This window comes from Ambystoma mexicanum, chromosome 3q (assembly GCF_040938575.1).
Source record: "Ambystoma mexicanum isolate Mex_15411 chromosome 3q, UKY_AmexF1_1, whole genome shotgun sequence".
NCBI lineage: Eukaryota > Metazoa > Chordata > Amphibia > Caudata > Ambystomatidae > Ambystoma > Ambystoma mexicanum.
In genome coordinates, this window is record NC_090926.1 from 347,322,525 (window position 1) to 347,466,703 (window position 144,179).

The following is a 144,179-nucleotide window of genomic DNA, read 5'->3' on the forward strand; positions in this document are numbered from 1 at the left end:
AGACTTAATGAACTTTACTCATGAAAAGGCATTTATATATACACAAGATAACTACAAACCAAACACCCAAAGAGATAGAATGCCATCAAGAGGATGGAAAGTACGGTTCGGTTATACTTCTTACAGCTCACATGGGTCGAGTGACGAAACTATGGATGATGGAGATGATCTTTACCCAACTAATAGAAGTGCCTACAGAGGCAGAAGAGCATCCAATACCAGACGTGGCCAATCCCAGAGACCTCAAAGAAACAGAGGTAGAGGCAATACCCGATCCCAATCTCCTTTTTTAGACCAGGACCAAGCAACATGGGACTTCGAACCCAGACAACTCTGCAGCAAGACACATTACTAGTCAATCTATCTAACTACCTACCGAATGAAGTAGAAAAATCGGTTTTAAAAAAAGCATTTAGCTTTGTACCTACTGAAAGCTTTGATAAATTCAGGACCAGAACAGAATTGGAACAATTGTTCAGAAAAATCCACCTGAAACTGTTTTTTATGGAGAATACATTGACTGGTGAAGAGAATGAAAAAGGCCTACGCAGACACTCGAAATTCAATCCACCAACTGCTAGCTACACTACAGAATCTATAGTGTTTAAAAAAAGAGTGATGAGTGCCTTAGAGACACTCGAGGCTAAGAATACAACACAAGGATTCCAAAATGTCTCCAAAAAAGAACGAGAAGCGATCCAATCACTTAAGATGAACCATGAGATCATCCTCAGAAAAACCGATAAAGGAGGAGCAATCATGATATTGAATAGACAAGACTACATTGACGAATGTGATCACCAATTAAGTGATACCTCTTTTTACGAACACCTATCAGGAGACCCCACACACAGATTGCAAACATTGATCAATACCAAAATAAAGAAAGCACTCGATAGGAATTGGATCTCAAAACAAGAATCAGAATACCTTATGCCACCCCAACCGAATGTACCAAAGTTTTATACTCTGCCCAAAATTCACAAAACTCTTGTAAATCCCCCAGGCAGACCTATAGTCTCAGTAACAGGTTCCCTTTTGGAACCTTTATCCAAATATGCTGACCGTTACTTGAACCCCTATGTTAGACAAATGACATCATTTATACAGGATACCACTGAAGTCATTAGACTAATAGAAGCTTTTAAGATTGAAGCACTTGACTCACTAGTGAGCTTAGACGTGGTCTCCCTTTATACTAAAATTCTACAAACTGAAACTTTAAACATGATTGAAGAGAAATTGTTAGAATCCAGACAAACTGGCAGAGTGCCTAATTCTTTCATTCTGTGGTGCACCAAAATGGCACTTTGTGAAAATTATTTTGTTTTCAACGGTCAATTTTACAAACAGATACATGGGACAGCCATGGGGTCAGCAGTGGCCCCGACGTTGGCTAACCTGTATGTAGAAATGATCGAGACTAATGTGATATTGAACCAGATGAACCCTTACCTACAACACATTAAACTATGGAAGAGGTATATCGAGGATATCCTCATGGTATGGTCTGGAGATGTTACCTACGAGTTGTTCATTGTATGGTTGAATGTACAAAATCCATTCCTTAAATTTACTAACACCAGAAGTCATGATAAAATTAACTTTCTAGATTTGACCATTTAAATAAACCAAACCGAAGCGGTACTGGAAGTTAAACCTTACTATACGGAAACTGACAAAAACTCTTTACTGTTATTTTCTAGCTTCCACCCCAAACATACCAAACAAAACTTACTGTTTGGACAATTCCTTCGATTGAAGAGGAATAGCAGTAATAAGGAAAATGTTGTACATGAAGCCAATCAACTACAAGATAATCTAATTAAAAGAGGTTACCCAAAGAATGTTGTTAAGTCGTCCCGAAAAAGGGCTACTAACAACAACAGAGAGTCATTGATGGAATACAGACAAAAAAAGGCTTCAGACGACAGTCTAGTCTTTGTGAACACATTTAATCCATTGACTAATGAAATCTCCAAAATAATTAAAAGCAATTGGCACATTCTAGAAGAAGGTGATTATCCACTCCCACAACCCAAGTGTGCATTGAAGTGGAGCAAGAATCTTAGGGAGCTTACAACTAGAAAGTATATCCTCGCCAAAGCAAACCAAACCACACTTACTGAACAACGGGGTTTACCAAAACCAACTGGACACAGTCCGTGTGGCACATGCAGCTGTTGTGCACAAACTAAAAGGACTAAAATGATAGACTTAGGTTTACCTAAATTGTGGGAACAGAGATCTTTTAGCAACTGTAACACTAACATGGTTGCATCTGCAATTTGGTGCCCCTGCGAAAGATTGTATATTGGCAAAACGGAAAGAAAAATAAAGGTTAGAATTGGTGAACATAAAAGTTGCATTAGAACAAACACACTAAATGCACCCCTAGTAGGCCACTTTAACAGTGTTGGCCATAAACCAAAAGATTTGAAATGGACTTTCATAATGAAAATTGAAAACTCAGGTAATGAAAACAACAGTAAGCACAGGCTAAGTGTACAAGAGCAAAAAATGATTTTTCTCCCGAAAAGCCATGTGTCGGGTTTAAACTAAAGTATTGATTGGAGTGTATTCTTGACTCACCCATGAGCCGATTTGTTCTATTCCATTACTTAGGCCCTCCATGTAGCACATAGAACACTACGTGCTGTACTCTGACACACGGTTGGACTTGTTTAACCTTGCCTATGTAACATGAGTCATTTTAGTTACCCTTTACACGTATGCCCTATTTCATCTTTAGGATTGGCATAAGTTATTTGGTGACCTTATACCTATATATAACATTGCACATAGGTACGTCACTTTCTACTTCTAGTTGATTACATACCTAAGTGAGATCGAACTCAATGTTACAATCCTGCTGTGTGTCAGGCACCTTTGATTTCTACCTCTACCGGCCTTTCCGACACCTTTCTATCATGGCGGACGTATGTTTACTTTTACGGAGGATGCGTATTCCCCGTGGTGTCGAGTTACGTACGCGACGCCATACGCTATGCGTGCACCGACGTACTTCGAGTCTCACTTTTCATTTAAGAAGCTTTACCTCCAAGTGCAGAGCACGTCGTCATGAGCAGCCTTGCCCTATTCTCTACTACCTGCCGCGCCTCTCTAGAGCCTCAGCTTCTGGTAAGCATTTGTTACCTACCTCGGCTACTTTAGTGTGTCTGTACCTGAACTTGCGGTACTTTTCTTACTAACGCTAACAGAGCACTCGAGTTCCTACCACGCTGTCCTGATACGGTTGTAGTTCTTTTTCACAGACGCATGTACAATTTCGCCATGACATCAGATTCTGTGTCATTGCATTTAAGTCCGGTGCTGTTTGGTCACTGTCAGTTTCCTTCTTCTTTCTTGCACCGACGAATTGCAAACATAGATAATTAGCTAGCTCGATTGCACCCGCCCGGGTAAGGCTGTGATACTAGTCACTGTTGCTGTTTTTAACTATTACTTTATACAGCATGGTATAGTCACATGAGGCTTCTTACCACTTTGCGTTACTTTCACCCTCATCACCACTACGTCATTAGCACTCCTCGAGATGCGTTTTTCGAACTGGTGAGTTGCTTTTTTCACTCACTCACGTGTCTTTGTCCTTGTCCCTTCTGTAGTAATATGCGTATATTTATATTTATATATACATATCTTATCCCTTTACAGGCGTACCCATTATCAACACTCTGCATAAAGTTATGTGTACACCCAACGCTGTACAGTTACATGGTGAGTTATAGATAACTAAACTTACCCACACTTTGTGGTTGTGCTACACATTCTGTGTGACAGGCACTTCTACTGACTACCACTGTTTCATTTTTGTAGATGACAGATTACCTATATGCCCCCTTCTTTGTATCCACAGGGCTTGTGGTGACTACTTTGTAGTATCTCTACCCAGCCACCCCCGGATGCCTTCCCTACCCAATAATACGGTAAGCGCCCATGTTAGTCCATAATGAATTAATAGTGTGGCTAACCAGACATGTGACCCTCATCAATTAGGTCCCTGTCTTATGTTTTTATGTACAGGTCTGGTCTAGATACCTTTACTTTACTAAACAAAGAAGAGAATTATGAACAAGTTACTTTGCAACTGTTCTACTGGGGAACTACACCCTCCTTGCCAATCCGCTCTTTATACATCAGACACTCCGTTACTCATTACTGAACTATTCTGTAACCACGAATTGAGTCATAAAACCCCCCCTGGGTTTGTACTTTTTGGAAACACTATACCCCTGAAGAAGTTCCCGTAACATCATTACATTCCAGAGGAACGAAACATGTAGGGTTTATGTTAGCATTAATACTAAATGTTCGGAACAAGATAAACACCCAACAAGGTTGCTTATTAGACCAGTACAAGACAAAAGTACCAACCATAGAGTAACCAGAATTGTTTAGTACTCTACATTTTGGGTTTCCTATTGCTTTTTCTTATATGTGGTTTTCCAATGTGGTTATTAGACCCTTGTTTTAAATTGACAACATTGTTGTATTCAAGTATTTGTACCTCAGTGTGTTGCTAAATAGGTGCATTTGCAGTTATTTGTTGCTCTTCACATTTCTTGCACCTTACACCTCATATAGGTAGACCCCTCGGAGGCTTTCTACCATTATAAGGTTGCACTTACACTTGCACATTGTCACTTTATGAGATTTTTTAATGCTTTTTATGATGTTTTATTATACCTGTTTTTTATCAATATGTATTAAAATTGCTATAGTTTTTGATTAATATTAGTGTGATTTGGTTGAATTCTCCATGCACACAAATACCTGATGTCAAGAGCGTACATATATGTGACCCATCCCCTATAAGTCTAGTGATTTGCTTCACTGTACTTCACCAGACTTGAAGAGGCAGGGAGTCTGCTCTGCTTGTGTTAGATATTGTAATATCTGGTTCATACTCCCCTCTTTGAGACTTATAGTCCCTCAAGTGTTGTATTAGGCATTCCTAGTCGATTCTGGAATCGAGTTTGACAAGATAAGGATTGTTTGCAGGTGCTCTCTTTGCAGACTAGTGGTGATTCGATCCGGTTCGCCAGTTTGCTGTGCAAGGAGCGTGTGCCACCAGATTTGTGGAGTTTAGCTGCCAGGTACACTTGTGTGCTACTTGTGACTGCTTTGTAAAAGATACGTGCAGTCTTGAAAAGTATCCTGGCCTGGAGAGGAAGCCAATGTAGTTCGCGCAGGACAGGAGCGATTTGGTCAAATTTCCAAGTACCCGTAATAAGACGTGCTGCAGCGTGGTGGATTGCTTTTAGGGGAGCCAAGTGAGTGGCTGGGATCCCTGTCAGTAGGGTCTTTCCCCCATTAATGAAGGGCCTGCACTACGGTCTGGAAGTCCTGTGGTGGGATTTGATTCCGTGAAGGGTGGAGATTTGGAGCCAGTCTGTTTGGACCTTGTTGGCTATGTGTTTCTGAAAGGATAGGTTACTGTCAATGGTGAAGCCTAAGGATTTTGCTGAATCTGAGAGTTGCGGATTAACGCCTTCTATGTGCATATCATTGAGCCATTGATGGACAAGTTGCTGTTTAGCAGTGGGCCAATGAGGACGAAATTGGTCTTGGCTGGGTTAAGTTTGAGGTAGGCAGTCGACATTGAGGTCTGGATGATGGCTAGGCAATAATGGCGACAACTGATGTCCTGTGTGCTTTTATTCTCATGTAAAATAAAACTGAGTATCATCTGTGTATAGGTGACTGGCTATATCCGGGTCTTTGAGGGGTGTACCAAGAGGCTCTGTGTAAAGGTCAAAAAGGATTGGTGAGAGGATGGAGACTTGGGGGACTCTGCAGGAGACTGGGAGTCAGCTAGAATGCAATGTATTCATCTGGACAGCATAGTGTCTGCCCGAGGATTAGGAAGTAAATGTAGCCGTGAGCTCAAGGAGGATGAGGAGACACGAGTCGCCCTTAACCTGGATGGTAGCCGTCTCAATACTACACTTGGACAGAACACAGACTGATAGTTGTTTACAAGGTGTAGTTGATTGATTCTGGTGAGTAGTTGTGCAGCAACTATGTTTTCCAAGATTTTGCAAATAAAAAGGAGGGTCATAATGGGCTGGTAGTTGGCCAGGTCAGCGGGGTCTATGGTTCTTTTTTTCAAAATAGATTGAATGAGAGTAGTCTTGCTGGTGTCTGGGAATTACCCTTTTGTGAGTGAGGCGTTAATGATGTTGAGTAGTGCATTGAGCACCTGGATCATCAATTGTTTAATGATGGAGGCCAGGATGATATCAGAGTAGGAAGTAGGTTTGAAGTAGGTTTGAGAGCTGGGTGTTTTTAGGAGGTCTAGGGGCAAAAGAGGAGAGAATTCAGTGCAGAGGAGCAGTGTGCATGCTGGCGTGCAGGGGGGGGGGCTAATGCTGTGGGAGTTTGATTTGATGATCTGTTGAATTTTGTCTATTTTAAAAAAAAATAGTTGTTGATTCGATTGTATTTTTCATGAGTTGCTTGCACCTTGGGATCAGGTGATGGTACAATGCTTTACTTCTTCAAAGAGGGCTTTGCTCCTGTTAGTGACTGCCGCAATAGTGGTGGAGTTGTAGGCAGTTTTGGCTTCTGTAATCAAAATCATATGGATGGTGCAGAAAGATTTGAGGTTGGTGAAATCTCTGGGGTTATGGTTTTAGCACCACAGTTTCTCTTGGGGTCTGATTGAGCATTTGTTTGAGGCGAGCTCAGGGGTGTACCATGGGCTGGATTGTTTGGTCTTAGCCCAGATGGTTTTTAGAGGGGGATGATTGTCCAACAGATCCATAGCTGAGTTGTTGGAATATTCTAGGAGAACTAAGGCCTTCCCTGTGGTTTGGAAGTCTGCAAAGTTTGCTCCAGCTCATTGAATGGGAAGGTTTTGAATGAGCGGCACTGAGTGAGGGGGCATCATGCCGGATTCCTCAAGCTTCTTATCACTGTATCATCAGGTGTTATTATGATCCAAATGAATGGTAAAATATTTCTCGACTTTGGAAGGAAGAAAGGCTGTGTAGTGGGATTTAAACTTGTTAAGTGTAGGCTGACCCCATGTGTGAGCTGAATGCTTAACTCATGAAAGATCCACTCAGAATCCACCACCATAGACTCTACTTAGTGTCTAGTTCTATCTGTTATTATTCTGAGGCCTCCCAGGAGACGTACAGCAGGGACAGGCAGGGAGCCAGCAGGTAGAAAATGTGTATCTTTATTCATACACTTTGTACAAGGTTCCATTTACTCTTTTAGATGAAGACAAGGGAGCACACCCACTCGCCATCCTCAGCAATACCAACACAGGTCCCCACGGACACTCTTTGAACACTCAGGCTTCATTGCCCAATCAACATTCACGGAGCTGGCATTCGCTCACACGCACAAACATTCAAGCATCATGTGATAATGACCAGCAGGACACTTCTACAAGACAACTTATATATGCCTTGGTGCTGTGGCAAAGCTGTAAATTGGCGGATATTTAGGAATAAAACCAGGTGTAATGGTCATTTCCGGCCAGAAAAACTTCCCAAGCTTTAAAGAGGCCCTTTGACACATAGGCCCTCATTACGACCCTGGCGGAAATCGAAAAACGATGGCGGAAATGCAATACCGCCATCGAATACCGCTCGGTGCGATTATGACCCGTCACCGTAAAGTACGATGCCATTAGCGACACCGTAGTGAACGCCAACGCTAACTGCACCAAGTACGCGCACGCGCGCCATGCAAAACCGTAATTACCACCATGGCGCAACGGTACGCGAATTCTGACCCTAGCGGACATTTACTTAACGCCATCAAGCATGGCGGAAAGTACCATTCCGCCATGGTGAGAATTACGGCATCGTGAACCAACCGTAAATGGCCCTACTGAGTGCCTGTACACCACTCCCTGCCCACATTGCACAACTCCTCGTAGGTGCAATGAAGTTACACAATGCAACCAGTGAAATGTACAAGTCACCCATGCATGCCAACGAACAAATGAATGTAGGGGCTCCAAGTGCCTTGTGAGTGGCCATCCATATTTGGCATGTCACCATTGCCGTACTGATGCAGCACAGGCATGTGAAGGTACAAGTACAGCAATATGAACTGAAATATGAGACAAAACAACAACAGGCACCCATCGCTTGACACCAGTGTAAGGCAACATTCAAAGCAGTATCCTGAGGGAGACTGCACCAGCCCTGTACTCTTGCCAGTAAACAAACCAACCATCAGCATAAGCATGTACCACACAAGTTGGCAGAGTGACTGAGCAGCCAGGCTCATCTCAAGAGGGGCCAATGGGAGCTGCAGGGCACAGATGGCACGAATACAGAAGCTATTCCAATGGACATGACCTCAGTCTCCCTCCAAGAAACGCACGCAAACACAGGCACCTGTGACCAGCCATTTTCTGATAATCACATCATTCCACCAATCCACCTGGCTGACCGGCATCTGTTACACAAAAGCTAATCCCCCGCCCCTGAGCATGACATCATTAAAACAGTCATAATGGCAGCCCCTATCCCTGACCTTACTGGGCTTCGTAGGCAAACGCGGCCAGTACAGTACCACGCAACTATACTCAGAAGCCGGAACCCAATGCAGATCTTCTCACAATACATCGCTCCACAAATAGGAATATGCTACATTACTTGCAAAGAATAACGCTACACGGTTAATATCAGAATAAAAATTTAATGCACATCAAATTCACCAAGCCCATACAGCTATTAGGTCATAAACTCCAAAATATTTTTCATTACTGTGGGCTGCATCCGCATTAAATGACCAGCTTCTTCTTGTGTGACGCCCTGTTCCTTCATGGTACACAGGGGCTACATTCACGTTCAAAAAGGCAACATGGAAGCGCCTAGAACCGCAGGGCCGTCCCATTAGGTAGGCACTAGTCCAGCTGAAAGGTTGATATGTTGCTCCTAGCCACTAGTACTGCGTAAGGGCATGTGGCCCATTGGCGATCGTCCCATAAGATCGTAATGGTGCTCCACTGATTAACTCGAAGCAGCAGGTGTCGGGAGTAAAAGCCATCTGCAGAAGTGGCATACAGATGGCAGCGGCAAAAGGGGAGGAGATACCTGTCACCCAAATGAAATGAAAAAGAATAGTATGGGCATCAGAACTTCATTTGTATTACTCACTTCAATGATCACACTAAATCTACAGCCATATGCATGCTAGCCCACTCAAAAGGATTATTTCCACCCAAAAATCACTTGCGAATCATAACTATATAAATCGAGGTGAAAACACTATTACAAACGAGTGTTTGTGTGCATGCGTCTGTTAAAACAGAATCCATTAGATGGGATTAGTAACGTGCATAGACACAAGTGTTTGAAGGCGCGTCGAGACAGGGAGGGTTCAACAAGGGCAGATAGACGATGGTCCCACTATGGCAGCTCTGCATCACATAGCGCAGGGGAAGGGGATAGATTCCAAAAAGCCATGTACATGGAAAACTCTCAATTAAATCATCTGTCCATGCATCCATACATCATTCCCTCATCCCGGTATGAAAACGCCTGATTATTTACTCACATAACATTTGAAATTTCCATTGAGTCTGTGCGTAATGCAGTCTGCAAAATCCACTGTGCTCCAGCCCGGAATTCTAGTGTTGTGAAGTAACATGTATTTGGGAACGTCCTGCCTTATCGTCCACTACGCTATTGCGCATCCCATACTATTCATATCAATCATTGCATTCTCGCCATGGCCCCTGTCCCAAGGACATTAAACAATAGAACGTTATATTTGCAGTCAGACCTCTCCTCGCCGCTAGCTGAAAACCGAAAGCGCTGTCCTTCGAATTCCTCATTTGCAACATCACGTCGAAAAGGCATCTGTGACCGCTTGAAATCACAAATTCATCCATGTAGTGCGGCAGTGTGTGAAAATGGCAACTGGCTTCACTCACAAATGGGACGCCCCGCCTGTCTGTGAACCTCGGTACAGTGCTGCATGAGGGTCCACCGTTAATCGAGTACTACATTCCACTGACCCTTCACAAGTTTGTTCGCGACTGCAAAGATAGTATGTGAAACAATGGGACCATAGCAGAATGAACATATAAACCAATATTTCACTGCCATCGGGATTAAATACATGATTGTAATAGCAAGATGCCATGCGTCACATTGCAGCGTTGTGTGCGGGACGTGCTCGCCCAAAGGGGATTGCAGCTGGCACAGGTGGAATGAATCACCACAGGTGGAGGCTATACAGCCTGAAAACACATAAATTGCACACCCAACCCCCTCCCACAACCACACCCACTCCAAAATGCTACCGGCAGGACTAGCGATGTTGGCCCTGGGGGACCTGATAGCACTGCAAGTACTCCAACTTCAAGAAGAAGACGAACACCAACTACTACAACAACCGGCCGCACAGAGGAGACGCAGGAGGAGGAGGAGGGCAAGGCAGGGCCAGCAAGGCCCACCAGCGCAGCCACTACCACCACGCAGGCAGCCCGCAATCCCACGCCTCCAAGCTCATCCGTTCAACCTCACTGCTGAGCAGATCCACACCCTCTACCGTTTGGACCGGGACACCATAACCGCCATTGTGAACATGACACACGCTGACCTTGTCAGCATGATAGATAGCCCAACCGCCATCCCACCCCTACTGAAGGTGGTGTCTGTACTCCACTTCCTGGCCACAGGCACCTACCAGCACACAGTCGGACAGTTGCATGGCATTTCACAGCCACTGTTGTCACGGACACTATTGCAAGTGCTCGATGCCCTCCTGAAGCACGCAGACGACTACATCTCTTTACCACGCTCGGAGCAGGAGATTACAAACACAAAAGTGGGATTCCATGCACTTGCCGGCATACCGGGTTGCATTGGTGCCTTCGACTGCACCCATGTGGAATTGGTTGTCCCACATGCCATGGAGGTGCAGTACCGCAACCGGAAACAATATCATTCTCTTAATGTACAAATGGTGTGTGACTCCAACAGGATCTTTACACATTGTTGTGCCCGATTTCCTGGATCAACCCATGATTCTATGGTCTTGAGGAACTCTACAATACCACGCTACATGGAGCGACACGCAGGGAACAAATCCTGGCTACTCGGTGAGTCTCATTTCATGCATGATAATGTGGGGTATGTGATGCGGCAATGACCTGGCAGGAAGGGGGGGGATGCGTACGTAGCAATGTCATTCCACAAACATCCTTTATTGTCCACATACAGGTGATGCCGGGTATCCACTGAAGAGATGGCTCCTTACACCACTCCGGAACCCACAGAACCAGCATGAGGAGGACTACAACCAGGCCCACTCACGTACCCGTGTAGTCATAGAACAGGCATTCGGCCTACTGAAGGCACGTTTCCGCTGCCTCAGCAGGTCTGGCGGGGCACTCCTGTACTGCCATGAGAAGGTTGCAAAGATGGTCATGGCATGTGTCATGCTACACAACATGTGCGTACGTAGAAATGTGCCCATGCCCCCTGACGCAGAACTGCAAGCACCTGAAGATGGTCATGATGAGGGTGGGGATGTGGCAGCACCTCAAGGAGTCCGCGAGGCACAGGAGGCCCGTGAAATTCGTCAGAATATCATAGATTCATGCTTCTAGCACTCACGCCTGGTGGCTGATACATGGACACGGCACTTGTGGCACTGTGTGTGTCTGGAACATGCACAATGTTGACTGTACGCCTATAAAGGCCTCGTACACAAAGATCAATGTCCACACATCTCATTGGATGATTATGAAATGTTTATAGCATATGTGAAATTATATTACACACCCCATCGACCCGCCACCAAAGAAAGCCCAACACCCCCCCCTCCGCCCTCCTACCTCCCCCCCGAACACCAGTGTCCAAAGATGCTCATTGTCAGTGGGCAAACGCTATTGCAAGCCCCCTCTCCGGGTATCAGGGGCACCCCTGCCTGTGGAGCGCAGGTTCCTCCCAGATCTACCTTGGGGGCTGCCCTGGACGGAACTTGCAACGGATGATGTCTCTGCCTGCTCACGTCCATGCATGTCCCTAAGGGTTTGTGAGAGCTCAGTGAGCACACGGCGCACAGCGGCAAGTTCACCACATACGTCTTTGGACGTCGCATGCAGTTCCCCCCTCAGGCTCTCGGTGCTTCTCTCCATTTGTACCCTTAGTGTCTCTGTACTTCTCTCCATTTGTGCCCTAAGTGTCTCAGTAGATGTTTCTATGGCTGCCTTAGAACCCCCACATTCATCAGCATGCTCCTTGAGGAGCGTGGCCAGTTGCTGCTGTTGCACGATCACCTGGTCGAGGGACTGTTGCCTCTGCTGGGCCATGCCCATTTGCGGTGGTGTCACAGAGGGGCTGATCACCTCATGTTGCCTTGCCACAGGGCTTGTGGGGGATGGCCAGTCGTCGTCTTGTGGGTGCCCCTGCGTGGTATCCTCATGGTGTACGGGATGAAACAAACAGGGGGATTGAGACAGGTCATGGATGGGTCCTACATCGACAGCACCGTTTTCTGTGTCGGAGCATGCTGGCATTAATGCAGTGTCACCTATGGTGCTGCTGCCACCAGAAGCAGTGCCTTCTGTGGCATCCATTGGGGGGACCTGTGGTGCTGCTGTTGTGGGCATGCTGGCTGCTGGGGTGCCTGTTGAAGTCCCCTCCTGTGTGCTGCCACTTGATTTGTGCTGCTGCCGTGTCTTGATCCGTGCAGCTGAGGTGGAGGGTCTTTGGCCGTTGGTCTTGGCCCTCTTTGCAGGTGTGCTGGTAGGGGTGTCCTGAAGCTCGTCGTTTGAATCGGACCCTGTGGTGGAGTAAAGGAGGGCGAGCGTTATTTATGGGTCTGTTGAAATTGGAATGGCAATGTATCACATGCATTGGGGTGGTACCTGAGGGTGATTTGGGTCAGGGCCTTGGAGGTGGTTTCATTTTTGTGTGGATTGAGGATGCAGTTGTTTTGCAGCCTGCAGTTAGGGTGTGCATGCTGCACGTGTAGAGGGTGTTTTTAGGATTTTTAATTATTTATGTATTTAATGTGACTTTTAAAGTGCGCTATCAGGCCAATGTATGTGGACGTTCTCCTGGACATGTGTTTCTGTTGCACTATGTGGACACATGGTACTTCACATGATTGGACATTGTGGATTTAGCATTGTTTTATTTGGCCCACCTACCTGATTCTTCGGATGTCTGCACTCCTTTCTCCATCCCTCCGACTCCCTCTATACTCTCCATTCCAATGGTGGAGGCACAGATTTCTTCCCAGGGGGTCAACTTGATGGGTGATTCCGATCCTCCCCCGGTAGCTGTGGCAATGTTACGGTTGGCTGATAGTATGCTCCGTACGCGTATCCGCAAGTCGTCCCATCGCTTTCTGCATTGCTGTGGGTTGCGGGGTGCGGTCCTCACCGCACTTACCCGCTGTGCCACCAGGGCCCATATGGCCTTCTTGTTCGCAAGTGCCGTCCTGGTCATTTGCGTCGAGAAGACTACGGCAGCATTCTCCTGGAGGGTCTCTGTGAGCACGGTGAGTTCCTCATGGGAGAAGTGGACCTGCCGCTTGCGGTCACACGCTTTTTTAGCAACTTTTCCCATTTTGATTGTTTTAACTAGGGTGGCTAACGGGTTGGGACGGTCTCAGGGTCGGATGTTTGATGGTTGTGTTGGGATTCTGATTTTATAGGTGTACGGCGTGCTGTTTCCCGTTCCGGCCCCATGTTTTTACTTCCGTTTCCGTATATTTACGGTCACCGTATTTTGCGATTACCGCTCATTACGGTGACCGCTATGATGGGTGGCGGAATTGCACCTAGGGCGCCGTACGACGGCGGTGAGGGGCGTTTTGGGGACATTTCCGCCATCGCGGACTTTGCACTTCCGCCATGGCGTGATGCTCGTGCCCGATGGGTCAGAATTAGCCGCACTTTACTCCATCGTGCAATGGCGGAAACGCTATTTACGCTATGGCGGTCAGGTCAGTTACTTTCCGCCAGGGTCGTAATGAGGGCCATAGTCAATAATGGTGGCAATACAGACATGGTACTTAATTTGCTAGGCATTAATTGGCTCATGCAATTCCAGATGGACAGCACCTCTCATACTCCCCAGTCTTTAGTTTTCCAAGAGATCAGTTTATGTCAACATTTATTTCCTTAGGTTTATGTGAATATGAAATCAAATAAAAAAGGAGCAACAAATCACTGATAGGCACACTGCTGGGGCACTGTGGTCCTAGCATGCCACTTCTGGAGGAAGCACACGCTGCTGGGCCAATTGTGACGAAATGACTACTGCTCTGCAGGACTACAGGGATGAGTAGTGTCTTAAACGCCTGCTCATCCGCATACTACTACTAAACAAGCACTGATCCCAATCCTAGAGGTGAAACAGCCATAGCATGACAGGCATACCGCCTTCGTCTCTTACGTTAGCGTAGGCTGGAAACAGGTTGTATCTGCAGGAGGGGTGTGAGCTGATGCACTTGCAGCACACACAACAATAGTACGATGGCACATAAATAAAAGAATGTACCATCAAGGTTATATGAAACGAATAAAACATGCTAAAGACCCACCCCTGTAAAAGAAACACAAGAAATGCAGACTTGCAAAGAGCTCTGAGTTGATAGGCAAGGGTGTTCAGGTAACAGGATTTTAGCAACAATGCAAGGAGTTTAAAGGCAATTCTTTGATGCACAGTGTAAGAGCAGAGGGATTTCAGAGTGGGGTATCCATCGTTTTGCACCCATGATCAACTTTGTTGCCTCATTATGGAGGAGTTGGAGGATCAGACATTATCACTGTCCCCAATAGAGCTGTTACAATAGTCAATGTGGGATAAGACCATACCACTATTTTATGTGAAGTAGTCAGGATAGGAAGTAGGCATTTTAGCATACTCAGATGGTAATTGGAGTTTTTGCTTAGTTGATTCATCTAACGAAGCTCCCTGGGCTTACAACACCCAGCACTCTGCCTGCAAGAGTTGAAAACATCTGGAACACTTTGCTTAGCTGCCAGAGGGACATGTGACTGTCTGGAGGTTTGTTTTCAATAAAGATTTTTTTTGTTGCCCACTTGGCCACATCCTGCTTTGCCTGAGGACCTTGTGCACCATCTGAGGGTCCTGCCTGCAAAATGAAGCTACCTGGGCGCTCAACAACCAGGAATTTGCCTGAAAGTGTGGAAGCCATCTGGACCTCTGTGCTTGGCTCCCAGAGGAACAATTTGACTGTCTGGAAGTTCATTTTCAATCATATTTAATTTTTTGGACCACTTGGCTACATCCTTCTTTGCCAGAAGAAATGTGCAACATTTGAGGTTCCAGCCTGCAAAACAAAGCTCCCTGGGCCTACATAACCCACGACTCTGCCTGCAGATGTGAAAGTCATCTGAGGCACTGTGATTGATTCTCAGAAGTACATGTGATACACTGCCTTCCTTTTCCATTCTCCCCTGGGCTCCCAGTCCGGGCATCTACAGCCAAGGGTGAAAAGCAGAAAACGGTTGTTTGGGCCGGAAACAGCTGGAAAGGTCATAGGGCGAGAACCCCTGCTCAAGCCAGCACTTCAGTGAGCTCACCCATTATCTGACTTCTACTTCCATGCAGAGGGATCCTTACACCCATTGAATATCTTTTCACTGCAGAGCTTCTGTTACCTCACAAGACCAAGGAACATTGCTGTTTTGGGCTTGCCAACTGTGTTTTGGTTACCTATATCCCCATTCTAGCCCAATTCAGACCTTACACCTGCTTCTTCTCATCCAGCCATCCTCCCCCTCCCTTTCCGCTCACCCACCTACCCTCTTTCTCCCTTGGGCTACACCCTTTCTTCATTGTCTTCACTTACCCATGTCTTCTACCCTTTATCTTGCATCTTGACTTTGCTCCATTCCTTCTTCTGCTCACTCTTCTTCTCGTTCTCCTTCCCTTCAGCCTGAACTTCATGTAACTTTTGCACCACTTTCCAGGCTCCCCATCTTCCTCTTTTCCCCTGCACTGCATCCCTCAAATAAGACACTTGCGTGCTCCCAGGAACTCCACCCTCATCTATCCCACCTTCTATTGGGCAAAATGAGAGCCTGTGGTTCTTAGAGGGGTCCCCTGTGAGTATTTGGTGTTTTAGTACCCTTTCCACCCTCAGCGTTGTGACTAAGTGCTATCCCTCTCCCTTCCCCCTTAGTACATCCATGTGTGCTGCGACCACCACCCCCATGGGCTCCTTCAGCGGGGTATGCGCTCCCTGTGCCCTGCGGTCCATCCGTTCCCAGATCAGGACACCTCTCCCTCCATGTTTTTCATCTAAGGTTCTTTGTCAGTGGTCTTATTAATTCGGACCCATCTCTCTCCCCTGTTTCCCATTTGACCCTCTATAGGGAAGGGTACACCTTAGTATCCCTCCCATTCGGATGGGTCTCTTCTTCTCTGCACTCCACTCCGGTCTGGCTAACTCCCTGGTCTTTCTCATGGGAGAGACACCTACATTTGGGACTCAACAGCAAATACAGCAACAGCCAGATCTGAGACATAGCAGTGAATAATAAAACACTGGTTACTAACCCCATGAAATCTAAGAAAGCGGTTTCAACAATGGACTGGATTATGACAATAGATCGAATGAGGGCATCAGCGGTTGCAGCTTCTTTTTCCCCATTTGACAAAAAATTAGGTTACTTTCCAAAGTATCTGTTAACATTTCCTGATGCAAAGATGAGATAAAATTCTTGAGAGTGTGTCTCAATCTGATCCATACAGGTTCAGTTCTTGCTCGATGAGGGTCCAAGGCTAATATTAAATCTTTATGCCCTGAATGGACCCGAAAAAACAAACGATTGAGCATTTACTGAGATTTTGTAATGGCACGTGGGAGATTAGACAAATATATCTCATGCATTTTATTGTTTCAGCGTATTGGTTATCCTCTTCAATGTTCTGGGAAAGAATGATTGCTGGTCATCAAATTCCCTTGACGTTTAATGTCCTAAGAGTTTTTCAGCAGCTAAGGTTCTTATCAGCTGATTTTTGCTAAGAACCTGTCTTAAAAATTATTTTAATTAATTTATTGTAAAAATGATAAAATAATTGATGAATTTTAACATTTGAGTAAGATCGACTGGATGTATAAATTGTATTTCTTTTTCTATGTTTTATGTATTATTTTGTGGAAAAAACCTAAATTTGGTTATATCACAATAAAAAATAAAAATAAAAAAAACACCCAAACCTGAGGCACCTGGATAAATGGAGAAACACCCACATTTGGGACTCAACAGCAAATACAGTGACATATAGTTTTGAGACACAGCAGTGAATAATAAAACACCTAAATTTGAGGTACCTGGATAAATGGACAAACGCCCAAATCTGGGATTCAACAGCAACTACAATGACACCTGGATTTGAGACACAGCAGTGAATAATAAAACTCCTGAATTTGAGGTACCAGGATGAATGGAGAAATGCCCAAAACACCCAAATGCTAGTGGTCCAGGGATGAATATCAGTTTCTAAACTAACAATCAGCCCCACACCTCTAGTACACCAGAAGGGATCCAAACAGATTGGAAACACAAGCAAATTATAAACCTCTTTGTCCAATTTTGGAAAACGTGAACGGAATGGCAGGCTTACCCCCGAAAGTTCATGGATCGTTGGTTAGTTACAACACAGCAAAAATAGAATTATTACCCAATGATAAAAGGGACTGTCCAGTCAAGTTCTTTGGGGATGTGATGCCGTGGCTTATCCCGGGCACCCTGGTTTGAGACACTACCACTGCTTTCGCTAGAGGTGGATCTTTTGGCTTCCTTTTTCTTGTCAAGTGCCAGTTTGCGCAGCTCTATGTCGGCCTTGTCCCACTCCATGGTGACCTTGTCCCACTGTTTTTGTTCCTCCAGCACTAGTCTCCTCCCTTCCAACAGGAGCTTTCTAGCGGCTACATCATTAATGGCCAGGACAATTACTGGGCCACTCAGAGACCTTGCTGAGTCCTGGGACCTGCGGAATGCCATACTAGCCCCTGACATCACTGAGACTCTAGCGTTGAGAAACCATGCTTGCCCCCCGGCGGGATGGTTGTCATGAAACACTGCTCAGGCTGTCTTCCTCACCATCTTCCACTACCCTTTCCGGAAGGTCTTCTTCATTCGGGTACACAGGGTCTAACCCATCCTTTTGGGTCTTCTCCCCAACTGCCTTCGCTTCTACCCAAGCTTGGAGGCTGGTCAGCAACTCAGGTTTATTAACCTTAGTGCTGTGGGGAAGTCCCCTCTCTTGACATAGGACGCGCAGGACATCCTTGGTCATACCTTTCACCAGGGGTGTTGCTAGGTCTGGAATAGACCGGGGCTACGCTAATGTCTAGACTGTCAAGACTCAGTGCTAGCTAGCCTTTTGGCTGTAGCCCCTGATTCTATCCCGGGCAACAATGAAAAGACCCAGGCTATAGCACCTGCAGCCCCTCCTAGCAATGCCCCTTTCTTTCACAGTCTGTATGTCAAGATCCAATATTATTTAACAATACCTAGCAGTGTCTAAACATTGCCTGCAACAGTACATTTATCGTTGGGTGACTAAGCTGTGCGCAAGGCTACAACTAGATCCGACCGCCTGCCACCAATGTGACGAATCAACTTCCAGGGCACCAGTGGTCCAGGTATGAATATCAGTTTCTAAACCATCAATCAGCCTCATACTTCTAGTACGTCATGTGGGCATGTTTGAAGTAAAGTCTATTACTATGTTAATTATGTTAATTGATGCCACCAGCTGCAGGACTCAACACAACGACAGGGCGGATCCATGGAGCCTTTGTTAGTCAATTAGGGTGGCCATGGCAGGGGGAAGGTTTGGCCTTACCCCTTCTGGAGGTGCATCATGTACTCCACCTGTCAAATTCCAACTAAATATGACAGGGGGGACTGTGCCTGTAAGCTGTGTCCACCCAGAGTAAACAGGTCTATGCGTTTTTTGTGCGGGGAGCATAGGAGAATATGTGCGGATTAGCCCCACACATTTTCCAGCGGTTGATCTACCATCATTACATTTCATTTAAAATTTCAAAAAAGCCAGGCGAGCGCACACCAACCGTGCGGATGGCGGAAATGCACTTAGATATGAGATACCTTTCACATGGGAAAAAGCACCTAACTTCGAGACAAAGAAGCAAGTGTAGTAACACCTAACAATTGGGACACAGCAGTGATTGGAAAACAGCTCAATAGCTGGCCAGTATCGTGTGTCATGCCATGTATAGTAATACGAGTGGTAGGGTTTCTATGGAGCACAGCAATTGCTGTGCTCCCCACCCAGACCACACTTACCTTATCAGTCACTGCTGGTTGATGGCAGCTTGCCTCACAGGCAAACACGGGCAAACATGTAGTGGAGCTGCTTCTTTGGGAGATGCCCTTTGCCTTGGGACCCTTAGCTGAGGGCTGCCCGGGCAAGGGGCTATTGGGTGGGACTCCCATGTATGCTAGAGTATGTCTGGGGGTCCGCCTGACCTTGAGGGCCCAACACCATCCCCAGAATAAACAGAGGACTCAGCCAATGGCAAGTAACTGTGTTTTATTGCAAATAAAGCTTACAGGGATCAATACAGGAAAATGGGCATTCTTTGGTACATCTCAGCTTTCCATCATGTGTGGCATAGTTTTGTATGAGTGTGTCATTATCAACTGGGCCCTTCCACAAAAAACCTATCATCACAAGAGTTTGGGTATCGAGAGTACTATTACCTACAGGAGAACCGTATAGGGGTTATTCTACTGGTCCTTGCATGTCAGGTGGCTGGCCTGTCCCGTCCCCAAGGAACTATCTATTACATTGTTGCAGAGTAATGGGCTTACCATTGGGTTGCACCCTTTGCCATCCACCCCTGGCTTTCTAAGCTGTGATTGGTTAGAGCTGATCGCCCCAGGCCTGGGACTCGATTAAGTTTTCAGCTCTCTGTGCACCTCTTCAAGGTGATGTGTACGATTATGTGTCGGTATTGTAACTTGTGTGTACCACCTTTGCCTGTGAGAATGCGCTCCTCACATTGCAACACTTGTTGCTTTCTGCGTCTGACTTGCTGGGATCGGCTCCGCTTTCCCACCACGGGTGACTGTCCATTGTCTGGTTTGGCTGTACCACGTGTTTAGGGACCACAGAATTGAGCTCTGCAGTTCATATTCATGAGGATGTATTCAGTATCTCTGCAGCTTGTTCCTTTGTCGTCTGCAGATTGGAATGTGTCCGTGTATCTCTGACCTTGGCTGTTAGTCTGCTTCATGCTCTGTGCCGCCTGAATCAGCTCTCCCCATCTCTGCTTCCTGGCTTTCGGCCTTCTGTAATTTCTCTTAGACATATCATATAAATTATACATGTTCATGTAATTCTAAGTACTCTATATGTTAGTCACACTTGGTCCTGTCAGGTTACATATATCTCTGTAGACCCATATGGTTGTTCGCTTTGAGCATCTGCAAGCTTGCTCAGGATCTCTTGTGCCTTGCGGTTCTGCGTGACTGCATTTGGCTAATGAAAAAAGAATAAAAGCATTGACAGTATGTATATGTATATGTCCTCTAGCTATACAACTGTGTAAGCATGTCCTCCATGTATGCAAATGTGTGTTTGTGTGATGCTGTGCAGGACTGCGAGTGTGCTTCATGTTTAACGCTGCTACATCATCGTGTCACTAATGACATCAGCAACATGGCTTCTTGGTGCTTAGTCAAGACTGTCCATCTAGGTGTCTCTGTCCACGATCTCGGGTTCTTTTCCTATACATGTGAAGACTTGCATTGTATTCGGCCTGATTGACTGACTGAGAGGATACCTTTAAGTGTACTTATCAATCATTGGTGCACTCAGGATTCGTCCAAAATAAGATGGGTGGCTGCAAGCATTTCTGGTACTTCATCTTGACATGAATCTGTGGGTGATGAGGGGCATCTTTGGGACTCCCTCTTGAGTCCCCCCTCCAGTTGACCTGTTGACAACATCCTCATATTTCACACCTGTCACTCTTGGTTACATTATCTTCGTTGTCCCTCTGAGGGATCCATAATAATTTACATGATCATTGAAAGTCGAGTCCATATAGCTACATACTCCTTCTGTGTTGCACCATACCCATTTTCTTTCATAGACCTTAGCGTTACGTGGATTGTCTAGCTTCATCACCTTAAGGGGGAATAGTGGACAGTTTGCTATTCTTTCTCTCAACTTGTCTCTTTCCCCCACTATTTTGTCCTTCGTTCCACCTATGTTGACATCCGTGAGCACCTTCATGTCAATAGTTTTCTCTGCTGTCTTTTGGCACTGGGCGATACAGATCTTTTCCACGCATAGTGTCACTAGTGCCAGTATCAGTGCCCCTAATATTACCTTCAGCCTGTCTGAAAGCAATGATGGCATCCATGATCACAGGTATGCTATCCAGCTCTGGTCCTTTCCAGTCCCCTTGGCTTCTTCCTCCATCTTGGCATGCATCTTAGAGAGCTGGGTTACCGCTTCGGTCAGTGTGCCATTATCTTCGTAGTTGGCAAGAATGAGTGTGTAACAGGAACTCCCAATTCTTGCACAAATTCCTCCTTCCATTGCTTGGAGCAGATCCAGAACATACCTATTCTGGAGTGCCATCAACCTTACCGCTCGGAGCTCTTCATTTATTGCTTTGAACCCATTCACAGTAGAATTTATTGTCATCATCAGCTCACACCGGGTAATCTACAGCCATTTCGCATTCCTATACGTCTGTAGAGATGGAACTACTAATGCGAAAAACATTTGTGTTCTGCTGAATAACCTGTGTTCTGGTGGCACATCATCCAGAGCTGCTTCTGATTTTTCTGAGAAATGGTTGCTCCTTTTCACTCTACTTATTTCCGCCAACTTCTTCCCCTTTTTTGTGTGTTCTTCTTCCACTGACCGTTTCTTACTTTTGCTAGTATCCATCTTCGGGAAGTCATCAAACTTTATATCCTTCTGTGGCACAACCAATGATGGCATATTGATATGTACCAACAAGCAAACTCCTCCCCAGTTGGGTGGAATCTTCTAGTATGCTTTGGATCCGCATGCCCAGTAGTGATCCATCAGTACTGCAGTACCTATCTTGATCACTGTATGCTTTTCTATGCTACGGTATCCTATAGTCTCTCTAACTTTCTCTTCACTGTCATTCTGGTAACAGAGTGCTGGCATTTTCAGGGGTATTATAGGCATCGGTCCAGCTTCATTCTCCACCCAAGTGAGCAACTTTGCACTCACATCCCACTCCTTCAGACACTTGTAATTTTCTTCTTGTAATTTGTTCACTGATGATTTTGCTAGGGTATGTGCTTTGCTTCCCACCACTCCATCCTTCCATCCATCCTCTGTGTATACTTGACCATAGACAAACATCTTGGGTCTTTCCCAGCATCCAGATTCTCCTGCTATCTCCTTCACCCTTTTCCATGGGCAGGGCAGTTCCTTCAATGTTATAGTCTTTGTATCTCCCTTTTGTGGCCCGTCAGTTATATATTGTATTGCTTTGTCTAACTGCCAATAATTGTTCATCATGTCGAGAGTCTTTATGTAACTGTCTTCACACGGGAACACTGCTTGAGACATCCATCTCAATGTTGCAGTTTTCCCTTGAAATCTTCCTTGAGTTGTCACCATAGACAGGTACATCAGGCGTTGGGCTCTTGCTGCTGGTATTTCAGTTGCTATAAATGTTCTGGAGGCACTCATGGCATATGGGATTAAGGAGCAGACATAACAGCTCTCCCTGCTGGTTTCCTTACCTACTTTGGTCATGTGCTTTTACCACATGTTATTAGACACTTGAGCAGTGTCGGTGAGATAGAGATCCACTCCTTTCATATCTGTGTCAACACTGCAGTTACCTCTCCTTACCGTGCTTGCAATGCTCTCTTGTCCACCTGGGTCGTTCCACCTGCTGGTGTTGGGTTAATGTTAGTAGAGGATACAGCGTATTTGCTAGCAACCAGCGACATTCTCCAGAGTATCAATACGAATACCACTTGGAATAAAGATACACAACAGTATAGGTACATTTTTTATTATTTCACCCATCTTTTACCTGTGCTGCTGGATCCTTGTGCAGCTTGAAGATATAGTTGTTCGCCTGACATGCGCAGAAATGAGCGTTACTGTGTTAGTATCTGGTTAATCCTTAAACCCTGTAAAAACTATAATTGTTTATCGCAAAGATTAATTACTGCTCCCACAGATTTGGATTTGCAGGGTCCCTAAGTATGGAGAGAATAGACGGGTTTCCCTGTCCAAGTTGTTGGTACACTTGAGCTAGATATGCTATAAAGGCAAGATAGTGCACTCCAGGCGAACAGCCTGAAATCTGCTGTGTCTTCTCACATTTTGGACAAATTGGTTTGAGAACGAATTGGGGGGAAATCAGTGGGTAAAGAAACAATCACTAAATATTACAGTCGGCTTGCTCAAAGAATGTATGTAGAGAACAAAATAACAAACAGACAGTATCCTCTCTCTGGATGTGTCGGCAGTCCTTGCCCTACCTTTGCTGCCCTTGAGCGAGTAACCATTGGGGGTAGTATAAGTTCAGAATAATCATTTTGCTCCTTTTGCTGCTGATCGTTGTCCCTGTCCATCTTGTTGCCAGTTGAGGCCGCAGCTTGGTAGGGCTTGATGTCTACCATGTGGTTCCAGACCACTTTACCGGCCAACCTACCAGCTTTATCTGCTACTGCTTTGACGATGTGGGGCCCGTGAACCTTGGTGCATCCCACGTTCTCATGAAAATCCTCAGCAAAACAGTGTCACCAATGCTTACAATCTTTTTATCCCAGACTCTTTTAGTTAGTTGTCACTGTTGCTTTCTCCACTGTCTTCTAGGCCTCTCCAGTGTTGTTGTATCTGGCGAGAGATAAAAGAGGCACTAACAATCAAGGAAGTAATGCAATCATACATTTCCTGGCCTAACACATCTGCACTACTCTCAGCGTCCTTTAATGCCCTAGTGGGAGGAGCCAGTGGTAGTTGCATGCGCCGTCCTGTCTCCACCTCATGGGGCGTTAAAGGGTGGTCGTATCCGGGCTTATTGCACAATGCAAAGAGTGCAAGGGGCAGGGAATGGAGCCAGTTTTTCTTTGTGCCCTGTTTTGTCTTTGCAATCATCTCCTTGAAAAGGCCATTTAGGCGTACACACATTCCATTTGCTTGCGGGTGATAAGAACAAGAGAACTTATGTTTAATGCCGAGCAAAGTAGTAATGTGCTTGAACATCTCATTGGCGAAGTGAGGGCCATTGTCAGACCGCAGGACCTCACACACGCCCCATCGCAGGAATACTTCCCGGACCAAGAACTTTGCTGCCCTGAGGGCATCAGGATGGGAACAGAGACCTGCCTCAATCCACCGAGAGAATGGGCACACAACCACTATCATGTAGCAGTATCCTTGGCAAATCTGGGTCATGTTGACAAAGTCGACTTGGAGTTGTTGGACTGGGCCTGCTGGGCGAGGTATGACTCCTCTCGCAACTCTTAATGTATGTCCTGCAGTGAACTGCTTGCATGTCAAACAGTTAACGAATTCAGCCAAGTGTTCCACCAAATTAGGACAGAACCATGTTTCTCCAATATGGGTGGCAATGACCTCCTTTCCTGTGTCCGTTGGATAGTGTAACTGTGTCAGTGCAGTGTTTAATAAAGCTAATGGCATCACCACCTTCCCTGTGTTATTCTGCCACCATAGGGCGACTGTTGGAGATAATGTACATTCCCTCCTAGCCCACAACCCCTTCTATTCCCTGGGTGCAGCTCCCTGCCATTCCATTATCTACATTTCTGGTAATGCATTATACCCTTCCTTCAGTACCATTGTTTTGGTATAATTTCAGGCATGTGATGCTGTCTCCATTTCTAGTGGCTCCCCAAAATATGCTGCACATTTTGCTTCTGCGTCTGCAGCTTAGTTTCCCCTAGAGATAGAATCTTCCCATTGTGTGTGTGCTTGACACTTCACTATGGCTATCTGCACAGGGTATTGTATAACTTCTATTAGCCCTCCCAATAAGAGTGCATGCTATACAGGTGACCCGACTGCTCTCCTGAAACCTCTCCTCATCCATCATGCCAGTCCTGAGTGGACTGTGCCGTCACATACGCAGAGTCTGAGTACACTGTCACTTCTTAATTGTCACTGGATTTGGAACCAGAGTATAAAATGCCATGACCCCCCTTTTGCTTTCTTAACTGGTCAAACCGCCGTGTTGCATGGGGATTCTGATGGTACTAGAATTCTTCGCTCCACTAGTGCTGCAATTGTTTCATAAATACCCTTGTACTCAGGAGACCCCAGGCCGGCCCATAGAGGCGAGTTTTGCTCCGAGAGTACTTTAAGACGAGATAGCTGCACCTTGAGATGGATGGGGGTGCAGATTTATTACTCCAACACCAATCAATAAGGACAACTCAATGGTTTGGCAAAGGGAGTCCGTTTAATGACAAGTACAAAAAACAGGGAGTAATGGCAATCAGCAGTGATGCGATAGTCTGTCTCGCATCAACTCCAAGGAACTTCATAAAAACACATCATTTATACTGATAGTTCATCATAAGTGACGTGTAACACTCAAAAGGCGTACACACATCCCATTTGCTTGCGGGTCATAAGAACAAGAGAACTTATGTTTAATGCCGAGCAAAGTAGTAATGTGCTTGAACATCTCATTGGCGAAGTGAGGGCCATTGTCAGACCGCAGGACCTCACACACGCCCCATCGCAGGAATACTTCCCCGACCAAGAACTTTGCTGCCCTGAGGGCATCAGGATGGGAACAGAGACCTGCCTCAATCCACCGAGAGAATGGGCACACAACCACTATCATGTAGCAGTATCCTTGGCAAATCTGGATCATGTTGACAAAGTCGACTTGGAGTTGTTGGACTGGGCCTGCTGGGCGAGGTATGACTCCTCTCACAACTCTTAATGTATGTCCTGCAGTGAACTGCTTGCATGTCAAACAGTTAACGAATTCAGCCAAGTGTTCCACCAAATTAGGACAGAACCATGTTTCTCCAATATGGGTGGCAATTACCTCCTTTCCTGTGTCCGTTGGATAGTGTAACTGTGTCAGTGCAGTGTTTAATAAAGGTAATGGCATCACCACCTTCCCTGTGTTGTTCTGCCACCATAGGGCGACTGTTGGAGATAATGTACATTCCCTCCTAGCCCACAACCCCTTCTATTCCCTGGGTGCAGCTCCCTGCCATTCCATTATTTACATTTCTGGTAATGCATTATACCCTTCCTTCAGTACCATTGTTTTGGTATAATTTCAGGCATGTGATGCTGTCTCCATTTCTAGTGGCTCCCCAAAATATGCTGCACATTTTGCTTCTGCGTCTGCAGCTTAGTTTCCCCTAGAGATAGAATCTTCCCATTGTGTGTGTGCTTGACACTTCACTATGGCTATCTGCACAGGGTATTGTATAACTTCTATTAGCCCTCCCAATAAGAGTGCATGCTATACAGGTGACCCGACTGCTCTCCTGAAACCTCTCCTCATCCATCATGCCAGTCCTGAGTGGACTGTGCCGTCACATACGCAGAGTCTGAGTACACTGTCACTTCTTAATTGTCACTGGATTTGGAACCAGAGGATAAAATGCCATGACCCCCCTTTTGCTTTCTTAACTGGTCAAACCGCCGTGTTGCATGGGGATTCTGATGGTACTAGAATTCTTCGCTCCACTAGTGCTGCAATTGTTTCATAAATACCCTTGTACTCAGGAGACCCCAGGCCGGCCCATAGAGGCGAGTTTTGCTCCGAGAGTACTTTAAGACGAGATAGCTGCACCTTGAGATGGATGGGGGTGCAGATTTATTACTCCAACACCAATCAATAAGGACAACTCAATGGTTTGGCAAAGGGAGTCCGTTTAATGACAAGTACAAAAAACAGGGAGTAATGGCAATCAGCAGTGATGCGATAGTCTGTCTCGCATCAACTCCAAGGAACTTCATAAAAAACACATCATTTATACTGATAGTTCATCATAAGTGACGTGTAACACTCAAAAGTTAATAAGCATTTCTATTGGTTCGGAAAAGGTAACTTTAATATTGGTGCTATATCTGTATATGGTAACGGAGTGAGTGGATTGGGTAAATACTGTCAGGTGGGTGTCTAAGCCCTTCCTTCTAAATGACTTCTAAATGACTACTGTAGACGTCCCATTGGTTCTACTACTATAGGACCCTAGATCATAATGGTCCATTGTGATTGGGTTGGCACCAACCCTGTGCATACATTTCCACTTTACCTAGCAGCACGCAGAATGGTCAGCCAGGTGCAGGGTGCCCCCTCAGCTACCCGGCCTACATCCAATTAAGGTTACAATCAAACATCACTTCAACAACAATGTGTCAATTATGTTACTGTGGTTGGCCTCGAAACTGCATCTTCTGTCTGGGAAAGTTCCGATATCTCCTCCTGGGTGGATGCCAAGCGTAGGTGTGAACTCGTCCTTGCCCTTGCTCGGATGGTAACGTGATGCAGACACTGTGAATTTTCCTAGGTTCTCTCAATTTGTGCATTTAATTCTTATTCAGCTTGCCACCTGCCTACGCTTCCTTATCTTGACCTTTCAGAGACAGGATATTCTGTTCTTAAGTTTCAATTAGATGTAGCTACTGTTCGTTCCTTCTATTGGTATGACCTTGGCTCTCTTGGCATGAGTTGCATCTGCTGAGTTTTGATTCAGCCATCTCTTCTCATTTTGCTAGAATTTGAATCTTGTCTTGTTTGGCCTCTAGTAACCTGAGTTGATTCTGCTTTTCGTGTACGGTAGAATCACACTTATAATAATGCGCTTCGTTTTGAGGTAGATTATGTACAGTGGCGCTTGCTGAGCTATTCTTCTACTTATCATAGCAAGCCACACTGTTTTCTTAGCTTTCTTGCTGTTTCAAGCATATGTACAGGCGTTAGATGGTTGAATATCTTTATCCTGCTTACAGCGTAACTCTCTTACGCTTTGGTAACTTTCTATCACTTTAAGCTCACAATGTCTTTTCTCATGGTGTTTCGTTTCCTTGTGTCATTCTTGGTTCGTCATTTGTTCTATCTGTGAGTCTGTCCGGGCTCTTGTGACGTCACTATTCATCTTCCGTTAAGACCTTTTTGGTTTCTTCCGGGATGGTACTTAGGCAATCTTCATTTCGTCTCATTTGTTGTTAGGGTTTTCTCAATGGATACCTTACTATCCATGGTTGTCTGGGTATTGGTACTTCAATAGTTGTTGCTCTTCTGATGGGTACTGGGAAGAGCCGTACTGCGGCTCTCTGCTGGTGTTTATTTGCTCATCATACGTCACATATTTTGGTGTGAACGTTCCTGGTACTTCAAAATGGGCGATGGGAGTGCAGGCTTTATTTGGGACCTCCTCTACACTCCCCCCTCTGGGCGATTCATCGACCACTTTCACCTCCTTCTTTGGATGCAATTCACTTGATTCTTCTATATTTATCTTCACTCCATGGCCTGGGTTCATTCCTTCTTCATCTTCTGGATCTATACATGATGGTTTGAAGAAGTGTCTCTTTGGAGTCCATATTTTTATTACTCCTTTCAGGCTTCCTGCTGTCCTTACATGTTCATCTTTATTCCATGTCATTCGTTGACAATATCCATTTGGGCTACAGTAAACCCATCTTCCCACATAGTTTCTGTGCTTTCTGGGATAGAGAAACTTTCTACCTTCTGACGCGTGCCTACTGGCCTTCACAAAGTCTCTTATTTCTTCATCAGTCAGGTCTTTGGGCTTCCATTCTGGCTTGACATCATTCATGATCTTCATCCGTGTGGCTTCTTGGCAGTTTTCTGGCATTGCAAGATTATTATCTTGATAACACAAAAATCCTAGTAATATCATCACTAGCAGGGCTCCTAGAAGCTTGAATATGTCTGCCATCCATTGTGGGACCCAAGAGAATAGTGATCCAAACCAGCTGTCATCACCAACTTCGTCAGTTTCGTCGATCATCTGGTTCTGTAGCTTCATCAGCATACCTATGGCTTCTGTTAAAGTTAAATATTCCTCGTCGTGAGAAGGTAGAAATGTGCAACATGATTCTCCTATTTTTGCACAAACTCCTCCATCCATGGCTGTGATCATGTCAAGCACATATCTGTTCTGGAGAGTCATCAGTCGGATGGTTCTTAACTCTTCCTTTATTGCATTGAATCCTTTTATTGTCGTGTTGATGGTCTGCAGTAACTCCCATCTGGTTATCTGTAACCATTTATTATTTGCTCCAACTTGGAATCTTGGCATGAAAATTGTTGCGAACACTGATGAGGTGAGGCTGAAGAGCCTGTGTTCATATGGGATTGCATTAAAAGCTTCTTCTGATTTAGCAGAGCAGTAGTTCTCTCTCTTCATCCGGGTTATCAGTTCCACAGATCTCTTCTTCCTCAGGTGAGCATCTGCTTTCGGGAAACTGTCAATATTCAGGTCACGTTTCGGGATCACCAATGCTGGAACGTGGACGTTCACTATCGTGCATATGCCTCCCCAGTCTCTTGGCAGTCTGATGTATGCTTTGGATCCACAAACCCAATAATGATCCATGATCTCTGCAGTTCCATGTACCATTCTTGGAGCATCAAAAACTCGTCCCCAGTTCTGATTCTCTCCATCTTCCTTGTTCCAATTATTTCTGAAACAGATCTTTGGGCTTCTAGTGGCACTATCTGCAAGGGTCTTCCTCTGTCTTCGACCCATGTAAGTAGTTTTGCAAGTTTTGGCCATAATGGCTTGCATCCGTTTTGCACTATGTTGATGGTTGGCTCGTAATGACCGAAGACCATCCATGCTCAGCATATCACTACTCTACTCCTTTCTCCCATCCGTCTGGTACAAGCACTGTTCCCCAAATTTGCATTTGGCCTCAATTCTTCCATCTCCGAGCTTCTTCAGGAGTTTTTCCTTGGTCATTTAGCTTCTGATTTGCTTCTCTTCTTATCTCTGCTCCTTTAACTCCAGGCTTCTCATATCTGATCACACTGTGCTCCGTCTTTCCATTGTTTCTTGTCTTTATGTCCTGGACATAATCGTCTTTATTTGGATCAGTTGCTTCAGTTGCCCATTTCAGAGAGGCATCACTACCCATGAACTGGCCTCTGGTCTTGCACATTGCTGCGTGTGAAATACAGTGTGCTGTCTGGACATCGATTTCTACAGCTACGAAGATCTTGGACTTCCCCATGCTGTATTGTAGGAATGCACAAAGCATTCCTCTTCTGAACTTCGTCTTCCACCTTATTTCATGTTCTGGTACCAAATGTTGTTTCCCAGATGTGCTGTCCTGTCCAGGTAGTCGTTGAGTTCATTGTCATCTCCATGCATACTTCTCTCGATTCTTAGTGTTTTCCTGTAGTTGGCTATGACTACATCGCTGAATGCATCTGTATGGCTTTTTCTTGCTGGAGGATTCTCAGGTATCCTGGTCCATGCTGCAGGCCTCCTCATCTGCACCATTTGAGTGTACAAGAGTCTGGCAGCTCTTTCCCTCTCTTCATACATCTTTCTCCTGCTGGTTACAAATGCCCACACCAACCAGCCTGAAACTGGTCCGGTGTATGGTTGTATTGTAGAACTGTTACTTGTCCCTTGCGTTGGAACATATGTGTTTGGTAATACAGTCACTATGGTTTTGTTCTTCAGTTCCTCCTGTAGTTTCCTTGCTCTGGCTATGTTCAGAACTAATGAGTCTACTATCAGTTGTGTCCGTGCAGAGAGTTTCTCAGAGTTGGCTCTTGTTTTCTTAAGAGTTTCTCATATAACTGCTTCTGTTGGTTTTCGTTTTAACTCTTCTTGTTTTCTCCCAACATCTGCTGTGGAGTTTCTTACGGCAGGCAGTCTATTCTTCTCTACTGCTTTGGTTTGTGATTCTGCAGTCATTGACACTAGGCCTGTTTCGTGTGCATTTAGTGTTTGCATCCGTGTAGTTGTCAGTGATGTTACTTCATTCATTCCTTGCCGACCCTGTCTCTGTTTTTTTTGTTTGTTAGTGACCACAAGTGTGTGTGTATCATTGCTAATCACATCCATTTAAAGTTCATTCACTCCACCGTCAGATCTTCTAGGGACTGGAATGACTATATAAGGTCTGGGTGCTTTTGTGGGTTTTATGCGAGCATCATTAGGTGGGTGCACTGAAATTGGAACGCTTTGTTCACCAATAAAGAATGAAGTTCTGATTGTTAATGACAGTAAAACAATAATGAATATGATGCATAGGTACATTATGCCCCTTTAGGTCAGACGACAGCATTTTCTTCCAGAGAAGCAGGGTTGCCTCTCTTCGTGTGGGAGGATCAGATTGCTGCTCTGGACCCCATCTCGATCATTCGCCAAATGTCAATGTTATTAGCCCCTTATCCAATATCGTCTTCCGAGTTTTGAGCTTAAGAGTGTCAGATGTTCCACAAGTGTCCCCCCTCTCGCAAGTGACAAATTGTCTCTTATGTCAGGATACAGTTCCTTTGCTATACTTTGGGAAAAATCAGAAGTAAAATAACATTTTAGTGAGTCCCTTTACTGTGCATGTTCAAAATAGGTAAGCTCCCAATCCACTCCTCGGATTTGCTTCAGTCCTGAGGACATAGTGTACGTTTATCAGTGCGGAGGACTAGGGAAAAAATAGTAACAAATAGGACACAGAGAGTTCTTGACACTGCTCCCTTGATCTGTCCCTCGGCAGAAGGCTGTTAGAATCTCCTCAGATTGCTCTGCTGATCATTAGAGAGTTCCACTTGGAGAACGATTCTGTGTAGGAGCATTCCCATCTGCGCAATATTAGCTGGGTCTCTGATGAAAGTGAGAACGTCAACATCGATTGGTCTCCCCGCTAGATCTGGAAAGTCAGTGACTAGGCGAAAGAGAACATTATGGGCCAACCTGGTGTCTTCTGGTGACAGGGACATCCGTCCTGTCTTGCTGAGATTCAGGATTATATGTTTTCTCCTAAATGTGAACAATGTCTGCACTGTCCGGTCGCATGGAGTGAAACTAGAATCATGATTTTATTTAAAAGATGGCTTAAATGTTCTGTATTTGCTGGGTCGCTGAGGAATGTGAGTGTATCTGTTGTTCTCCCGATAAGAGTTGGACAGTCTTCGATTATGCAAAAGAACAGTGTGTTGATGAGCTCATCTATTTCCGCCTGGGTTGGGAACATTTGATTCTTTCTCACTGTACTCAGGGAGTAGGATAAATTGTTTGGCAATGACAGTGAGGAGTTGTCTTATTGTCTTTTTGTTTTCAGGATCTTGTAGAAAGTCAGTGACACTGGTGAGCCTCTCTACCAATGTCGGGTATGATCTAAGCACTAGGTGAAAATAGGTGACCACATCCTTGGCAATGTCGCTATTGTGGGACACCATAAGTGATTCCGAATAGGGTCTCGGTGTGGAACGAGTCGGGATACTGTGTTTGCTTCCAATGCAAGTGTCCTCGGTCAAAATTTGGCATATTGTTTTCTCAAAGCTTAAGTATGCCTCAGTTCAAAGTTCAAAGTCATCAGACTATGTTGTGGCTTGTGCGTGCAATTTTCTTTTTCACCCTGCTACTAGGATGCACAGAGTGTCTGTTTTTTATGCCCTTATCCCCTTTTTTGCTTAGAGGAAGTGTCCTATTTAAGCCACACTTTGAAAAAAGTTCTTTGTCTTTGTCTGGCTGGTCATGGGTCCTTCTTCCGCATCACGGATCTCGTCTGCACGTGCTGTGGTTCTTCCCCGTCGCTCGTCTATTCCTCTCATTGGGGTGCAGGCAGGGGGCTTCTCCGATATAGGGTTTTATTCGACAAGAAAAATCCAAGCTCTCCTGCCTTGTAGTTTCACTGCGGATGGAGTGCAGTCCTCTACTGTAAAAGGACAGTTGAACTTTGGCTCGTCCCACTTTTTCCTTGTATGATTCTTCACAAGGACGGCGTCTCCAGGAAAGATGGGTTGAACATGTAGACCTTGAACTTGGTCTGTTGTAGTGTCTCCTTCTGTGTTCTGTGCTGCTCTGCACCCTTTTCATCGTCGCTGCAGCTGGTCTGAAATTAAAGTAAGGCAAGATGTCATGCAGTTCAGATAGTTTTGCATTTCAGACCCTAACACCTCTCCTGTTTCCTGGGCATCATACGTAGCTCTATCTCGGGGTGCCAGAGGAGTTCTCATTCTTCTTCCTGTGGCTATCTCGTGTGGCGTAAGATGATGGTCGGACCAGGGTTGGTTCCGAAGTGCATACAGTGCCAGTGGAAGGCAGTGTAACCATCCCTTTCTTAGAGTAAGCTTCAACGTGGCTATCCTTTCCGTTAACAAGCTGTTGAGCTTCTCACAGATCCCATTACCTTGTGGATGATACACCGACGAGAACTTGTGCTTTATATCAAACAGTAAACTAATCTGCTCGAACACTGCATTGACAAAATGAGGGCCATTATCTGACCTCATGACCTCGCACACCCCCCACCTGGGGAACACTTCTCTCACTAAAAATGTGGCCGCACAGGTAGAGTCTGGGTGTGTACATGGACCTGCCTCAATCCATCTAGAGATTGGACACACCCAACAATTAAGTATCTGTATCCGTTACATACTTGAATCATGTCGACGTAATCGGCATGCAAGTGTTGAAAAGGCCCATTTGGCCTTATATGATATGATATGATATGGCATTTGTAACGTGCCTATACACAAGTGTTTCAAAGCGCGACGAGGCAGGGAAGGGGGGGAACAAAGAGAAGACAGACAGCGATCCTACTAGGCCAGGTGTCATTCAGATCGTGCAAGTGCATGGGTAGAGGGGAAGGGAAAAGTGCAAGGGGAAAGGGAGGGGGGAAAGTGCAGTACAGGGTTAGTAAAATAACAAGATAAATAATAAGGGCCAGCTGGTGGCAAGGTAAGTGCAGACAAGTGCTGGGAAGGGGGGCTGTAGGGATACAGGGACAGTCCCGCAGTGCAGGGGTTGCCAGGGAGGAAGTGCAAGGGGAGAGTGGCTGGGCCAAGGACCGAGATCGGTGAGAGTGGCCCAGTTGCAGATTCAATGCAGTTTCAGTCAGGAATTTAGCAGGGGAGAGGGTGAGAGAAAGCAGAAGCAAAGAGGAAGGTTTTGAGGTGCTTCCGGAACCGGAGATGGATCTCCTCATGTTTCAGGGAGGCAGGGAGGCTATTCCAGAGGAAGGCCCCTGCCATGGAGAGAGATCTACCCCAACTCGTTGCTTGGAGAAGCGGCTGACCCTGAGGGAGTTGGAGGTGGATGAGCGAAGAGCTCGAGAAGGAAGATAAATTAGGAAGAGAGAGTTGAAGGTATTTAGGCCACAGGCCCCAAAAGGCCTTGTGGACAATGCAGAGGGTTTTGAACTTAATCCTCACAGCCACTGGGAGCCAGTGTAGAGATTTCAGTCCTGGAGAGATACGGTCCCTGGGCTTGAGGCCAAGGACAAGTCTCGCAGTCCTGTTCTGGATGAGTTGCAAAGGGTGGAGAGTAGAGGCAGGCAGATTTAGATAGAGGCTGTTACAGTAGTCCAGCTTCGAGAGAACCAGGGCTCTGGAGACAGTGAGCTTCCGGGGGAAGGAGAGAAAAGGAAGAATACCTCTGAGGAAGTGCAGCTGGTAGTGTGACTTCTTAGAGACGTCAGATATGTGAGGAGAGAAGGAGAGTGTGGAGTCGAAGATGACCCCGAGGTTTTTTGCCTTGCAGGTAGGAGCAGGAAGAGGGCCAAGAGAGGCCGGCCAGAGAGCTGCAGGGAAGGAGGGAGTGGGTGGCCGATGAGTAGAATCTCAGACTTACTGGCATTAAGGCAGAGGTCATTGGCGGCACACCATTCCTGGATAGCAGACAGACAGTTAGAGATGAGGGAAGGAGAGGAGGAGGCTGAGGGTAGCCTGAAAATGAGCTGGGTATCATCCGCATAGCACAGAAAGTTGGGGCAGAGAGCGGCGATGCGGTGGGAAAGGAGTGCCAGATACTGGTTGAACAGCCAGGAAGAGAGGTTAGATCCCTGGGGGACACCACAGGTAGAGAAAAAGATGTCGGAGAGGAAGGACCCCAGTTGGACCTGGGAGGTTCGATTGGAGAGGAAAGAGGTCAGCCACGCCAGAGCCTGACCAGTGATACCCAGGTTATCATGCAGACGGTTGAGCAGGATGGCATGGTTGACAGTATCAAAGGCAGAAGAGAGATCGAGCAAAATGAGAACACATGGAGTGTTAGAGTCAAGGTTCGAGAGCAGGTCCTCACGGATGTTCAGGAGAGCAGTTTCCGTGCTTCTGGCAGCTCTGAAGCCAGACTGATGGTCATGAAGACTACCAACAGATTCAGCATGGAGATTAAGCTGGGAGATGGCCAGTTTCTCCAGGAGCTTGCCCAGGAAGGGAGTGATGGAGATTGGGCGATAGTTAGCCGGCCAGGAGGGGTCGGAAGAGGGTTTCTTAAGAAGAGGGTGCACAAGGGAGTGCTTAAGGGGGATGGGAAGACTCCAGAGGTGAAGGAGTGATTGAAGAAGTCAGCCAGGGCAGGAGCCAGGGAGTCGATGTGGTCCTTGATAGTTTTGGAGGAACAGGGGTGAACCTGTTTTGATGAGACTTTCATAGATCGGACTTGTCTGGAAAACTTGTCAGCAGAGAAAAGGGGAAAGGCAGAGAAGGAGGGAGGAGGGGTGGCTGTAGAAGGGCCAGAGGAAGAGCATGGAATAGAGGGAGGGAGGTGATAGGAGGAGAGTGAGGACAGGATGTTCTGAGTTTTTTAAATGAAGTAAGAGGCCAGTGCCATGCAGAGGGCCTGGGAGGGGACAGGAGAGGTAAAGACTGCAGCAGGGTTGGCCAGCTCCTTGCAGATTTGAAAGAGTTTGGCCGAATTGTTAGATGCCGCAGAGATGCGGGTTTGGATAAGGGCTCTCTTCTTGGTGAGAACAGAGAGCCGGTATTGCCTTTGGAGCAGGCGGCAGGCCAGTTTGTCAGAGGATGAACATGAAGCACGCCATTTCCTCTCCGCCACCCTGCACTTGCATTTTAGGGTGACGAGATCCGAGTCATACCAGGAGTTACATTTGGCTTTGGGCTTCAGGCGGATTCTCATGACAGGGGCAAGGATATCAAGAGTATCAGATATAGCAGAGTGGAGAGGGCTGTGTCAGGGTGGGAGTCAGCTGAAGGGGGGGAGCGAGAAGGTGGCGGTGAAAGCCTCAACTGACACGCGCTTCATGGGTCGGATGACCGAGAAGGAGGGTAGGAGTGATGAAGGTGGCTTTGCCTGAGGGGTATGGAAGGTGAGGTGGGAGGATAGGAGAACGTGATCACTCCAGGAGAGAGGAGTGGAGAGAGGGACAGAGAGGGGAAGGTCAGAAGAGATCAGAGCATCAAGAATGTGCCCTGCAGAATGAGTCAGCCCAGACGGGAGAATAGAGAGTGAGAGAGAGTCGCAGAGGTCGCAAAAGTGTCCAGAGGGGGGACAGGAGGCATCTAGGTGGATGTTGAAGTCTCCAAGAAAGAGGAGATGAGTGGTTGAAGACAGGAGTGAGGAGGAGAGGTCCGCCCACTTAGAGAGAAAAGAGGACATTTGACCGGGTGGCCGATAGATAGTAGCCACAGTAAGGGAATGGCTAGGAGAGAGAGAGAGAGTCAGCAGACAAGGCATTCAAAAGAGGAGTAGGTCTGCGTAGGAGTGACAGTGGCAGGAATCCACTCAGGGAAGATAAGGGCAACACCCCCCATCACGGTTGGGCCTGGACACAGAGAGGATCTTGTAGCCGTCAGGTAGGAGTGTGTCAAAGCTGGTGACAGAGTTGGCCATGAACCATGTCTCTGTGGGACCGAGGATATCAAGGTCCAGTTCCTCTAGAAGGCGACAGATGTCAGAGGAATGTTTGACAGCAGAGCGAGAGTTTAGAGTGGCAATGTGGAGAAGGTTGCCATCCTTGAAGGACTTCCGGGGAGGGGTACAGATCAGAGGTACACCCTGTGGAGGTGGGGAGGGAGCACGAGGGGGGGCATGGAGGGAGGGGGAAGGCAAGGTAGCCGCGGACAGAGGAGGGGGGACAGCAGGAGAGGAAAGGAAGTTGATGAGGCGCGGGAAGCGTCTATCAAAGCGGTGAAGGTTGGCCTGAGGGCCTTGGACCAAGACGGTCCCATTAGAGTAGACATTAATGATGGCCTTAGAGGATTGGAAGGATGCCAAGAGGACATCCCAACGGGTGCCACCATTAATGGGAGAAGAGGAGAAAGGAGAGAGCACAGAGACCATATAAAGGGTCCATAGGTCTGGCGAAGGCACGAAAAAGAGGATGTCGGTGAGAGTTTCCTTGGAGGAGGCACTGGTGTAGGTGTCAGCGATAGGGAGGCCTGGGTTGGAGACCAGGATGCCCTTTTTAAACTTTTTCCTACCAGATTTAGTGAGGAGAGCAGGATAGTCAATGGAGAAGCAGTTAGAGAAGATAGGTGAGATAGAGAGCACCATAGAATAGGAGGGAGAGGAGGGGGGAAGACAGACGAGAGCAAGCTGACAGGATTGCAAGCGGCAAACCAGTAGTGCAGTAGGACTGACTCTCAGGGTAAAGATCTCACAGTGCTCAGTATGGAACCAGAGTTTGTGAATTTGAGAATCCTGAGCGGGGAGGAAAAGGCCTATTTTAAAACAGTGCAGAAACAACAGTAAAGTATTGGCACAATGCTAATTTGGTGAAACGGGTGTAGGAGGGGAGGGCCGGGAGTGCAGGTGGAGATAGCAAGGTGATAACTGGCGCCAGGCGTCCCCTTGGGATGACTCCTCTCATTACTTTTAATGGGTGCCCCGCCGTGATTTGCTGACAAATTATATAGTTTACCATAAAGAATGCAACGTGCTCTGGTGAATTCGGTACGACCCAGTTTTCTGCGAGTGTTGCTGCTAGGTTTTCTTTTGTCATGTGCGCCGGGTAATGTAACTGTCCCAGCGCTATTTTTAATAGGGCTACAGGCATTACTGGTTTACCAGTGCTGTCTTGTCACCACAAGCTGTCAGAGGGGTTTAAAGAATACCCTCGAAGTTTCCACAGGTTCTTCTCTTCCTGTGGCACCTCCCCTTGGAGTTCCATTAGCTGTGTTTGCCCCAAATTACTGTAACTTTCAGGTGCAGTTCGTGTAACCATCATTCGCTCGTTGGCATGGATAACTTCCACTTCCATGATTGTTTCACTTTTGGATACCATACGCTTGGCTTCCGTGTCTGCTGCTTGATTCCCTTGTGAGATAAAATCTGTCCCCTTCGTGTGGGTGGCGCATTTCACGACCGCTATGCCCACTGGGAGCTGTAGTGCCTTGATCAGTCTGTCCAATAAGGCTGCGTGCTGCATTGGCGTGCCGTCTGCTTGGAGGTAGCCCATCCTTTTCCAGCGCGCTAAGGCTGCATGCACTGTTGATCTCAAAAAGGTGGAGTCACTGTACACCGTTACTTCCTGGTCTGCATGATTCTCAATGGCGAGTATTAACGCCAATAATGCTGCAGCCTGTGTGGAATAATGAGATGGTATTCGTGCACTAAGAAGCACTCAAAACTCTCCATTCGTTGTATGTTTCATCACAGCAAAGCCTGTATATCTTTGCCCATCATTTTGGTCGATCCTCGAGGACCCGTCAATAAAGACGATCTCTCCTTCTGCGAAGGCATTTTCTTTCACCCTGGGGATTTCATCGTAGTATTCTTCATAATTTGCACAGTCATGTATGGGCTCTCCTTCAGTGACTGGCTGTGTTATGAACATCGCTGGGTTCACTATCTTGCATCAGACTATTTTAATTGATGTATTTTATATGATCGCTTCATAAGCAGAAGCTCTCTGAGATGTCAATGTGCCCTTTCGTTTCTCTAGAATGGCAAATAGCGAGTGCTCAACGTACAACGTCATTGAGCACCCCATTACAATGGTTGTAGCCTTCTCTATGGCGAACGCTGCAAAAGCCAAACTTTGTTTGCACGGGAAAGTACCCCTCAAAACTGGGTCCAGGTTCCCACTATAGTATGCCAGGGGCTTGAACCCCAACGTGGTTCTCTGTGTGAGTACTGCCGTCATAACGTTGCCATTTGTGTGTGAAAACAGGTCAAATTCCTCTGCATAATTGGGGATCCCTAGAACTGGTGCTGTGCAGATGGCTCTTTTGAGTTCAGCAAATCCTTTCTCCATGGTCTCAGACCATTTGATCTTTTATTTCATCACTTGGGCCTTCTTTAGGGCCTGATGTAAAGGCTTGGTGTAAGAGCTGTAGTCGAAGACCCATGCCCTGACATAGTTGCATAGGCCTAAAAAGCTCTGCATCTGCTTTATCGTGTGTGGCTTAGCCATGTTAAATATGGCTTCAGCCCTTTCTGGGGTCACTTTCTTTCCCTCATGTGAGATCAGCTGGCCTATGTACAGCACTTCTTGTTGACAATATTGTATCTTTTCTTTGTCAACCTTATATCCTTTCTCAGCCAGTATAGTCAATAGCTGAACAGAATCGTGCCTGCATTGTTCTTCTGTTGTGCTACAAATTAAGATGTCATCCACGTATTGCAGGACGACACTTTCTAGTGCGATATTGCTCAAATCCATCTGCAGGACTCTGTTAAAAATAGAAGGGGACTCACAGTACCCCTGTGGCAGCCTCGTGCTTTTCAGACGCATTTGTCTGAATGTGTATGACGTCAAATCTTGCATTTTTCAAGTCAATCACCGTGAAATATTTTGCCTCAACAGGTATGTTACATAGAATTGTAAACGGGTTACGGACTAGAGGGAACTCGGCCTCAACAATATCGTTTATTGGCCTCAGATCTTGAATTAGCCTCCATGACCCCTCTTTATTTCTTTTCATATAGTAAACCGACGTATTACATGATGACTCTGACGTCACTACGATGCCTTGCTCTATCATAGCAGAAATTGTCTTAAAAATCCCCTCATCTGCCTCTCTGGACATGGGATATTGTCGGGCTCTTGGTAGAATTGCTCCTGGTTTCAGTTTAATTTTCACTTCTCCAACCCCCTTCAAGAGGCCTACGTCATAGGGGCCTGTAGTCCATACTGAGACAGGCACCTTGGCTATATTGTCATCAAAATATTCAGGATGATTTAGTGCCTCATTATCTGAGGTACTTCTCTTTTAATCATCTTTACCCAAAAGATGAGACTCACTTGCACCATTGTCTCTCCTATATCTGTTTGCTCTTCAAACAGATCGTCATCGGTGATGTCAGTCAATTGATATCCTTCTTCAATGGCGATTACTGCGCACCATTGTCGGTCCTCGTCATCATAACCATCAATCAAGGCCATTCTCCCTTTCACTGCAGCTGTGTGTATCATCAAGGGACATACTTTTTTTTTTATTCTTTATTGGGTTTTTAGATACCATTACAAGCAAACAAACTAACACTTCATAAACAAACGTGAACAAAAAACAAAGCTGGCTGTCGGCCCCAAGCGCGGGTATTCCTCCTCCTGTTCCGTCTTCGAGTAAGCAAGGAATCTCTTCGCTTTAAGGTGTCTCTTTCCCCTCAGTGGTTTTGAAAGTGTCTTAGTTCATGGCCACCCTTGCTTGGAGGTTTGACCTGTGCTTTTCCCCTTTACTGCGCTTCCTCCCCTCCCGGCTCTTCCTCTCCGCTCTCCTCCCTGTTCTCGAATAAGCTCTGCATCAGTGAGTTCCATGCCATTATTTTTTGTCCTGTTTCCCCTTCACCTTTCTGTACTGCCCTCATCCACACTGCCGTTTCAGTCATCGCCCATTTCTGAAAATCTGCCCACCATGAGTCTATCCTAGGGCCCTCTCTCGATTTCCAAGCCATCGATATCCGCTGTTTGGCTAGTATGAATATCAAGTCTTTCATTTTTGCGAGGTGCGACCTATTCTTGCCTCCTCTTGGGAAGAGGCCCAGCAGGTACATTTCTGGATTTCCCGCTTGTATTTGGAGTCCACTTCCCGCCACCTTGCTTCTGATTCCATCGCAAAAAACCTATATCACTGAGCAGGTCCAGAACATGTGTATCATGTCTGCGTCCTCTTCCGGGCAGCGGGGGCATGTGCGGGGATCTCCCAGCTTCATCCCATTCATTCTCTTAGGTGTGAGGTATGCCCTGTGTGTAGTGTATAATTGTGCTTGCTTGAACCTTGCGTTCCTTGATACTTTTTTGGGGTATCTCAGTGGCCTAGCCCATTCATGATCACTGAGGGGTCTTCCTAGTTCGTCCTCCCATCTCCCTCTTGTTTGTAGGACTTGTGAATTCTTGGATTTTAGTAACTGTTCATATAGCCATGAGGTTGTGAGTCCCCCTTCTGAAATATCATACCATGCATCTAGTTCTCCTCCTGTGTCCTCTTGTTCTGGCCACTCCGGCCACCTCTTCTTGATTTTCAGCATCATTCTATTATATAGGAGGAATTGGCCTTTGTGTATGTCATATTCTTCCACCATATCTCGGAACTCTGCCCATTGGTCTTCCCTCCTCAAATCTCCTATTTGCGCTATTCCTTTGGCTTCCCAGTGGGGTCTATACATTGCAAGTGTATTTGTGTCCTTGCCTATTATTCCTGCTAGTGGAATCTGCAGCGAGCAAGGGTCTTTGGTCACCTGGAGTCTCCATGCCCTCGACCAGAGCTCTGTTGCTAACCTAAGCATGTTGGGTAGGGGCTTGAGCAGAGGTTTGTCTATCCATAGGATTTCCCGTAGGTAAAAGGATCTCAGTGCTGGTTGGAAGAGTATTTTGTCTATTGATTCATCTTCTCCCAACCATTTAACTACGTATTGGAGTTCCCCTTCCAGGTAGTATCTTTCGAAGTCCGGTACTCTGATGCCCCCCTCCTCGTGGTCCCTCTGCAATGTTGTCATGGCAATTTTACACCTTCCCCCTCCCCATAGGAACCTCCGTGTCATTGTGTTCAACTTCATGAAGAAAGCTCTGGGTATGGCATGGGGAATGTTCGTGAAATAGTATAATAGCCGTGGGAGTACTACCATTTTCAGGATGGCCGCTCTCCCTATTATCTCCAATGGGAGTGTCTCCCAGAAACCCATGGCCTTTTGTATTCTATCTAGGGCTGCCTGTGTATTATATTCGTGTGACTCTGCAGTGTTGTGGTGTATCTCTATTCCCAGTTATCGGAAGGACCCCTGAGCCTAGGCTAGCCCCATTTCTGGGAGTCTGTCTCGGGGGACCTGTCTTAAGTCCGCCAAGGGGAATAAGACAGATTTCTCTCTATTGATTGCTATCCCTGAAAGTCTGGCGTATGCGTCCGCTGCCTCCAGTAGGCAGGCTAGGTTGGCGCACGGATTTTCAACGAAAAGAAGGATGTCATCCACGTACAGCGAGATCTGATGGACCACCCCGTCTATGTCTATCCCTGTGTCCCCATATTCTGCCCGGAGGAAGACCTCCCATGGCTCCAAAGCCAGTATGTATAACATCTGTGACAGTGGGCAGCCTTGTTTGGTTCCCCTGTATATTCTCCAAGCTTTTGAAATGTGCCTTCCCGTTTTTACTCTCGCTCTAGGGTCCCTGTACAGCAGTCTAATCCATCTGAGAAATTCCTCCCCCAAACCAAAGTGGGCGAGGACGCTCAGCAACTACTAATCACACTACTGCGCATTCCCCTGCCTCTGATTCGTCTGTTCTATCACATAGTGTAATCTGCGGAGGTTCCATGACGTGTTTCGCCCTGGGACATAGCCCCTTTGGTCTGAGTCGATCAACGTGGATATAACCGATTTCAGACAGTTCGCTAGAACCGTTGTAAGTATTTTGGTGTCCTGGTTGATGAGGGAGATCGGCTTACATGACGTGCATTCTACTGGGGATTTTCCTGGCTCTAGGATCGGGACTATTATTGTTTCCGACAGGCTATTTGGCAATTGTGCTTCCTCGTATGCCTCCTGATATGTTTCTAGCAGTTTTGGGGCAATGGTACTTTTGTATGTCTTATAGAACTCCCCTGGGAGCCCAACCAGGCCCGGGGTTTTACCCGAGGGGAGCTCAGAGATCACCATTTCAATTTCCTCTACGGTAATCGGGGAGTCCAATAGTTGGGCCTGGTCTGCTGTCAGCTTCGGTAACCTAATCTCTGCAAGGGCGTTTGGGATGTCTTCCGGCTCCACATCCGGATTGGGAGCATAAAGCCGCTCATAGAAGCCGGCGAACAGGTTATTTATATCTTCCTGATTCCTAACCTCTGTTCCTGTATCATCATTTAACACTGCTATGGGGTCCCTCTTCTTGTCCTGTTTGGTAAGCCACACTAGTAGTCTACTGGGTTTATCCCCTTCTGCATGCAATCTCTGTAAGTATTTCCCATAATTCAGCTTCCCCAGTTTCTCCCAGAGTACTATGCATCTTGTTCTTAGCTCCAGTAGTTCCCTGGGTTCCCGGCCCGCCCTTTCCGCCCTTCGTTCCTCTGTTTTAACCTCCCTTTCGATTTCGTCCAGCTCAGCCACAATTGCACCCTTCAACCCTGCTGTTTTCCCAATTGCCGCCCCTCTTATCACTACTTTGAAGGCGTCCCAGAGCATGGCATTGCTCTCCACGCTCCCCTCATTTTGTTCAAAGTAATCTTTTATCACCTCCTGCAGATATGCCTCAAATTCGCCCTCTCCTAGTGCTTCTGCGCGGAGGCGCCATGTTGGTATTGGGTTTTTTCTGTGTGTGTGCGCCCATGTTGCCAGTATCGGGGCGTGATCTGAAAGTGTACGTGCTTTAATGTCGATTCCTGTGAATTCTATCAGAGGGTCACTGCCAGTGAATAGGTAATCTATTCGTGTAAATACCCCATGTGGGCGCTATAATGTGTGTACCCTCTCCCGTCTCCATGTACCTGCCTCCAGACGTCCACCAGCTGCAATCGTGTGAGGGTCTTGTGAAGCTCCCTGGCAGGGGGTGCTGGCTTCCTGTGCTTGTAAGCCGACCTGTCGAGAAGCGGGTTCAAGGTGCAATTAAAGTCTCTGGCCCAGATGAACGTGGCTCCCCTCTACTGAGCCAGTTTGAGCGATAGATTCCTGAAAAAAGCGGTGGCATCGTGTCTGGAACGGTACTCCCGGTGCAATCCATATTAATGCTCCCCTTGCATAGTTCGAGTATGTTGTGCTGTATACATGTCCTCCCCATTTCTTGTTCACCCTGGCCTGTTTATCCGCTGTCAGATGGGTCTCTTGTAGCATTGCTATCTTGACTTTCATTCTGTTCAGCCAGGCGTACACCCTGAGTCTTTTGACATAAGCATTGAGTCCTCGTACATTGCAGGTTGCTACAGTTATTTCGTCAAGGCCCATATTTGTATTGTTTACTCTGGCTCCGTTGTCCCATAGCCTTCCATTTGTATTTTTCCCTGTTTCTTCTCTTTCCGTCCGGTCTTCGGGCGTGCCTCTTTCCCCCTTGTCCTTTTTGCCTCTGCGCTTGGGGTGATTTCCTTTGTTACATTGCGGTCTGCCGACCTGGTACCTGCTCACTCAAGCTGTTTCATGTAGATATACATTGTTCCTTCCACCATTGACGCCGTGGACCAGCCGGCCTTACCTACAGCCATCCAACACATAAACCATAACTTTCAAACTAACGCCTAGCCACCCCCACCCCTGCTCGGGCCTCGCCGCTTCTCTTGCTCTGTCCCTGGAAGAGGGACTGGCTCGCTGCAGCGTGATTCCTCCAAACTGGCATCCGAACTTGTAGAACTTTCTGAATTGGGGGGTGGTTTTCCCGTGCCATCCCAGCTGGGTTAGAGCGAGTCGCTCCTTCGTGCTATGCATCTGGCCTGGTCAAATCACCTTGACGTCTTCTTCCTGGGGGTCTGTGCTCCTTTTCACCGGGGCTGATTCTCATTATTGTTCAGGTTTGTCCGTCCCTGCTGGGGGAGGCCCTGCTGGTCCATCCATATGTGGGCTTCTTCCGTTGATATAAGAGCAAGTATCGCACTCCTGCCGACCTGAGACGTTCTTTAGTTGGGCCGAATCTTGCTCTTTGTTGCTGGACCATGACCGTATAGTCAGGGTAAATAGCAATCTTAGTTCCTTATAATCTCTCCCCCTTCTCTTGAGAATGTTAGTATCTTCTCCCTGTCCCTAAAGTTCATGATCTTGGCAATCATCGCTTTAGGGGGGGCACCCGGCCGTGGTCTTTTGGTCAATGCCCTATGTGCCCTCTCAACCGCAAAGCCCTGGGACAGTGATACGGCACCAATCTCTTGGAGCAGCACAGATTCGACATATTCTGTGGGATCTCTGCCTTCTTCACCCTCTGGAAGCCCGATTATGCAAATATTATTCCTTCGTGCCCTTCGTTCTGCGTACTCGGCCCTCTGTTCCAGGATCTTGATCTTTCGTACTGCCTCCGACATTTGTGTTCGTGTGGCCGCAACGTCCGTGGTGTTTTGCTGCACTTGCTGTTCTGGCATTGTTACTCTTTCTGTCAAGTTTCTGGCGTCCTGCCGAAGAAAGCCCAAGTCAACCATGACAGTGTCCAGTTTGTTCTCTAAGGAAGCCTTGAGGGCCCCTATCGCCGCGTCCATCTTGGCTTCAAGGGATGTTTGCAGAGCGGCTATAGCTTCCAGGATTGGTCCTTCCGTAGTGTTTCCTGCTTGTTGTCCAGTATCTGAGGAGGCCATTGCAGTAGTAGGCTGGGCAGGTTGTTTATTTCCAGGTGGTGTAGTGAACGTTTCTATGCTGGTCTGCTTTGCCTTCCCCTCCGTCTTTCGACTTGGCATTCTATCGTCGGGGCTCACTTGGTACAGCCCGGACCTCAGTTAATCCGGATCCGACCGTGCCCGGGGACATCGCTTCCTGGATGTCCCCCTCTGTGCGCACGGTTTCCCTTCCTGGGTCTCCAACCGCTGCTCCGCGTGTTGCCTGTTTTTCAGGCCGGCCGCTCCCCTCCTCCCTGGGCTCCGAGCGCCGATTTGTTCTGGGAACTCCTCACTTGTTGTGCGGATGTTCTGGCGTCCTGTCTGCCGAGTTAGAGTCCGCTCTCCCGGACGTATGTGCGCCTGCTGTCTGCCGCAAATTACTGGTCTATGCGGGTCCCCTTCCTGATGCCGCCTCTTCCCGCCTTTGCGGCTGTGATGCTTGCGGGAGGGCGATACAGTCCGTGCGCCACCTCGCCGTATCAGGGTGGGGTCCCCGGCATGCTCTCTCTGCTTTCACCACTTCCGTGTCTTTATGAGTGTCTGGGCCGTGCTCGTTGCTGGACCGCCTGTGCCGATCGTCGATCCCCTCTCCGCCAGACCCCTGGGCCAGCTGGATGTTGTTTTATCTCCAGCCCGCAGCTGCACGCCTGTGATTTCCTCTCTCACAAGGCTCTGGCGTTCTCCCCGCCCGTTCAGCTCCTCGCGCCCGCCATTTTGTTTCGCGCGGGCAGCTTCTTCTTTTGCCTTTTATCTGCAATTCGACCTCCGATTTCCTTCGGGAGCGTTTTGGTACCAGTTTGATCGGATCTTCTTCAGGGTCTCGAAGGAGCTTCTCAATCGTGCCTCCTACCACATGGCCGCCAAGCCACGCCCCCATCAAGGGACATACTTGTCCCTTCTCCTCATGCATCGGTATTCTGGGTCTGAATAAGAACTCATCAGGGGTTCTCATGATTTTGTCTGCAAGGCCTGGCAATCCTGCCATAAACACACGCATACCATGTGCGAATATTTCTGGCTCTAATGGTATGGCCCTCATGGCTATGTGTCCTGAGTATGCTCTAATCATTTTGCATACATTTGAGTAGTGCATTCTTGGAGTGGAACATACTATGCCCTTCTCCGTGAACGAGATTGTCATGTTTAACTTTGTCATTAAATCTCGACCCAAAATGTTAACTGGGGTCTTCCGAGAATATAATAAAGGTACATTCATTTCACAATCTCCTATGGAGACTGGGAGTGCATTTGTGAAGGGAACACGACTGGTAGCTCCTGTAAAACACTGAGTATCTATGGCCTCACCAGACAAGGAAAACTTGCCTTCATGTATGCACGAGCGTGTTGCACCCGTGTCAACTAAGAAGGAATATTCTTTATACCCTATCACAACATCCACCCTAGGTTCCCTGTGAGGTCTGGTGTCACTGATAGGATAGAACACATCAGGGTTCCCAGTGAACTGTCCTAGTTTATATACAAATTTGGCCCACCATGTGCTGGTGAATTTCCCCCATTCTCATTTTTACTTCCCATTCCAGGGTTCCTGGTCTGCCCTGTGCTCATCGTCTGCGATAGTTGCAGCGGTGACTGTTGGGATTGTCCTTGTGGAAAATGTCTCCATGCTTTGCGGTTGCACCCCTTGTTGCATTCCTTGCGCTTGTTGTTGCACCGTGTGATTCTGTGCATCCCCTGCTGTAAAACTGCAGGTGGATTTGACATGCCTGCTCCTGTTCCTTGGCCGCTCTGCGTCATGCCTTGATTTCTCCATGTGCGCGCCAAATGCCCTGTCATTCCACACAGCCAACATACTGGTGGTGGTCGGATCATTTGCCCATTTGACATATCTTGGTTACCATTTTGCATGTTTTGAAAGCCTCCTTGATTATTTTGGAAACCTCCCTGATTGCTCTGCCATCCTCTTCCCCAAACCCTCTTCCCCTGGGATAAAACCCTGTATTGCCCTGATTATTCTGCTGTGGACTAACCACCTGCTGCATGCTTGATTCAGCTGTGCTAGTTATCATGGCTCCCTGAAGAACATATTTTGACAATTTCTTTTGCACCAATTTTGTTTCCTCACCCTTTCGAGCGGCTTCCTTTTTTCGATTCTTTTCTTGCAGCAGTCTACAATAATGTGCAATGGTCAACTATATTTCAATCCATGGCTTGGCTTCAATTCCCACCAATTTCTTGAGTTGTTTCTGTACCGGCTCTGGCAGCCCTTGGCACAATATATGGTAAAACACAGGTATAGATTTCATCCAAGATTCATCAGTCTCGAGCACCCATGTGTCTTGAAAATTCTGTATGTAAATTAACAGATCTTCAGACTCCTTCATCTTTCACGTCATTATAGCTTCCATATCGGAAGTATCTGGGTATAGTACTCGTAGCGCTTTCCATACTGCGGTTCTACAATTGTTAAATGGACCTATGTTGTGCGCGGTATTAATTGTGGTTACACCAGGGTAGCCTGCTCGTGCCCACACATCGTCTGCTCTCTCGCCAAGTATGGCGATTAGGAGACCTTTGATGTCCCCTATGGCTAATGTGTTTCCTCCTGTCATTTCTTCTAACTCATGTATCCACTTTCCGGCTCCCGATGTCTGCATTGGAAGCTTGTTTTTCAAATGTTCTCGATCCATGTGTGGCCATGGAATATATTGCGGTCTTACTCCCCCCTTCTTGAGCATTGGAAATTGGAATGTGTAGCCCTCTCTCTGTTCTCTCATTGTTCTCCTGTCTACTGCAGGGGTAATATTCCTGCACCACCGTCTACCTGGCAATGTCCTGAGTCTGTCCACATAGAGTGGCGAAGACACCCCCCTCTGACAGTGAGATACTTCTTCATGTCGGTCAGACTGTGTGGCTGACTCTGATACCGTTGGTGCAGACTCGCTAGTGTCTGACCCTCTTATTCCTTTTTCCCTTGGGAGTAGTCTTTTGCACCGTCCCTCTTCCTCATTTTCCTCGTGCTCCTCCCTTTTGAAGTCGGACATTGTCTGTCCCCAACTAGTGCGACTTCTCCTATCCTCTTTGTTCCTAATTATTTCTAATCTATCTAGGGATAGCTCTCTATTCCCACTACTTCGGGTAACATCCTCAGTGTCATACTGCTGAGTGCTCTCCAGGCGCTTGTCTTCCCTCTCCCCTTGGGGTATTGGTTCTAGCCCCATTTCATCATATATTCTATCAATCGTTTCTCCGATGCTTCTAGTGTCGAAGTCATCGTCAATATTTGCCCTAGATGTGTCTGGTACTGAATCGTACTCAGGAAAGAATTCTTCGATGTCTTCCCAGTCTACAACTGGAGCAGGTTTTTTAACCTCTCTCCCCAGATATTCAAGATCGCGTGCTCTCTGTCTTCGCTTACGTTCTACGTCGTCATCAAATTCTTTGCGTTTCCTCACCTCTTCTCTGATCCTATCTTCTTCCTTTCTCTTTTCATTTCTATGTTCATCTGCCCTTCGAATTTCCTCATCTCTTTGTCTTTTTATTCTTTTCTCAAGTATCCTTTGCTCTTCCTCTAACCTTTGCTGTTTCTGTCTGTCTTGGTCATTGGCTGCTCTTGGTCTGGGATCAAGCTGTTTTTCTTGCTCTTTGCGATATAGCTGTTCTCGCCTTTGTATGTCTTTCTTTCTTATCCTTTCGTCTCTCAACTCCTTCTCTTTCCCCTTTATCTGTGTCTCATCTAACCTCTCTTTTTGTTTCACGTCATCAATGCCTTTGCCATCGAGTTTCAATAAAATTTGCCCTCCCATCCATTTGTCTTTTGCAAATGCTATCTCATCAGTTCTATCTTTGGTTCCCTTCCATCTCTTCCCTTCTCTCTCTTTGTCGAGAGATGCGCTTGTCTGTGCCTGATCTCTTCTTTCATCATCACATCTCCCTTTGTCCCGTGGGATTGTGGAGGCAATATTCTTATCCTTCTCTTTCCCTTGATTTTCGTCACTGCTATGTGTAGGTGACTCATATGCTGGGTTGCTGTACCCCGTGGCTGCTTTGAGTTCTCTCAGTGGGTATAATCCCTCATCCTTACTTTCTTCAATTTTCATTTCGGGTGGGGCAGGTGGTGTGGTAGGTGTCTCACCCCCTCTGTGCATACATTAAGTATCCAATCTGTTGGCGGCTCTTCCTCCTTTACCTGTTCATACATTTTCCACAACTCGAGAACAGCAAGGCGTTTTTCTAACTTCTACCCTGTATATGTGGCATGCAAATAGGTCGTCATATGTTGTAAGACGGCTTCAGATAAACACCCATTTTGTGGCCATGGCATAAACATCTTGTGGGTGGTACCTTTAACCCACTCGGTACTATATTTCTTTAGCTTGGGTGCGTGTTTTGGCAACTGCTTGCATAGGTGTGCCAATGGAGTCATATCTTCCATGCTTAAATCTGTTCCCTTTTCTCTTATATAACACTTGTCAACGCTTTCGTGTGGCTTAAAGAACTTCTAACAATATGAGCGAGCACCAAACATCACAAGCTCCAATCCAAATTTTCACAAAATTCTATACCTTCTGATTTACTCAAAAAACATCAATTCATAAGCGATTTTATCTCAGCTATTAAATCGCATAAAATTTAAATCAGTTTTCTCAAAGAATTCTTTTACATATGACGTCACAACAAGAAACATGTATGACAAACGCTTGACAGACTAGACGGACACCAGCTGGACACAGATATCTCTGCCTCTAAACATTACCCCTTCATGGAGTGTAAACGTACTCCTTTCACGACGTCTTTAAACATTGTGGTACTCTATTTGTTCCCCATTATGTGGGACTCTGGGTACACCTTTCTTCTAGCCGCTATATTAAAGCGTAGCAATAAGGCGAATCCTCTCACTTCTCGGGTGTCTTACCTGGTAACCTTTCTCTTCCCGGGTGTCTTCCCCGGTAACCCTTTGTTTACTTTTATTAGTCTTGAGTCATTTTCCCCATATATATATATATATATATATATATATATATATATATATATATATACAGTCTCTCTACTTCTAACTATATTTAGTTTTTTCCCACCTCCCTCCATTACCTTTTCCCGTTACTTGTTCTAAAGCATGTACTTTTGCCAGAACATAAGTCTTTTTCATTCACCGTTCGCATGGTTCCTCTCTGGACCCTCGGGATCACCGCCTTCGTTACCGCCTTCTTCGGTTTTTCGCCTGTTCAGCTGCCTGTAGGAATGGGAAGGGATGCGTGGGGAACACAGGTCCCTTCAGGCCCTGTCTGCAGTCTATTTACACTACCATTGTCTAAGGGGAGCTTCACGGTCTACTCAGCTGAATGGCAAAGGACCTGTGATATTGCCGAAGACCTAGAGTTACTTTATGTCGACGGTCAATAGGTGTCTTATTCAAATCAATAATCGATAATCGATAACCATCAAGTCTCTGCTACCAAGTCTACTCAGGAGACCCCCGGCCGGCCCATAGAGCCGAGGTTTGCTCCGAGAGTACTTTAAGACGAGATAGCTGCACCTTGAGATGGATGGGGGTGCAGATTTATTGCTCCAATCAATAAGGACAACTCAATGGGCCTCATTCCGAGTTTGGAGGTAACCACGCCGCTATTTGCAGCATGGCTGCCTCCGAATTCGTCCAAACTCCGGCCTGGTGAATGGACTAATTACCGGTCCATTCCGAGGTCGGAAGGACCCCGGAGTCCATTCACCACGGCCATTCCCCATTCCCATTTGAGCCCCCATAGGGCTCAATGGGAAGGTGGCAATAACGGTACCGTAAATTACGGTACCGTTATTGACCCCGGAGTCCCTTTGCGGGTCCCATCCTTAACGCCTTCCCGCAAAGGGAACTCATAGTAGGGCAGTGAGGGTTTAACGGCACCGGTCTTGTTACCGGTGACCGTTAACCCTTACCGCTCTACTCGGAATGAGGCCCAATAGTTTGGCAAAGGGAGTCAGTTTAATGAGAAGTACAAAAAACGGGGAGTCATGGCAATCAGCAGTGATGCGATAGTCCGTCTAGCTTCAACTCCAACAAACTTCATAAAAAAACATGTGATTTATACTGAAAATTCGTCATAAGTGACGTGTAACACTCAAAAGTTAATAAGCATTTCTATTGGTTCGGAAAAGGTAACTTTAATATAGGTGCTGTATCTGTATATGGTAACGGAGTGAGGGGATTGGGTGAATACTGTCAGGTGGGCGTCTAAGCCCTTCCTTTAAAATGACTACTGTAGACGTCACTAAAAGTATGACGTCCCATTAGTTCTACTACTATAGGACCCTAGATTATGTGGTCCATTGTGATTGGGTTGGCACCAACCCCACGCATACATTTCTACTTTACTTAGCAGCACGCAGAATGGTCAGCCAGGTGCAGGGTGCCCCCTCAGCTACCCGGCCTTCCTCCAATTAAGGTTACAATCAATCATCACTTCAACAACAATGTGTCAATTACGTTACTGTGGTTGGCCTCGAAACTGCATCTTCTGTCTGGGAAAATTCCGATATCTCCTCCTGGGCGGATGCCAAGCGTAGGTGTGAACTCGTGCTTCTCCTCTCTCGGATGGTTACGTGATGCAGACACTGCGAATTTTCCCAGGTTCTCTCAATTCGTGCATTTAATTCTTATTCGGCTTGCCACCTGCCTACGCTTCCTTATCTTGACCTTTCACAGACAGGATATTCTGTTCTTAAGTTTCAATTAGATGCAGCTACTGTCCGTTCCTTCTATTGGTATGACCTTGGCTCTCTTGGCATGAGTTGCATCTGCTGAGTTTCGATTCAGCCGTCTCTTCTCATTTTGCTAGAAAATGAATCTTGTCTTGTTTGGCCTCTAGTAACCTGAGTTGATTCTGCTTTTCGTGTAAGGTGGAATTGCACTTATAATAATGTGCTTCGTTTTGAGGTAGATTATGTACAATGGCGCTTGCTGCGCTATTCTTCTACTTAGCATAGCAAGCCGCACTGTTTTCTTAGCTTTCTTGCTGTTTCAAGCATATGTACAGGCGTTAGCTGGTTGAATATCTTTATCCTGCTTACAGCTTAACTCTCTTACCTTTGATAGCTTTCTATAACTTTAAGCTCACAATCTCTTTTCTCATGGCATTTCGTCTCCTTGTGTCATTCTTGGTTCGTCGTTTGTTCTATCTGTGAGTCCGTCCGGGCTCTCGTGACGTCACCATTCATCTTCCATTAAGACCTTTTTGGTTTCTTCCGGGACGGTACTTAGGCAATCTTCATTTCCTCTCATTTGTTGGTAGGGTTTTCTCAATGGATACCTTACTATCCATGGTTGTCTGGGTATTGGTACTCCAATAGGTGTTGCTCTTCTGATGGGTACTAAGCAGAGCTCTACTGAGGCTGGTCTATTTGCTCATCATACGTCACATATTTTGGTGTGAACGTTCCTGGTACTTGCTCCTGGCATCAGATTTATCTTCACTCCCCCTATTCCTTTAAGAAGCCCCACATCATAGGGCCTCGTGGTCCATAAGATACTGGGCACCTTGGCCAAATCCTCCTCTCAGAAGGATGGTGGTGCTACCCGTGCCATTGCCATCCTCTGTGGTACCTCTCTCTAGTGTATCCTTAACCAGTATGTCACGCTCATTTCGAACAACACCATCTCATGCTCTGACCACTCGTCTTTGAATAGTTCTTCGTCTATCACTGTAGTTAGCCTGCATCCTCCTCCACTGCGATCACTGCCCGCTTTGATTGTCCTGTGTTATCCATCCCATGTACTGCTATCCATTCGTCCCTCACAACCACTGCCTCAACTTCTATTGGCATTATTGTCCCTTCTGCCTCATCCACTGGAATCTCTAGTCTGAACAAATACTTGTTTGGGACATGCCACATCTTCCCCTGAATCCCTGGGAGCCATGCATTTGCAATCTAAGTCCTGTACTGGAACAGCTCCTCGTCTACTGGCACCCCCCTCTGTACCTTCCGACCACAATATGCTTGAATGATCTCTCTTACATTGAGCATGAGTATTCCTGGTGTAGGTCACACTATCCCCTTGTCTGTGAATGAGATTGTCATGTTTAGTCTGCTCATAATGTCTCATCCCAGTATTTTCACAGATGTCTGTCAAGAGTAAAGTAAAGGCAGAGATAAATCGTGTTCCCCTCTAGAAAGGCAGATATTGGGCCTCATTACGACCATGCCGGTCTGGAAACAAGGGTGCCGGTAAACTTACCGGCACCCTTGTATTCGGGCTGGAAAATTACAAGATTGCCTGCCCGGGCCGCTGCTCCCGACAGGTCTGACCCTGGTGGGAGCAGCAGCCCCGGTAGGCAAACTCATCACAGAAACATCAGCACCGTTCGTAACGGTGCTGATGCTTCCGTGAACCCATTCCCATGGAGTCCTATAGGACTCCATGGGAATGGGGTCTAACGTTTACTGGCACCCAGCTTCCTGGTCCGCCGGGAGTTGGAATATCCCGGTAGCACCGAGAAGCTAGGTGTCGGTAAAATGTTATGAGTGCTGGCGACAACTCGCTGGTAGCACCGGCAGGGTACCGCCGGACTGATTATGAGGCCCATGGTCTGTAAAAGGAACCACTTCCCGAGCACCAGAGAATCCTTGAGTATTCATGGCATCGCCTGACAATCTAAATGTTCCCTCTAGAAAGCAGGACCTAGTGGCCGCTGTGTCTACAAGAAAGGAAAAAGTGTTGTAACCTATCGCCACCCCTATGCGATGTTCCTCGCAGTGTTGGGTGTGATCGACAGGATGGAACACTTTAGGTCTATCTTTGGGCTGTCATATTGAGGGTATAAGGACATCCCATACCCTATAAATGGGTTGTTCCCCACCATGGTTACCCCTCCCAGGTTTCTAATGGGGGTCATTGCTATGGAGTCTATGCGCGACACTGTGCCATCGTTTGACTTTGTGCTGTTCTGTATCTGTGGCATCTGCGGTGCTTGCAAATACTGTGGTATGGGTGCTTGCATCTTTAGCATCTGTGTCATACGCTGGTGTGCCTGTGGGTGTGCACTCTGTGACTGTCCTTGCTGTTTCTGTGGTTGGTCCTGTGTGTAATAGTCGAACCGGTCCCCCTGATATGTCTGTTGGTATTGCGCTCACCAATTCTGCTGCACCCCTCTGTTTCTGCAAACTCTAGAAATGTGCCCCATTTGCCCGCACGACCAGCACTGTGGTGGCTACCTCCCGTTGGAAACCCCCCGCATGATCCCCTCGGCCCTGCTGCACCTGCGGCCTGTATCCCTGAAACCCTCCTGGAAAACCCCCTTGGTTGTTATGTATCTGTGGTCCGTACCCGCGTCCTCTCAATGGCCACCCTCTTCCGCTGAACCGTTGCTGAATGTTCCCACGCCCCATGAATCCTCCCCCCGTGGGCAGTGGTGTGTCCTGCTGCAGTTGTGTCCCCTGTGCGCTCGCCCTTGTCAGCACTGCCCCTTCCATGGCGTACTTTGATAGTTTTTTCTGCACTAGTTTTGCTTCCTCTAACTTTCTTTCCTCTGCTTTCTTCTTTAGCTTCTCTTACATCAGCCTACAATGATGAACAATCGTTAGCTGTATTTCCGGGTAAGATTTTGCTTCCATGCCTACCAACATCCTTAGCTGCTTCTGAACTGGTTCTGGCATAATATGTGGTCAAATACTGCTACCGTTTTGTCCCACTGTTCTCGAGTTTCAAGGCGCCAAAGCTCTTGGATCACCTGTATGTAGCGTAGGGGGTCTTCGTCTATCTCCATTTTGCGAGACATAATTGCACCAATGTCTGACCAATGTCTGACGTGTCAGGGTATTATCCTTTTGGCTTGCCATACGGCAGCTCTACAATTTGCAAACAGTAAACCATTGTGCGCCGTGTTCTGGGTGGTCACTCCAGGAACCCCCCCCTTTTCCATACGTCATCAGCAGCTTCCCCGAGGATTGCTACTAACAGTCCTTTTATGTCCCCCACTGCTAGCCTCTGGCCCGCAGTCATCCGTTCCATCTCATATATTTATTTCCCAGCAACCGCTGACATCGATGGTAACCTACATCTCATGTTTTCTTTGTCAATATGTTTCCATGGTATATATTGAGGTCGCCCCACCTCCCTTTTCTAGCAGGGGAATCTGTGTGAACCCTACCTCCCCATTGGCTCTTCGAGTCAGTCTGATCTGTCTGTCTGCATTTCTGTCGGTGTACACGTATATTGGTTCTGTTATGGGTATTCGAACACTGTCGTCCGGCTCCCCCTTTAGCCTTGCTCTAGAGCATACTATAGCTGTCTCCCCCTTCCCTCATTCTGGGAGGTCTCTAAGTCTCTCTATGTCGATGTTACATAACTCGTCCACTGACCATGGTGTCCTCTTGTCCTTGCAGCCTCCTACTGCCCCCGCATCAGTCCCTCTCTCGCATGTCACCCATTTGTCTGTACCTGTCCCCATGGATTGGGACCTATGTCGCCCCCTCTCATCTCCAATGAGTCTTCCTTCATTGCCTGACCCCGATCCCATGTTACTGCAAAAGTCGTCCACGAAGCTCAGTCTCCTAGTGGTTGTATCCGTGTTGGGCTTCATGGTAATATGGATGTCACACAAGTCATGTCTGCCCCCTCCCCCCAGTCCCCTATGCCTGTTCTGTCCGGTTCCGTGGCACTCCTGCCCTGGATGGTTGTGCTATCTGGTTCTCCTCGTCCACCCCCTCCATCTCTGCAATTTCCCTGATCCACTGTCCATTGTACCTTATGTCCCTGATTGTGTGCTCCTCCTCCTTGCGCACGCTCCCTCGCTATTCTCTCCACCTGCAACTTTCTTTGTTCCTTCTCTATCAACTTGCATTTTTCATTCTCCTCTCCCTCCCTCTCTCGATCTCTTCTTGTTCTCTTCTCCTCCTATCCCCCTGCTCCCGCTCCTCTCTCTTCCTCTCTATGCGCACCGTCCCTAACCTCACTTCTCTTTCCCTCTGCACCTGCTCTTTCTCTTCCTCCCGTCTCTGTTCCCTGTTCTCACTCTCTAACTGCTCTTCTATTTCCTTCTCCCTTCTGTCCGTTTCCTCCATTATCTCAGCCCAATATGCTGCTTCGCTGCTCTCCTTGAGGCCTTCAATTGCCTTGGTTGCCCCCTCTGTCTCCCCACCTGTCTTCCCTTCCGGCTTCAGGAAGATCTGTCCCCCTTTCCACTTGTTCATGGCTCTGCCCTCTAGCCCCTCTTTCGTGCCCTCCTGCGCCTCGCCACTCGCTCCTCTCTCAGTGGTCAGCTGCCCTGTGCCTTTCGCCCCCTCTTCCCTAGTATATGGTGGCGGTTTATGCATCAAGTTTGAATACCCCTCTGCTGCTCTTCGCTCTGGTAATGGATACATCCCCTCTTCATCTTCTGTGTCATCGGAGACCACACTTGGAGGGACGTGCAGAGGAGTGGAGGAAGGAGCCGTGGACCCTGCACCTCCTGCTGGCTCAGCATCCACTGACACCTCGCTGTGTGCCCCTCTCCCTCCTGGAACATTCTCCACAATTCAAATATCGCCATGCGGCTTACTAATTTCTTCCCCTGTACGCACCCTGAATGTGTGTCAATAGTGATAGCTGCACATCTTTGGAGAAACCTCTGCATGGTGGCCATGGTTTAGTTAACTTTCTCTCAATGCTTTTAGTCCATTCTATACTTTATTTGCAAATCTTGTCTTTATACGTGGGAGGGTCTTACACAGGTGCTGGAGGGCCGTGGCACCCCGCACTTCCCTTGATACATTGCAATTGTTCTTGCTTTTACCTGACCTCAATTCGAGGGTTTTCAATATCCGCTGTTAAGGAGGAAAGCACAATGTAATCGTAATACTTTTTAAATTCACTACAAGCCTCTCTGGTTCCACAACCTGTCAGGTGTGCTCCGTGCACCGCCCCTTTTCACAATCGCTGCCTCCTCAGGCACACCCACAACCTTTCATATGCACCTTCCGTGCACCGCTGCTTGTTCACCTCGTCTGCCAATCCTACATTTTCCATTTTCCAATGCTAGCTCCTCGCCGTCTCGTGTTCCCCAAGTCCTATGTGCAAGCCTATGGGTGACGTCACCACTTTACTAAAAAAGGTAGCTATAAAAATTAAAATACTGCGCACATAATGTTATAGCCCATTACCCCAAAATACACACAACCCCAACACAAACCCCACAGCTGTCTTCCTGCCTCTGAGCAGAGTATACCAATATTCTCTGGTGTTCGATCTGTACCTGCTGTGTCGCCTAGCAAATAATAAGCCTCCTTGAGACTTAACCAGTCGAATCAACTTCCGCAATCTAGGTCAGCTCCCTTGCTAAACCTTATGGGAACACTGTCATCTATGAACTGAGCTAAACCGCCCAACCCACAGGAAAGCATGATTTACATACATCTGTCATCCGTGCCATGGAGTCAATAGTCTAGGTTGTTCAACAGAACCGTTTGCCTCTAAACCGGAATGTGCCCTAACCACATATAATGACGTCTACCTCCGCTCCTGTCCATAATAAGCTTGACAATGCTAGACAATACCTTGACAATACTGGACAATCCTGAGCAATACTAAACAATACTCCACAATACTCTATACCCTCCTTCACACCCACAGTTGCCGTGCAGCTGGGTCAATACTTATACTCCGTGGTCTGCTGACGCTGCTTGGTTGCCGCGCCCCCCAAAGCTGCCACTTCCCCGTCCTGCTCTGCTGGGTGCCTCAGGGACCTCGGACAGGATATTTCCAAGCTGGCTCCTGACAGCCTTTCCCCAGGTACTGCGGCAGAGGGGTTGGCTTTGTGCCGGGCTGGCACAGCCAACCATCCTCTGCTAGCAACTTGTTGTGTGGGACTCCCAGGTATGCCAAAGTATGGCTGGGGGTCCACCTGACCTCGAGGGCCCAACATCCTCCCCAGAATAAACAGAGGACTCAGCCAACGGCAAGTAACACTGTGGTTTATTGCAAATAAACCCAACAGGGATCAATACAAGAACATTGGCATTCTCCGGTACATCTCAGCTTTCCATGGCATGTGGCATAGTTTTGTACGAGTATGTTGTCATCACATGGGCCCTTCCCCAAAAAACCTATCATCACAAGGGATTGAGTATCGAGAGTACTATTACCTATAGGAGAACCCTATAGGGGTTATTCTACTGGTCCTTGCAAGACAGGTGCCTGGCCTCTCCCAGTCCCCTAGAAACTATTACATTATTGCAGAGTAATGGGCTTACCATTGGTTTGTACCCTTTGCCATCCACCCCTGGCTTTCTACGCTGCGATTGGTTAGAGCTGATCTCCCCAGGCATGGGACTCGATTAAGTTCTCAGTCCTCTGTGCACCCCTTCCAGGTGATGTGAACGATTATGTGTCTGTATTGTAACTTGTGTGTACCACCTTTGCCTATGAGAATGCGCTCCTCGCGTTGTAACACTTGTTGATGTCTGCATCTGACTTGCTGGGATCGGCTCCGCTTTCCCACCACGGGTGACTGTCCATTGTCTGGTTTGGCTGTACCACGTGTTTAGGGACCACAGAATTGAGCTCTGCAGCTCATAATTATGAGGCCTTACTCTGTTTCTCTGCAGCTGGTCCCTTTGTCATCTGGAGATTGGAATGTGTCCGCCTATCTCTGATCTTGGCTGTGAGCCTGCTTCGTGTTCTGTGCCGTCTGAATCAGCTCTCCCTGTCTCTGCTTCGTGGATTTTGGGCCTTCTGTAATTTTCCTTAGCTCTATAATATAAATTCTACATGTTCATGTTATTCTAAGTACTCTATATGTTAGTCACACTTGTCCTATCATGTTCCATATATATCTCTGTAGTCCCATAGGGTTGCTTGCGTTAAGCATCTGCAGGCTTGCTCAGGATCTTTTGTGCCTTGCGGTTCTGCATTACTGCATTTGGCTAATGAAGAAATATTAAAAGCACTGACAGTATGTATCTGTATCTGTCCTCTAGCTATAGGACTGTGTAAGCTTGTCCTTCGTGTATGCAAATGTGTGTTTGTGTGATGCGGTGCAGGACTGCAAATGTGCTTCATGTCTAGCGCTGCTTCGTCGTCGTGTCACTAATGACGTCAGCACCATCACTTCTTGGTGCTTAGTCGAAACTGTCCATATAGGTGTCTCTGTCCACGATCTCTGGTTTTTCTCCTATTTATGTGAAGGCTTGCATTGTATTCGGCCTGTATGGCTGACTGAGAGGATACCTTTAAGTGTACTTATCAATCATTGGAGCACTCAGGATTCGTCCAAAATAAGATGGGTGGCTGCGAGCATTTCTGGCTTTTCGTCTCAACATGAATCTGGGGGTGATGAGGGGCATCTTCGGTACCCTCTTTTCAGGACTGCCCTGCAAAGGCATTTTAGGAGGAATTAGCGGGCCAATCAAGGGGCGTTGGGAGGTGTAGGAGGCTGGAGGAGGGGGAGTTGATGAACCAGCTAGGCAGGGGGCTGAGGGGCTGCAAGATGGTGCAGAAGAGAGCTGAAAATAAAGTAAAAAGCGCATAAAGAAGGCCAAAAGGGGAGCCGGAGTGCAGGGGAAAGAGGCACACCTACCCATGGCACCTGGAACTAAAGATGATGCATGGGGTCCGTAGCAAGGGCCTGGACCCTCGCAGTATGTTTGACTGGGTGAGCGGGCCATTCACAGGGCGGTGGGAGGGCTAGGAGGCAGAGTGTAGGAACCAGATGGGCAGGGGCTCAGGGGCTGTGTGATGGCGCTGAAGAGCGCCAAAAATGAAAATAAATTTCAGAGCACATAAGGAAGGCCAAAGGTGGAGCCAGAGCGCAGGGGAAAGAAGCACACTTATCTCTAAACCTCTGCCCTAGGAAGACTTATCTTGTCTTTTGGCTTTCACTATCATCTCTTTGCTGACAACACTTAAAGTATTTTCTCCTTCACCTCCTTCACTCCAGCGATCTCAGAAGGAATTACCAACTGTCTCACTGCAATCCATCATTGAACGACTCTCTCCTGGCTCATGCTGAACTTTTTAAAAACTGAAGTCATCTTTCTCCCAGCTTCCAATGGCATCCATACCTCGCCTTTCCTGTCTCCTTCCCGTCTGACCTTCTTGCTCCCTCATCCAAGGTTTACAGCCTTGTTGTACTTTTTGATAGTGACCTCTGACCTCAACAATTCATCACTGCCAGCCCTTCTGCTGCTCGTATTAACCTTTGTAAAGTTGAGAAAATGTGCCCATTTCTTAATCACCATTACAAAAACTACATCCTCTACCCTTGTGATCAGCAAACAAGAATATAGTGTTAACACCCCGTTCCAAGGGCTCGAATGGGGGGTAATGTCCCGGCAGCCCAGTAAGGGCCTATTATGAGGGCATGTGATGTTACCCCCATTCCAGCCCTTGGAACGGGGTGTTAACGCTATTAGCACCTCCCGCGTCCCGTTAAATGAATGAAAATACTTAACCAAAATGGCCACCATGGTTATAGAAGTTGGGGCTCCAAACGAAACCCCTCTACTATGACCATGGCAGCCGGAAAAGGGAAGCTGCTGCGGTAGCGGCAGGCAGCGCCGCTGCCGCCACAATCAGGTAAGTGGGGATGGGGATGAGGTTGGGATATATTTTATATAAAAATAAATGAAAAAGACAAGGGGTGGTGGGAAGATGGCGGCCCGCGGCAGGGGAGGCAGCTTGCAGGTTTTGTGGAACGTGGACTGAGATTACAAGTTTCAGCCTGTGATCCGTGGAACCTGATTGGCTGTCCCCCGCCCTGACCCCAGGTGCTAATACTGCTTATGCCTATACCATGGCCTTCCCCTCTACTCCTTAGTCCCTCTAGACAAAGTCCTCATTTCGCTACCTGCAGTCTTTGCTACCTACCATAATCCTTCCCCACTTCTACCTACCAACACCATGCTAGCTGACTCTCATGCACAACTGCTCCCTTTTTAAGTTCCATCGCCTAGTCTTGCTCCTCAGTACCTTGCTGTCTGTAACTCTCGCTACTCACCATATTGTTCCCTGAGCTCCCCCTCTGAACTCAACCTCCCTGTCCAATGCCCCCCCCCCTGTGCCTCCTCTCGCTCCGCTCGTTCTCCTTACTCGCCCCGGGACATTTGAACCTGTTGGACTTCACAATCAGCCAGGAAGACTATGGATCTCTTCCGAGCCTGGCTTCAACTTCACCTCATTGCTAAGAATAGACTCCTTTACCTTTCCTATCACTGTCCTCCCTACCTAACATCACCACTCTGTCCATTACCATCTTATAGTGTTATTTTGTATATTTGTACCGTACTTCTTTTTAGTTTGAAGCACTCGTTCTCCCCTGGGTTAATGTTATCTTTGTATGTAACCCGCTTCTTATATTTGTGTGTGTTTTGTTGTATCCCTGGTCTTTTTTACACCCTCATAAACTGGCTTGTTGTCACCTTTGTGATAACGTATAGACACCCTTCAGGGGAATGTCTCTGCCATCTATAAAGGTGTTATTGTAAGTCCTTTCTGATCAAAATTGACATCCCTGTTCTTCGAATAAATACAAATCAAATGTTGCCTTTTCGTAAAACATGTACATATGACCTGTTCGATTGAGGCTGTTTGCCTCTTCATCTTTGAGTCTCTTGTCTTGCATGCACTTTTATCTTTTCGGCCCTAGATGCAGCGTAGTGGGTCCAACTTGTACATTTATAAATATTTCAAATCAAACTTCAGAGGAAGGAGAAGGGGTCTCTCTTCCTTCCCTGGAAGATGCAATTCTTGGCACTGGGTAGAGGGACACAGAGGCCCCCAATTGCCCGTTTCGATTTGCTTTGACCCCGGGGCTTCTGAAAGTATGGAGCCTGTTAACACGTGTGCCCTATGCGCCGCCTTTTATGGGTAGTCCGTTGAAACGGTTTTACGTTCTGTAAATAAGCTAACACTATTTCTAGATGTCTACCTTCTTTTAACCCTTACAGATATGTTCCTACTGATGGACCCCCTTAGGCTTCTTTGAGGATGCAGACTTTCGGATTGGTCCAGCCGAATGCCGACGGCATCCAAGTAATGCTATTGTACAGTGAAACCCAACTGATACACCAGTACTACCCACGTTGTAATTTCTTTAACGTTCGACTTTGTCCAATTAACTTGATTTCTAGTTCACCGGGTTGTAGCCTCATAAGCTTAAGGGAACACTGGACACCACCCGCCTCCCTCTCCTGTTCTGGACTGTTTTTATTCCTGTTGAGAATCCAGAATGTGATGGTTCGGGGGTGGGGGGGTCGGCGGTGGTTCCCGGGAAGTGCCCCTGGCCTTGGAAACGTATGTGCACCTCCTTGCCGGGGTCAGAGCCGGAAATCAGGGGCTCCATACTCTCTCTTCATTGGCTGCACTCTTCCCCCAGTGTCTTCAGTTGCCTATTTCTATTATTCTTTATCATTCATTTTTTTATTTTTTTTATTTGTATTTACCAAAAACTATTTGGTTTAAACAAAAACAAAAGCGAAGATATGTCTCATCGTTGCACACATTGTCCATCTGTTTGCGGTTTCTTTTTCTTTATGGTCGTAAACGTTTGCTTTTTCATTATCCTTCTCTTTGCGCTATCAGCATAAAAGCGTGTTGCAAAATGTTTACCGTGGCAATTGACCATGAAGTTTTTTGCCCGCTTATTAGGCGTGGCCACCATGTCCCCTCCTCGCATATTCTTTATCATTCATTTTAAATTCCCTCCCTTCCTCCTTGTTCTCACACTTCTCCTCCCCTTCTCTCGTAGCCTTCAGCCACAGCTTGGTTTCACTTCTACCCTTACTCTACCTTATTCTACCTTAATGGTTCTCAGTATGGCAATGATAAAATTGCTGTCTTTAATAACTAAAAGATCATTAGCAACATCGCAAGAGGAGCCAGCCACTTAGGAGGCATGGAATGCAGGCTGACACTGCTAGTTTTAGCCTGCATTCCAAGCCACCTGATGGCCGGTTGCCCTGCCCACCATCTTTCCCCCACTGACCCCGCTTTTTTATTCACCCTCTCCCAATCCCACTTACCTGATTGCTGTGGCGGTGGGATCCGCTGTCGCAGCTCCTGTAACTCGTGTCCCTTCTCCTTTTGGCCGCCATTGAACTGAAAGAGGGGCTCCACACAGAGCCCTGCCTTCATATTCCACGGCGGCCATGTTGGTATAGTATTTTCTCTTCATGAATGGGATGCCACGAGGCGTCCCATTCTCAGAGAGAAAATACTTTCCTTTTTTAAAAAAAAAAGAAAGGTTAGCACCCGTGTAATGAACTATTCGGGTGCTAATGGCGATATGCCTCTCAGTGGCGGCACAACCCTGTAGGTAACAGCCCTGCCGCCCTCTTTAGGGGACCCATACTGCGCTCAGGCCCTTAGCCTGGGTGGTGGCCCGTTACCTACAGGGTCGGCCCGCAGCCTCAGGGCATAGCGCCTCATTATAATTTATAACCATCTTTTGCTGCCCATTGCTCTTGCGTATCCCTGGCACCCTCTCCTCAGGCCTGCTGGATGTAACCAAGTTGAAGTCCAGGGTGTTTCGCTGAAGACCTACTTTACCAAGGGGTGGTAAACCAGAGAGCTTTGAGCCACTGACAATCCACATACTGGTGGTGCATCCGCGAATCCCTTCCAACAGCCTACCCTGCTCTAGGTCTCATATTAATCTGGTGATATTTTTCAGGTGGGATTAAGATTCCTTGAAAACCTGGAGATTTTGGAGTAAATTGGCACTGCATTGATCTTTGCTCAGAATGATCACAAACGGATTACATGATGCCTGCTATGTATGTATGCATATATTGGATGTTATATAGTGCAGACCTAGCTCCCAAGCACTGGGCCACTATACCACAAGGGCACTGGCGTAACAGGGGCCCCCGCAGCCCCGCGGTGCGGGGGGGCCCGCGGTGTGGGGGGCCCCACCAGCACATGGCTGGGAGGGGGCCCCAGTAAAAAAAAAAAAAAAAAAAAAATTTCTAAAAAAAAAAAAATTTCTTTTGAAATTCACTCTGCATTCATAAAGAACATTTCTGTAACAGAAATAATTTCTTTATGAAGGCAGAGTGACTACAAAAAGAAACTTTCTTTTTGAAGTCGAAGGGCCCCGTACCCCATGACATGGAAGACCTTAGGCTGGAGGCCTCCCTGTCATGGGGTGGAGGGGGGGGGGGGTGGGGAACCCTATGCCTTCAAAAAGAAATTGTTTGTTTTTGAAGCCACTCAGCCATCATAAAGAAATTATTTTGATTATGGTTCGGTCCTTAACTGAAATAATTTCTTAATGAAGTTATAGTGACTTAAAAAAGAAACAATGGGGCTCATTCTGACCATGCCGGTCCGGAAACAACGGTGCTGGTAAGCTTACAGGCACTGTTGTTTCTGGACCGGCATATTACAGGTCTGCCTGGTGGGGCTGCCGTGCCCGACGGGTCTGACCCTGCCAGGCACAGCAGCCACGGTAGGCAGACCTGTCACGGAAGCACCGGCACCGTTAACAATGGTGCAGGTGCTTCTGTGTCCCCATTCCCGTCGAGTCTGGGGTTTAACGAAATTACCGGCACCTGATTTCCCAGCCGCCGGACTTGAAATAGCACGGTGGCACCGGGAAGTCAGGCCATAGTAATTTTTTATGGGTCTGGCGGCAACCCGCCGGTAGCACCGGCACGGTTACCGCTGGACCCGTAATGAGCCCCAATTTCTTTTTTAAGTAATAGGGCCCCCCCTCAACTCCATGAGGTGTGCGTGTATGAGTCTATGGTGAAAGGGTGCACACTCAAATGTATAGCCGGCTGCCTGTGTGTGTATGGTGAAAGGGTGCACACTTAAATGTATGGGTGGCTGTGGGGGTGTGCCTGCATGGTGAAAGGGTGCACACATAAATGTATAGGTGGCTACCTGTGTGAGTGTATGGTGAAAGGGTGCACACTTAAATGTGTGGATGACTGGATGTGTATAAGGTGAATGGTGTGTGTGCTTGTGTACAGGGGCACAAGAAAACCTTCATTTCGGGGGGGCTAACCCTTCAAATGTTGGGAGAGGCGCTAACTTCACATGCGGTGGGGAGGGGGAAACTTATTTGTGTGGGCGCATCCAAATTATTTACGCATTTTAATGAGACTATTCTAGTGCAGATTCAATGTTACAAGCAGTTAACTCTCTCCTATAAGTCTCCTGTTCCCTCTCTACCCTTCCAATCACTCCCCTGGCATGCAAGTACTATACCCACATCACGATTTCAATCGCCTAAACAATGTGGAATTTGAATGCAGGTACTAACAGTGAAATGCTTTACGTTGGTAATTGCTGGGTTCTTGTTAACAGCAAAAACCAGGTGCCGTTTAAAATCTGTGTCCTGTTCGGTCTGGCAACTGCTCTAAAGGTTAGCCAAGTTGAGTCAATATAGCCCAAAATGTCAGGGGGGGTAGTGCTGAAGCCCAGTCAACTCAATGGTGTTGCGCTACTACTTGTGTTTAATGCCTTGCTTACTCCTAGCCCTATTCTTCCTCGTCCCAGTACTTATATACGAGGCAGTACGTGTGTTTGAGGCACTCTGCCTCATACAAAAGTACTGGGAAGAGGTAGAGGTACATGGAGGTAATGCCTGATTTAGCTACCTGTAATCTTCATCACTCCTAGTCCCACTGTTCCTCATCCCAGTACTTACCTATGAGGCAAGGAGCCTCATACGAAAGCTCTGGGACAAGGAAGAGGGACGCAGAGGTAATTCTGGGCCAAGGAGCTGATTGTGGAGGTTGGGGTGGTGGGTGGGAGGGAGAGTGGATGTGTGGGGGGGCAGGATTGTGTGATAAATAATAATGGTTGTCCATGTCCAGGCAAAGCAGGCATGATATGTGGTATTAGTGGCTAGAGAGGCATTTTGATTTAGCCAGTCTAGTCATTCCTCAGTTTGGTATGACTTTCTTTTAACTGGACATTTCTGATAAAGTAGTCCTGCTAACTTTAATCACCTGGCTAGATTGGCATTTGGGTGCTGCCGGTCTAGCCATTTCTTACTGCGGCATTGTATATTTTTCTGGGCATCTGTGATAAAATGATATGATGTGATTCAAGTCATTTATAATGCGCCTGTACACAATTGTACACAAGGGAGGGATGATAGAGGGAGGACAAGACAAACGATCTCACTAGGCCTTGTGTCATTGTGAGAACGAGAAGTGCAAGGGAAAAGGGAGCAGGGAAGTGCAAGTGAGAGGGGAGGGGAAAACAGGGCAGCAATGCTCTCAGTAAGTGCAGCCAGGGCAGAGCAGCTATTGGTTGTGCAAGGAGAACAATGGACTGCAGGGTTACAGTTACAGCCCCTAAGTGCATGGTAGGCCCGGAGGCAGTGCAAGGGTGACCAATCAAGAAAGAGCCTGGACTCAGAGAGACTCTGAGGGTAGCCAAGCAGCCAGTCAGTACAGCAGACATTTAGGTCAGGTAGGTCAGCAGGGGGGGAGAGAGAGCGAAAGCAGCAGAGAAGAGGAAAGCTTTTAGCTGCTTCCGAAACTTCAGGTTGTCCGCCTCAAGTTTGAGAGGGGCAGGGAGGCCATTCCAGTTGGAGGCACCAGCAGAGGAGAGAGATCTACCCCCACTCTCTGCCTGGAGAAATGTCTAAGCCTTAGAGAGTTGGAGGTAGCTGAGTGAAGGGTTAGAGAAAGAAGGTATTTTGGAAGAGATCATTGGATTTAGTGTTGGCACTGGCCCCAGAAAGCCTTGTGGGCAATGCAAAGGTTCTTGAACTTGATCCTTGCAGCCAGTGGAGAGATTTTAGGGCTGGAGAAATACAATCCCAGGGCTTGAGGCCAAGGCTAAGTCTTGCAGTCCTGTTCTGGATTATTTGCAGATGAAGGAGACTAGAGGAAGACAGATTGAGAAAGTGGCTGTTGCAGTAGTCCAGCTTAGAGACAGTGAGCTTCTGGTGGAGAGTGAGAAAGGGAAGAGTCCCTTTGAGGAGGAGCAGCTGGTAGTGGGACTTCTTGGTGATGTCCGAGATGTTAGGAGAGAAAGAGAGTGTGGCGTTGAAGATGACACCAAGGTTTTTTTGCCTCGCAGGAAGGCAAAGGAAGAGGGCCCAAGGTGGTCTGCTATAGTGAGAGAGGAAACACAGTGGCAAGGGTCCCAATGAGAAGGATCTCTGTCTTACTGGCATTAAGGCAGAGATTGTTGGAGGCGCACCAATCCTGAATCGTGGATAGACAGTCAGGAATGAGCAAGAGAGGAGAGGAGGATGAGGGGAGCCTGAAGGAAAGCTGAGTCATCCGCACAACACTGAAAGTTAGAGGGTAAGGTAGAGATCAGGGAGGCCAAAGTGGCCAAGTAGAGGTTGAAAAACCAGCATGAGAGGATAGAGCCCTGGGGAATGCCACAGGTAGAGAGAGGTGGTGGAGAGAATGGGACCACGATCGACCTGGGAGCGGAGTGGCGGTCCAAGTGGAAGTAGGTCAGTCACTCTAGGGTCTGATCTGTGATGCCCAGGTTCTCACAGAGTCGATTGATCAGGATGGCGATGTTGACCCTGTCGAAAGCAGAGGAAAAATGAAGGATGAGAGTAGAAGGAATGCTGGAATCAAGGTTAGAGAGCAGCACAGGTGTTTAGGAAAGCAGTTTCCATGCCTCTGGCAGCTCTGAAGCCAGACTGATGGTCATGGAGACAACCAACAGATTCAGTCTGGAGAGTAAGCTGGGAGATGGCAAGCTTTTCCAAGAGTTTGCTCAGGAAAGGTGGAGATTGAGCGATAGTTTTCCAGCAGGTAGGATCAGCAGACTGCTTCTTGAGGAGTGGGTGCACAAGGGAGTGCTCAAAGGGAGAGGGGAACATTGCAGTGGCGAAAGAGTGATTACAGAAATCGGCCAAGGCTGGAGCGAGGGTGTCAATATGGGCTTTGATGGTTCTGGAGGAGCAGCGGAGCACCTGTTTGGACGACACTTTCATAGATCGGACTTGTCTAGAAACCTCGTCAGGTGTTGTCAGAGAGAAAGAGGAAAAAGGAGGAGGAGAGAAGAGATGGCCAAAATGGGCCGAGAGAGGAAGAGGACATAGAGGACAGGATGTCCTGAGATTTAGCAGAGAAATGAGAGGCCAGAGCTGTACAGAGGGCATGGGAGGGAACAGAAGAGGTATAGACCACAACAGGATTGACCAGTTCCTTGCAGAAATTAAAGAGTTTGGCCGAGTTGTTCGAGGCCATGGAGACACATGCTTTATTGTGTGCTCTCTTCTTGATGAGTGTTATTGCTTTGACTGGCATTTTGCTGAAAACAGTCTAGGTATGTCTAAATGTGGCCTGGCATTCTGTACTATAATGTTATTACGTGTTTACACTGGTCTACATTGTGCAGCCAGTTGGAAGCATTAATGTTCCTGTGCACTGTTGGTGACTTGCATGTATTGGATTGTGTTACCCTACAAAACAATTGCAAACACTCTGGCTTTATAGCCAATTTATCTCAGAAAGTGTGCTGTATATTGCATTAAAACACATATTTATATCTTTTTCCTAGTGCAGTGTGCGGCATACCCCTTCGGCAGCACGTTCATGTGTATTGTGCAAGCGTGACAGTCTAGGCCGGCCCAGAGTGTGGCGCAACCCGTGATTTGTTGCCGAGTTGGGGGGCCCCCTCAGCATGGCTCGCAGCGGGGCCCCCACATTTTGTGTTACGCCACTGCACAAGGGCAGACAGGGCTACAATTCAATGTTATGGGGAGAATTAGAAAGACGCAATCTTCAGGGTACAGGAGAACATGAAGTGTACCTCAGAAGGCTATTGAGAGAGGGGACAAAAAGAGTGGCTAAACCCCCGAGTCTGCATCAGCTATTCCCACCCTTGACTTCTGCTGTGACAAACACATCAAGGGTGTCTCTGTTAGTCCCACCAGAAGTCCCCAAGAACCACTACATCGTTTTGCGGACTCTTCCCCTTATCTATGCCAATGTTTACCAGCCTTAAAAAGGAAATACTGATATTTTGGGGGCTTCGACCCATGATTGCTCACTTTTAATTATACTCACTTACTTTGAAGTTCAAGACTTTTAGAGGGGTATTTATGCGTCTTTATATTTATTTAAGGTGATGATGGCGCTTCTTACTAAGGTTAGGCGAAATCGCTGAAAATCGTTGCGCAGAAGCAGATGGCGGAGTGCGTGGGAAATTCCCATGGTCTCATGGTATTCGGCGCGAGCGTGATTTCCCTTTTTTTCTTTTGTGTGTGTGTGTGTGTATGAAAGGGACATATTTATCAGGCCAACCATATGTAGAGGCCCACAATGTCAAACTTCACAAGAGTGAATTGCTCTACTTTTTAATCTGAATAATAAGCTCCACAATCCCCAAAGCCCAAAAAACCTTTGTTGACACGGCCCCAGTGCTTCTTAATGGATGCCATTAAAGCCGGGGAAGGAAAGCGCACGCGAACTCACCCGAACTGCCGTGCTGGCGAAGTGTGGAGTGCAGGCCTGCTCACAAAATGGCAATATGAACAGAAATTCGACTATTCCGCCTCCCCTACACTTATTTCACGCGGCCCTATTGTTCTTGGAGAAACAATGTAAGTCCAGATCAACCATCTTTTTAGCTGACGGCTACCTTTAAACCTCACACCAACGCCAAACTCGCTTATTACAGGTTGGCTAGTTATCGTGTGCTTATAGCGAGGAAGTGAGTCCGGCTGCAACTGTGTGTAGGTGTTGCGCGCTCCTGATTGAGGGACATTACGTGCTGTGTGTGTGAAGGCACGTTGCACAGTGTGCAGCGCGCGGACCGGCCCCCATTGTGCTATGTGCAACGGTCGGTGTAAGTGTGTTTTTGATTGTTTTCACACAAATTATGTGCAGTGGGAGGGGTACAGAGTATGTCGTGTGTGAGGGACAAAGTGTGCTACTGTAACTGCGTGCTGGGCGAGGGCCGCGGGGTGCTGTGGTTTAGCCGCTTCATGCATTAACAGCCCCTCTGCCTTGTGATTTATTGGGGTCTCACAGGTTAGGTAACTACAGCAAACAGAACAAACACACTGCCCGTCCGATTTATGGCCTGAACACGGGACCTTTAACCGGAGGACCTGCCCTGGGACAGCAATTAGAGCATTGGACGGGGGTCGGGGTTCCCCCGGTCATAACTCGGAACTGCATTTGTGGGATGCTGACTTCGCTGAAGCTCAACGTGGCCCCATCCTCCCCCGACTACCTGAGCCATGTGCCACAGTCCAGTACACGCGGGCAATTAGGCCCAAACTTTTGGCATGGGGTCAACAATTCAAATGGCTTGGGAGGCGGGTGCTACGTTCGGAGACGGTTGTGGGCCTGGCCAAACTTACTTGCATGGACCTCTGCCTATACTCACCCAAATAATGTTTGTGGGAACGTGTGTCAAGTTGGCAGCAAATGGTGAAGTTGATGGCAGACTGGGCCAGTGACATTTCACACATCATGACAGGATTTCAAGATGATATGCGCGTTTGTGTCGCTAGCTGTCGGTATAGTAAAGCTGCGGTTCTGATAGAGTTGGCTTTCAGATACCAGTTCATGGTGCGTGTCCAGCTGCATTGTAGCATGCCTCTATGTGGGCCCAACTAGTTCTAGGTTGGAGTGTTTATGAGGTGTCAGTGGGCATTCATAAGGGAGTCCTCAGCATATAAACACACATTTATTTATTTATTTATTTATTTAATGAACATTACAGTGAAAAAAATGCATGTTTGGCACAAAAAATGATTCCAAAACATTTTAACAATGATTTACAGAGTGGAGGACCAGTGTGCTTAAAAATGAGCCCTGATGCTGTGGATATAAGACCAGTGGATGCCTGCGAAGTAGAAATATGAACCATGGACATCCATGATACAGGAACAGGATAGTGGAGGAAGTGCTACCTTTTAGGATTAAGAGATGAGGGATAAGTGCTGTGGGGTTGTCGTAGAGAGGTAGGGGGAGAGGAGAACAGGGAAAAGTGGTTGCATAGAATGCTATGCAAATGGTTCTTCAGAAAGGAGTAGAGCTAGGAGGTTGGATTTAAAAAGAGATAGAGTGGGAGTAGGTAGTACAGAGACGGAGAGGAAGAGCATTTCAGAGGAAGAGGGCCAGGAGAGGAAGAGAGCGGAAACAGGAGGGAGCGCAAGGAGCATGAGAGGTGTCAAGGAGGTGAGCTGAGGATCATCGTCCGGAGTGAGTGGGAGAGTAGGGAGTGAGATGGGCCGATAGGTAGGGTCGGGCAAGTCCGTGTATAGTTTTGAAGATGATGAGAATGAGCTTATATTTTGACCCATGTCTCCGCGCTAACCAGCCTAACTCATGACAGGCTGAGGTGATGGAGGTGAAGCGGGGAAGTTTGAAGAGTGTACGGACAGCAAAGTTGAGGACTTTGTTGAGGGATAAAAAAGCATTGTTGGGAAGACCATAGAGTAGGCCGGCACAGCAATCAGAGAGAGTACTAAAGAGGAGATTATGTGCTGAAGGGAAGATGATGTCTTATTTTTCTTGTCTTTAATCTTACAATAACAAAGGATGACATAGCAAAAATCCGAGGATCCACTGGATTCGTATGGGCAGAAGAAAAAATCAAATACCCTGGGGTCTTTATTACGAAATCAATGGCAATGCTGTATGAGGCAAATTACCCCCAGTTACTCGATAAACTGAAAAGGGACCTGCAAAGGTGGAACCCCTTATGTATATTATGGATGGGGTGCATGGCTTCGATAAAAATTGTAACCTTACCACGCTTTATTACTTTCAGGCCTTGCAGTTGGCTATTCCCATCAGCTTTTTTAAATCACTCAATCGCATCTTATCCACCTTCATATGGCAGAATAAAAGACCACGGGTGGCCATGCGCTCTGAAACACTGGTGTACGAGCACAATATAAATAAATTATCATATCATATCATGCAGACCTTAATGGCCCTGGGGAATAGAGGAGGGATGGCCTCCCCGGATTTTAGAATATAGTATTGGGTGGCACAGATGAGGATATTGAAACAATGGCTGGCAGGAGTTGACAGTAAGCATTGGGTCGCTATGGACAGAGCAGTGGTAAGGGGTCCATTAGATCACGTTCTCTGGCTACCTAGAACCGATCGCCCCGAGAGTATGAAGGCATCATGAATAACAGCACTGGTGGGCGATGTGTGGGATGAAGTGGTGAAACAGACACACAAAACAACGATTCCAGGGCCCTTTACACCAATATTTGGTAATCCTCAGTTTACCCCGGGGATGGAGGCTAGAGCCTTCGGTAAATGGAAAGAGGGGGGTTGTAAAAGGTCAAAGATCTTACATTAGGCCAAGAAATCAAAACCTTTGAACAATGTAAATAATCTTTAGCACTCACGGAAAGGGACCGACTCAGCTACTTCCAGCTTCGGAATTAGGCCCTGCATCCCCCCAACTCAATCCGGCAGACAGTTCACTGCATTTGAGAAATATATCACATCACACACGGGGGACACCCATCTGATCTCAACATTATATGCCTTGCTGTGTGAAGGGGGCCCACGAGACAAGTGGCTATACATCGGCAAATGGGAATGCAGATTAGATCGTCATATAGCTGATGAGGAATGGGAGTCACTTTGGTTCAATATTCTGACACTAACAGGATCTTTCCAACAATGCGAAATGTGGCTCATAATTCTCACTCAATGGCATTATACCCCAGAGAGACTCAACAAGATCTTCAAGGGAACATCGCCGGACTGCTGGCGTTAATGTAAGAAGCGGGCGACTGGATGCATATGTGGTGGTCGTGTCCAAATTTGCGGCCATTCTGGGACCAGGTTAATAGGACCATATAGGAGGTTCTGTGGGCTAATGTATCTATAGGGCCAGGTGAATGCCTGCTAGGTCTTTGGACAAAAGATGTGAATTCACGAGTTAGGGCACATAAAAAGACATTTGTGGTTTTGATGTTAACAGCCCAACTTGTGATCGCACGGAATTGCAAGAAGGAGGCAGCCCCAATTTACCATGAGTGGCTGTATAAACTTTGGCAAGTACTGGCCATGGAATGGGTCACGTATAATTTCCAAGGGGAAGATCAGAAGTTCAGGAGGGACTGGGGTACATTATTGAACTTTTTGAAGGATGACTACCAATCTTATTTATGCCCACAGAACATCTGCATTTTGGACATTGCCTAAAGTCTGATTAATGTTTGTAAATTTAGGGTGAACGAGTTACTAATGTTTTACTTATCATTAAAGGTTCTCCTCTGGGGAAAAGAGAGAGGGGAAGAGGTGGTGGGGAGTGGGGTGATTGTTATGTTAAATTGCGAAATGCCAATAAAAAAATAAAAGTAAAAAAAAGAGGGTTGAGCTCCTCTTTTGGCAGATCACCTGACGACTTTGAAAGGAGTAAGAAGGACTCACTTGGTCCCTGGCTGAAGGTACAGTCTAAACAAACATACAGTAAGACCGGTTGCTGTGATTAGTCCAGATTGCAGAGAAAGGTATGGAAAAAAGAAAGTTTGCGACAGTAGCTAAGAATTCAATAGTCACTATAAGAATGTTCAAAACAAAATATATTTCAATTCTAAGATAATTTAATCATCATTTTAAAAGTTTTTTAATCAATCAATCAGAACCATATCAGTCCATATAGTCCACAATGAATAAAAAAAACGGGTGGGGGCTTAGCACTGAAGTGGTGGCAGGAGACACTGTACTTCACACAGAACATATAAAAAACATGTACATCATACTCAAAATTAATCCTAAGAGAATGAAACACATAACAAAACAAATACACAATGTAAATACTGTAAAACATTCTCATAAAATCAAAAATACAGAACGGAGAGCAATCTCAATATAGCTCAAGAATGACCCAACATGTTTCTTTCCTGTAAGAACATCATAGGATGTTATTGGAAGGAAATTCTTAAGGGGCTTTATTGTTCTGCGTAGCAGAGTATCTGCCGTTCAGTCTGAGCAATACATATTGTTCTGTTCCAATACATAGTAGTCTTCAATGGATACAAGGGATACAATATGTATAAGCAACGTATTAGTAGTTGCTTCTGGGCTCATGGTCAATCATTACCAATAAGGAGAAGGCCTATAAATTGCTCATATCGTTTCTTCTCCAATTTACCACTGGGCACTATTAACACTGGTAGTGGAGGCATTGGGGTATCAATCCACCAACCCAGCTTCACCCTACAGGGGTATAAAGAAAAGTACCAGAAATTAGTGACCAAAAGTCACCCTTACTCACTATTAAAAACTGTATTCTTCCAGTAGTGATCTGATTAACAATTTAACAAAATATGTTTATCACAGTCCATAATGTGAGATCTCAGATGTTATATTGACTTACATCAAGATTGGTATAGATTGTGCCTCATCGTTGTGGAATGCTGGCTGTCAGCACAGGCATTAAACGTAGTGAAGCTTGGTATGTAAATCGTCACTCTAGTGTAGAGCACGGTCACGAGAGAGGTCTGTGGAATAACAGAGGTGCTATTCAGTTTAGATGAATTTCAGTGCAAAATCTATCTCTATGATAGTCACAGTCATTACAAGTGTCACTCAGTCTTAACTAGTTGCTGTTCTCATCGCTAGCACAATTAAATACGCAGCTCTTGTACTCACTGTAAATGTTCCGCGTCAGTCGGGATGCCTAGTTATTTATTAGTGCAGCTGGAAAATATTTCTAGTCTGCCGGCAAATCCTATTCCTGGTGGTGGTGTGGTTGTCTGAATCGTATTACAGATTTTTGCATTCTGTAACGAAGATCGAGAAGAAAAGGGGAGAAGCTGTGGTAAACCCGTATGTCATCCAAGACTTGGAGAAATAAACATGCTATTTTTAAGTTTGTTTGGTGTGTACGAGCAGTTTGTATTTAAAGGGTACTTACCAACTCTTTATCAAGTGATTTGCACCCCCGGATACGGTGCAGACATGCTCGAGATCTCTTCCTGTTACTGAGCGTATTGGTTGTGTTGGTAAGGGAAATAGATTAGTAGGACGCGGAGTCACATGATTACGTTCTCAGGCGTGATGTCGAGCAGCCATCTTGTTTTGGGAAAGAGGGCCGTATTACACAACTACGTTACGGAATGTATGAAGGTACAGTCTGCCTTACAGCTTTTGCTAGTGAAGGAAGGCCAGGATTTCCAAGAGGGAAGCAAGATCCTTCCCCTAAACATCTCCCAGGGAACAGAGGGAGATACCGAACTTAGAGGACCCGTCCAGCAGCTCCAGAACTAGTACCCAGCCAGCACACAGCGTGCCCTTCTAGTTTCTGCAAGCAAGCTTCCTCGGAGGGAAGTGCAAGAGATTCTTTGAACAAAGGACAAAGCCGTTGCCTGCAAACACTCTCCTCAGCTGTGGGCCGTTCACCTTGAAGCACTACACAAGCCCAGCGAAGAAGCTAGGAGGAGTGACACGACAAGCATCAACCAGCATGCAGCTTTTAAGCACATTTTCGAGGCAGTCGAGCCCTCGAACCGCGACCGGCTGCACCACTGACTGTTGTCACACTGCAGTCACTAATGCCGCCCGAGACGCCTCGACCAGTGTTCCTGATTCGCCAACCAGCACAGAGACAACGATTATTAACCCCAAGTCACCATTTAGGCCAGCCGGCAGCTGTCCCTCCAGCCTCACCTGCGGAACTGCCTGCCGCCTGATACCCGCAGCTGTATCCCATCTTGAACTCTGTTGCAGGAGCTGCAAAGTGTCCTGGAACGGACTCGACCCTGTCGAGCATCAAAATCATCCCAAGCACCAGGTACATTGTGGTTCTGTCCCCCTGGTCGTTCTACGTAGGCCACTGGTGACATTTGCAACCCCTTGCTTCCTTGGTGCAGAAACCAAATAACCTTGAACAGTTACGACTGATTGCTTTACTGACTACCCTCCTGTCAATATCCAAAGTGCATCCTTTTCCTTCGTGAAACTGTCTGTCATCTCTGTTACATGGTGTATTGTATTTTGGAGTGTGCTAGAACTGTCTGTTTTGATAATAATAAATTCGATATTTTTATACAACCTTGCCTGGACAGTCCCTTTTATCATTGGGTAATAATTGTATTTTCGCTGTGTTGCCACTAACCAATGATCCACAACCTTGCGGAGATAAGCCTGCCGTTCCGTCCACGTTACCAGAAATTGGATAAGGAGGTTTATAATTGACCTGTGTTTCCAATCTGTTCGGATCCCTTCTGGTGTACTAGAAGTGTGGGGCTGATTGATGGTTTATAAACCAATATTCATCCCCAGACCACTGGTGCCCCGGAAGTTGATTCGTCACACATTCATTCTGACCAACTAACCAACTAGACTGGGCAAGGTTCTGTGGGAGGAAAATAGATAGAAATCATTGGGGCAGAATAGTTAGCACGATCACCTAATGGGCAAGGGAACGCACTGCACAAGGGAAGAAGACACTTTCATCCTTATGTGAATGCAGAAAAAAGTGTTTTGCTGGTCAAGGGCAGGCATGGTTACCTGCGGCTGCAGATGCCGACGTAGTAACCCTAGCGACTGTTCTCCCACAGGTAGCAGGTAGCATTAAGGTAGTAGTTGACTGCCTTTCCAGGTCATGCTAAGATTCGTGGATCTGACCCATCTGTCCTGCCCCCAAATGTGGATGGTGTTGAGTTGGGAAAGAGCTGAGAGTTGTAATTCCCACTGGATAAAGTCTGCCTATCACCCCAGCCAGGCAAAACAAACCCAGTCATTTGAACCCAGAAACCAGTGATGCCACTCAGGAGCACTAATACCAGATAAGATGCCAGCATTCACTTTTCCTCCAAAATGCAGCAGCCCAAACTCTATCCCCCACCAATTCTTCATAGTACCTTTAATCACCCCTCTAGCCCCACAATGTATATTCTTTGGGGACTCGGTCCACCTTCGTGGTAGCTGTGGGCTTCACATCTACCATCCATAGATAGTTAGCCCTGGGGCTTCCATCCAAAACGATTGCCCTGTTCTGCTCCATCAATAGACAGTTGAGTTACTATCAATAATCTCTGTTAAGAGGCAAAGAAGGGGGAGCATACAACAACAAGGGCCATTAACTAAGAAGGTCACTATTACTATTATTACTACATCTGAGGTACCACTATATTGTATTCAACCATGATTGAGACTTTTCAAAACTGTGTGATTTGAATCACCGCTTTGGACTCACAGTCTTAGCAAATAAGGCAAACTGAGTTTAAATGATTTTCCAAGGATCACACACTTTGATTAAGTGGGGAAACCGGAATTGCACACACTCTGCAGTTTAAGCGCTTTGGCACATACCTTCGGATCTGTAGTTAACATTAAAATGTATTATGTTTTGGCTTTCAAGAGTTATACAAATATTCTGCTATATTAATATTACTTACATAAACCACATAATTAAGCAAATATTACTTACACAAACCACATAATAAAGCAGCATGTCAAAAAACAAATCCCTATGGAATCATGCAAAGCAAAAAGTGGACGATGATAGCTTTATTTTCCGTATCCTGAATGGATAACAGAAAGCAAACAAATGTAAGCCTGAAAGAAAAGTCTCCTCAACCCTTTCTCCCTATCAGACACACAAGACGGTTGCCACCATACAATCAACATGTAACAGAACCCTAAACAGTGAGAGTACCTCATTCAGATGGATAGCAACACAACAGTACCTTGGATCTCAGCCCAGCGGCAGCCTATAACTCAACTGATAATAGGACTCCTTAAGAGACCTCAACTATCCTCCCTTACTCAACTTACCGATTCGCCCATTACCCTACCAGCACCCTTAGACTACACACACCACCCCCAAAACAGCAGCTTTATGCCGGATAGCACCACCCCATCAACTTTGCCATAGCTGCTCAGAACCCATTGCATGGCCCACTTCACCTTTAGCTCTATCATATCTGTCTACACCCCGCCCAGGCCTGTGGCCCTCCAGATTTGCCAGAGCCGTCATCTAATAGAGGTTGGGCTTTTCTCATCAGGGTAAAACATACACTCAAGTGTCACCAGCACAACCCACACAGAACTACACTGCCCCTTGTGACTCGTGTGCTTCTAGTAGTGTCCAGAGCGCCTGAGCTTGTCCAAAGAAACTGGGATATGCTGCCACAGCGAGTTGGGAAGAGGAGCTACCAACACAATGGTGGGGAGGGATGCAGTGACGGAAGGGATGCTCTGTGATTCCATTGGTTGCATGTCAGTTCAGTAGGTGAGCCACAGATTTATATTGTAGAGGAGAAGCAAGCGTTCTAAATTGTAAGGGATCAGGTGGACAGTGTTTCAAGGTAGGTTTGGAGAATAGAAACTCAGTAGCCTTGGCAAGGCTTGGTTCTAGGAGGGGTTCGAGATGGGCTCAGCCATTTCTTGAAGTTTTGGTGGCGTATTTGCCCAGGCCTACTTTTAACATGTACTGCAGGTCATACTTCAGAATATACATTTTTGGATTGCCAAGCCTGAGGGCCAAGAGTGTACTAGTATAGAGTAGACTGGGTAAAAAGATGAATGTTGGTGGATAACAAAGGTTTCGGGGTATATCACAATACAATGACTATGTCCGAATGGAACGCCTAGCACCTTGAAAGTGAAACGTTATTTATAGATAATTGGTTCCATGTTCATGCCATGATAGACTTTATTTTAATTTACAGGAATGCAAAAGAGGCCTACACCGCCGATGTCGCTGTTGGATTGTGCAGCCTGTAGATGACCTATAGCCGGTATTCAAATAATCTGGGCATATATTAAATAAATAAACCGAGAATTACGAACTAATATTAATTTCATGTTCCTAACTGTAGTATAATAGTAAAATAACATTGCAGCACTGTATTCTGCCAGGGAGAACTTTCCAGAATAATCAGGTGTTTGGAAATAGAATGTAAGGGTGCTGTAGGCCTTAAGGAAATTAGGTTATGCAAACAGGTGGTAAGCATATTGTATAATGGTGAATCACAGTATGCCAGAACTGAGGAGGCGCCCCAGTATTATCTACCAAGAAACTTTCCAAGTAACACCAAAGCAACCAGAACTGCAAATCCAGCCCATCCCAAACACAATGGTAGCAGTACTCCAACCATGCACAGTCATTGGTTGTGTTATGTTAAAAATCCTCTACACTGCACCAATCACCACCCCAGTGGTTCTACGACGCGGGCACCCGTCTGACAAACTGGTGTAACATGCCCCCACTTGGGGCAACCGGCCTATAGCCTGTGGAAGAAGAAGAAGAAAGGAAAGAATTGAGGACAGGGAGGATCAAGACCAGGAAAGGGGTACAAGAGAACCAACTAACATGGAAGACGCCATAGGGCTGAGACAGGAGGCACAGGAGGGAGTGTGACTGCATATTTAGGGATGTGTGTGCAATAGTACTCAGCAGACCAGATAGAACACTGATCTTGAAAGAGAGGAAACAGGAATTCCTGCATCCTACAAGCATCCTACAGCGACAGCGGCCTCCAATAACCTTAAAGGAAGCACCAGAATTGGTGGGACAGTAGTTGTGCTATGGACCTGAGATGCTGCCATGAAGTCCCCGAAAGGGGGAGGCCAGAACCGTCTGCAGCGCCCTCTGCAAATCCCAGGTATACAATCTGGGAATACCAAGCAAACTGTTGGAGGAAGCAAAGATGAGATGTGTAGAAAGGCGAACGCAGGGAACCAAAATGGACGAAAGGGAACAGGGAAAATAATGGGAAAACCACTGTATAATACTGGAGGATATCTCCATGAGGGCGAATTCAACAACGTGTGTTTTGGGAGGTCATTGCATTGTGTGTGTCTTGTGCTACCCACCAAGACCCCTTTTGAACACTGGGCAGTTAAAGAAAATTATAGTTGCCCTTTTTTTCTTTCCACGCCCCTATAGAAAATAGTCTTCAACTCTTTTTCAAATGATATATGTGTACTATAAATAAATTAATAAGAAACACAGCCTTACCGACGGCGCCTTAATTATTTTCACACTCATCAACTCTATTGAACTTCTAGAATCAACTAAACCTTTTCAAGTGTTTTTCCAGGCTTCGCAGCCAGAACATCTTTATATCCGCAGCTCTTGACCTACTGACTAAACCTTTCAGATATTTTTCCAGAGTATGCAGCCAAAAAATCTTTATATTTACCACATGTTAACCTCGTGTTTCTGTGCTGATAGATATTCTAGCTAACCCAATTCAAAGATAGCTACTGGAGTCCTCCAATACCCTAGACAAGCTGTGAATCCTGGCAAAACATCACCATTCAAACTACAGGTCACCAAACGTTAAATGATGTTAATGACACAACCATGTTCATGACACAACTGATTTTTGTGACCTCCTAGGTAACCATCTTTGGGTGTGCATACTAATATATCAAATTATGTACCATCAGGGGATATCACAGGTGGAGCATGGTGTAAAATATTGGTTCACCAAACAGTATGTTATGCTTATTTAGTGCCCAGAAGCCGGCGAAAGCTTGGTATTTAAGCTTGCTGTTTCACGGCGAGAATGCATGACCAAATAAGGACTGTCCCAGGTCTGCTCGACCTGGGGAAGACAAAGGAACAAGATGGCCAAAGGACAGAACAAAGGACCTCGTGAAATGGATATTTTGGGGCCAAGCCACTGTCCAGGGCCAAACGTGGTAAGCGGGATATGGACCAAAAGAAAGGGTAACAAATATGTGAAAAATAACAGCTGCCGCCAGCTCTGTCCAGGGCACATTTGTACTTGTACCAAAAAATCCTTTGCAGATGCGCATCTCACTGTACTCTCTCTCTAAAGACTTGCTTCTCCTTTTCTCTTCACCACCTATCAGTCTCCTACCCCTTGGGACTCCTACTTGCCTTACTCCAATGGACTGTTCTACCCCCAGCTATCAAAGCCACCACTTCAGTTAAATCCATCTAAACAAGGCTCAAAATCCACCTGCTAGCAATGGTAGGAGCCCGCACAACCCACCACCCACCTATCAAAACTAATTGCCCAACCCACCACTCCCTCAATGCACCCTCAAGAGTACTCTGTGTGATTGTTAAATAGGTGCAATCTGGCCTCAGGCTCTCAATGTTAACAATAATGTTATGCCCCCTAGTCCCATGTACATGTTCCTACTATTATCCTTCAACACCCCTGTAAATGATTCAATCAGCAATGCTCTTGTGTTAAGGCACCTTACCCTAGGACTGGCTCTGCTCTTTGTTATTGCCTACTTTGCAAGGAATTTCTGTTCCAAATATCACCCTATTCTTACATAAACACAAATAAATCTGCTCACGACTCTGTGCAATCAGCTGTTAGTTGCTTTCATCTCATGTCTCAAGTCATATCTAGGCTCTGCCACTGAGCCTCAGAGGTGTGATTCCAAGGCAGCTATATTCCTGGATGTGCCAGGGTCCAGTGCCCGCTCTGCCTCCTACTCTCTGTGTGAGTCAAAACAAGGTGTTTCTCTCGCGGTACCCCAGTCTACCCTCTGCCACTGATTCATGTTGTGATCTCAGAATTCCTTTATGTCAACCCTACGCCTTAAGTAGGGGTGTGTAGCTGCCCCTATTTAACATTGACTGGGTGTATGATCCCACTGTCTTAGCAACGGCAAACTGTTTTCTCCTCAATTAGGTACCTGCCCAGTGCAGATAGTGGCCTTTGTGGATGATGCGGTCCTAGTGGACCAAAGGAGGCCAGACCTGAAGCCATGCCTCCTAGAGTGGGTTGAAGGAGCGGTTGACAAATAAACTGAATGTCTAAAATCATGGTAATAGAACTGGCTGGTGGACAATGCGAAGCCGGGAAAAGCTGATACCTTTTGTTGTCTGCTTATTTGGGCTATTAGAAGGGGCTCCTCCTGGTCGACCCACTGCAACGGTGTCTAAGGCCGGTTAGAGGTGCCTATTAGTGACAAGCAACATTTTGAAGGCCAAGATGGTGGGCTTTTGTTGACACTGATAATGTTTATGGGTTAACACATTGCTCTATGGAGCTCTGCCCCTTTTGTGGAAAAGTTGAATGTAGGACAAGAAAAAACGTACTGTTAACAAAATCGTCATCAATTGCATCAATTGAACTGAACTAGGTCTAAACTCAACTCAAGCAAAAGGTGTATCTGCTAGGCTGACATTGGCTTTTTTCTCTGCTCTGTGTGTATAATTCTGTGTTTGGTGACATGGTTACAGAAGTGTTTATAAACTCCAATAAACATAGCGGCAGCCAGTACATTCATTGCACGGGGGCATGCTGCAGCCTGGGAGTTTGCATATCAAATCAATGACCTTTTTTTTTTTTACATACAGCAATATCATTAAAATAAACCCCTTTAAAACCTCGAGCTCCCAGAGCCAAGTTACTCAACTGCCCTTTTCTAGAGGACTCCCAAACGACCCCGCTTGCTCGAAGACTGCCCCGAGAGAAGAGACAGAAGGATATTTGATTGACCCCACACCTATTTCCATCGAAAGGAATACATGGAATTCCAACTGGGCTGGACACATTCTTATGTTCTTGGAGGTGTACTGCACATTGCCGCCAGGAAAACAGAGGTTTCTGGATTGTGTGTTCAGGCTCCAGGATCTGAAACATGCGTCATTATTATTTATTATGTTCCATGGTAAGGGCTGAATACAGATAGTGGATTAAAGGAGATATCCACAAAGCCTGGAAAGGGGAGCTGCTACGGTTCAGGACTAGGCTGTTCATGTAAGACTGGGTTTCAATCAGTTTTATGGTGCAACTTTATTACGTTGTGTTGTCGTGTATGTCTTATGAGCTTAATATGTCTGTCTTTTTCTAAAACCTGATAACAAACGTGCCAATGAATCTGAAACTTGAAAAAAACAGCATGCCTTAATCCGATTCTAGTTCTGCCGATCAGTGTTTCCCTTTGGGAGTCCCCTCGAGACCCCATTCTGCAGTTGAGTGACCTTTATGGAAGTTGTGTTCCTCACCGAACCTTAGTCCAGTGTTAGTTCTGAGGGCAGCTAGTGGTGGGATGGCAAGCTGTCTGCGTGTCTCATTGTCTCATTCCAGGTTTTCTGTGTGCCCTGAGGAAGATGGTGATTTTCCCTTCACACCTCTTAAGAGTCTAAGTCCCTGATTCTCCATCTCTTTCTAGTGTGCTCTGACTTAACTCCCCCCCTTCTCCTTGCCCCCCCCCCCCCCAGGACCGGCTGGACCTTTGTTCAGTGAAAATGATGTCCTGTTATTTCAAAGTCTTCAGCCAGCCCTGGGAGCATGCACACACTTATCGAATCCTGAGATCCCTCCCGAAAATAGAACCATTCCATCTCTGTGGTCGGTGGAAAGTGGGCGGGCAGCCAAGGCTCATGCTTCACTACTTTGGCCTCATTCCATGATCCAGGGGCTCCAATGGAGGACTTGCAGCCCCACCCGGTGCAGAGCCTGCTCTTAATGGGCGCTATGATGAGCTGAAGTGTAGGCCTCTTAAGGCATTCTTTCTATGAAGGGCTCTGGTGAGTTTCACCTTGGATGACTGCACTGCAATCCTGGAGATGTGGCTTTGGGTAGCCCCTACCGTTGAGTGGGCCCAGTTTACTGTCACCTCTACCTGTGGCACAGGCTAACAGTTGGTAAATGGTGCCTGCATTGCTCATTAAGTGGGTCTGACAGTTATATGTCACTTCAGATGGTAGCACACAGACTGGGAGACCTTGGGGTTTCTTTATCAGCGTTTCAGTGGATGATTTTATGTGACCTTGTCATCAGATGGTGGCTAACAACTTGGGTGGATTAAGTCACTCTTTTGACAGCACATGTTCAGGGGGCCTTGGGAGAATCGTCCAGAGATCAGCCCAGAGGGCTTCTCTTAATTTTTTTAATTTTTTTATTGGCATTTCTTAGTTGTGTATTACAGTAAACTTATCAACCATGAGCAATAACGCATTGCTTTTTTAAACTTTTGTAGTTAAAGTAACATTCCAACAAACATTAACAGTGAACAGTGGTTGTCTTCAGTTGCTGTAACAATTCGGATTGCCGTTCTGTGTTTGAGAGAGTGCGGCTGCGGTCCGTCCCCGGCAGGCACAGGGAGCGACAGTTCGGACGGATAGTGACCTGTTTATGCTTTTAGCATTAGCAAGCTCATGTTCATTTGTGTTCATGTAATCAGGGGGGCATATCATTGAGGGGAGGTGTCTCTCGTAAGGGCTTTCCATGCTTCAAATGTGACGCTGGCTTCACCTGTATGTCCCACAATCCCTGCACACAAGTCTGTTTCAGCTGCAGCCCATCTCTCCATTTCCGACTTCCACCTAGCATATTGCGGGCCCCCTTTCGATTTCCATGCCATTGCCATTGTTCTTTTTACTAATATACACACCAGGCCCATGAGTTTCACTATGTGCTTTATTTTGCTTAGTCTGGGTTAAGTGCCCAGGAGACATTCCTTCGGGGACCACTCATATCTGGTGACACCGGCATTTTTACACACCTGCATAATTTTCCCCAAGAAGGCCTGTACCTTTGTGCATCTCCAAAACATGTGCATTAGGTCTGCTTCTTCGTTGCCACACCACTGGCATGCTGAACCGGTGCGATTGTTGAAACCCGCCACTCTCTTGGGGGTCATGTACGTTCTGTATAGTACATTCATTTGAATCAATCTGAATCTGGCGTTCCTTGACACCTCTTTAGGGTGCATTAATGCCCTCTCCCATTCTCTTTCAGTGATGTCTGTCCCCAAGTCCCTCTCCCATTTATCCTTCAGCGTGGCTGCGTGGGCGTTGGGTCTGTCATTCAGTTGGGCATACAGCCTCGACACCGGCCGCCGTCCATCGTCCAGGTTGTACATTTCTGCTACCAGAGGGTTTGCCTCCGGCTCTGCCGGCCACTTACTCCAGTTTTTTTTAGCTACATGTTTTAGCCGCACGTACAACAGAAATATCCCTCCTGGGAGCCCTTCTGTCTCTTGTAATGATTCGAACTCTCTAAATGATCCACCTACATACATGTCCCCCCAGGTGTACAGGCCCAATCTTTCCCAGTTTCTGATGATGTGGAGGTCCATGTGTAACATTCCTGTCCCCGCCATCAGTGGCAGTTCGGGTGAGTAGGGATGTACCAGGTGTTGGACTGATTTGGCCCTGTTCCATACCAGCCTGCCCAGCGACACCAGCATTGGATCTTTGCCCGTGTGGTCCTTTGGGGGCCATAGAATTTCTTTCAAGTGCATTGGGGTGATTAAGTCTTGCAAGAGTCTAGTTTCGGCAGTTACGTTGTCCTACAGCCATCTGGTTATATGGCTGAGTTGTGCCGCCAAATAATATCTTTTGAAATCCGGGAGTTGTATACCCACTGCTTTGTTATGCAGAGTTAGTGTAGTTAATGCTAGCTTGTGGCGAGTGGTTCCCCAGAGAAAATCCCTGATCATTGCCTCGAGGGTGTGAAAAAGGTGGTCTAATATAGTAGCAAATGTTTAAGAAATAGTACAGTAACCTCGGCAGGATGATCATTTTGGTAATTGAAGCCCTCCCCATCATTGATAGCGGCAACTTGGACCAGAACTTCATTGAGTTGCGTAGTCCCTGTATCACAGCTCTAGTGTTGTGCTCGTGTGTGAGTTCAGGTGTGTGCCAAATTCGCACCCCCAGGTACTTAAAGGTGTCTCGTTGCCATTGTATCCCCACCTCCGGTAGTTCGCCAGTCTCAATCCCCGTCAAACCAGCTAGTGGTAACAAGCAAGACTTTTGTCTGCTGAAGCATATCCCGGAGTAGCGCGCAAAATTATCCAGTACCTCCAGAATTGTTGGGGCATTGTGTTGCGGGTCCCTTAGATAAAACAGGACATCATCCACATAAAGTGATATTATGTGATACTCCCCACCTATTTTCATTCCGGCATCAAAGAAGTGTTTTCTGATAAATACTGCAACAGGTTCTAATCCTAGGATGTAAAGCATGGGTGATAGTGGGCATCCCTGTCTGGTACCCCTCTGGATGTCCCAAGTCTTAGATATCGTCCTCCCCGTTTGAACTCTTGCCACTGGGTTTTTATACAGCACCCGAATCCATCTCACAAAGCCTTCCCCAAACCTAAATTCCCGCAGGACCTCAATCAACCACTCCCAGTAAATGGAGTCGAATGCCTTGACCGCGTCTAGCGACATCACTGCCAGGTGTTCTTTCTCATATTGCGTTTGCGCCGTGTAAGTGATTTCAACCCGGCACTCCACCTAAGTCAATGCCTAGCGTGTGATGCACAGCTGGAACCCTTAATTATATATTTGTGTCTATAAGTTATTTTATTTCTGAATGATGTACCCTTATATCACGCCCCTCTCTTTGAATCCCCCCGGTCTCACTGAACCAGGAAGCAGGCTGTTTTGCAAAGTTAAAAGATTTATTTTATGGATATGCACAATATATATATCACACTATTTAATATTTATACAAGGATCACCATTGGGGTGATGTTACAATCAACAATCTCTTTATTCAGAAGGAGTATGGATAGGAAAACTAATGCAGCACAGAATAAAACTTTGTGTGGGTTCAGTCAAATGCAATGTCACTTTTTCCCCCTGCACACTACTCAATCCCCCCAATATGCAAGATAAAGAGATGGAAGGGGAGAACACAGGTTTCAGGGAATACAAACTCAACAAATACAATTTCAATCCCAATTCCCCACAGAAAGCATAGAGAGAAACAGGAATGATTTCAAACATGTCAAATGCTTCTGAATGTGGCTTGGAATTAATGGTTAAAAACACTGAAAAATGAATTTAATTCTCTAAATTGGATTCAAAACTAGTGGGAGCCGCTTTGTAGTTTCAGATAAACACTAGCAATGAGGATTGAATAACTAGCAGAATGAAAACAGAATTCTGAGGTCGGATGCAAAGAACAGCTGTTTTAAACTTGATGAAATTTAGCCAAACAAAAAATTTGCGCAAACTTTTCCGCGCGCGAGAAACACGATTGCAGGAAAACTAGAAGGAGTTGGAATGCGGTTTTGGATTCATTTCTAGCATGCACGGTACGAAAGTTATGAAGGTTTCAGTAGAGGTCGGTTTTTCTCATAAAGAGTCAAGATTTTCCAATGAAAGATGCGCTTTTGAATTACAAACAGGATTTTCTTTACACTAGGGAGTCTATGAAGCCACAAGCTACACGACAGCACAGCCACCAATCCAGCGACGTCTCCGAATGGTTTCTACCTGCCGAGCCGCTTGTCTTTCTTCAGCAACTATGTTAGCGCAAAGATGATTTTATCACTACAATTATCAAAGGACTATATGGATGAGGGAAAGATTCAGGAAAACAAGAGATTTTCTATAATGCAGTTCTGGATATGATAGAATGGGTTGGATAAGATTACTTATGCATAAGATGCTGGCTATGGACAATTCTATGCTATAGATACTCACAACTACTGATTGGACTAGGCCCGTCAGGGATCTGGTCAAAGGATTTCTGGACTGGAATTCTGGTAGCCCAAAGGACAGGATTCAGGGCACTCGGTTCTGCACTCAGCACGGCAATCTGGACACTGCACGGCCTCTGGACTGGATCTGACAAGTTGGTTCTGGGTTGCAGCTATCAGGTTACAGCTCTGCTCTACTGGTTTGGATCTCTGGATTCTAGCAAGAGTTCTTGGTGAGAAAGCAGAAAACAGCACAGCCAGGCTGCTCTCTTTTTGGTGTGCCCCTTGGAAGTCTTTGGTAAAATCAGGTTTTAAGATGTTAAAGGCCAAACTGAGAAGGGTTCAGCTTTGGAATTGGGCCTCTCTGCTTTCAAAGTTCTGGAGTCTTGGATATGGGTTTCTCCTGCAAAGTGCTTCGCCAGTAATCAGTTGATGGGTGAAATGTGTGTCTCTAGGTCCTAAGCTGTCACTATTTATGTATTTCCCAAAGTGGTGAGTAGGCTAAATTATACTAAGCACACCCTCTAGGAATCCTATTGGTAAGGGTCTGTCCTCTCTCCTGATTTGAGCAGAAATTCTGGTATCATGATGATGCTGTATTTTACAACCCAGGGAGTACCACCCTTTGTTTCTGTACAGTAAATCTATTTTTCATATAAATCATATTTACAATACAACCAACTTGCTAGCAATACATATTTACATCACAGATTTAGTAGAGCAAGTATCCGTCCGAGTTCCATCTTGGTGAGAGCTTTAGTTCAGATTTGACAGTTTTTTGCGCTTTTGGTTGGGTACCCAATGTCGGATCTGTCCACATTTTTCTACATATATGCGCATGAGATCTGGGCATAATCCTGTGAAGTTTCATATTTCTAGCATCATTACAATTGCTACAAAATTACGATTTCGGTAGTGTTCAGGAGGGGAAGAAGTTACTGACGGGCCCATAGGTCAGCGCTCACCCTCCAGAACTTTTAAGACAAGATAGCTGCACCATGTGAGGACAGGGGGTGCAGGACTCACTTACTCCAACACGACTCAATAATGAGGACTCAGTAAATTAGCAAAGGGAAGTCTGTTTAATGACAATTACATCAAACAGACAAACAAATGGTAATCAGTAGCATTGCGATCACCTGTCTCGTTCCGACTTCCTCGAACATCAGTCAGACAGCACTTCTTATAGGCATAAATCGTCATCACTGACGTCTAATTTCTATAAAAAAATCATCATGCAATATAATTGTTTAGGAAAGGTAACTTAAGTATACGTGTTATATCTGTATATGATAATAGGGCATGCGGATTGGATAACTCTTATCGGGTGGGCATCTACGCCCATCCCTCTACATCACGCGTGATAGACGTCACTACAACTATGACGTCCTATTGGTTACAATATCTATACGACACCAGATAACTTTGTTCCTTGTGATTGGGCAGGTTACACCCCAAGACATAAATTTCCACTTTTAATTAGCAGCATGCAGAATGGACACCCCTGTGCCTGGTGTCTCAAGTTTCACCCTGCCCCCCTTCCATCAATCAGTGTTTTAGGGCAACGTGTCAATCAGTTGGCTAAGGATGGCCTCGAAACTGTAGTCTCTTATCGGGAAAAGTTATGGCATCCTCGGGTGTCACAGGTTTCCCCCCTTCTCACCTGTCTGTGTTCTTTATTGGAGTTCTTTGAAGGAGTCTTCTTGCGCACAGTTCAGGTCTTGTATAACCCTGTGCGAGCGTCCTCAGGTTCCAGCGTGCGTTCAGCGTTCCGACTCCTGGAATGTTCAGAATGTCCGGGAAGTCCTGGGAAACGATGAAGAGTGTACCCGGAGACGGGTACACAGAGATCCGGGATGCAAGAGGTAATAAAGAGGAAGGGAATGAATGAAGAGGGAAAATTAGGGGCCAGGAACCAGGAATCAAAGAAGGTAGCGAGAGCGAACTACGGAAGCACACATCAAGCCACTGCAAGCGGTAGCATTGAGACGCGCGAGGCCGCGGGGGTGTGTCTTCTTTATAGAACGTGCTGCGTCCGACGCAGAAGCTGGTAAACAACGTTCCGTGTTTGACGGCCATGTTGGGAGTACTGCTGAGTGCATGCCCCTATGTGTCAGGGACCAGGAAGTCCAAAAGGGACGCGCTCGATGGTTCATGACATCCGGTCCTGGATGACATCAGGCGACGGTACTTCTCTGTGCCTGACTGGTCATTTGTTAGTTCACCATGAATCTGCTTCAGTTTCCAGCTTTTAGTGCATTTTACTCTGTGTCAGCCTAGCCACCTGCATGGGCCCCCCCTTATCTTGACCTTCATGAGGCAGACTGGTATGCTCTGAAGTTGGAGTCTTGTGAGCTGATACTCTTCTCCCCTTCTCTGGTTGACCTCGATTTCCTAGGCATGCGCCGCTCTTTGTTGAGTTTCGATTCCGCTCCTTCTCTTGCCTTTGGCTGGGTTTCGAAACTTGGCCTGTCAGGCCTCTGGCCGCCTGGGTACATTTCTGCTTTTACAAAATGGAGTTGCACTTGTATAATGTGCCTTATTGAGGTAGATATATGGTTGGCGCTTGCCACTCTCTCTTCTATTAATCATTGCAAGCAGTATCGATTTCTTAGCATCTTGCGTTTCAAGCCTATATACACACGTTTAACATGACGGTTGCTTCCATCTTTTCTCGTAGCACTGTTTCCTCAAGTTGTAACATTGTCTCCTCTCTGTGCCTATTCCATTAAATTTTGTAGTTACTCGCACTGGCGTGTTATCTTCGATAGCTGCTTTTGTTCATTCACGGGTCTGTTCAGGCCCTTGTGTCATTTCCACTGGCCTTCCATTAAGGCTTTTGCGGTCTCTTCGTGGACCGTGTGTAGGTACTCCTCATTTCGTATCAGCGGCTTGTATGGCTGTCTGATAGGGTACCGTGCTGCCCAGGGTTGTCTGGTTATGGGTGTTTCAACCGGTATGGATCTTCTGATGTATACTGGGCAGAGTCCCAGTGCAGCTCTTTGTAGGTTCATTTGCTCTTCATACGTCACATACCTTGGCGAGTACACTCCTCGTACCTCGACATGAGGGGAAGGGGTGCAGGCCATGTCTGGGACATCCTCTACACTCCCCCCTTTGGTCGGTTCATCGACCACTTCTGTAATCTCCTTTGCATTAATTTCTTTTGATTCTTCGGTGTAATGCTCATCGTCCTCTGCATTGGTACATGATGGTGTGAATGTGTGAGCCTTTGGAGTCCATATTTTTATCACTCCCTTCAAACACCCTGCTGTTTTCACATGTTCGTCTTTGTTCCATGTCATTAGCTGACATTGTCCGTTTGGGCTGCAGTAGATCCATTTTCCTTCATACCTTCTTCGTTTATTAGGGTATGTGAACTTTGTTCCCTCTGGCGCAAATTTGCTGGCTTTCACAAAGTCTCTTATTTCTTCATCAGTCAGGTCTCTGGGCTTCCATCCTGGTTTGACATCAACCAATTTTTTTCATCCCTATTGTTTTCTTTGCAGTTTTCTGGCACTGTGTAATGATTATCTTGATAACACAGAATCCTAGCAATCCTAGCTAATAGAGCTCCCAGAAACTTGAATATATCTGCCATCCATTGTGGGACTCAAGAGAATAGGTCTCCAAACCAGCTGTCATCGTCCACTTCTATTATAACTGGAGGGTAAGCTCATGAACAAGTGGAAGGACTTGGGAGCTAATGATACTTGAAACAAGTGGGGAGGCGTCCTGCCACTTACTTTAGGCCCATTTACCTATATTGTAAAGGCTTAATTTCTTTGCATGCTAGTTATGACAGTGGTTATATTATTTAGCTGACTGTCATAGGTTTTCTAAAAAGATGAGCAAGAGATAGACCCTTATGGAAATGCATCATAGCATACTTTTATTATTCTGCTATTGCTAGTAGGTACACAACATATTTTATGCTTTTAAAGTCTTTTCAAAAATATATGTAGAAGATGCTATTTCATAGTATGCATCTTAAATCAGAGTACATTCATTTTGTTTTACAAATACATTGGAAAAAAGAAAGAGTGAGTGACAAATATGGTTGTGACAAACATTCAACAAATGCACTAAAAGAGTGTAACAAATGTGGTATACAAAATCACCATTAATATTGTTTGTTCGTGTCTTGAATAGAACATATATACAAGACTATATGGTGTTTGTAAGCTCTAGAGGAGACAGGGACCTAGTCGTTGGTCTTAAGCTTCAGCAAATCGTCTCCTGATGCAGTCGAGGCGATGTGTTGTTGCGCACCATTAAGATTGAACAATGTGGGTCCTTGAATAATGTCAGAAGTTTCTTCTTCCGTAAAGCTTAGGATTTGTTCCATTATAGATATGGAATGTCCAAGGTAGTAAGTAAATGTGAAGCAAGCTGGTGGTCAAATAAGGTTCGGGAGGATTGGAAGACCAATTCTATATTGATGATTTCTAAAACCCTAGTATAGCAATTGCTATATCTTAAACTATTATAACTGGAGGGTAAGCTCATGAACAAGTGGAAGGACTTGGGAGCTAATAATACTTGAAACAAGTGGGGAGGCGTCCTGCCACTTACTTTAGGCCCATTTACCTATATGGTAAAGGCTTAATTTCTTTGCATGCTAGTTATGACAGTGGTTATATTATTTAGCTGACTGTCATAGGTTTTGTAAAAAGATGAGCAAGAGATAGACCCTTATGGAAATGCATCATAGCATACTTTTATTATTCTGCTATTGCTAGTAGGTACACAACATATTTTATGCTTTTAAAGTCTTTTCAAAAATATATGTAGAAGATGCTATTTCATAGTATGCATCTTAAATCAGAGTACATTCATTTTGTTTTACAAATACATTGGAAAAAAGAAAGAGTGAGTGACAAATATTTTTGTGACAAACATTCAACAAATGCACTAAAAGAGTGTAACAAATGTGGTATACAAAATCACCATTAATATTGTTTGTTCGTGTCTTGAATAGAACATATATACAAGACTATATGGTGTTTGTAAGCTCTAGAGGAGACAGGGACCTAGTCGTTGGTCTTAAGCTTCAGCAAATCGTCTCCTGATGCAGTCGAGGCGATGTGTTGTTGCGCACCATTAAGATTGAACAATGTGGGTCCTTGAATAATGTCAGAAGTTTCTTCTTCCGTAAAGCTTAGGATTTGTTCCATTATAGATATGGAATGTCCAAGGTAGTAAGTAAATGTGAAGCAAGCTGGTGGTCAAATAAGGTTCGGGAGGATTGGAAGACCAATTCTATATTGATGATTTCTAAAACTCTAGTATAGCAATTGCTATATCTTAAACTATTATAACTGGAGGGTAAGCTCATGAACAAGTGGAAGGACTTGGGAGCTAATGATACTTGAAACAAGTGGGGAGGCGTCCTGCCACTTACTTTAGGCCCATGTACCTATATTGTAAAGGCTTAATTTCTTTGCATGCTAGTTATGACAGTGGTTATATTATTTAGCTGACTGTCATAGGTTTTCTAAAAAGATGAGCAAGAGATAGACCCTTATGGAAATGCATCATAGCATACTTTTATTATTCTGCTAGTGCTAGTAGGTACACAACATATTTTATGCTTTTAAAGTTTTTTCAAAAATATATGTAGAAGATGCTATTTCATAGTATGCATCTTTAATCAGAGTACATTCATTTTATTTTACAAATACATTGGAAAAAAGAAAGAGTGAGTGACAAATATGGTTGTGACAAACATTCAACAAATGCACTAAAAGAGTGTAACAAATGTGGTATACAAAATCACCATTAATATTGTTTGTTCGTGTCTTGAATAGAACATATATACAAGACTATATGGTGTTTGTAAGCTCTAGAGGAGACAGGGACCTAGTCGTTGGTCTTAAGCTTCAGCAAATCGTCTCCTGATGCAGTCGAGGCGATGTGTTGTTGCGCACCATTAAGATTGAACAATGTGGGTCCTTGAATAATGTCAGAAGTTTCTTCTTCCGTAAAGCTTAGGATTTGTTCCATTATAGATATGGAATGTCCAAGGTAGTAAGTAAATGTGAAGCAAGCTGGTGGTCAAATAAGGTTCGGGAGGATTGGAAGACCAATTCTATATTGATGATTTCTAAAACCCCAGTATAGCAATTGCTATATCTTAAACTATTATAACTGGAGGGTAAGCTCATGAACAAGTGGAAGGACTTGGGAGCTAATAATACTTGAAACAAGTGGGGAGGCGTCCTGCCACTTACTTTAGGCCCATTTACCTATATGGTAAAGGCTTAATTTCTTTGCATGCTAGTTATGACAGTGGTTATATTATTTAGCTGACTGTCATAGGTTTTCTAAAAAGATGAGCAAGAGATAGACCCTTATGGAAATGCATCATAGCATACTTTTATTATTCTGCTAGTGCTAGTAGGTACACAACATATTTTATGCTTTTAAAGTTTTTTCAAAAATATATGTAGAAGATGCTATTTCATAGTATGCATCTTAAATCAGAGTACATTCATTTTGTTTTACAAATACATTGGAAAAAAGAAAGAGTGAGTGACAAATATGGTTGTGACAAACATTCAACAAATGCACTAAAAGAGTGTAACAAATGTGGTATACAAAATCACCATTAATATTGTTTGTTCGTGTCTTGAATAGAACATATATACAAGACTATATGGTGTTTGTAAGCTCTAGAGGAGACAGGGACCTAGTCGTTGGTCTTAAGCTTCAGCAAATCGTCTCCTGATGCAGTCGAGGCGATGTGTTGTTGCGCACCATTAAGATTGAACAATGTGGGTCCTTGAATAATGTCAGAAGTTTCTTCTTCCGTAAAGCTTAGGATTGGTTCCATTATAGATATGGAATGTCCAAGGTAGTAAGTAAATGTGAAGCAAGCTGGTGGTCAAATAAGGTTCGGGAGGATTGGAAGACCAATTCTATATTGATGATTTCTAAAACCCTAGTATAGCAATTGCTATATCTTAAACTATTATAACTGGAGGGTAAGCTCATGAACAAGTGGAAGGACTTGGGAGCTAATAATACTTGAAACAAGTGGGGAGGCGTCCTGCCACTTACTTTAGGCCCATTTACCTATATGGTAAAGGCTTAATTTCTTTGCATGCTAGTTATGACAGTGGTTATATTATTTAGCTGACTGTCATAGGTTTTCTAAAAAGATGAGCAAGAGATAGACCCTTATGGAAATGCATCATAGCATACTTTTATTATTCTGCTAGTGCTAGTAGGTACACAACATATTTTATGCTTTTAAAGTTTTTTCAAAAATATATGTAGAAGATGCTATTTCATAGTATGCATCTTAAATCAGAGTACATTCATTTTGTTTTACAAATACATTGGAAAAAAGAAAGAGTGAGTGACAAATATGGTTGTGACAAACATTCAACAAATGCACTAAAAGAGTGTAACAAATGTGGTATACAAAATCACCATTAATATTGTTTGTTCGTGTCTTGAATAGAACATATATACAAGACTATATGGTGTTTGTAAGCTCTAGAGGAGACAGGGACCTAGTCGTTGGTCTTAAGCTTCAGCAAATCGTCTCCTGATGCAGTCGAGGCGATGTGTTGTTGCGCACCATTAAGATTGAACAATGTGGGTCCTTGAATAATGTCAGAAGTTTCTTCTTCCGTAAAGCTTAGGATTGGTTCCATTATAGATATGGAATGTCCAAGGTAGTAAGTAAATGTGAAGCAAGCTGGTGGTCAAATAAGGTTCGGGAGGATTGGAAGACCAATTCTATATTGATGATTTCTAAAACCCTAGTATAGCAATTGCTATATCTTAAACTATTATAACTGGAGGGTAAGCTCATGAACAAGTGGAAGGACTTGGGAGCTAATAATACTTGAAACAAGTGGGGAGGCGTCCTGCCACTTACTTTAGGCCCATTTACCTATATGGTAAAGGCTTAATTTCTTTGCATGCTAGTTATGACAGTGGTTATATTATTTAGCTGACTGTCATAGGTTTTCTAAAAAGATGAGCAAGAGATAGACCCTTATGGAAATGCATCATAGCATACTTTTATTATTCTGCTAGTGCTAGTAGGTACACAACATATTTTATGCTTTTAAAGTTTTTTCAAAAATATATGTAGAAGATGCTATTTCATAGTATGCATCTTAAATCAGAGTACATTCATTTTGTTTTACAAATACATTGGAAAAAAGAAAGAGTGAGTGACAAATATGGTTGTGACAAACATTCAACAAATGCACTAAAAGAGTGTAACAAATGTGGTATACAAAATCACCATTAATATTGTTTGTTCGTGTCTTGAATAGAACATATATACAAGACTATATGGTGTTTGTAAGCTCTAGAGGAGACAGGGACCTAGTCGTTGGTCTTAAGCTTCAGCAAATCGTCTCCTGATGCAGTCGAGGCGATGTGTTGTTTGCGCACCATTAAGATTGAACAATGTGGGTCCTTGAATAATGTCAGAAGTTTCTTCTTCCGTAAAGCTTAGGATTTGTTCCATTATAGATATGGAATGTCCAAGGTAGTAAGTAAATGTGAAGCAAGCTGGTGGTCAAATAAGGTTCGGGAGGATTGGAAGACCAATTCTATATTGATGATTTCTAAAACCCTAGTATAGCAATTGCTATATCTTAAACTATTATAACTTATTTAGATGACTGCCATTTACCTATATGTTTGTCACAACCATATTTGTCACTCACTCTTTCTTTTTTCCAATGTATTTGTAAAACAAAATGAATGTACTCTGATTTAAGATGCATACTATGAAATAGCATCTTCTACATATATTTTTGAAAAAACTTTAAAAGCATAAAATATGTGGTGTACCTACTAGCACTAGCAGAATAATAAAAGTATGCTATGATGCATTTCCATAAGGGTCTATCTCTTGCTCATCTTTTTAGAAAACCTATGACAGTCAGCTAAATAATATAACCACTGTCATAACTAGCATGCAAAGAAATTAAGCCTTTACCATATAGGTAAATGGGCCTAAAGTAAGTGGCAGGACGCCTCCCCACTTGTTTCAAGTATTATTAGCTCCCAAGTCCTTCCACTTGTTCATGAGCTTACCCTCCAGTTATAATAGTTTAAGATATAGCAATTGCTATACTAGGGTTTTAGAAATCATCAATATAGAATTGGTCTTCCAATCCTCCCGAACCTTATTTGACCACCAGCTTGCTTCACATTTATTTACTACCTTGGACATTCCATATCTATAATGGAACAAATCCTAAGCTTTACGGAAGAAGAAACTTCTGACATTATTCAAGGACCCACATTGTTCAATCTTAATGGTGCGCAACAACACATCGCCTCGACTGCATCAGGAGACGATTTGCTGAAGCTTAAGACCAACGACTAGGTCCCTGTCTCCTCTAGAGCTTATAAACACCATATAGTCTTGTATATATGTTCTATTCAAGACACGAACAAACAATATTAATGGTGATTTTGTATACCACATTTGTTACACTCTTTTAGTGCATTTGTTGAATGTTTGTCACAACCATATTTGTCACTCACTCTTTCTTTTTTCCAATGTATTTGTAAAACAAAATGAATGTACTCTGATTTAAGATGCATACTATGAAATAGCATCTTCTACATATATTTTTGAAAAAACTTTAAAAGCATAAAATATGTGGTGTACCTACTAGCACTAGCAGAATAATAAAAGTATGCTATGATGCATTTCCATAAGGGTCTATCTCTTGCTCATCTTTTTATAAAACCTATGACAGTCAGCTAAATAATATAACCACTGTCATAACTAGCATGCAAAGAAATTAAGCCTTTACCATATAGGTAAATGGGCCTAAAGTAAGTGGCAGGACGCCTCCCCACTTGTTTCAAGTATTATTAGCTCCCAAGTCCTTCCACTTGTTCATGAGCTTACCCTCCAGTTATAATAGTTTAAGATATAGCAATTGCTATACTAGGGTTTTAGAAATCATCAATATAAAATTGGTCTTCCAATCCTCCCGAACCTTATTTGACCACCAGCTTGCTTCACATTTACTTACTACCTTGGACATTCCATATCTATAATGGAACAAATCCTAAGCTTTACGCAAGAAGAAACTTCTGACATTATTCAAGGACCCACATTGTTCAATCTTAATGGTGCGCAACAACACATCGCCTCGACTGCATCAGGAGACGATTTGCTGAAGCTTAAGACCAACGACTAGGTCTCTGTCTCCTCTAGAGCTTACAGACACCATATAGTCTTGTATATATGTTCTATTCAAGACACGAACAAACAATATTAATGGTGATTTTGTATACCACATTTGTTACACTCTTTTAGTGCATTTGTTGAATGTTTGTCACAACCATATTTGTCACTCACTCTTTCTTTTTTCCAATGTATTTGTAAAACAAAATGAATGTACTCTGATTTAAGATGCATACTATGAAATAGCATCTTCTACATATATTTTTGAAAAAACTTTAAAAGCATAAAATATGTTGTGTACCTACTAGCACTAGCAGAATAATAAAAGTATGCTATGATGCATTTCCATAAGGGTCTATCTCTTGCTCATCTTTTTAGAAAACCTATGACAGTCAGCTAAATAATATAACCACTGTCATAACTAGCATGCAAAGAAATTAAGCCTTTACCATATAGGTAAATGGGCCTAAAGTAAGTGGCAGGACGCCTCCCCACTTGTTTCAAGTCATCGTCCACTTCATCACTTTCATCGATCATCTGGTTTTTCAGGCTTGTCAACATGCTTATGGCCTCTGTTAGGGTTCCATTTTCTTCATTGTGTGATGGTACAAATGTGCAACATGATTCTCTGATTTTTGCACAAACACCTCCATCCATTGCAGTGATCATGTCAAGCACATATCTGTTTTGGAGGGTCATAAGTCTGATTGCTCTCAACTCTTCTTTGATCGCGTTGAATCCTTTTATAGTGGTATTGATGGTCTGCAATAACTCCCATCTGGTTATCTGCAATCATTTAGTATTCACTCCAACTTGGATGTGGGGCAGGAGTAGTGTTGTGAATACTGTTGAAGTGAGGCTGAACAGCCTGTGTTCGTACGGGATTGCATGGAATGCCTCTTCTGATTTGGGAGAAAAGTAATTTTCCCTCTTCATCCTGGATACCAGTTCTGCAGATCTCCTTCTTCTTAGATGAGCATCTGCTTTCGGGAAACTGTCCAACTTTAGGTCATTCTTAGGGATCACTAGTGCGGGAACGTGGACGTTCACCAGTGTGCATATGCCTCCCCAGTTTTTCTGCAGCCTTATGTATGTCTTGGATCACACGCCCAGTAATGGTCCATAATAACTGCGGTTCCTTGCGTCATTCCTGGAGCTTCAAAGATTCTTCCGCAGTTTTGATTCTCTCCCATCTTCCTTGTGCCATTGTTTCTGAAGCATAGTTTCAGGCTCTCCAGTGGCACTATCTGCAGGGGTCCCCCTCTATATTCGACCCATGTTAGTAACTTAACTAGCTTTGGCCACGGAGGTTTGCATAACCTCTGCAAATTCTCTATTGCTTCCTTGCAGGCTCCAAGGACCATCTATGCTCGGCAGATTACTACTCCGTCCTCCCATCCATCTGGGGAGACCACTGACCCCCAGATCTGCATTTGGCCTCTGTTCTTCCAGATTTGAGCCTCTTCTGCAGTCTTCCCTCCAACGTTCAGTCTCGGGTTAACTTCCCATCTTATTCCTGATCCTTTGATGCCAGGGTTCTGGTACCTGATCACATGATTTCTGGTGTGCGCTCGGTTTCTTGTTTTAATGTCCTGGACGTAGCCATCTTCATCCGGGTAATCCTTTTCGTTGGCCCATATCAACGAGGTGTCTCTTCCCATAAATTGTCCTCTGATGTTGCACATTGCTACATGTGACATACAGTGTGCTGTGGGGACATCAATTTCTACGAAGATCTTGGATTCTCCCATGCTGTATGGTAGGAGAGCACAGACAAAGCATTCTCCTTCCGACTGTCTTCGTCCTACTTCCTTCATGTGCAGGTACCATATGTTGTTTCCGAGATGGGCGCTGCTGTCCAGGTAATCGTTAAGTTCATTGTTATCTTCGTGTGGGCTTCTCTTGATTCTCAGCGTTCTTCTGTAGTTTGCTATGACTACGTCTCTAAATGCGTCTGTGCTGCTTTTCCTCTCTGGGTGTCTCAGTGGAGCAGGCTGCCTCGACTGCATCGCTGTGCTAGGAGAAGGTTTTGTGTTTCTCTTCCTCTCCTCTTGTTGGTTTTCATCGTGGTTCTCTGGCCGCCATTGGCTCACCATCTCCTCAGCGTGAGGCTGAGTTATAGATCTGGTGCTTGTTTGCAGTGCTCGAGCTGGCATGTTTGTCGTTATAGTCTCTGCAGTTCTATGTTCCAGCTTCTCGTGCAGTTTCTTTGCTCTGACTATGAATGGGAACAAATAGTCTATCAGCATTTGTGTTTTCTCTGTGAATTTCTTTGTGGCTACTTCTGTTCTTTTGAGGGATTTTGCTATGCCCTCTCTCTCTAGTGGTTCACTTGGCTCCTCTTGAGTACTTCCACTGTTTTCTGGAATAGATTGCTTGGTAGGCAGTCTCCCCTTCTCTGCTGCCTTCGTTGAAGGCCCTGTAGCCATTGACACTTGCCCTTGTCTGTGTACATCCTGTGTGTGGGTGCGTGCAGTTGTCAGTGCAGCGTTTTCATTCATTCCGTGCTGACCCTGTCTCCAGCTTTTCTCTTCATTTGTTACCTCAAATGTGTCTAAATCATTGCTCATTACATTTAAATTGAGTTTGTTACTTTTTTTATCATCAGGTTTTCATGGGACTGGGTGCTTTCATAGGCCCCAAATGTTCATTATCTGGTGGGAGCACTGAGATAGGGGCACTTCGCGCACCGATAAAGAAAGCAGTTCTGATTGTTAATGAAAGAAAAACAATAATAATAACTATACATATACATATAATTGTTCGGAACAACAATTTGCAGCATTTTCTTCTAGGGAGGTGGGGTGCCCTTCTGTTGGGGGTAAAACCAAGTTACTGTTCTGGGCCCCCATTTCGAATGAGTTCATAGTCAGTTATTTATTCCTTCTTCTGCTCTGGTCTCTTGTATCGAGAGTTTGTTACTATTAGAGGGACGAGTGCTTCTCCAAATGTCCCCCCTCACGTGAATGATGACGGTAGTCTCTGGGTACTCAGTACAGTTCCTGTGCTAGACAATGGAAAAGGGTTAGGTTAGCAACTTTGGTACATCACATTCATTATGCATATTGATAATAGTTGAGGTCCCAATGCACTCCTCAAATTTGCCTTGGTCCTGAGGACATGCTGGAACTTACTCAACGAATGAAAAGATGGAACTGCTAGAAATCACACAAAAATAAAATGTTGTAAAAATAAAAACAAAAATAAAAATATAAGTGAACATACGAAAAAACAGGATAAAAATGAGAAAAATGCAGAAAATGAAAATAAGGTGGTGAAGTTCTTGTGTCTGGTCCTTTCACTCGGGCTCTCGGCGACAAGTTGAAGAACAGTGTCTCTCTCCCCGATCTGCTCCACGGCAGAAGGATGACGAAAAGGATAATAAGAAAAATAGAAGAAAAATAAAAATAACTAGGATCAATGATGTCATAATCTTCGTTTCTGCTTCTTCTCGATCTGTCCTTGGCGGAAAGTTTATTGGAATCTCCTTAGGAATTCTCGCTGGAAGTTGGACAGCTCCATTTGGAGCATTATACCATGGAGAAGTGTGCCCATGTGTGGGGCGTTGGCCGGATCTCTAAAGAAGGTGATGACGTCAACATCTGCAGGCCTTCCTACCATTTCTGGATAGTCTGTGACTAATCTAAATAGGATGTTCTGCACCAGCCGGGTGTCCTCGGGTGATGAGGGACATTTGCCCTGTTTGGCTGTGTCCTGATCATGAGCTTTTCTTTTGATTCGCACAGTCTTTGCACCTTCCCGTTGCGTGGATTACCACCAAATGATTTAATTTAGTCCACAGCTGACTCAGTTGAGCAAGGTTTCTTGGATCTCTGATATAAGTGCGTGTATCAGTTGTTCTCCCGATGAGCCCTGGGCACTTCTCGATTATTTGGAAGACCAAATTAAACGTGAGTTCATCAATGTCTATTGGCGGTGGAAGCATTTGTGTCTCTCTCACGGTACTCGGGCAGTACAATGAAGGCTTCCGTGATGACTGTCAGTAGTTGCCAGATTATTTTCTTGTTGGCCTGATCTTGGATAAAGTCTGTGACACTGGCCCCCCTTCCTATGAGTGATGGGTATGATAGCACCACGAGTTGAAAATAGGTTAGCACATCCCACTTAAGACTTCTGCCGGAATGTACCATAAATTCTGTGAACAAAGTCTCAATAATGATTGCTTCAGGATACTGTGTTACACTCTCAGGCAATGTCTTATTTGCAGTCTATCAGAGTCTTGATTGTTTGTACTAATTGAGCTTGTCGTGCTTTCGAAAGCTCATTTTATCAATGTTGTTGTGGCTTAGGGTGTGCTTCTCTTTACCCTGCAACTGGGATGTACAGAGTGTTCGTTATGTCCTTATGTCCCCTTGCTTGGGGAACCTGTCCAGTTCTATGCCACACTGGAACCTGTCCAGTTCTATGCCACACTTTGCATCCGGGTTCTTTGTCTTGGTTTTCTGCTCATGCGTCCTTCTTCCTCGCCATGAATCTTGTCTGCACGTGCTGAGGTTCTTCCCCGTTGTCTGTGGTTTCTTTACAGTTGGATGCAGCTGGAGGGCTCTCTCCTATGTAGGGTTTAATGTCATTTAGAAAGATCCATGCTCTTCTGCCCTGGAGCTTGACGGCGGACGGGGTGCAGTCCTCTACGATAAAGGGGCCATTAAATCTTGGCTCGTCCCACCTTTTTCTTGCGTGGTTTCTCACCAATACTGCATCACCTGGGAAGACAAGGGGTGCACAAAGGATTTGAGCTGCGCCTGCTTCAGCACTTCCTGTTGTGTTTCGTGCTGCGCCGACCCTTTTCGCCATCGCTGCAGCTGGCCTGTAATGACAGAGGTGCTGGATGTCCTAAAGCCTAGGTACTTTTGCATTTCTGTTCCCAGGACCTCTCTAGTCAGCTGGGCATCACAACTAGCTCTATCTCGGGGGGTAAGAGGGGTCCTCATCCTTCTGCCTGTAATTATCTCGTGCGGCGTGAGATGATGGTCGGATCCTGGTTGGTTCCGAAGTGCATACAATGCCAATGGTAGACAGTGCAGCCATCCCTTCTTTAATGTGAGCTTCAACTTGGCTATCCTCTCCTTAAGCAAGCCGTTGATCCGTTCACATATCCCGTTCCCCTTATAATGATACGCTGACAAGAACTTGTGCTTTATACCAAGCAACAAGCTAATCTGTTCTAAAACTGAATTTACAAAGTGAGCCCCATTATCTGATCTCATTACTTCGCACACCCCCCATCTAGGGACACATCCCTCACTAGGAACTTGGTAGCACAGGTAGCATTGGGGTGTGTACAGGGACCTGCTTCTATACATCTAGAGAATGGACACACCACCACAATTAAATACCTGTACCCGTTGCACACTTGAATCATGTCGACATAGTCGATATGCAAGTGCTGGAATGGTCCATTTGGTCTGGGGATGATTCCTCTCACTACTTTTAATGTGTGCCCAGCGGTGAACCGCTGGCAGACAGTGTAGTTCACCATGAAAAATGCAACATGCTCTGCTAAATTCGGTGTGAACCAGTCTTCTGCGAGCGTTGCAGCAAGATTTTCTTTTGTCATGTGGATGGGGTAGTGTAGTTGTTCTAAAGCTACCTTTAGAAGGGCGACAGGCATTACTGGTTTACCAGTGCTGTCTTGCCTCCACAACCCATCAGAGGGGTTTAAAGGACACCCTCAACGCTTCCACAGATTTTTCTCCTCCTGAGGTGCCTCCCCCTGGTGCTCCATTAGCTGAGTCTGCCCCATATTGCATACCTGGTGTGGCTCGCGCTACCATCATCCTCTCATTGGTACGTGCCACCTCCACGTCCATGATTGTTTCAGTTTTGGATGCCATGCGCTTGGCTTTAGTGTCCGCTTCATGATTTCCACATGACACGAAATCCGTCCCCTTGGTATGAGCAGCGCATTTCACGACTGCTATGCCCACTGGGAGCTGTAGTGCTTTTATCAGCCTGTCCAATAAGGCTGCATGTTGCACTGGCTTGCCGTCTGCTCGGAGGCAGCCCCTCCTTTTCCAGCGTGCTAGTTCCACGTGCACCGTGGACGTCACATAGGCGGAGTCACTATACACCGTTACTTCCTGGTCTGCATGATTCTCAATGGCGAGTATCAATGCTAATAGTTCTGCTTCCTGTGCCGAATAATGGGATGGTATTCGTGCACTAACGAGTACTCAAAACTCCCCGTTCGCCCGGTGTTTCACCACGGCCGCGCCTGTATACCTTTGTCCGTCTTCTTGGTCGATTCTCAAAGACCCGTCAATTAAGACGATCTCTCCTCTTGCCAGGATATTTTCCTTTACCCTGGGGATCTCATCATAGAATTCCTCATAGTTCGCACAGTCATGTATAGGTTCTCCCTCTGTGACTGGCTCAGCTATGAACGTAGCAGGTTTTACAGTTTTACATCACACTATCTTGATCAATGGATTAGAGATAATCACCTCATAGGTGGATGCTCTTTGAGATGTCAGCGTGCCCTTTGGCTTCTCTAGTATGGCAAACAGTGAGTGCTCAACATACAATGTCATGGAGCACCCTATCACAATGGATGACGCCTTTTCGATAGCGAATGCGGCAGCAGATAGGTTTTGTTCACATGAGAAGTGGCCCTTCATGACCGGGTCCAGACTCCCACTGTAATGTGCTAGGGGCTTGTTCCCCAGCGAGGCTTGCTGTGTGAGCACTGCCGTCATAAAATTTCCATCAGTGTGCGAGAACAGGTAGAATTCCTCTGCGTAATTAGGAATTCCGAGAACTGGGGCCTTACAAATTGCCCCCTTGAGTTCTGTAAACCCTTTTTCCATTGCCATTAGATATCTCCCCTTGTTGCCTGGGCCTTCTTTAGGGCCTGCAGAAAGGGCTTGGTATATGAGCTCTAGTCAAAGACCCATGCTCTGACATAATTGCACAGGCCTAAGAAGCTTTGCATTTGTTTTATCTTGCGCGGCTTGGCCGTCTTCATGATAGCTTCAGCTCTTTCTGGGGTTACCTTTTTCCCTTCATGCGAGATCAGTTGCCCTTCTTGCTGACAGTACTGTAGCTTTTCCTTATCAACCTTGTATCCCTTCTCAGCCAGTATAGTTAGTAGCTGGACAGAGTCGTGCTTGCATTGCTCTTCAGTGGTGCTGTAGATCAGAATGCCATCTACATACTGCAAAACAACACTGTCCACCGCAATATTGTTTAGGTCCATTTGCAGGACACTGTTGAAAATAGACGGGGACTCGCAGTACCCCTGTGGCAACCTTGTGCTTTTCAGGCGCATTTGTCTGAAAGTGAATGATGTCAAGTCTTGTGATTCACGGTGCAACGGAATCGAGAAAAACGCATTTTTCAAATCGATCACCGTGAAATATTTTGCCTCAGTGGGTATGTTACACAGTATTGTGGATGGATTAGGGACTAGAGGGAATTCAGCTTCAACTATATCGTTTAGTGCTTGTAAATCTTGGATTAAACGCCAAGACCCTCCTTTTGATAAATCACTGTGTTGCAAGGTGATTCTGACGCCACTAGGATTCCCTGCTCCATCATGGCAGAAATTGTCTTCGCGATCGCTTCATCTGCCTCTCTGGACATGGGGTATTGTTGTGCTCGTGGCAAAATTGCTCCTGGTTTCAATTTAATCTTCACTTCACCTGCCACCTTCAGGAGACCTACGTCATAGGGCCCTGTAGTCCATACCGCGGCAGGCACTTGGGCCATGTCATCATCAAAGTACTCTGGACTTATCAGTGCCAACATCATTCTCTGCGGCACCTCCCGTTTGATCATTTTGACCCAAAATATGAGACTCACCTCTACCCTTGTCTCCTCTAGGTCATGGTGCTCTTCGAACAGATCGTCATCGGTGACGTCAATCACTCGATAGCCTTCTTCAATGGCGATAATCGCACACCATTGTCTGCCTTCATCGTCATATCCTTCGACCAATGCCACTTTTCCTTGCACTGCAGCCGATTGTATCTTTAAAGGAAATACTTGTCCCTCCTCTTCGTGCATGGGTATTCTTGGTCTGAATAGAAACTCATAAGGGGTTCTCATAGTTTTGTCTGCAAGGCCTGGCAATCCCGCCATAAGCACCCGCATGCCATATGCAAAGACCTCTGGTTCTAATGGTATAGCTCTCATGGCTATATGTCCTGAGTATGCTCTGATCATTTCGCACACGTTTGAATAATGCATTCCTGGAGTGGAGCACACTATACCATTCTCGGTAAACAAGATGGTCATGTTTAATTTAGTCATCAGGTCCCAACCCAGAATATTTACCCGGGTCTGACGCGAATATAACAGAGGTACATTCATTTTGCGCTCTCCCACTGAGACTGGGAGTGCGTCTGTAAAGGGAACTCTACTATGAGCTCCAGTGAAACTCTGAGTATCTATAGCCTCGCCAGACAAGGAAAACTTGCCTTCTCGAATGCACAATCGCGTTGCGCACGTGTCAACTAAGAAGAAATACTCTTTCCCCCTTATGGTGAAATTCACCCTTGGTTCCCTGTTAGGGTCTGGTGTCACTGATAGGATAGAGCACATCAGAGTCCCCCGTGAGCTGTCCTATTTTATATATAAGTTAGACCCTCTGTATACTTGTTGATTTCCCCCAGTCCCAGGGTTAACTCCCCCTCCGGAGCTAGTGCCCTGTGACATTTGTGGTGGTGCCTGCTGGGGTTGTCCCTGCGGCAAGTTCCCCATGTTCGGTGGTTGAACCACTTGCTGTGCACCTTGCTGCACGCCGGACGCCTGCGCCTGCACTGTGTAATTTTGTGCACCGCCCGGTTGCGGGACGGCAGGCTGATTCACCATGCCTGCCCCCTTCCCTTGGCTGTTTTGCCACATGCCTTGGCTTCTGCACATGCGCGCCACGTGTCCTCTCATTCCACACAGCCAACACGCTGGCGGTGATCGGGCCATCTGTCCATCTGGCATAGCTTGACCGCCCATATGCGCATTCTGAAAGCCATTTTGATTATTCTGAAAGCCTCCCTGGTTACCTGGAAACCCTCCTTGATTACTCTGCCATCCTCTTCCTCCAAAACCCCTTCCTCTTGGGTACATTTCTGCATTACCCGGATTATTCTGCGATGGGTTGGTCACTTGTTGTGTGCTTGGTTCGGCTGGGCTGGTGAGCATGGCTCCCTCGAGAGCATACTTCGAGAGCTTCTTTTGCACTAGCTTCGCCTCCTCATCCTTACGTGTTGCCTCCCTTTTCCGATTCTTTTCTTGCAACAATCTACAGTAGTGTGCAATTGTCAACTTTATTTCGGCCCATGGTTTTGCTTCTACTCCTACCAATTTTTTTAGCTGCTTCTGCACCGGTTCAGGCAACCGATGGCATAATATGTGGTAGAATACAGGGATGGATTTCGTCCAAGACTCATGCGTTTCGAGCACCCACGCGTCCTGAAAATTCTCTGACTCTTTCATTTTTCGAGTCATTATAGCCCCCCCATCAGAAGTGTCTGGATATAGCATTGGCAGCGCTTTGAACACTGCTGCCCTACAGTTATTAAACAGTGCTCCGTCATGGGAGGTGTTAGTTAGGGTTACCCTAGGATAGCCTGCCCGTTTCCATACATCATCTGCTCTTTCACCAAGTATGGCAATTAGGAGGCCCTTAATGTCCCCTATAGCTAAGGTGATACCCCCCATCATTTTCTCTAACTCGTGTATCCACTTTCCGGCTCCCGATGTCAGCATTGGAAGCTTATTTTTAAGGTTCTCTCGGTCCATATGTGGCCATGGAATATACTGTGGTCTGGCTCCCCCCTTTTCTAGCAACAGGAATTGGAATGCACTGTCCTCCTTCTCTTTTCTCATGGCTTTCCGGTCTGTCACCGGGGTGGCATTCCTGCCTTGCCGTCTACCTGGCAATGCCCTTAATCTGTCTGCATAGGCAGGTGCTGACGCCCCCCTCTGACCGTGGGGTGTTCCTTCGTGACGGCTGGACTGCGCGGCAGACTTCGGTGCCCTACTTGTGGACCCGCTAGCATCTGACCCCTCGGTCCTCTGGAAGCCACTTTTCGCACCGTCTCCCTTCTTTATGTGCCACATCCTCCGTTTCCCCACCAGAGTCAGATTCTGAATACTCCCAGTTTACACAACTCCTAGCATCTTCTTTGTTTCACCCAATCTCCAGCCTGTCTAGGGACAGTCCTCTGCTCCCACTACTTCGGGTGACATCCTCAGTGTCATATAGCTGAGTGCTCTCTAAGCGCTCATCTTCCCTTCCCCCATCGGATATCTGCTCCATCTCGTCGTATATTCTATCGATCATTTCCCCGATGCTTCTGGTGTCGAAGTCATCTTCAATATTTGTTCCGATTGTACCTGGTACTGCATCGCTTGCAGGAAAGAATTCTTCTATGTTTTCCCATTCTACTGTAGGATTGGGTTTAATCACTTGCCGCTCCAAATATTCAAGATCCTGTGCCCTCTGTCTGTGCTTACGTTCTATTTCCTCGTCTATTTCCTTTCGCTTCTTTGCTTCTTCCCTAGCCTTATCTACTTCCCTCATCCATTCATTTCTACGTTATTTTGCACTTCTACTTTCCTCATCTTCCTGCTTTTTTACTTTCCTTTGTGCACTCTCCTTTCTTCCTCCAACCTTAACATGTTCTGCCTGTACCTTTTATAAGCTGCGTACTGTGTGCGACTGAGCAGTATTCCTTGCTCTTCGCGATATAGTTGTTCTCGCCTTAGCCTATCTTTCTTTCTAGTCCTTTTATCTCTTTCTTCCATCCCTTTCTCTTTCTCTCCCCTTTGTGTCTTATCAGACTTCTCCCTTGGCCTCAAATCATCACTTCATTTTCCATCTAACTTCAGTAATATTTGACCTCCCATCCATTCGTCTTTCGCGATTCCTATCTCATCACCTCTACCTTCATTTCCTTTATGTTTATTTCCCTCTTTCTCCTTATCTGGAGGTGCACAACTCCGTGCCCAATCTTTCCCTTTATCTTCGCATCTCTCTTTGTCCTTTGAGACTGCAGAGGCAATATTGTTTTCCTGTTCTTTTCCCTTATTATCGTCACTACTGTACGTAGGCGACTCATATGCGGGGTTGCTATATCCCCCGTGGCTGCTTTAAGTTCTCTTAGTGGGTAAAGACCCTCTGACTTGCTTCCTTCAATGACTGGCTCAGGCGGGGCTGGTGGCGCGGTAGGCGTCTCACCCCCCTCTGTACATACATTTAGTATCCAGTCTGTGGGTGGTTCTTCCACCTTCGTTTCTTCAACATTTTCCACAACTCTAGAACAGCAAGTCGTTTCTCTAACTTCTTGCCCGAATATGTGGCGCGTAGGAAGGTAGTCATGTGCTGTAGAACAGCCGTAGAGAGTGACCCGTTCTGGGGCCACGGCATAAACATCTTATTGGCGGTACCCTTAACCCATTCCTGGCTGTATTTCTTTAGTTTGGGTGCATGCTTGGGCAGTTGCATGCACAAATGCGCAAGCGTGGTAACTTCCTCCATTCTTAATTTCGTCACCACCAGTTTTTATACAATTCTTTGACCTCTCAATAGTATGAGCGAGCACCAAATACGCAAGCTCCAATCCAATCCAATCTTTTCCTGCCAAATTTTGTTCCGACAATTTACTCAAAACCCATCAATTCAATGGCGATTCCCTCTTAGTTACAGAATCGTGCAAAGCCAAAATGCATTTCAACCAATCATTAATACAATTATTTTACATTTGACATACAACAAGACACATATGACAGACACTTGACAGACTAGACGGACACCAGCTGGTCATTCATATACCTGCCTTCTAAGCAATACCCCGTCATGGGATGTGAATGAACCCCTTTGATGCCGTATTTAATCGTCACCGTAGCCTAAATTGTCCCCCCACTGTGGGCTCTGGGTTCACGTTCCTTCTGACCACTCTTTAAAGCGCAGGAACAAGGCGAATCCTTACGTTTTTTTCTCAGGTGTCCCCCTGGTAATCCTTACGTTTTGTCTCAGGTGCCCCCCTGGTAATCCTTACATTTTATCTCAGATGTCCCCCCAGTGTCCACTCTCTATTTCTTATGCTCGAGTCATTACCTCCTACATATATACAGTTTCCTCTACTTCTAACTACTTTATTTGTTCTCCGTTACCTTTCCCTTACTTACTCTAATGCCTACGAGACATTTGCCAAAGTAACAAGTTTGTTGTTTCACTCACCGATCGCATCTTTTCCTCTCTGGAACTTCGGATCACCGCCCCTTCCTCTTCCTGCTTTTAAGGTTTTCGTCCGATCTGCTGCCCGTGAATGAGAAGGGTTATGCTTGGAAAGGCGGGTCCCTTCAGACCCACTGCAGATTTTTGAAGTTTTACTCTATGATTGTCCACGGGGAGCTTCTCAGTCTACTCAGCCGGAGTGGCGAAAGGACTCCTGATCTTACCGAAGGCCTAGAGTTACTTTGTGCCGTCGGTCTAAAGGTGTCTTATAACTATATCAATCGATAATCAATAATCGATGACCGAAACCATCCTCACGCTACCAAGTGTTCAGAAGGGGAAGAAGTTACTGACGTTACTGACGGGCCCATAGGTCAGCGCTCACCCTCCAGAACTTGTAAGACAAGATAGCTGCACCATGTGAGGACAGGGGGTGCAGGATTCACTTACTCCAACACGACTCAATAATGAGGACACAGTAAATTGGCAAAGGGAAGTCTGTTTAATGACAATTACATCAAAAAGAGAAACAAATGGAAATCAGCAGCATTGCGATCACCTGTCTTGTTCTGACTTCCTCGAACTTCAGTCGGACAGCACTTCTTATAGGAACAAATCGTCATCACTGACGTCTAATTTCTATAAAAAAATCATCATGCAATATAATTGGTTAGGAAAGGTAACTTAAGTATAGGTGTTATATCTGTATATGATAATAGGGCATGCGGATTGGATAACTGTTATCGGGTGGGCGTCTACGCCCATCCCTCTACATCACGCATGATAGACGCCACTAGAACTACGACGTCCTATTGGTTACAATATCTATACGACTCCAGATAACTTTGTTCCTTGTGATTGGGCAGGTGACACCCCTAGACATACATTCCCACTTTTAATTAGCAGCATGCAGAATGGACACCCCTGTGCCTGGTGTCCCAAGTTTCACCCTGCCTCCCTTCCCTCAATCAGTGTTTTAGGGTCAATTAGTTGGCTAAGGATGGCCTCGAAACTGTAGTCTCTTATCGGGAAAAGTTATGGCATCCTCTGGTCCTGGATGACATCAGGCGATGGTACTTCTCTGCGCCTGGCTGGTCATGTGTTAGTTCACCATGAATCTGCTTCAGTTTTCAGCTTTTAGTGCATTTAATTCTGTGTCAGCCTAGCCACCTGCATGGGCCCCCTTATTTTGACCTTCATGAGGCAGGCTGGTATGCTCTGAAGTTGGAGTCTTGTGAGCTGACGCTCTTCTCCCCTTCTCTGGTTGACCTCGATTTCCTAGGCATGAGCCGCTCTTTGTGGAGTTTCGATTCCGCTCCTTCTCTTGCCTTTGGCTGGGTTTTGAAACTTGGCCTGTCAGGCCTCTGGCCGTCTGGGTACATTTCTGCTTTTACAAAATGGAGTCGCACTTGTATAATGTGCCTTATTGAGGTAGATATATGGTTGGCGCTTGCCGCTCTATCTTCTATTAACCATTGCAAGCAGTATCGATTTCTTAGCATCTTGCGTTTCAAGCCTATTTACGCACGTTTAACATGACGGTTGCTTCCATCTTGTCTCGTAGCACTGTTTCCTCACGTTGTAACATTGTCTCCTCTCTGTGCCTATTCCATTAAATTTCGCAGTTACTCGCACTGACGTGGTATCTTCGACAGCTGCTTTTGTTCAGTTACGGGTCTGTTCAGGCCCTTGTGTCATTTCCACTGGCCTTCCATTAAGGCTTTTGGGGTCTCTTTGTGGACCGTGTGTAGGTACTCCTCATTTCGTATCAGCGGCTGGTATGGCTGTCTGATAGGGTACCGTGCTGCCCAGGGTTGTCTGGTTATGGGTGTTTCAACTGGTATGGATCTTTTGATGTATACTGGGCAGAGTCCCAGTGCAGCTCTTTGTAGGTTTATTTGCTCTTCATACGTCACATACCTTGGCGAGTACGCTTCTGGTACCTCAACATGAGGGGAAGGGGTGCAGGCCATGTCTGGGCCCTCCTCTATAGTCCTGTCTCTGAACATAGGACAGAGTTCAGTGTAGTTTCAAACTGTGAGCAGAATTTTCATGTTAACAACCTATATTTTACAGATTTTTACAAATTTTGCACAGTTCTCTGTGAGTCTTTTTCAAAAAGATATTTTCTTGTGGGTTAAGATACACAAATCTGTCTGGTCCCGCCTCCATGGTTTTGCTGGGACAAGAGCAATCCAGGCCTCTCTTCCTGCTGGCAGTAGTTTTTGTTGACACTTGAATTTGCATTCCCTTTCAATCCAGGAAGCCTATTGTCTCTCCCCAGAGAAGCAGAGCAAAATCTCCTCCTCCTTTCATTAGCATCTAACTGAGAGTTCCTGAGCAGAGAGCAAAAGGAAGGCACCTTTGTTTGGGGCATGCTGTGGAATGTGCTTTGAAGTCCTCAGGCTGGTATCAGTTCACTTTAAAACACTTTGATTAAAATTGTCTTTGGTAAAATACTTTACATTTTCAACAAGTATACACACAGAACTCTAATTCCAGTCTTTTTAAGACATAGAGATTGAAAAGTAGCAACCTATATTGCTTTTGATGGCAAGTCTCTTCTTTTTCAAAAAGGTGGTTTTAATGTACAAGTTTAAACTAACAGTGTAGGTAAATGACAGCTTTGACACAGGCAGGTGCTGGTACTGTGCCCATATTCTGACAGATTTTTCCAGGCAATCCTTTTTTATTCTTGTGATGAAATCTGCTCATTTCAACCTGGGCGCAAAGGGCTACCGGGCATCGGTAAGGACACCCTATTCCGAGGTCCCCCAACGGGACCCGTAAGGTACGTTTGGTCGGACCAAATGCACCTTACGGTTCCCGTTAGGGGACCAGGGTGCAAATAACGGTCTTGGCATGCGCCGGGCCGTTATTTGTGCCCTCTCCATTCCCATTGAGCCTTATGGGGGCTCACATGGGAATGGGGATTGCCATTTTCAATGGGGACTTACCGGTCCCACAAAGGTCAGAATAGACCGGTAAATCCCCATTGAACCAGGGCGGACTCGGTACCGTTATTGGAGGCAGTCATGGCGCTAATAGCGCCATGACTGCCTCCAATCTCGGAATGAGGCCCATTGTGCTTATGGGGATTCCTTAAATAAGGTGATGGTTAACACCCAACAAGGATGTTGGATCTTTTCTGATGTTTGGGAAACATGATTTTGCAATTTCAACAGCCAAGGAAAAACGGATTTTAGAGCACTTCTGAGTTTTCCTGGCAATGAAGCACAGCCTTTTCTGGTAGTTCCATTTCACTCTGTAGGCAGTCCAATGACTGGTTTTGGCAGTGTGGTCTCCTGTTCTACCACTGACACAGGCAAAGTAGATTGGCAGCCTATTTTTCCGGTTTCCCTGCGCACTTCTCAGAGGTTTTTAGCACACATAGGGCTTTTTGGCGGCCATTCTGTTGTTTCTGGTGAAAGCAGCACACAGTGATGTCGCAGGGCAGAGCCTAGTGGGTCAATGCATCCCACAAGCCCCCCCCTCGCGATTTGGCTTTGACCATCCGTCAAGAGAAGTCGCGAGACTAGGATAATCAGTTTCTTTTCCTTTGGTTCAAATGGCAAAATTCATCATCTTTTCTTTTGGTTCAAATGGCAAAATTCGTCAGCTTCTCCCATCAGGGGTGGATCGACCAGTTCTCCTCGCCCAGTCCTGATGTGAGTATGGAACGATACCCCGGGCCCCTTGGATCTTTCCTTCCAGTTCCTGGGTGGTCCTTCTTGGTTTTAGTCTCCATGGTTTCCAATTCTAGGATGACGAAGCAAAAACATATTTGTAGACATTTCCCCACCACTATTGATGTAGTGGGGCAGACGCATACATTTTGACAAATCAGGACACATTTTTCTATTTGCAATTTATTGACTATATAGATGGAATATTTTTATCGTTGGAATTCTAGGGAGCTGGAGTGACCCCCTCTGGGGTTCCAGGAGACTCCTCCAGTTGCTGCAGAGTGTGCCTAGGATGGCAACACTTTAGTTGGTTGATATGGACCCACTTATCTTCCCCTTTTGCCAAACTGCCTTTGGGGATGCAGATTTTGTAGACGACTGGTGAGATTTTGTCTACAATTTCAAAAGGGCCCCTCCAGCTAGGCAAAAATGTGCGCTGTTTGGCCTGGTTCCTTTGGAAATTGTATAAGTAGACCCGGTCTCCTATATGGTATTCTTTTCTAGTAGTCTTTAAGTCATAGTGGGTCTTCATGCTGTCTGCAGATCTCTCTAGATTTCGCTGAGCATAGGCAAAAGCATGTTGAAGATGTTTTCTCAGATTTTCAACATTTTCAACAATGTCTGCTCTTGGGTTCTGTAGAGCAGATGCTGGGGAAGCACCATCCTCCGTCCAATCATCAGCTCAAACTGTGACATTTTAGTTGCAGATGAAGGGGTAGATCTGATAGCCATTAGGACAAGAGGTAATCGAATATCCCAACTTGGCCCAGAATCTGCCACAAACTTTTTTAATATGCTCACAATTGTCTTGTTGTATCTCTCTACTGCACCACTAGAGGCTGCAATGTGTAATTTCCTTTTGACCCCAAGTATCTCCCACATCTTTGTCATTACTTCGCTAGTAAAGTGGCTACCTCAGTCTGACTCAATCCTTTGGGGTAGTCCAAAACGTGAGAAGATGTAGTTGATCATCAGGGCAGCTGCTGTTTCTGCCTTGCAATTTGGGGCCGGGAGACATTCCACCACTTAGTAAACAAGCATGTCACGGTCAATATGTAATTATTTCCCCTAGAGGAGCGAATCAGGGGCCCGATAAAATCGACTTGCAAATCTGACCATAGCAGTGTCATCCCTCTCTTTTGGAGAGGCGAACGGTGTGTGAGGGATGTTGGCTGAAATTGTGCAGACACAAGACACACCTTCAAGTATTGGTCAAGGTCCTGCCCCATGTGTGGCCAGTATGCAACCTCTCTTAAGATTTCAAGTGTTATGTGAAACCCCCTATGACTGGCTGTGGCCGCATCATGGGTGTGAGTTAACATCAGGCTTCGGAATAAGGTAGCGACCACCCACTGATCATGGCCAGCTAGGGATCTCCTTGCCAACAAACCGTCTTGGATTTGGTACATTTTTGGACATTTCATCAACACTCTGAGGTACTCTTTCCCTATGTAATCGGTATCCGTCAGGGGAAAGTTCTCAGAGTCCTCAATGTGTTGATACAACTTACCAATTATTGGATCCCCTTTTTGACCCGTAATCAAATCAGCATCTGGGGTCTCCTTACTCCATTGTGCAGTTGAGTTCATTGTGAGCATTTGTCTGGGACCTAGTGATAGCTGTGACCCGGATTTCTCCCAAATGGGACTCGATCTCAAGTAGATCCCCTTGGATGGCTCCGGTTTTGTCTAGCTGATCAGCTAGGTCATTTCCAGGTTTGTCTGGTACCTCTACTTTGGAATGACCCTTGATCTTTTTCCAGTAGATGGTCATCCCATTCGAGGTGACCAGATCATCAATGTTTTGAATTAATTTCCCATGTTTCAATGGTTTGTTATTAGCACATAGCATGCCTCTGGTTTTCCAGTTAACCAGGTGCTCCACGAACCCGTTCCACACATAATCTGAATCTGCGATTATGACCAGTTCGTGGAGTTGGTGTTGGACAGGATGGCTTGATGCACAGCTATCAACTCTGCCACTTGACTACTTCGGGTACCAATATTGTACCCAGCGGAGGGTTCTGGAGTCTCATTCACCCATGCATTCCCTATGCCGGCCACAAGTTCTTTTTCCCCTTGATGTCAACATGGTAAGAGCATCCATCCACATAGACAGTGGGCATTCCCTCACACTTGTCTTCTTCAAAGACTTTGTGTGGGGAATTAAGGTATGCCTCCATGTTGTCCTTGATTTTCGCCCTCGAGACAGTTTTCTCTGGCACAATAATGCAAGTCAGCCAGACCTTGCGCGAGGGGACTCTTCTTGTGTTGGCCATATCTGACCTCCACAGGAAAGCCTTGCATTGACAGAATCCAGGAAGTAATTCGGGAATTATTTACATTTCCGGCCTGGATTCTGTCACTTTGGAGATATTGCAGAGGCTGGTGTGGAGTCTCCACTAAGATGTGTTCCCCCTGGATAAACTGGTGGTAATTCTTCAATGCCCACACCGTTGCCAGGTGTGCCTTCTCACAATTGTAGAATTTTTCCTCCACAGAGGATAAAGTTTTACTCGCATAGGAGATTACTTTTTTGACCTTGTCGTGCTTTTGGTGCAATAGCGTAGTCAAGCATGTATTAGAGAACCCTGTCTCCAAGAAGAACTCCTTGTTGTTGACAGGGTAAGCTAGGCAAGGCGCTTGTGAGAGGCTTCTTTTGAGTTGTCTTACTGCCTCAGCTTGTTTTGGACCCCATTCCCACTTGTCCCCCCTTCAAAAGATGGATCAGGGGTCTTGTGATCTCTGCGTAGTCCTCAATTAACTTTCTACTGTAATTAGTCAGTCCAAGGAGGCTCCTTAGTTCCCGCAGAGTTGTGGGATCTTTCAATTTCTGAAGTGCTTCCACTTTGTTTTCCTGGGGACAGAGACCCTGAGGAGTAATCTCATGCCCCAAGAAATTGACACGGGTTCTACACCACTGTGCCTTATGAAAGGAGAGTTTTGCTCCGGCAGCCCTCAACTGTGTCAGAACATAACAGATCTCCGCTATGTGTTCCTCCACAGTTGACCTTTTGATTAGAACATCATCTACATAGGCCAGGTTACCCCTTTCACCCAGGTCGGGCATGGCCTTATATAGAAAAATGTTGAATTCATTGCCAGAGTTGATGTATCTGAAGGGAGTTTGGGTCCATGTGTACTGCTGCCCCCCAAAGGTGAAGGCCAGCTTGTATTGGTCCTCCCTACTGACAGGTACAGTCCAGTATCCATTGGTCAGGTCTATTGCAGTGAACACCTGTGACCCCTGGATCTGGGCCAGCCCTTGGTCAATGTAGGGAAGAGGCCATCGGGAAGTATGAACCTGTTTGTTGAGCTCCCTAAGGTCGGTGCAGAGTCTCCACTGGCCGTTTGGCTTCAAAATCCCCAGCACCAGATTATTGAAGGTGCTGTGGACTGGACGGATTATCCCACGGGACTCAAGGTTCTTAATTATTTCATTAAGGGACTCCATTAATGCGAGAGGCAAGCGATATTGCTTCACAAACACTGGAGTCCTACCAGGGTCCTTGGGAATTGTTGTTGTGTGGATGTCGGTGTGACCACAGTCATATGAGTCCACCACAAAGAGATCATGAAAATCCAAGAAAACCTGTTTCAATTTTTGCTCCTGCTCCAGAGTCTCACAGGCATCAGCTGGGTTGACTCTCTCTTCAACCATCTGCATGAAGCCTGGAAAGCCTTCTGGTTTTGCTATCTCAGCGGCCTCCTCCAGCTGGGTGGAGAAGTCCCTGATCAAAGTGGTGATTTGGTCCAGTGGCTTCAGGTGGGGAAGGCAGTCCTCACGGACTTGGAAAATCACCTCAACCCTCCCGAAGTCACAGGCCACATCTTCCTTACCATAAGGGCAGGAAGTGTACACCAGGAAGTTCCCCCCATGCCAGGTAAAGATCCTGTCTGGTGTTGTTTTGTCATCACTATCACTGTCAAAACAGTCCTTGGGGATTGGTCCTAACAGTTCATTACCTAAATCTATGGAAAAATGTCAGTCATCAACTGCCATTCCAATAATGGTGCCTGCGGCTAGAGTGATACTCTTTAAGTCGCTGTTATCCGCCTCTATTGGAATGGTGTCATGTTCTATATTGACTAGTGGTGTTGAGTTTACCCACAACCCTTGCTGTTGGAAGTAAGCATTTAGATGAATATATGCATCAGGGTTTTTCAATTTCTGTCCGCTTTTAACTTTCACTTCCAGGGAGAATTGTCGGGTCCTTTCTGGGATGGTGACTTCCTCTCCAATCTGAATTTCAACTGCATAAGGCAGCAGTTGAGCTGACCTAAATGCTTTCTCTGGGTCATCAAAGCCCATGGGATCATCTGCTAATCGGGACCAAGCTTTGAAGTTTATTAGGTCCAAACTAATGGCAAAGCGATTGAGAATGTCACTGCCTAAGTAAAAGGCGGCAGTGATGTCTCGCACGACCTAACAATTATGGACTATGCTCTTGTTGCCTATGCAGATTTTGAGCATACACCTGCTTGGCAGGAGATGTTTGGAATCGGGTGTTTCCAGATCCATTTCCCATTTGTCTATCAGTGTAAATGTGGGAATGGCTGGATCTTTTGAGAGTTTGCGGAACATGGCTTCGCTGATGAAGCTCTTACCGGTTGTTCACACACACTCGGGCGAGAACAGAGTCCTTCCCATCATTTAACTGAATAGGGATGAACAACTGCTCTCCAATTTGCTGAATATCAGCCAGGCTTTGAGCTGATTCTTCATATTTCTGGACTATAGGAGTGGGAATGTCTGATTGTGAATTTGTAAATAATTTCAGAGTGTTTCCTTGCAGTATGGAATGCCACCTTAGACTGGAAGGAAGGTTGATTTCCAGGAATAGAGAGGACCCCCCATCACCAGTTTGTTGTCCTACTGCTATTACTGTCACGTCTGGGATTTGGTTGTTCTGGAAGTGAAATTTTACTTGGTCAGATTTTTGTTCAACCATGTGGCAGGTGCTGTTTAAACTAACATGGTTGACACTCTGTTTCAATTTTATTGGTCGGCTAGTCTGGGTCCAGAGGACCTTGTTTACACAATCTATTAGGGGTGACAACCTTCGCAGGAGGTCATTCCCTAGTAAACAAGGGGTGCCCTCTGGAGTTACAACTATGACCGGGTGCTTCACCTTGTGTCGCCCAATTTTAATGTCCAAATCCGCAGTCCCCTCGATGGGAATTTCCTTCCCGTCGAAGTTCTGAAGTTGTCCAGGAAGAGGGGTGAGAGGAATTTGGTAATTCTCCCCCTTCCCGAATTCAGTTTATCAAAGGCCCTTTTTGACAGAAGGGTAGCTTGGGAGCCAGTGTCCACCAGTGCCAAAATTGTTCACTGCCCCTGTATCTGGATCGGGGCATAGAATCTTCCCTCCTTCTCCTCAAGGGGGCACAGATAATGTACATTTTTGGACAACTGGTGGGTTAGTTTTCTAGTTTTGGACACTGATAGAGAAGAGATTTGGGCAGCACTCTGTGGGGAGTCTTGGGAATCTGAAAAGAAAAGGTGGCAACTAGATATCGGAGAAGTTTTGGGTTCCCCTGGTTTCCGGTTCTGGGCCACCCCCCCTTTTTGGAGGCAGTCACCAGGATGGGTTTGAACCAGGGGATTTTCATGCTGTTGGTTCTGAGGTTGGATGATGGGCGGCGCTAGCTCAGTCCCCACATCTACCCAGTCTGGATTTGGATCCTTTGGGACCCATTTTTCCTTGGGAGGAGTTCCCCCATCTCTGAAGGAGAAGATCCTTTTCCCAGGATCCTCTGAGGATCCCTCTCCTTCAAATTGGAAGATTAGTACCTCCTCCTCAAAATGGGTCTGTTTGTGTTCTTTGTTTCTCCTACCCCCCCTCTGCTCCTTGGGTGGCAGACTTTCAGGTGGAGGAGATTTCGGTTCTGGTTCCTGGGTTTCCAGGGGCTTTTTACAAGTGGGGAAGGAAGCTTTCTCCAAGGCTTTACACCCCCTTTCCCCTTGTGCCTCCTCCCTGGGAACCGGTGGGTTGTCGGGGTTCTTCTCCCGTCATTGCTCTGGAGCACCAGATCCGGAGTTTGAGGCATTCTGCGCCGGCATGCTCATCTGAGGGTTCTGCTGAGCCCTCAGCATGCGACCCAGATCCTGTGCCATGTTTTGGACCTGGCGCTCTAGTTGTGACACACGCTCAGGCTGATATGGGGTTCTGTTGTCTCCCCTGGGCTGATCCCAGGAAGGGTAGCTTCCGGGTTTGGAAAATTTGGGTACCCCTCCACCCTTGGCCTCCTTGGGTTGTCTGGGCTCAGGAAAGTGGGGAAAGAAGGATGGATTGCTTTGGGGTTGAAAGTTTTGCGGGTACCTGGGGAAGAAGTTCTGTCCAGGATTTGGGGAATTTCTGCCCTCCTGGGGGAAGTGAGGAGGGAAGTTCCCTAGGTTAGCTGCTGTTTGGTTGAACCCCCCCCCTTGGGCTGGAGGAGTCCACACTTAACCCAGGATGGGTCTGTTCCCCCTGTAGCAGGGACTTATCTAGTCAGGGGAGTGAGGGGTCCCATTTGTGGGACTAACTCCTTGGCTCCCTGTTTGTGACTGGCCCGAGGGCCTTCTGGGTTTGGGATTATTCTGATTCTGTGCAGGCAGGTTTTTAGGCCCCCCGATCTCTAAATCTAAAATGGGGGCAACCTTCACCTCTGCCACCTTAGCAGCAGCAGGGGTGTTGGTTGGGTTGGGGCTTTTTGAATTCTTTTTGTTCTCTATGGGCTTTTGCACCTCATAAATTTGTGTGGCCTGTTCAATGACCCAGTCTAGTGATCTTTTCTCGTGAAAATCTCTCATTAGCTGGATCATGATGTACTTGGGGAGGGCGTGGAAAATGATATTCACAAACTCTCTGCTGTCCGTGTGCACCCTTCTGGTGGTCTGCGCAAAGGCACGCTTTAATTCCTGCACAAATTCTTGTGGGGCCCGATCTTCCCCACATTGCAAGTTGTAGGCTGCCTTGCGAGCCTCCTGAGGATTTCTGTGCCCAGAAAAATGCTTCAAGATGGCTGCCCTAACATCATCCAGTCATCGGGCACACCACTACAGGGCGAACCCCGGACGCCTCCCCCGAAGGAATACCTCCACACACCTCCAAAAAATACGCAACCGCCATTGATCCTTCCAGATGCCCTGATAAGAGACCCACGCAGATAGAATGAACTCCAACAAGGTATCCTTACTGTCCTGGAACGTTAACGGCCTCGGCTCCAGCATAAAGCGAAGATTGTTGCTCCAGTCCCTCAACCGGTACTCGCCAGACATAGCTCTCCTAAATGAAACACATTTGATCGGTACGAGCACCAACTTTTTCAAAAGATCCAACTACTCGCATACCTACCAGCCGGATTCACGAAAGGCGCCAGGGGCACGATGATACTTGTCCACAAGCGAGTCCCCCTACAGGTCAGGAAGGTCAAAGCTGACCCCCGGGGCCACTACGTAATGATACTTGCCGACATCTGGGGTGGGAAATTGGGCCTTACAGCAATCTATGCCCCCCCTACGCTCACGAAGGAACTGCTCTCCGAACTACAGAACTTGCTTCTGGAAGAAAGGCCGATTTGTGGGTGATAGGTGGGGACTTCAACGAAGTGATGGACACCACAGCCAACAGATCTCATAGGAGATCTGGAAACCGCCCCACAACTACACCACTCGCCATGTTCGCCGAAGCCTTGGGGGTGACGGACACATGGCGCTCACTTTATAGTGGCGAGGCTGACTTTTCCTTTTTTTCCAGCGTGCATAAGTCGTTCTCCAGGATTGACTAGGCCTTCATCCCCCGCAGCACAAATCATAGACTCCTAGCTGCTGAATTCCTTGCAAGGGGAATCTCGGACCACTCTACAATCCTTCTAACCATGAAGAATGCCTGCCGATGTCCGGATCGCAACTGGCGCTTGAACACGTATCACCTATGACTCCCTGAAATTGCGGAGGAACTGGAAAAAAAGACAACAGAATATTTTGAGATCAACGAAGGTTCAGTGGACTGCCCAATCCCGATCTGGGAGGCATACAAGACTGTCCTCCAAGGAGAAGCTATCTCAGTGGTTTCTGCCCACCAGAAATGACAAGTCCAAAAAATCAGAGAGGCAGAAGCACGAGTCCTGGAGTGTGAACGGCGAATCCTAGAACACAGCAACCAAGAGGCAAAAGAGGCCCTGATCACGGCACAAGATACCCTCAGCAACCTGGTCCTAGACAATGCCCGAACAGCCCATCAACTAGTCCGGACCCAAATTTATGAACGAGGCGACAAAGCAAATAAGACCCTGGCCTGGTTGGAGAGACACGAACAAAGCAGAGGACATGTGCGTGCCATAAAATCTCCGGATCGAACATTGCTGACAGATGACTCTGACATTGTTGAAGCATTCGCCGCCTACTATAAGAATCTTTATACCCCACCCACCGAGAGCCACCGAGAGCTTGCCATCCGACCCCTCATGCTACCTTGACCGGATTGAGATCCCGGTACTCTCACAGCACCAATCAGATCTCCTGAACGCTGAAGTCACAGAGGCCGAGGTGCAAGAGGCGCTTCCACAGCTCCAATCCAGGAAAACTCTGGGTTCCAACGGTTTTCCTACAGAGACATGGAAATGCCTTGGTGGTACATTATCCGCCTATATGCACCGTATGTTCCTACGCAGCAAAGAACTAGGGACACTCCCCCCGGACCTGAGGAAGGCATACATAGTAGTCATACATAAACCTGGGAAACCCCCAGAGGAATGTGCCTCCTATCGTCCCATTTCACTGATCAATGGAGAAGCCAAGGTCCTTGCCAGAACACTTGCTAACAGACTACTGCAGGTGATTGAGACTCTCGTCCATCCAGACCAATGTGGATTCATGCCCAATAAATCTACTCGCATGAATTTACGCAGAATCCAACTTGCGTTGAGTAGAGCCGAAGAAATACCAGCCCCACTGGCCCTCCTGGTGGTGGACTTTAAAAAGGCATTTGACTCTGTGGAGTGGGATGCTTTGTGGGCAATTATGGCTCGGATGAACCTGGGACAAACATTTATATCATGGGTCAAACTTCTCTATGCATCCCCGGAGGCCCGGTAAGGGTGAACGGCAGGTCTTCTAAATCATTTCCCTTGGGTCGAGGTACGAGGCAGGGGTGCCCGCTGTCTCCGCTTCTCTTCCTCCTGGCCATCGAACCACTCGCAATCGAGCTCAGAGCTAACGCCAACTGGACCGATTCGTCTGGCCGGGGGGGAGAAGACCGCCTCTCGCTCTATGCGGATGACCTCCTCATATACCTTGGTAACCCGAGCACTTCATGCCAGACTGTCTCCCTCATCCTTAGGGAGTATCAAAACTTTGCGGGCCTTAAGGTGAATGAAGCCCAAACAATTTTTTCCCGATCCAGGGTGGCGAGTCTGCGATCCCTGAGACCTGCCCATAGCACATCTCTATCAGGGAATTTAAATATCTGGGCATACGACTAGACCCGACACTTGAAGGGTTCCTCCAACTTAACCTACAACCAGTAATAGAGCGGTTTAACAGAGATACCACCCACTGGCAATCACTCCCCCTATCGCTAATGGGTAGAGCCGCATTATTCAAGATGATAACCCTCCCCAGACTCTTGTACGTTCTCCAAAACGCCCCATTTACCATCCCCTGAGAAACCTTTGCATTTATTGACAGAAACCTGTGCACGCTGTTATGGGGAGGAAAACAATCCAGAATCGCCCTTGATATGCTTCAGAGATCGGTATGGGAGGGAGGCATCGGTTTACCCTGCATACGCACGTATTACCTTGCAACACAGATTGGGGTGGTAAACGACTGGATACACGCAGACCCCACACTACCACACATCTGTATTGAACTGGAGACCATGGCCCCGTTAACCCTGCTGCAGATTCTATACGCCACCCACAACCAGCTCCCTACGCTGCCAAAAGTGACGCACCATATCCGCTGTGCATGGCGGGATGCACACAAACTGATAGGCTGGAAAGGAAAGCCAACGCTGTCCCAACCCATATGGCACAACACGCTCCTCCCGGAAATAGTGAAAATGGGCTCTTTTGGCCACTGTTACGCAAAGGGGATACACACACTAGCACATGTGATACAACGGGGGCACCTTCTGGACTTTGAGACCATACAAGAGCAATTTGACCTGGCACCCATGGACCGGTTTTGACATGCGCAGCTAGCCCACGCCATCTGCACCCAATTCCCTGACATGACAAACATACCCCCCCTGCTCTCCCATTGAGACCAATATCCTCCTGCAATGCATTTCCTCTAAGGTCACTTCCACCCTCTATCTCGCCCTCAACACCTTCGGGGCTACACAGCTTGATGGGCTCAAAGCTAAGTGGGAAAGGGATGTTGGTCAACTTGTCAGTCTAGAAAAATGGATACCTCTCATGATTGACGGCAAACGTATTTTGGTGGCCAAAGGCCAACCGTCTCATGTACGAAACGATAGAAATACAGGTTTCCGAGTTTTACCAATGAACGGCCATTTTGATGTAACAAGGATCGCCATTTTGTTTTCTAACAATTGCTCATTGCTTTCTGTTCACATTGCTTCGCACCACATTTTCTGCTTACACTGCTCGACTGTTAACATTGTTGTCTGAACGTGAAAGGACAAGGCCGCAGGGCCGCGAGGCTAATAAGAGTTCATTGAAACACAACGTAGGCAGCTCCGGGGAGGAATGCCCGGCTCTCTCCCGAATGTAGCCTTGAAGCAGAGCCGCAGAGGGAATGGGAAAAGGACCCAGGAAGCATGGAGACAGTTGTCTGTAGTGGACACGACTTCCTAGGAGTTGCTACGACTCGCGTATAATGGCGTCTCCTCTGCAATGGTAACGGTGAAAGCAGCAGAGGAGACGCCATTAGGAGGGAAACTCATGCAAGATTCGTTCCCGCCAGTGTCGCGCAGAACACATTTGTTACCACTTGAGGCTCCACAGATACATACTGGTTGGTTCTTTACGGCACAGCAAAATGGCTGCTGGGCTCCTGTATTCAGAATGGACCCGTCTTACCTTGGCAGTGGATTAACCCTTGATAGATACCCCGGGACTACTATCATTTCACCACACGTCCTGATGAAGGCCTGCTCACCTAGCTGTACTTTACAGCTTTTCTAGGCCGAAACACTGTTGTGTCGACGACTAAACATCACATGAACAGTGTACAGCTCAAACACTGTTGTTCTTGTGACTTTTTTCTGTTATGTCAATGATTGTTGATTTCTGTCTTCATTGCACAACAATGATCTTTTGCTGTTGTATGTTTTGTACATTAAGATCCTCTCTTGTTACGGATCATACCCATTTGTATTGTTTCTCCAAAATACCCCTAGGTATTCTATCTGAAGATTATTAAAATACACCAATGTGAAAACTTGTATGTGTAGTGACATGTATACATTTTGATATTTGGGAGTTGAGGGACCTCTCACCCTGAAAAATTGTGTTTTTTGTTCAATCAAGTATACCTACCTGGGTCTTTCAGGGTTTTGCCAGGTGCCCTAATATTTAAATCACTTTTGGGTGAGTGACATTATTTTAAATGCAATAGATAGCCAATTCAAATTGCGTCTAGCGGTGGAGAAACCTCAGCAAGACCCCGCCTGCCAAAACACTTTTCAGGACTGGAAAACTGGCTTAAGCAGGGCCCCAGTTGTAGACCTCCCAGACTATGGCCAGGGGCATAAAAGCCAGACAGGCATCTAACACTATGAGCTGAACCATCCTACTCACTATTCAGAAAAAACTCAAAGACCTGGCTCTTCGAGCAGGAGTCCTAACCTTCTCCCGGTACGCATGATTATGCTGCACTATATCGCAGGATCTCACTGTATATATCTACTGTACTTAACTCTGCCTATTTATATAATAACTATGTATAACTCTGTATATCCCCTCTCTGTATTTCTTGTTATGTTGTAACAGATGTATATGTAAGGTATGCGCCCAGCTGCCCCAACGGCCTGGCTACGCTTTATAAATAAAATAAATACAAATACAAATACAGCCACAGAGATGACATAGGGTCCCATGTCATTTATGATGTCTTAGGGAGACCCCACTCAAGAGAAGTGACTTTTCCTCTCACACAACCACATAACCATAGACAGTGGTTTTTAAGGGGCCTGGTGTGCCTCTTCTGTCCTTTTAGTACCCAGGCAGCTCTGGACCTAGGGTGCAGTTTCCATCTCTAAATCCAAACAGGGATTACAGAAATGGTCTGGTAAACTATCAGATTTTCCAGCCACATCTAAGCGGCCAGCATGTTTCTCAGGAACCAAGCCCAGTAGGAAACTCCTGAGGCCTGAGTGAACAACCAACCACTGGACGTGCGCTGCACCAGAATTCATGGGATCCTTTAAAAAAAAAGTAATCGTTCTTTTATGATGTGCTTAATACCGGGGATCAGTTTCTAAGCATAAGATCTGTATTTAAAACCGGTGTTGCGATGCATTGTCTTGCTTCCAAGACAAGCGCATTGTCCCTGAGCTATCCTCCCTGCCCAATCCTTGTCTGTGAACTGGCCAGACTTTATGTCTTGCACCGGTTCCTGGTTTTCGAATGGGCCAGGGCCTTCGCTCTGTACCGGTTCCCCTTTTAGGAGTGGTCCAGGACCTGCGCCCTGCCCCATCTCCTCTGTCTCCCTCAACAGACTCTCCAGAGTGGGACAGTCCCTCTGTTCCTGTCAAACATCAGCTGGACCTCCTGGGCCTCTAGCTGAAAACAACTCCTCCAGCTTTGGCATGCCCTTCATGTATGAAGCTTCCTTGTCTGCCCTCTCAGGTATCGCCTCTACACCCATAGGCAACCCCGAGCTCAGCGAATCATGGGTTAACTCCATAGTCACTTCAGTGACAGCTTAGCCCTCTCTTGCAAGGTTAGGGGTGTGTCAACAGACTTCAGGCCTGGACAGGGAGCTACCAGGGAGACCTGTCTTTAGTACTTTTCACCAGAGGAATCCTCCTGTTTTTGGAACAGGCCAGGGCTTTCACCCTGCACCTGTTCCCTTTGTTGGAGTGATTTAGGGCCTCCACCCTGTACATGCTCCATGGTTGAGGAAGCCTCAGGGCCGCCCTCAAGGATTTCCTCCTGTGCTGCTCCAGTAGCTGCCATGGATATCTCTGGGTCAGGGTGGCTATTACCCCACAGACACCCTACTGGAATGTATTTTATGACTGCAACATGGTGCAGAGAGGTTGCCCTCCTCCAACTAAGCCCTACGGTTTCTAGGGGACAGTACTTCAGACCCTTTTACCTGCAGGTTTGGTCTTTGGATGTACTGCTCTTCCTTTACCAGCTGCATGACAGCTGCGACACTATCAGCAGTGTCACTCAAGGCGGGAGACTTTTTCCCATTTTTGGAGACACAGTAAAGAAATATCAGAGCCTTGGCGGGCACTTGCACTCACTCAAAGTACCCTGTACCATTCCCACTCAGAGTGCGTGAACTTTCAACCACTCCCTGGCCTAGTGGGACAACATCTGGTGAAATGCCCATACTGACTGGGGCCTCCTCCTTGAGAGGACCATGTGTGTCAAATCTCCACACTGGAAACAACCTCTGGTTGTAGAGGGTTTGGGGGCCACAGTGCTAGAGGTGCCCACACTCTGCTTTCCGGTGGGAGGTGACCTACCGTAGGTCTGAGATTTCCCTTTGGATTTTTGAGGGCCTTTCTTGGATGAAGGGTCAGAAACTCTATCCTTTCACTCTCTGTGTTTATGTTATGTTATGTTACTTTGCATTTATATAGCGCCTTATGTACCATTGGTATAATGTCAAGGCGCTGGTAGGTTGAACGCCCTCAGGAATCGAGGTTCAAGTCAGTAGAGAGAGTAGAGAGAGTCAAAAGTGCATGTGACCACCAGATATGTGTGCAGCTGGTGTGGTATTCATGTAGTAGCTGCTTCATAGCGGTAGGTGTGGTGGTCGAGAGATCAAGAGTATGTGTTCATTCTGGTAGGTTTTATCCAGACCGGTTCTGGCTGCGTTAGGCCTGAGGAGAACGCCTGGCTGGAGGGTGTGAAACCAGCAGTGTTTAGAGTGATGTGGGGTATGAGGCAGATGTTAGTATGAGAATAGCTATACCGAATGGTGTCATAGTAGCTCTGTGTTCTAGTTGAATGGTGGTGTAAGGAAGAGAGTAAGCATGGTGATGTGATATGATGGTTTACATGCTCTTTCAAACGTTACGTGCACTCCTACCCGTTCCATGAAAGTCGTGCACTTCTATGCGCTGCAGTCAGCCCGCTCTGTGCACTCCAGCCCGCTCCATGCACTCCAGCCGGTTCCATGCACTCCAGCTGCTCCATGCACTCCAGTCCGCCCCATGCACTCCAGTCCGCTCCATGCACTCCAGTCCGCTCCATGCACTCCAGTCCGTTTCACTCATTCCAGTCCGTTCCATGCGCTCGGATCATTTCCGTGAATTCAAAGTTGTTTTCTGCACCCCATCCACATGTTTCACCCGTACCTTCCACATATTTCAGCCGTACCTTCACGTATTACACCTTCCACATATTTCACCCGTACCTTTCACGTATTACACCAGTAGCTTCTACATACTTCATCCATTCCATACACATACGTCCCCATTCCATCCACATACGTCCCCATTCCATCCACATACTTCTCGATTCCCTCCACTTACGTCCCCTGTTCCATCCCCATATGTCACCTGTTCCATCCACATACTTCACCCGCTCCATCCGCTCTACACACTCGTCTGCTACATGCACTCGCCCGCTCTACCCCTTGTCCGCTCAAGGCACTCGTCTGCTCAAGGCACTCGTCCGCTCCACGCATTTATCCGCTCCATGCATTCTTGTGCACTAGTCCGTTCTTGCGCGCTCCTCCGTTCTTGCGCACTCCTCCGTTCTTGTGCACTCCTCTGTTCTTGCGCACACGTCCGCTCTGCGCACCATGTCTGCTCTGCGCACCCATCGCTCTGCGTACCCATCCGCTCTACGCATTAATTCGCTCTTATGTACTCATCCGCTCTTACACACTCGTCCACGCTACACAGTCGTCCGCTCTACATACTTGTCCGCTCTATAAAGTCGTCCGCTCTACACAGTCGTCCGTTCTAAACCGTCATTCACTCTAAACAGTCGTTCGCTCTATGCACTTGTCCTTACCACGCACTCATCTGCTTTATGTACTCATCTTCTACACACAGTCCTTTACTCTATACACTCATCCGCTCTATACACTCATCCGCTATATTCACTCATGGGTTCTACACATTCATCTGCTCTGTGAACTCCTGCGCTCTACGTGCTCCTCTGCTCTTATGCACTCATCTGTTCTACACGCTCATCCGCTCAATACAGTCATCGGCTCTACACACTCATCCGTTCTACACGCTCGTCCGCTTTATGCATCCATCTGCTCTATGCACCCTTCCATTCTACGCTCTACGCATTCATCCGTTCTACACACTCATCCGCTCTACGCGTCCATCCGCTCTACGCATTCATCCGCTCCCCGCACTCATCTGCTCCACGCACTCATCCGCTCTAAGCACCCTTCCGTTCTACGCTCTACTCATTCATCCGCTCTATGCACCCATACGCTCTACGCACCCGTCCGCTCTACACACTCATCCGCTCTACACACTCATCCGCTCTTTTTTGAATTTTTTTTTATTCTGATTTTTAAAACGCGCAATCAGCCCGAGGGCATCGTGGCGCTGTTACAGAAAAAGACAATTGTCTGGTTACAGAGAGGAAATACAGAGAGGAAAGGTTGATTAGGGTACAAGGCATTTTGGTTTACAGTCTATGCATACAAGGTATTATTTACAAGGCATTATGTTTACAGTAGTGTTACTTAGTTACATTGTATTTTGTGCCTTTTGCCAAGGATGGCGTAGGTTTCAAGATACTGCTGGATTGGGCTGTGGGCGGCTTTATCTAGGATTTTGAGGAGGAAGGTGACGGTGGTGATGGGGCGATAGTTGTTACGGGAGGTTGGGTCTAGGGATAGTTTTTTTAAGAGTGGGCGGACCCAGGCCTCTTTTAGGCATTGGGGTACAGTGCCTGAGGAGGCATTGATGAATGCTGTGATTATAGGGGTGAGGGCTTTAGAGCACTCTTTAATGATGGTGGGCGGGCAGATGTCTACTTTGCACGTTGAGGGTTTGATGTTTTTGAGTAGGGTGGATACTTCTGGCTCTGTGACTTCTCCGAAGGCAAAGAGGGGTATTTCCGGGTGTGGGTTGAGGGAGGAGGGAGAGGGGGACGTGTTGAGTGCTTTACGTTGGGATGCAATTTTGTCTTGGAGCGTTTTGACTTTGCTAAGGAGTGCTGTCTGGATGCCTGTGCACCAAGCTTCATCCTTAATGATTTCGTTGGGGCTGTACTCATGGGTGGTGAGTTCTTTGAATATAGAGAATATTTCCCTAGATTTTGAGCTAGCTTTGGATATTCTTTGATTATAAGATTCGGATTTGGCTTTGAAAATGGCGCTTTTGTAGGACCGTGCAATTTCTTTGAATTCGTTGAGGGAGGATTAGTTGGGAGTTGATTGCCAGTTGGACAGGGCTTTCCGTTTTTTGATTCGCATGGCAGCTAGTTCTTCTGAGAACAAAGAGTTGGAATGCATAGATTTTTTGGCTTTTTTTGCTTCCAATGGGGCAATAGATTCAATGGCTTGGACGAGGGCATTGATGTAGGTGTTGGCTAGAGAGGTGGGATCTTGATTGAACGGATGCTTAAGTTCAGGGATATTGAGGAGCGGGGCGAGGTTGGTGGCGATTAATTTTTTGGAACTTCTGACTTTAGCGGGGGGGCACGAGTGGTGGTTTTACGAGTGGGTGTGGTAAGGATGGAGAACTGGATGAGATAGTGATCTGTCCATGGAAGGGGTGCAATGGAGGCGATGGTTGAAGAGCAGTTATGATCTGCTATCCAATCGATGGACCGTCCTTTGCAGTGAGTCGGGCTGGTGATTTTATGTTCAAACCCCATGTGGGAGAGATCCTTTGCCAGAAGTGCGGCAGTCTTGTCCTTGGGATCATCTAGGCCAATGTTGAGGTCACCAAGTAGAATGGTTTTGGCGGAGTGTTTCAGGTTACTACCTATGATTTGGAGGATTTGCTTTTGGTAGGCTGGGGGAGAGCCTGGTGGTCTATATGTGATTAGAAGGTTAATGGTGAAGTTAGGGGAGAGAGCTAATTTGGTGTAGAGAAGGTCGGCGTTGCTGTTCCATTGTTGGTCACACAACCTGATGGAGAGGGAGTTTTTATAGTTGAGGCAACGCCCCCACCTTTGGAGGTTTTGCAGTCTTCTCTAAGGATGGTGTAGTCCTGGGGGAGGGCAAGATGTATGGATGGTTTGGAGGCCTCATGGAGCCATGTTTCAGATATGGCTAGTATGTCTAGTTTGTGGCTAGTAATGAGGTCATTGATCTCAATAGCATGGGCATGAATGGAGTGTGCATTAATGAGTGCACATTTTAGGGTGGGTTTGGCTGATGGTGGATGAAGAGCGCTGGTGTTCAACCATTACTGTGTTCAACTACAACCCTTGTGAGACATTTTGTAGCAATTAAAAAATATGCCTTGGCAGTGAAACAAAACATTACATGTGCACATTTATTTTGGCTGACTAGGATGTAGGCACAGTCTGTTCCAAATTCCAAACGCTGCCCACCAATGTGACAAATTGACTTCTGCCCTGCAGGAGTATAAGGATGAGTAGAGGCTAAAATGACCACTCAGCCCTCACATTTGTACAAACCAAGAGCCAACACAATCATAAAGGTAAAACGGGCATAGTCAAGAGATATACCTCCTTCACTTTTTGTGGTAATGTGGGCTGTGGAAAGGCTATACTCAGAGACGGATGTGAATGTTATTCAGTAGCAACTCAGACAGCAAAGTCTTACAGTCCAAAATAAAGGAATGTCTAATCAAGGTTATATAGAAATGTATACACTTTAATTAAACACACCATGTACAATAATAACTAACTAGAAAAACACTACACAACTCCACCCTCCCCCCACCGAGGAAAGAGAACACAGCATAAGAAAAGATAGTAGAGTAGATGTAGAACTCTGGGTAATGAATCAGGGATAAAAGGCAAGCAAAAGCAACAAGGTTCTTGAAAAAGACCTAACCAGTCTCTAGTGCCCACCAATGGACTAAGGGGGTAGTTAGCAGTCAATATCGCCTGCTGCAGTGGATTTTCCGGTGGGGCTAGCTCAGTCTAGTGTACGCCCATCTGGCCTGATAATCCTTCATGAAAAATGTGTATTCCGAGGAGCTTGGGTGTGGACAAAAATCATATCTAAGCGATTGCTTCTAAGAATTTAAGAGTGCTTGTCTTGGACAGTAGAAATTGTATTGTTACTTATGTGGAGAAACCAGCAAGGAATGAACCTGAGGATGCACTCAGAAATAAAGTTACTTCCTGGTTATGCAAGAAGATGGAGCCTGGGGTCATAAAATCTTATGACCTGAAGGTTCTCCGGAGGATCAAGGTGGACCAGTGGTGTTCTCAGAACAACAGGGACTGTGTACTTGTTAGCAGCAATCTCCCACATTATCTGAGTATTTGTGAAAACATGTCTGGTGGAACTCCCAGTCTGAAAATGTGTTGATTTTGTGAAGGATTTACAGTAATTTGTCAGTTGTTTAGTATATTATGTCCTTTGTGTTAATGGTGCTCTTATGTAATTTTTATAATTCCATGGGTCTCATTGTTGCTTTATTTTATTTATTTATTTAATGTGTTACAGTTTAGCTAATAAACTTTACACATGAATGACATCAAAATACAATAATAAGATTAAGATTACACAACTAAGTAAAAATTGAGAATTGTTGCTTTTGCTCTTCTTTATTTTAATGTTATGTGCTGTCTGTTGTGTATGCTTTTTTATTTTCTCTTTGTATAGTGTTCGTTTGCTTACCGGCCTGAGGTGCTTTATAAGTGGTTAAATAAATAAATAGTACCACCTTCTTTGCAGTTCTTGGTGGTCGGCAGTGCCGAACCAGACTTCTTGGCACTGTGTGACAATCGGGAGAGAGTAAAAGGCAGCAACTGATGGACCTGCTGGTTCAAATGTGTTGGGTAGTTCTTGAAACAGGCTCCACCCAATTAAACGGTGAAAAACACTAGGCTCGTCCTGGCTGTCTTGGCTCTCTGGATGCTGTGAATCCCAGTCCAGGGGTTCAGGGACAGCATGAGTCATTTTCGCATGCTCTTAAACATGGGGGGGGGGTGGGGCTGGAACAGAACTGCATGGGTCTCCCAACACAGTGAGGTCCTGGGTACTGCTGTGTCGGGCAAAGAGGCGGTCTTGCTCCAGCAGCAGGCCACTTTCTCAGGCTGCTGTCAGCCCTACTTCGGGAACACAGGGACAAGATGGGTCCTTATTCTTGGGCCCCCAAACATGGGGGAGGCTGGTACACAACTGCAGCGGTCCTTCCACACAGTGGGATCCTGGGTATCACAGTAACTGGCAGAGAGACAGGTTCTGTTCTAGCAGTAGATCACCCCCAAATGATCCTTGGGGATGTTAAGGGAAAGAGCTGTTTTCTGTCTTTGAACACCTGCCTTCACCTCACAACTGGAGGACTTTAGAAAGGACTGCTCTCTCAACAGGGTCCAGTGAAATCTTCTCAAGTGATGATCCAAAGATGCTTCAAGATGCTTGCCCAATGAAAAAAGGCAATGTCCAGTCATGGTTGTAGACAAATATATACTTTATTATTACAACAGAAAGTTCTAGCACACTACAAAATACAACCCACACTGTAATGGAACACAGAGGACAGAGTTTCATGAAGGAAAGGGATGCACTCTGGATACTGACAGGAGGGTAGTCGGTAAAGCAATCAGTCTTAACTGTTCAAGGTTATTTGCTTTCAGCACCAAGGGAACAAGGGGTTGTAAATGTCACTAGGGGACTTCGGAGATGGACCAGGGGGACAGAACCACAATGTACCTGGTGCTTGCGATGTTCTTGATACTCAACAGCGTCAAGTCAGTTCCATGATGCTTTGCAGCTCTTGCAACAGAGTTCAAGACAGGAGACAGCTGCGGGTATCAGGCGGCATGCAGTTCGGCAAGCGAAGCTGGATGAACGGCTGCAGGCTGGCCTACACAGCGGCTCAGGGTCAAGAATCGTTGTCTCCGTGCTGGTTGGTGGATCTTGAACGCTGTTTGAGGCGTCTCGGACGGATTTAGTGACTGCAGCATGACATCATTCGAGGGCTCGACTGCCTCGAAAATGTCTCTAAACAATGGGCGCTGGTTGATGCTTGTATGATGATCCTCCCAGCTTCTTAGCATTGCTCATGGCATCCTTTCAAGGCGGACAGTTCAAAGCTAAGGAGAGTTTTTGCAGACAACAGCCTTGTCCTTTGTTCAGAGACTCTCTGTCACTTCCCACCTAGGAAACTTGCTGGCAGAACCTAGCAGGGCATGCTGTGTGCTGGGTGCTGGTTCTGGAGTTGCTGAACGGGTCCTCTGAGTCCGGTATCTCCTTCTGTTGCCTTTGAGATGTTTAGGGGAGGGATCTTGCTTCCCTCTTGGAAATCCTGATTTCTTCTTTCTTGTTTCTGGTGAAGCCTTCAGATGATCTGCTAAGTGAGGGGCTCAGCCCTCTTTTAAAAGCAAATGAGCCCCAGTGATTGGTGCAGGCTAAGCCTACCTTAAGGAACCAATCCACGGTCCACACCAACAATCTTCTGTTATGCGTGAGGTCCGGACCAGAGTGCTTTGCAACAGGGAAGGTAAGAGGTGACAACATGTACTCCTAAATCCCACCCATCTTCCTGTCAGTTGTACATCAAAGTGTCTCTCTGGTTAACTGAGCCCTCTGTGGTTCTTGATCAAAGCGCAGGTCTCCCTTGAAGTTTGTGGTGAGAACCGACTTCTGTCTCCCTCAAATCACATACTTCATCCCTCTGAAAAGGGTCTGCTCTGCAGGGATTGCCTATGGTAAAAAGTAGATCCAGACATGCCATTCACTGTCCTTCATACAGACGGGTGGGAGCTAGCTTCAAGATGATACATTGCATATCAAAGAGGTATGAGTATTCCTGCCCATTGTTAAGTTCTGTGACCAGGCCTATTCACAGGCCTGTTTCAATTAACTCTCCTCATTATGCACCGCCATCACACAGAACTTAGACAATAGCACAGGGCGGATCAATGGAGCCTTTGATATTTAATTCGGCTGGCCATAGGAGGAGGAATGTGTTGCACTTCTCCTCTGGTTGTTTTTGTGCACCCCGCATTGTCACCTGTCAAATAAATGTGACAGTGAGTACTGCGCCTGTAGGTTGTCCCCCCCCAGAGTACACATGACTACTTGTTTGTTGTACGGCGAGCATTAGAAATTGTGTGCAGATTTGCCCAACACATATTCAGAGGTTGATCTCCCATCATTCCATTTCCTAAACAATCATCACAAAAAGCCCAGGCGAGCGCACTTTCCATGTGCGGTTAGTCCAATCCCTCACAATGATTACCAAGAATATTCAGAGAAGTGGTGGGTGGGAAACCCATGCTTTTATAGGCAAAAGTCCCAAGGTGATTGGACTAAAGCTTTAGGGGTCCAATCCTTGCTCTTGAAAGGTTTTGACCTTGTCCTTATGGCATCACACCCAAAGTGCTTTGCTCCAGAGGAAGTGGGGGAGGACAGGAAGGAGAAAGAGAGGCACGGAGCATCAAGATGGCAGAACCCTCCCACAACTGTACAGATTCTACTCTGGCTTCACTAAGTCCACCCCTTTCCTTCTCAGTGGTAACAAAGGCGTTTAGAAATGCAGCCCCCTGGTGTGAGGCCTGTCTCTTTGTGAATGGGTGTGCCCTTTGAATCCTGTTCCCAGGCCAGCATCCTGTGGAATGGCTGTCCCTGGGAGAAGGGTGTTACTTGCCCTTACAAATTAACAAAGAGAGACAATCCCTGCAGGCTACATTCCTTCCAGTAGGGCTGGGTCCGGCCGATCTTGGGCAATACACATAACTCTTCCACAGCTGAACTGGGTCATAGGGCTGACACATGTGTATGATTAATTTACTGTGGATGCAATGATCATAAGAAGGGGCATGCACAATGCCGTAACGCAGTCAGAGGTTCATTCTTACCATTTATTCTGCCATCATCATGGCTACGTATGGTCATTATAGGTTTGGTGCAAAGGCACATATCTTAAATGCAGCCCCTGCACTGCAGAGACTTGACTGTGACTGCAACTATCAAATGGGCAGCTATGACCTCTGAACCTGCCCTGTGTTCCACTCGTAGAGCAGGCAAGGCAAATCAGGATACCGATGCAGCAGGTGACAGATAACACTATAATTTTGGCATGGAGCCTATGAAAATGGAAATCTGAACAGTATATTGCCCTTTCAGAGATGGAACTACCCGCATTATTTAATACACATTTTTTTTAAAACAGGGCGTTCACCCCCTTTCTAGATGGCCATTCATTACAGTTTGACAGTTCAATGTCACTTCAGATGGTAGCACACACATTGGGAGACCTTGGGTATCTTTTTCAGTGTTTCAGTGGATGGTTTTATGTGACCTTGTCATCAGATGGTGGTAAACAACTTGGGTGCATTAAGTCACTCTTTCAAAAGTAGGCAACCTACGGGACCATCCATTTTGATAGTTGCATGCTTAGGGGGGCCCTGGGACAACCTTCCAGAGTTTAGCCCAGATGACCATCTCTTCACACAACAGTAGTGATGGTTGAGGGTGTGGGCCTCTGGTTGTCCATTTCATGCAGTAGGCCCAGATGACTGTTCCTTCAAACAATGGCATAGGCCAAGTGGATGAAGGACTGGTGGAGGCGGGGAGTGGGAGGAAATTTGGTTGCCCTTTAAGTGGATGGGGTGGGTAGATGCAGACTGCCTCTTCAGATGAATCCTACGGTCATCTGTTTCAGTGTTCAGTGGATGGCCTCGTTGATCATGTCTCGTGGTGATGAAGGGATCTATGGGGACCAACCCACTTTCTACAAGGCTGAGCATTTTAGTAATTTATTCAGAAAGAGGCATTCATAGGGGGTCTTGCAATGCTTCACATCATTGGGGAGGGCATTATTGGCCATATTTTAGCATGGTGACCTATTCAAGGGTTTTAGGAGTAACCTTCTTTCTGGGGGGTGCCGCATGGGTGTGGTTCTTGGAGAGGATCGGTAATCGTGGGTTGACAGTTATGAATCCACCCTGAATGGTCGTGATCTTACGTCTGTCTTGTTTGCAACCATGAACCTGGAGGGCACCGTGTGTGGAAAGCTGGTTTGATCCTGTGGATTGGGTCTTGACTATTGTGACCCATATCCTGCACCCTTCAGGTGAAGGTTCATCTTTTACTTTTTTACTTTTACTTTTATTAATTTGTAGCACGCTCACATAGACCCATGGGTGTTAGGGCGCAGACTGACTCACAACAAAAACACACTGCTAATTCAGAGAGGGGAATGGAAGGGAGCAGTGCCGTGATCAACGTCCAAGAGAGGGATCGAAGCAAACAATAGAGTCGTAAGCCTCTTTTTGAACATGTCTGTAGACTCAATGCTTCTCACATCACTGGGCATATCGTTCCACAGCCTGGGAGGGTTCGCATGAAATGCTCTCGTTAGAACCTTCTCAGTTTTGCATCTAGGATTCAATAAGACATCCTGATTATTTGACCTTAGCACTTTGCCATGGCTTTTTTATTGAGTACGGTTTGCAGATAGGCCGGCATCTTACACTGCCTGCACTTTTGGGTTATAACAAGGACTCTGAACTGAATTCTGGATTCCACCAAGAGCCAGTGAAGTGAGCGTCTTGCAGTGGTTATATGGTCTCTGCGCGAGAGTCCTAGAACCACCCTTACTGCTCTGTTTTGGATTACCTGCAATTTGTTACAGGTATTCTTATTAATACTGATCAGAAGACTAGAGCAGTAATCGATTTTGGCTCCTATAATTGCCCTTGCAATCGTCTCTGTATTGGTCTGCGAGATCAATGGCCTTAGTTGAGCCAAAAGTCTAATCTAGCTTCTTCTGACTCTGAGTGCGAGTTTTATGACACTACTGAAAGCACATTTTGAACCGATATTACCAACCAGTGATAGAGTATTTAAGCTCCAGCCTTTATTCAGACTTGCTTGACAGGGTAGGGACTGAGCGAGCAAGGTGCACCCAAAATCTGTAAGTGCCCACTCCGCAGCACTGTGTGGGCATTTACAGATGTTAATGTCGCTGCATGGGCCCAACCACATTAGCTTCAGCCCCGACTTGTTAGTCAGTCCTGGCTACCCCTCTGTGATTGTGGCTTTAATCAGGGGAGTACTATCGTTGCAATATTGAGGGGCAAACCAGGGCCAGAGGAACATAACGTTTATGACGGAGAGTGGGCTAGTTAGGGGCAGCAATGCAGAAACAACGACTGCATTTGTACCACCCCAGCCACTGTAGCAAAATGGAACATCCACATCCAGCATATGGCAAAACCAGTGAGCATCTACAAAGGAATTTCCTACTAGGAACGCCATCGGAGGCCATAGAATATTGTTTGTCTACTGAAATTAACTGCGTTTTTTCCTTCAATTTACTTAATGTCATTTATAAAACATACACACGCAAATCTTTCCGTTGTTAATGGACTATAATATAAATATAGCAGCAATCCTTTTCTTTGGAAATGTCCTGGATGTACATGTTTCAAATAATTATTTGAAATCTTTTAATGATAGCTCATAGCAGTGAAAATGCACACACTATGATGCTGTAGCTACACATTTGCAACAGCAAGATCCTTTTATAACACTACCCATAAAACTCCTGTAGCTTCAAAAAACAATGCCAGACGCTCCCAAACGCGGGACTGCGAGATGATGAAAGTCCAGCTGCTATTGCTGGATCATTAGCACACATCGCTATGAGATCTGTGTAAATCTGTACATTGATCAGGAAAGAGTCATATACATTCCAGATCCTGGAGAGGAAAAAGCCTAGCAAGGCAGGTGTGGCCAGGCCCTGGGACGCCATCGCAGACGTCAAGTTAGTTAGGGGAAAGGGCTGAACTGTCTTTTGTGAAGTCCAGGGGCCTCCACTGCTGTTCTTCATGTTTGCATCGGGTACTCAGGACAAAAGAGTAATTGGGCGAAACTCGAAAAGATAAATGAAACCAGCCAGGTGGTTCACACCAATGCTGCAAAAACGGAAAACTGCTTATCACATCCTTGAAAACAAGTGGCAGACAAATTGACCATATTTATTTATTTATTTATTTATTCAGTAGCAGTGCTTATATAACGCTTTTATCCAACGTGCTTTACATTTGAAAACAATGAGGTACAAAATTAGAGCTAAATGCCAGAAAATAGCTTGCATGATCAGAGTCTTGGTTCGCATGACGATTCAGAAATCAGACTGTAGTAGATGACTTTTAAGACGAGTGAAGAACTGGAATGTATAGCAAGATATAGAGAATTCCATAATTTAGGAATGAGAAGTTGAAAAGAGCAGAAAGGTGAAGAAGCACAGGGGAGGGGGCAAGGAATGGAAACAGAACAAATTATGCAGAGCAAAGGTTTCTAGCAGGATGATAGAGATCAGAGAACAAAGATACAAAGGGGCACAAACACAGACAGATTTGAACCCTAAGCAGAGAAACTGATTTTCAAATCGCTAGATTATCGGCAACCAATGGAGATGAGCAAGATAAGGGAAAACGGGAGAAGAAAGAGATAGACCCAAGAGGATCCTAACTGCTGAATGCAAAATGGTTTGCAGGGGAAGAAGGACATCGTTAGTTAGACCTACATAAAGAGAACAGCAATGGTGTTGATGGGATAAAACCATAGTTTGCAGCAAAGATTTTGTTGAAGCAAAAGATAGTGAATTTGTTTGATGTAATGGGGGTGGAAATTAAAAGATTGGATTACGGTTGCAATCTAAGTCTGCAGTGAGAAAGAAGCATCAAACATAACACTCAGATTACGAGCCTGGTGAGAGATAGAGAGCTGCATGGAAGAAAAAGACATTAAAAGAGGGGGAGAGAAATCCTAGATGAAGCAAGAGCAAGAAAAAATAGGATTTCATTTTTTTAAAGATTGAGATAAAGAAAACGGGAAGCCATCCAGGATTTGACAGGAGAAACACAGGAAGAACGACACTGGTGAATATAATTCTCACAGAATGGACCACGCTCAACAGGTCAAGTATTACAGGCCCAAAGACACCCAAACAACTCTATTACACTGACAGAATAACTAAGGCTCAAATTCCAAATAAATAACTCCTCAACCTGCTCACCAAATTCAGTCTTCCTCCTCCAATACCCAACTGACACTCACAATCCCTTTGCAACACTCTCTGACCAATTCGACAACCAATCCATCAAGAGAAATAGCCCCATTGTCACTAAACGTAATATCTTGCCATCTCACTACTCTCCTGAGGCAGCCTCCTTCACAGACGAGCCCTCACAACCCACCTTACTAACCTTCTCGCAGCTCTTTAATCCCACCATCCTTAAACTCCTGCCCAAGAGCCAGATAGCATGCTCCCCGCTGGCCTTGATACTCCCTAAGGATATACTGTCCACCACCTGAAACGCGGCACATGCCTGTCTATCCACAATGCATCGTTTGACAAATGCATTTTTTTGCTAACCACAAAATCTCTTATATGAAACCACTCCTTAAAAAACCTTCCATCGACCAACTCAAGGCCTTTGACTGCAAACCCATAGCCATTAACTTCTTCATTGCCATATTGGCTGACCAAGTAGCAAACTTGCAACGATGTCACCAGATTGAATCAAACGTTATCTTAGATTGTGCTCAGGGGAGTGGAATTAACCTAACAGTCCATATGGGACTATCTCAAACAAAAAGCAGATTCAGAAGAAAGGGCTGAGCTCATTCTCTTCGACCTCTTGGAAGCATTTGGCATCACATGCCATTCTGCCCTCACTGCAACACACCAAGAAGTGGGTGTTTTGTGTCTGGACCTGGATTGTATATCCTGGTTTGTCATTTTGCTCTTCAACATCTACCTTAGCCCTCTCGCCGCCATAACACGTTCCATCAGGGTCTCATGCTATGAATACGCTGATGACACTGAGATCATTGTCACAGTCTCTAAATATCCTTTCTCCATTATGCTGGATCTTACATCCTGTCTCTCCTGAATTGTACACTGGATACTACCTAACCACTGCCTGCTCAAGTACAGGGAAACAGAGATTATGATATTCGGAAACACCTTCCTCTTCCTGCAACCTACGCCCTGGCATATTACCATGGCCCCTCCACCTTCTGTGGTCTGAACTGTAAAATGTTTGTTTGCCTCAAGTGTTCTAGTCTGTCCCTGGCCCTAATATCAACTCTGTGGCTAAATGCGCCTTTTCACATATTGGCATTCTCTGCTGCAGCTTCCCATTCCTAGCTTCCCATTACTGCAATCATCTCCTTGTGCTAGATTATGCTAATACCCTCAAAGTTGAGGCTCTGATGTCCCAGCTAGGAAAAGTGCAACATATGCAAAACAAAGCATCAAGAGTCCACTGATACTTGGGGCAGAGGGAGCCCCCCGCACCCTCATCCCCCGCTTTACAAGTTCTTCACTGGCTTCCAGTCAATAGACGTGCCACTTTCAGAGCAATGTCTGTCACTCAGGGGTCCTGCTAAAAGAAAGTGCTGAAATTCCTCCAGTTGAAATTCTGATAACACCTCAGATCCAACTCCGCCCACCTACCTGAAATCCCTGTGAATAAAATATCCCATATTAGAGGTTGGTTATTCTCTGTACAAGCACCTGCATTCTGGAACACCATTCCCATCAGTAGCCATTCTTGGGAACACTACCTTCTTTTTAGGAGCACTCTCAAGACATGGCTCTTCCCTGACCTGCTTGCTTAACACTCACCCATAATTCACCCCAACTATCTAACATAAGAAATATTTTTAAAGCTCACTCTAAAACCCAACCCTCACAAACAAATGATTTCCCAGTGGTCTACTTGAAAGCAGTGGTGTATGGATTACTTGACGGGAGCAGTGGTCCTGGTCTCCCTGGACTCTGGTGGGGCAGGAGAGATGATCAACACACGGGTCTGTAACCCTGGTGGAAGCCCCATCGTGCAAGAAGTCGGGAGGCTGTGGCTTTCCCATTTCCTCAGTAGTGTGGGGGAGAGGAGGACAGTGGTAGAGGCTGGAGTTTGGTGGTGGAGATACTGAAGACGGGGTGCCGGAGTACAGGTCTCTTGATGAGGAACTGACAGAAGAAGGGCTCATCAGAGGGATCGGGGGAGCATCAGGTGGTAAATGCTCACAAGGAACCAGAGGTGTGGTTTAAATTTCATCTCGGTGCAAGCAAGCCCGAACTGGGGTGCCTCTTTAGCAAATGCATTGCATAACCTCAGAGGTATTTAAGGTCCATGATATATATATATATATATATATATATATATATATATATATATATATATATACCATGTAACCTTATTGTATAATTCAGATACGCCCCTAATGCCCAAATGGACATGTTGGGGCTACAACTGTTCTTCTTAATATAGATTCATTGGAACAACTAAGTTCAACAGTTATTTCCTGCAACTATATGACGATAATTGTGTCTGCCAAATCTGCATGCAATATAATGATGGTTTACATGTGATATTTACAGAATATGCATGTAATCTAAAGTATTGGCTATGATTTTCTTGACAGAATGGACTTATATTTTCTCCAGAGTGGGGCCAGTTTCCTAAATGACTACACTAGTTTTAACTAATGTTACTAAGCAAATATGTTTTCAAATGCATTGTTTGCAACATATTCTACCAAACTGTGAGTAACTCCAATTCAGTACTCCAACTAAGTCAGTGCCTAGTCTGGGATTCCCAATGGAAGCCCTTATTTATATATTTTATGACAAGTTCATAAATCGGAATGATAAACCCTTATATAACGCCCCTCTCTTTGAATCCCCCTGACCTCACTGAGCCAAGAAGTAAGTTTGTTTTGCAAATTAAAAGGTTTATTGAAAAATTAAACAAGATATATATCACACTTTTATGAATAAATTAATATTTGATAGCACACTTATGAATATGACAGCGATCAACAATGGATAATATTACACTAGCACACTTCTTTAATTACTTAGGAGTTGGTATAGAAAGGATAAGGTAGCAGAGAATACTTTTATGGTTTCAAGGAAAAGCAATGATGGAAAGAATGCAGTACAGAAATAAACTGATAGGGTTTCAACAAGAGATAATATGATCACTTTTTCCCCTTGTGGCAATTCACTCCTCCCCGATGCCATATAAAGAGATGGAAAGGAGAGCACACAGTTCTCAGGAATACAATCAAATTTCAATTCAAAGTCCCGTTCCCCCCTAGCAAGCTTAGAGCAACCGGTATGCTCTTAAACAGGCAAAAATACTTTTAAATGTGATTTGCAATGAAGTGAAAAATATGCTAAAAATGATTTTAATTCCCTATAGAAGATTCAGGGTAGGTGGTAGCTACTTAAGATTGGTTCAGGTCAACACTAGCAATTATTCAGAAATGATTATCAGATTGAAAACGAATTTCAGCAGTTGCAAGGAAAAGACAGCTATTTTTGACAGGTGGAGAAATTGAGTCAAATTGCAATACGCAGCACTTTTTCTGAGTGCGTCGCTCGCGATTACAGAAAAACTATAGGGAGGTGGAATGTCGTTCTGGGTTCCTTTGAAAGATTAGGATCTTAGCTTTATAATGAAAGTTAAATCACGCTTCTAGGACGTGCGGTTCAAAAGATACAGAGGTAGATTCTCAGAAATAAAGTAAGGTTCAAATGACAAATGACACTTTCACGGTTTGAAATCACAGAATGGACACACGATTTCTATGATGCAGTTCTAGGTAGGTGGAAATGGTTTGAATTAGATTATTTTAAACTAAGAGATTGGTTCTGCACAGTTCTCAGGATACTCACTCCTAATTTTGGAAGGAATGGGCCTCGTCACAGATCTGGTAAACAGGTTTAGACTGGACTTCTGGCGGGTGATTCTGAAGTCACAGCTATCTGGGTCAGCTCTGCTCTGCTGGTCTGGATCTCTGGTTCTGGCAAAAGTTCTTGGCACTGCACAGCGGTCTGGTCTGCGGTTCTGGATACAGCACTGCTCTCTGGGCCTGGTTCTGGCAAAAGTTCTTGGCAAAGAACCAGAAACAGCACAGCCCGGCTGTTTTATTCTGATGTGCCCCTTGG